We start from the raw sequence: 144,179 nt of genomic DNA, 5'->3' as shown, positions 1-144,179 counted from the left end.
TAGAACAATACTCCCTTCCCCTTGTGAGTATCACAAGGGTGGTACTGTGAGTTGTGCTTTTGCTCAGGGATCTGTCTGTCTCAAGAATAGAGAATCATATATTAAACAAGGTGGAGGAGAGTAATCTCCAGATTGTTATACAGATCTATATTCAAGTGACACAGTCTTTACTTAAAACCTAGAATAGAAGCAGACATGCAGTAAATACTTGCAATACTGAATATTTGTGAGCTAAGAAAAATTCTGTTTATTTTGACAATACTGCCAAGCAACAGCTAGAATTTATTTTGGGATCTAGTTTCAGCTCTGTCAGAACCAACAAAGTTTCATACAAAATTTCATACATACAAAGTTCCTAGTTCACAGGATCTCATTAAAAACCCAAACAAACCCCAGTAGCAGTAATTCAGGAAAAAAAAAATACAAACAAAACTGTAGTCATCTAATTTCTGTAAGGATAACCAAATAAATATGAAGAAGTTAATCTTTCAAAGGGACAAGAGCTAAATATGCTGCTGAATGCAGCAGTTTTACTGTAGAAAAGGAATGATTAACTATATTAAGAAGCAATATTTGAAATAAGCAAGGAAAGAAGAGAAACTTTCTTGCCTCTGGCAGTGCAGAGGAACCCCTCTGGACACTGTAAGCAAACCATGCTAACTGTGATTGTCCTTCTTGGCTTATGAAGCTACTTCTGAAAAGCTGAACATTTGCTTTTGGAAAACAATAAGCTGACCCAAATAGCAAGGTTTATCAAAGTATTATGAAAATAGTGCTGAGTGCTGTCCAATGCTTCGAAAGTTTTTTTTTGTTTATTTAAGACTTTTTTCACTGTGGAGCTTTTGGTGTCATCGACCTGTAGCGCAGGACCTTTATACATAGAAGTAGAGCAGTATTATTACCATTTTTGTCTATTATTAATTGATGTAGAGAAGCAGAGAGGGTTTTGCAGTAAACAAGCCTGAGTTCATTTCTCCATTTGTTTTATTTGTTTCTGTGGTCTGTTTTAAATGGATTCTCTCCTGGGCTTCTTGCAGCAGCAAATCAGTCAGAGAAAGAACACTTGAAAGGATCACAGTACCTGTTGGGCTTAAACAGCTCCATTGTATCAGGGCAAAAAAGGTCAACTACACTGTAATGAACCCACTGCTTAGGAAGCATCTTGTGCTTTTTCACACAAATGTTGTTTTAATATATGTGATGTTATTTTTCCTACTGGGACTGTGTGACCGGATCAATTCTATTCCTCCTGAAAAGCAGTATGCCACATTTTGCTCTTAATCCAGAAGTGAGACACATATGGGTGTATACCACTACAGAATAATTGCCTTCATGTTCATATGATGTTATACAAGTTCCCCCACCAAAAAGAAACCCAGAAAAACCCTTCCAGTTTTCACTAGCTATATGGTGAGAGATATAAGGTGTTGAAATTGGAAAATTCCACATTAGCCCTTGGTATCAAATGTAAACATTTAAGTAGGTGACAATGCAGAGACCTTTTCCTGTGCCTCTTAATAACAAATAAAAAACACTTTGGGAGAAATAAACTGCAAAAGATAAAATATGCAAGCATGTGAACATTCATGTGGTAAAGAAAAATTCCATTCTGTATGTTTGCATGTGTAATGATTCATCTGCTTTTCAGTGAACTTTGTCTTTTACTTCTGTGTATTTTTACTACAGTAAAGAGGAGAAGCTACATCTGGTTGCTACCCAACCTGCACAGTTCCTATAGTGCCTGACTTCTCTTGTAATCATGTTGAAAGCTAAATCTAGAGGACGGAAATAAAAACTCTAAGCAAAAGGTGTTCAGAATTCTCTAAGGACTTCTAATTAATCTGCTGGATCAGGAAGCACAAATAATGTAGAAAATCACCTGGCATCCCTAGTCACAGGTTATCAATAACACAGTACTTCCAGTCTAATTAAGGGAATAGAGAAAGCAGCCTATGTTGTACATTTCTCTCTTTAACACAAATTTCTCATATTGTCACTAGGGCTAGAGTTCACTCCTTTTAAAGTAATAGGATGTAAATTGTAGATAATGCTACAAATTGGGTTAAACACATAATGATCAGAGATGTAGAGACAGTAGTTTGAAAATGCAAAAGTAAATAGATTAAAATACTACCTCTGGTTGCAATTTAACATTTACTACTGTAATATTAGAACCATATATCTATCACGTGTAACTGGGGCACAAAGCCAGGCCCATTTACAGGAAAAATAATACTAAAATAATGGCTATATTGGGACACGTTAAAAACATCTCCACATCTACTTTTCTAATTTATTGTAGACTGAAACTATCTACATTCATTTGAAAGCCATAATTATATTATAATTAGATATTGATCATTACACACAATGTTTTCACGCACAAGTGCCTAATTTTTTTTTTTTTTTTTTTTTTTTTTTTTTTTTTTTTTTTTTTTTTTTTTTTTTTTTGGTTAAAGTTTCACTCTAGGAAATCTTTAGAGTCAAATTTATCTTTATCTTCTATATTACTACTTTCTCTTAATGACCTGACATCTCAATGCAGGAGATTAGAAAGAAGACAAGACAGAGGAGGAGTCACAAATGTGAGTCTACAACACCAAACTATCAGTGAGTCCACAATTTCAGCTTCCAAAATATTTTGGCACCTTTTGAAAAATCTTGTCGGAGACATGGTACTGGACTGGATGCACATTTAAGCAGCTATTTACTTGTAACTTCATGAGATTGCTTTCATAAACCTCGTCATGAACTAAAACAATTCAATGGGAAGAAGCAGGTAAGAAGAAGAAAAAAAAGAGCATGAAAAATGAAGGCGTGAAGCTATAGTGAAAAGATTGAGCATAGAGAAATGAGATCAGAGAAGTCAGTAAGTCAGTCAGTTCAGGGTGGAGAAAATTGTGTCAAAGCTGTGAAAAAAATAATCAAATGCATAAAGCAGAAAAAGAAAGTTTCTGATGAGTTGTTGTCCATCACTCATGCTGTTTGCTCTCAGTAAACTGAAAGCTCAATTTTTGTAATATATTCATTTTAGCATCTCAATATGACTCCTGCTATTTAATCTAAAAAAACTGACTTTGAATGAATGACAGTCTCATTAACATGTTACAATCAACTGGAAAGAGGTGATTTTGAGAAATAGTATGCTTATAATTTAACATAGGATTGTATAAAAGAAATATTAAATAACGTGAGGGCTAGCATCTATTTTCATTCAGATGAAAAAATCTTATGTGTTTTATTTATCCATAACATAGAAAACGACCTACATAGGTACAGTGATGTAAAAAACCACAGGTGATGTCTACCAACCTCTGCTGGACAGTTAACAAGTCAGTACTATTTCACTAAATAATCACAGAAAAATAGAGATTATCTAGTCCATGCCAACCTGCTTCAGCTATCCCTACTTCATTTTCTTCTGTAATGAGAATTCTGGTTTGGGGCTCTTTTCTTAAAGGCTATTTAGAGATTAATATGATGGCTCTTACACCCTATTAGCTGATCATACACTGTTGCAGAGCAAGTATTTGTTAGCTGCTACACACATGGCTCCCTACCAGCCATTCTTAAACTCCCCTGGAGCTGTATCTGTAAAAAGCAGTGTGCCAGAAATCCGAATTTGGGCCGGGGTATAATAAAACTATTCTGCATATCTGATCCTTCAATCATGCCTCATCTTGGGCTCTCTCACTCAACCCTTGGGGTATACGAATATGGCTTCTGAACAACTGATTTATGTACTTATTCTTGCCACTATGTTACTTAAAAAACTGTTTCACAAATTGATTTAGCATCTCTTTTAAGCAGTTGAACTGAAGTTCTCTGAAGAGTTACAAAGCTTGAGCTTTGTAATTTATTAGTAGAACTAACAAAATTGAACAGGCACTGCCATACAAGAGAGGTTTCTTAGGTGCCTCGATGTCTTCTGTTTCAGTTCTCTCCTGAGAATCAGGCATTGTTAAACTCAGCCATTGACATTTCTCACTTTATGCTTCACTTCAGATTGAAATAGTTAATGTTAGACTTTATGGCCACAAACTTCAGTAGCTTTTTATTGCTGCTCTGTGTCTTCCTGACTTCAAAATTCTCCTGAGCTTTAATTAGGGTTGCTATATCCCTTAGGTTTTCAACCTCTTTTAAAAAGCAGCAGGTGTTCTCACCAAACACTGCCTCAGGATTTGTCTGACTCCTTAAGAGCTATTCCCTTAATAAACTCTTCAATACAAAATATGCAATAAGAAGCACAATCTGCATGAAGGAGATGCGGCTACTCATCTTTCTGCAGTAGCAGTGAGACTCTTAGAACCAGAGTATTACTGCTGAGCTGGGTGAGGAAAAAAAAAAAGAAAAAAAGAAAAGAAAAAAAAGAAAAAAAAAGAAAAAAAAAGAAAAAAAAAGAAAAAAAAAAAGAGAACTGAAGAAGGACCAAAACTGAATACTGAAAAAACTTTCCAGTCAGAGGACTAGCATGTGGTTGAGCTATGTGAGGACAGAGGAAGAACTGTTCTTTAGATTTTTAAAATAAAACAAAGAAAATATGAAAGTTGCAAGAGGGAATATTAATGACAACAACTCCATAATACATGAAAGAATTTGTCATAAGCTATTTGAAAGCAGTGGTAAAAGGAACAGACTGATCTTATGCCATGGGAACTTAAACACTAAATAAAACAGACTTGTAGCAGAATTTCTGGATTCAGGTGGAAGGAACAGTTGTATCAGGAAAAAAAAAACCTTGCATGGAAGAACTGGATAGCTGAAAACATCACTGCAGAGGAAGCCTTTTGGAAATATGTAAGAAAATTCTTCAGGTTCTCACAGGCACATCTGTAGCTGTGACTAGCAAGTCTGGGCAAAAAGGAAGACTTTCAGATGATAGCTTAATTTCCAACAGCACCCCTGAAAATTTCCAGAAATTGTCACAAGTTTTCAGCCACTAAGGTTTAGGAAGCAAACTGGGAAACTGTATGGCAGCAATAAGAGCAAGTATTTGAGATTATACAAAAAAAGAAACGCAGGAGGAAGGAGAGCCAGGAAGAGAATCAGAGGGCTGGAGCACCTCTTCTTTGAAGGCAGGCTGAGAGAGCTGGGGTTGTACAGAATGGACAAGAAAAGACACTGTGACAGGACAAGGGGGAATGATTTTGAAAGAGGATAGGTTTAGATGAGATATTAGGAAGAAATTATTTGCTGTAAGGGTGGTGAGGCACTGGAGCAGGTGGCCCAGAGCAGCTGTGGATGTCCTGTCCTTGGAAGTGTTCAAGGGGTGGTTGGATGGAGCTCTGAGCAACCTGGACTAGTGGAACGTGTTCCCCCAAGGGGGGCTGCAACTGCATGATCTTTAAGGTCTCTTCCAATCCAAACCATTCTATGATTCTACAGCAATAAGAACAACAACAACAACAAAAAAGCAAAAAAGCAAAAAAAAACAACCAACAAACCAACAAATGAGAAAATAAAAAAAAAAAAAAGAAAAGGAAGAATTTGACAAACGTAAAACTAAAGAACCAATGCAAAAATCTTAAAAAATAAAACATTTGCAGGACAATGAGATCAGAATTTCTGAGTTTTTATATCTGTGCTTATAGAGCAGACAGTATCCTGACATAGCAGCTATAATAAAAAATTTCAGATACTACAAGACTGAAGGCAGAGAACTATGCCAATCAAGCCAGAGCCCAATTAAGGAGAACATGTAGCACCATCACATATTTTAATAAACACTACCTCTTTTCTTTTGCTGGTTTTTTTTTTTCCCTTCCAACTTATTCCCAGCTTTGGCCAGCAAAAGAAAAGGATAAGCAAAAAAACCCAATATTTGTTCTGCATGTAACAACATGTACAGATACAATGAAAAGAGCAACATGAATCTCAATAGCTTTCTGTGGAAACCTTAAGACTTACCAATTGTTATAAACTTGTTAAGGACTTCTCCTTAAAATATCTGGTCTGTCTATGAAAGCATAGTGATAATATCTTCAGAAAAATGCGCCCACTCAATTTTGAAGTGGAGGATGAAACTACAAATCTAATTAAATTTATTATTAAATTTTACTATTTAGGATGTACATAATTATGTATCCTTACATCCATTAAGGTGCTTGATTTTGTCTTAGTCACCATAACATTGATAAAAATCTACAGTAGGTCTTCCATATGTTATTTGTAACAAGAGCAAAAGGAAAAATATCTAGTAAAATATGAATACAGCAATTTACAATTCATAATTATTTTCAGGAAAAAAATAAGCTTTGAAAACAATTTGATCCAAGGTAAATAGAATAAATAAAAGTGTTTGGGTTTTTTTTTCATTCATCATGTAATCTCGTTCAACATTTGTCCTGTTCAGTCTCTACTCTTGCAACTTTCTCACAAAGTTGACAGTGCATTTCTTGCAGCAGCTAACATTGCTTTGCATTTTTAATTTTTTGTGTCTTATAATTTATTAGTATCATATTTTGAATCATGCTAAATTAAGATACATCAAAAAAGAACTTTGATTATTAAATGCATGAGGGTTAGTAGAGCAATTATCATTGAGGACATGCAAAAGAAGCCACCATGCTAAGAGTGCTACAACTGGAACTATTTGAGTCTAAAAAAATAAACAAATGGGAATTTCAGAAAAAAAAAATTGTGAGTCATAGGTCACAAAAAATCATAGTAAATTTAGAGATATACAATTTTCTGTTTCATACTACCCAAGATAAAATGCCATATCCAATAAGTATAATTACATATAAAGCCAGCTTCTTTAGGCATCCACACTGTATATTTTGAACAAGCCTTGAATGAGTGCATTTTTTCATTATGCAAAAGCTGCAGCATTGAAATTTATATGCAAATGGTCTTTTTTCTGTGACTTGAGGGGGAGTAAGGACAATTTCTTTTACACTGTATTAAATTCAGCAGAATTCCATTGAAAGGCTTCTGCTCAGTTCCACTATTTAATGGTGCTTTGTACTTGACCTAGAGGTGCTATTTATTTAATCATGTGGAAATCACAAGTATTAAATGCCTGGATGCCTCTTCACAGCCCACAGTACCAACTAGCAGTGGAGAGGTATCTGTCATATCACAAAACTGTAGCAATGGATAAGAAGAATCACACACAGATTTCTTTCAATAAAGCTTGAGAATATGGATGTCACCAGGGGACTGATAACTCATCTTAATATTTTGCAGCAGTGCTAACACTGCAGCAAAGAAATACAAGAGGAGTTATTTGTTCTTGTATTTAGCTAACAATTACCCCCCTTAGTTATGTAAATAAATTAATTTCTTCTGCAGTTTCTGAGAATGGCAGGTTCAGGGAAGGTAGAACTGGCTGGTACTAAAGTTTATTTACTCCTGTGCAGTAATTGAGCAGGTGTAGCTAATAATATCTGAGCAGTTTCTTTCTCAGAAAGCTTTTTACTGTATTCCCTGTGTGGGTAACCCCCATGAGCACTAACAAAAAAGCTCATGTGGGTACAGGGGCCAGAGTAGAACAAAATATCAGGATTCACCATTGAGGGAGGTTTGATTGTTTTTTTTTCTTTGTTGTTGTGGTTTTTTCCTTCGTTGTTGTGGTTGGTGGGTTGTTTTTTTTTTTTCCCCTCTACGTCAGAGACAAAAAATTGTGCTCTGGCCTAGAACTTTGTAGGCAACTGGGAGTGGAAAACATTCCCTGAAGTATAAAAAGACATTTTTTGGAAAGGGCTAGTTAATTACACTTAATTACATCTTCAAATAAAATACTCTAAAAATCTGACTTCCTGTCAGGTTCTTTTGTGGAAAGCAGACAACCTGGTCTTTGGACAGGGTGTACACATCTGCAATTATCTAACTCAAAAATCTTCCACAAATGCTTTTTTCTCATTACAGTTAGATTTTTCTCTTAGTATGCATGAACCTCTAATCATGGCAAAGAGCATTTGCGCAAACATTATGAAATTATTATATTATGAGTCTGTCCATTCTAAGTGCATTTAAAATGTATGATTATTATGTCAAAAATGGAACAATTTTATTATATAAGTGCTTGACGTATACATTTTCTGTACCAGGAATTGCATTGCACTCTAGCATTAATGTCCCATAAAGTCATTACTGCCATAGGAATATCAACAACATTTCTACACATTCAATGAAACATGAAGAATCAGATAATTAAAATGAAGTTCAGAGAAACTATAATAATGAATTCATTGCACGTGTTTTCTTCTGCTTAAAATCATCAAAGTTGTGATTCAACGAAATTTCAGCAGCAAGAAAACCAATAGGTGATTTACCTGAGTTGAAGCACAACCTGTGCCACTTGACTCAGTGGCAAGGTTTGTCCAGGGAAGTAATAATTCTTACTATAGAAGAAACAGTAGTTGCCACTTCTTTATGAGGTAAAAAAAAAAATACTCTAACCTGAGCAAACACTGCTTGCTTCACAAAAGGACTCGAGTATCTTCTAGCACCTGGATTGGTTTCAACTTTATTTTTGAGCTGTGCTAAGCTACTGCAGCTCCTAACCTTTGGAGGAAAAATTGTGCACAGGCAGGGAGGAAGCTATTGTGTGTCTGTGAAACTGAAATGTTAATGGTTAATAACTCAATTGGCCATTTGCAAAAACACCAGGTGCTTTGCTGACAATGCGCAAGGGAACAGCCCAGGTGCAGAAGGTGTGATCACCAGAGGATGACAACGACAAACAAACCTTTATTTAGCAACAAGCTGGGGTTTGAGCCAGCAGGTCTGTTTGTAAACCGGGCGGAAACACCAAATAAGTGTAGTTGTTTGGTCCAAAATATCCATTACTTACTTATTTTCCTTCAGTGAGATAAGAATTAGGAGAAAGCAAAGCAGGCACAAAACTTAAAAGAATATAAAGAAGTTTATTAACAGACCTAAAAGAAAGGAAAAAAGTCAGACTAAACCTTCAGAACACTTCTCTTCCCCCCACCTTTCTCCCTTCTCCCACTGACAACGTAAAAAGACAACCCTTGAGATTTTCAGTCAGTTTACCACCTCTATAATAATCTCTTTTTTCAGTTCACTTAGGGAGAGGAGTCTCTCTTGCTCCTGCTATGGAGACATCTCCACAAGAAACAGTTCTCTTATGGCTTCAATGTCACAGCGTGACAGCTGCCTGGGTTGGTTCTCTGCTTACATGTGAAAGTCCCTTCCCTCATCTTACGGTTTTCCTCACAGCTGTTTTCGAGGGTCCAACCTTGAGCTAATGGGGTACCATTATAAGGATTGAGCTGTTCACAAACAAAGGTTCTCTTCACCTATCTCTGGGAGCAGCAATCTCTTCATCTCTAGGAACAGAGATCTTCTTCTTCCCTGGGAGCAAGGGTCCTCATCACTTTCATCTCTCTCTGTTCAAGCTTCTGATCAAATCACAGCTACTTCAACATTTGCTTATTTCAGCACAGATACTTTTGCTCACAAATGCAGTTTGAACGCTCCACCCCCCATGCTTTCATGAAATTACAATGGGTACTCTGATGTATCATAGTCCATCACCATAGCTTTACAACAGAATTTCAGCTTCCAGGTTTGAAGCATCTCCTCTTTCTCCTCCCTCAGGGTTTCAGCTCTTCCTGCTTCACTGACTTTGGTGTCTTTATGGTGTTTTCTTCACGTGCCTTCACCTTTCCTTTTCCTCTGACTCGGGAGAGGATTGATGTCTGCAGGCTTCATCTGTTCTGGAGAATCTTACAGCACTAAGAGAGTTAATCTCACCCAGGCCCCACAGCTGGAATTCCCTTATCGCTGTTGGTCACATGATCTTTGCCGGGCAGCGGCCTCAGATGAATCTCGGTCGCACTGGGTGAGGGCCGGCCTGGCCTGGCCATGCTGCGGGGGCTGGCTCACGTGGAGCAGGGCCGCGGATGGAACAGGGCCACAAGGCTCCAGGGTGGCTGTCTCCCGGCCAGCCCGGGCCGCACTGAGGGGGCTGCGCCGGGTGTCCAGCGAGCAGAAGCGGCTGAGATCTCAGCCAAGCCGTGCTGTGGCCGACCCGGCCGGGTCGCACTGAGCAGGGCCTGGCCTGGCCCTGCTGGGCCGCACGGGCCCCCAGTTACCTGTCCAAAAGGCGGAAGTAAGAGAGCTTTCCCGGGGTTTGTTTGTTCTTAAATGCGGATCACAGGGGCGTGTCAAGCTTCTTAAGTGGCTTAAAAATTTGCCAATATTCAAACTAGCCAGTTGACTGGTTCCATTGTATCTAGAGGAAGCTGTAAGCACCTCTTTGCAAAGAATCACTTCCGTGACTCATGGAGCCCTCTAACTAAAAATCCAAACTATGCTAAACCATGACAGCTAGACCAGGGGGAAGGATGATAAGAAGCAGATTCTTCAAGATGGGATGGTGCTTTTCATCGTGACAATGTCCTCCCTTACCCTGCTGGCTCAGTTGTTAAACTCCCCCACCCCAGGGGAGATAGTGGGACACTCACACACAGGCCTGAAGGTGTTAATCCCTTCTGATGGGGCATAATTGGCTCACCACCACTGAGCTGACATCAGAGGGAGTGTCATGTCTTAGAAGAGGTCATAAGCCCCCCAGACTCCTTTCTGAGGCCTTCCACCAGAGGACTGCACATGATCCACAGTGTTACAACATCCCCTGGATGTTCCCATGTTAACCTAAATGTACTTTAACCCATTCAATTTTGTGGTTTTTGGGCTTGTACCCCACCCAGGACATATTAAGCCTGCAACCATCACTTACACCAATGAATAAGTAAATTGCAGCAATCAAGAATTGTGCTTGGATCTTTGGGTGGTGCCATCTTTCTACTTCTCTTTTCTTTCCCTGTCTCTCTCTCTTTCTTCTCCAAACTTCTCGAAGTATATTGTAGGCCAGACTAAAAAATTCCAGTCAGTGCCTTCTTAAGTGCTTTGTTGTGTCTGGGTAAGTTAAAGTTGGCTAAGTTTAAGCTTGCTAAGTTAAAGTTTGTGAAGTCATTTACTTTGTCTGGATGTTGTTTTAAAATTTGCCAAGTACCTTATTCTACCTTAATGTTTTAAAGTTTAAAGATATTGAGAATTTCTGAGAATTTTGTTGTTTCTCCCACACACCACCCAGACTGAATCAAACAACCTCCCCATAACAGGGGACTGGGGCAGAAAAGTTGTCCACTGCATGTCACACATTTGCAGGATCAGGACACAGATTGGGGCATACCTGCCCTCTGGTAGAGCCAATGCAATTCTCCTACCAGCCTCATTTCTCAGTTTTTGTTTGCTTGTTTTGGGGGTTTTTTTTAGAGTAGGTTAAATGACTTTCTGCATTTCTGTACCAACATGATAAGCAGTAAAATGAGTCACAAATTTCTTGTAAATGACTAATATTGTTTCCTTTATACTCATCCTTTCATTAAACTGATAATTATGTAAAGGGCTTATGGCAAGACTTGAATCAGTCTCTTTCAGTTCAAATCACACTTAACATTAGCTCTGTGCATGTGTTGACAGATCATTCTATGTAATCAGAAATGGTGATGGTTGCAATAATGTTCCAGTTTCAGTTTAAATCTAAATTAGTATAAAATTACCTCTCTTGCATCCAAACTCTCCAACAGCATTGTTTGTTTCTGAATACATACAAAGGGAGGAGCAAAATACACTGTGATATATTATTTCTGTACTTTTGTGGAGTCGTAAACTAGAAACAAATGTTGGCAGTTTCTCATTTAATGAATTGGGAGTGATAGAAACCTGCCAACCAACAAAACTGCTAAGTTTAAGATGTCAACTTTGCAATAACTCATTGCTTCAGTTTAATAACAGTAAACATTATCTTGATGTTTTAAGAGGAGAGTCTATTTGTCTTTTCACCATTTTCCTTATACTCCTTAGGCCTTTCAGGAATTACAAGTACATCATCAGAGATAGCAAAGATGGAAAGAAAATATTTTGTGTTTTTTGTTAATATTTTTGTTAAAAGTCAGTTTTGCTATGTTGACTTATAAATTGCAGTTCTTCAGATCCTCTTTAGATCAGCTGGTAATTGGGCTTTAATGATGCAGTTATTTTCACATTTCACAAACCTCTTTTTACCACCTACATTTTCTGTAAATGAAGAGCACGAGCAGAAGCTTAATTGTAGTTGCTTGATGAATATTTACCTCTCAGCTCAATAAATCATGATGGTTCACCTCTTCCAAAGTCAATAACTATTTAATATTCTATTAAGCTGATGGGCATAAAAGAATAGCAAGCTAGGTTTCTGCTATAGCAACATAATTAACTAAAACACGGAACAATTCCCCTTTCATTTGAAATGGCAATGAAACATCCGTTATTCAAGGAGTATGATCATTATAAACCTGTGTGGAAATAAGTGAACCCTGTAAACTTGGATTTAATGCAGTTTTCTGAGTGGAAAGTTAAACAAAACTGTAAAATTATAACTTTATGTGTTTAGCACCACACTATTTCTCAAAAATGTCCTCATCTGATGATAACTCACCTAACTGGATAAAGTCTGTGAGGAGATAATTTGGAGTTTTCATCCATATATTTATAGTGATTAGGCTGTCCTTTAAGGCATCCAAATTCTAGATATGCTAAGCTTTGGAATCCTTTAATTTATAACACTTGGATTATTCTAATAATTAGTCTAATAATGGACTAAGGTAGATTAACTCCATCCTACTTCTGTTTAAAGGGACTTGAAAAAACAGGGAAGGAATCAGTTCTTCAAAGAGGAATGATTTCAAACAAATAATACACCACTTACTAAGAAAAAAAATAGAAACTTATCATTTTTGCAAAATCTGAATTTGGCTTCCTTCTTCCTTTTGTCTCCAAGCAAAACACCTTGGAAGAGGTGAAGAATGACAATAACAACAGCTATTTCTCTTTAATTTCATCAGTATTCTTCATGAGAGAGACAGTACGTGATCACAGATGAATCAGCTTCTGCTGGGAAATTCTGTAGTGGAATGACACTTTGAGCTGCTGGTAGTAGACACCCTTAGGAGGTGATGGATCAGGGAAGTTACACTGCATACACCCACACTGTGCACTGGTACCTTGGTTCAGCTGCTGACTGATCAGTTCTGCAGACACTGACCACATCAGTAGAAACATAAAAAATCAGGATTCAACTTCTCTAATATTCACTGGTACACATTTCATATATTTCTCTCTGCCACAAATAAAGATTTGATAAAAGCACAAGTTCATTTTTTTTAGTGTCTGCAGACAGTTGTACCACTTTTTTCTTTGTAATAACACAAATTGACACCACCTTAAGATTTGGCATGCTGCGTAGTTCTCAATAACGTCTTTTTTTTTTTTTTTTTTTTTTTTTTCTTTTAAGTAAAGCATTTAAAAGAAAAGTTTAGACCTAATTTTCTTAAGTTAAAGTCGTGGGTGGACCTTGACTGGCTGCCACATACCCATCCAGCTGCTCTCTTACTTGTTGTCGTCAACAGGACATGGGAAAAAAATAACATGGAAAAGCTCATGGGTTGAAACCGCAAAATCACAGAATCATAGAATATGCTGAGTTGGAAAGGACCCACAAAGATCATTGAGTCCAACTCCTGCCTCTGCACAGCACTATCCCCAAGAGTCACGCCATGTGCCTGAGAGCATTGCCCAAATGCTTCTTGAACTCTGTCAGGCTTGGTGCTGTGACCACTAGGGAGCCTGTACCAGTGCCCAAACACCCTCTGGGTGAAGAACATTTTTCTAAAATCCAGCTTAAACCTCCCCTGACACAAACTCAGGCCATTTCTTTGGGTCCTGTCATTGGTCACCACAGAGAAGAGATCAGTGTCTGCCGCTCCTCTTCCCCTCAGCAGACTCCTCCAGGATAAACAGACCAAGTAACCTCAGCCAATTCTCATACACCTTCCCCTCAAGGCCCTTTAACATCCTCATGGCTCTCCTTTGGACTCTCTCTAAGAGCTTAATGCCTTTCTTATAGTGTGGCACTCAAAACTGCCCCCCGCACTCGAGATGAGGCCACCCCAATGAAGAGCAGAGGGGGACAATCCCCTCCCTTGCCCGGCTGGCGATGCTGTGCCCGATGTACCCCAGAACATGGCTGACCCTCCTGGCTGACAGGGCACTGCTGACTCATGTTCAACCTGTCATCAACCAGGACCTCCAGGTCCCTTTCTACGGCACTACTTTCCAGCCTCTCATTTCCCAGTCTGTGCATACATCCAGAGTTGCCTCATCTCAGGTGCAGAATCCGACACTTGTCTTTGTTGAACTTCACATGGCTGGTGATTGCCCAACCCTCTGATTTATCAAGGCATCTCTGCACGGAGTCAACAGCTCGTCCCAATTTTATATCATCTGCAAACTTGCTCAGTATCCCTTGAGTTCTGCATCTAAATCATTTATGAAGATGTTGAAGAATAAAGGGCCGAGGATGGAGCCCCACAAGTGGAACCGCACTAGGGTCAGGTTGCCAGCTGATATCACCCCATTCCTTATACCCCTTTGTGCCTGACCCGTGAGCCAGTTGCTCACCCATCACATGATGTGGTGTTTATCCAGCTGTGTGCTGGACATTGTGTCCAGAAGGATCCTGTGAGAGATGGTATTGAAAGCTGCCCGCCGGGGTCTCTCCCTGGCCCAGGGCCATCCGTGCCGGGTCTCTCCCGCCTCCGTCCCCGCTCCCGCTGTCCCCTCAGGCTCGCAGGGCTGTTTCCCGCACGGTTCCCCCGCTCGGCCCTGGCTGCCGGGCAGCGTTTTGCCCTCCCTTGGCCAGGCTTTTTCCGGGGCTCTCGCCCGCCCGCCCGCCCGTGGCTGAGGGGCTCAGCCGTGCCCTGCGCTGGGGCCGCTGCAGCCGCTGGCACCGCCTGGGCCCGGCACTGCTGATGCTGCCGCCATCACCGGGACACCTGCGCCCCAATCTACCTGCGCTTCCATCTATTTATGAAGTAGGAGAATATAAAGGTGCTACACGATCATATTTGCTTTTCAACTCTGTACACAGTAATTTAGTTTTGTTCATTTTACCTCCAGCAACAATAACATCACAGATACATACAGATGAGCTGAGTGTGAAACATGTAATTAGCACTTTGGGAAATAACCTGGCTGCATCAGTCTTTAGTTGTACAGTACAATTGGAAGACAGACCTTCGGTTTTGTTATGCAAGTGCAAGAATTTTTTGTGGATTCAAAGGCTAAATCTAAATTACTGTACATTGTGCAATAAAATGTTCTAAACCATCTTTTAGAATATATTTCACACACACACACATACACACACACACACACACGTATGATAGGCTGTGAAATACATTAAGAGGCTAAAGATGAAGCTGCTTCATGGTGGGAAAACAGATATGATACTTCTCCAGTATAGTTGCCTCTTGTTTTCATCAGAATAAAAGCATTTCCAGTCCCATGGGTTTATTTTAATAGAGAAGTATCCTGTATGGCCAGTCTCAGATCACTTCTCTCATAATAGTTCTGGAATCTCTAATGAAACGCAAAAGTAAGTGTTGTAGCCAATGCATCGAGTAACAGAACACTCTTGCCAATGCAGGTGTTATTGAAGTCGTCAATAATTAAATGACAATAAAACCACTGATTCCTAAACCAGGAAAATATAAAAGCTATAAAATTGTTAAAAGCTGGCTGGGTGGGTGTGAGGTGATTTAATGAAACAGTTTTAATAGAATTAATGTGAATTAATTATTAAAAAAAAATATCACAGGTTGTCCCAAAGACTTACAGAGTGATAAAGGAGAGGGGAATAGTAACAAACCCAGCACCTGCTCAGATCAAGCAATAAGGGCAGGGGGACAGAGCTGGAGACTGGGAACACATCCATATGGAGACATCTATGCCAAGCAGCCAGGAGGAGGTACTTGTGACTCTGACTGGGCTTCCCAGCAGGCAGTCTGTGGGTGCTCTGATGCAAGGGTAGTTGAAGTGCAAACTGCAGGCAGGGATTACTAAAATAATTTGAATCCTATTTAAGAGGAAATAGAAACCACATAAATTGCAATTGTTTCTCACTATCTCTGGATTTGAATCTATTCCCTATGTGATTCAGCAAACCCAATTAAGCAGATTTAAGGACTTCTCAATTAAATACAAAAGACTTTCCAAGTACCTTTAAGTATATTTTTTAGTGTACAACAATTTTATGGCAATCCTACTGACAATAAAACTAGCAGGGTCGTAATTAATTTTAATCCCTATAAATTAACATTTTCTTATTAAAAATACATAAGCTAATGAATTCCCAGTTAGTATTTCCACAGATGACTATAACACTACTATTATTCCTCCTTATTTTATTTAGCCATGTATGTTTAAGCTTTGGCTGAGTTTCAATTTCTCATATAGGTCCCGATCTCAGCTAAGAAGCCATTTACAGAAATGTAGATTTGTTCCATTGTTCTTGAACTCTTGGTATTTGTTACCTTCCTAAGAGATCTTTATTATTCTGTCTTCCAGCTGCAAGCTGTTTGAAATTAAACCATTTAGAAGCTCGTCTGACTCTTAGCAATACCTATATTCCCAAGGGAAACCCTGATCTTTTACAGCCTCGGAAAGAAAAAAACCCATTTTAATTTTAAAAAACCCAGTTTAATTTTCTCTAGACAGCCACACAGAATGGCTGGACTGGGTAAGCTTTGAAGTGGGAAGGTTATGGTGTATATGGTATATATAGCTTCCTACACAGGAACATCTGCTCTACCTGTGAGTGATTCTCTCAGAGTGAGAAACACACCATGAACACAGGGAAGATCCTGTCTATGATGGTGCATTGTCCTCTGTGTGTTGCAAACAAGCTTCCCTTTCATGCTTGTAAGTAACCTTGCTGGTTTAGAGCAGCACGGCCAGTACTACACGGAGTCAGGGTCCCCTGCTATTTCTGCCCTCAGGTTAATGTGGAGCTCAGAGGCAGCTGGATGCTCTCTTTTATTTATCAGTACTTCAAGACCACTCATTGAAGCACCATGCTTGATCCACACAGAGGTAGTAGGTGCAGTCACCAAGACCCTCTAATTCTGTCAACACATGCAGGCTTCTTCCTGGATGCACCTTTTTGTTTATCAAATAATCATTTTCAGTCATAAGGGAGCAGAGTGTAAACATGCTCCTCACTAATTTGCTATGTTTGAGCATCTTTAGTGTTGTGAACAGGAAGCACTGATGAGCTTTGTGATGCACAGTTTGGTTCCAATTAAATTTTTAATGAAACAAAAGTCAAGACCAACTGTGAGTTGTGACAGAATTTTCATTTCAGCCGTGCCCTCTTATGTCTCTAATTTGGCCAGGTTTATGCTGCTGAATATAAATACTGATAGCTGACAGTCGGAAGAGACAAAGCAGGGCATGGAGTGTGCCAAGCAGTTCCCTTTTCTGAGTTGTCACCTTATTTTATTTCTTTATTATTTTTAGGGTCTGTTGACAGATTGGCAATGAAGCCTATCTTGAATTTTCAAGTTCATTCAAATCTGCTTTCAGAGTGGATGTCCCAGGGTGATTCTAAGGCAAAGGAAGCAAAGTGTGTGCTTGCACCATTGAGCACACTGCTTTAAGCTGATAGAAAATGTTTGAAGCTATTTAACTTCTCTGTCGGAGCCCACAAAACTCTGCCTGCTTCCTGCCACTAATAAATGCCATGGAGGCCGGTTGCTCTCAAAATTCCCAATAAAACTCGCTGGTGCTGTTTTTAAAGGAACACAGCAGAAGGGAGAAAAGCTAATTTAAGAAACATTTACAACAGTGAAACAGTGCTCAAAGCCATGGTATTAATGACAGTAGTCAGTAGCAGCAGCTGACTGCCTGAATTTAAATGTCAATCTGGCAGCAGCAGCAGCTTAAAAACAACGCAGATATTGGACTGCACTGTCTCTTGTGCACACCTACCCAACAGGTTAGGTGATCTGATCTGACCCTTGCATACTGAACTCTGTAACCAAACAGGTTAGACAAAAGAAAAATAAATTGCTTTACCTCTGAGTCTTGCTTTCTTCAGCATTCATACAATTTTGCTATCCTCCCCAAAAAAATAGAAAAAAAGACGGAAAAAAAAATTCCAAGTTTTATACTAATGCAGAGCTAAATAGTTTTAGTAGTAGGCGACATAGTCCCCAGCTGGAATAAACTGGCTCAGCTCTTGTGACTACAGCAACATTGTACCACAAGTGTTAGGTGTGGTTAGGGCTGCATCTTCCTGACATCAGACTACTCAATAAGTAACAGCAAGAATATCAGAAGTATAAAGCATCTGCCTTTAGATCAAAACTTCTGATTTTTTTCCTTTAAGTTTTGGAAAAGGGCAGCTTATTCTTGATCCTTAAATACATATTTAAGAGAATAACTTTAAACACAAAATTTGGAAAAAAATTATTGCCTGGAATCCACAATTCAACATCTGGATAAATTCCATGGAGTTCGGAAGATGATGGACCTTAAAACTATCTTTAACCCTGGGCGGTTAATTTAGTTATTTTAGTGAGGCCTTTAAATTCATCCTCCTACATTCTAAGAATGGAAGCCAGTAACTGAAGGACCAGATTGCAGAGGAGGAGAGATATAAAATCTGTCTGAAAAAGCTCCGTTTACTTTTTCACAGCATCTTTTCCTCACCCTTCACCAACAAGAGACAACAGTCTGACCCCCATGGATTTATTTAAGCAGCAGATGTGGATGATGGAATATTACAGTTGTCAGAAAGGATTTACTAGTGTGCTTTTCCTGTTGCTCCTGACTTGTGCCAGTGCATCTGTATGCCTGTATGTGCCTGTATGATATGTTACAACTGGAAAATATTTTAGATTATTAATTGCTGCAAAATTAGGTATGGCTCCAGAAAGTATGGGGGTTTTTCGTGTTTTTAAGGTATTTTATTTGAAACCCACAATCCATGCCTTTGGAGACTACTCCCAAAATCCTACTGCTGTGACAATTTTTCTCACAACAATCACTATCTGATTTCACTTCACCATGCCTACCTCTTTCTTCAAGTTTTTCATTAAATACTGTTTCTTATTCCTTGAAATTAACACTTTGCTAAGACATTATGTCATGTTCTTTTCAGCCATTACATACACATGCAATCCTCTTGCAAAATGATCCCTCACAAGTTAGTCACCCAACTCTCTAATAGTATTTTCTTTTTTTGTTTTTCCTGGCTTGAATCTTCCAACAGATTTAGGCAAACATGGTGTCTGTTGCATTATTTCTCATTTAGCTTTCCCAGCTTTTACAAAGCCTAGGTGCTCTTTCATACACAGTTGCTTTCAGAAAGAGCAAATATAGACAAAGAAATTGAACTGCATATATAAGAGTATAATCAAGACAATGGATATTTAATAACTTCTATAGAATATATGATATTTATAAAGTTAAAGATAGTTAAAAAAGGGAAAGATAAATGTCTTTACCTCTCCATGTAATACAATGGTCAGCCAAATTTCAGCTCTGGTTGTTCGTAAGAATGTCTTTCTATTCCTCAGGTTGTGGTTCCAAGCCCTGTAATTTCAGCCATAATTTCTATTTTCTGTCTTTGTATTACATTTTCACCATTGCCATGTGGATACAAAAATGCTGTTTGCAAGAAATTTTCCTGCTTCTTTCTAAGCCTGTGAGATACTTTTCTCTCTCACGAAGATATTAGCAGAGTTCCGTAAACTATGAACACCTGCGACCTTGTAGAACTATGTTTATGGTACAGTAGGAAAGTACTTTGACAATGGATGTTTTAGGATTTCTAGTCAATCACCCCAGGGGGTGGCTGATCCTTTGTCCAATTAGACTATAAAGAAAAAAGTCTATAAAAGAGTTTGTAAGATAATTAAATAAATCAATCTTGCTGCACAATTCCTGCCTGCTGGATCTCTCTCCTCTCCTCCCTACAGCTGCGGGATACAGTAATATAGCCATTTTGTGAGAATCCTCTGTTGTAGTATTATGAGACTTACTTTTGTGCCATACATTTTGTCATCAAACCACTTAAGAAATACGTTAAGTAAAACTGAACTAAACCCTGATCATGCAAAAGCACTATGCTTTTTCTTGCTTAGAAGTATCTTTTAGTTGTCCTTACACATGACAGCAGTCTTAGGCACAACAGTACTTGAACTTTTCAAATAGCACTTCAATTATTAACACTGTGGCAGCTTTAGCTGAAATCTGGAGTCATCCTCCCCAAAAGAAGAATGCTTTATTTGTTTATGCAGTTGTACTCGCAGGCACTGGCATGGTAGCCATTGCTTCTGTAGTTGTCTACCTCTTATAGAGGAAAATCGGTTTTAAAATTATTCTTAGTTTGTTTCTAGAGAATTTTGAGCTTCATGAACCCACGTAAAATGCCTGTTTACTGTACTGCCCAACTTTATTTGTCTCTTTCACTACATTTTAAAGCTTGCTCCTTAAATCTATTACCTGGGTGCCACTGTAAACATATACTTTATTAGACTTAGTTTTCCAAACCAAAAATCTTTTCAGTTATCTTTTCAAGGTATGCATATTATCCTTATATCTCCAATAAATTTCTGTAACTCTAAATGGTTCTAAGATCAATTTTTGATTGGGTTTTTTTTTCAGTGGGTCACTATGGTGTCTTGAAATTATTTAAGAACCCATTTGTTTTGCCACTTTTCATTTTTTTAGTTGCCATTAATAAAGTACCCTGCAAATAAGAGCCTTCGTACCTGAGTCCAAATCCTTATATATGTGACTGCCTGGTTGCTATGAAAAGACTAGAAAAACAAACAACAGAAGTGACACCAGCTATAGCTTTCCAGTCATCCAAAGAAAGGAAAAGGAGAGATAGACTGTTCTTTCTGCAGCCAGAAAGAATGTTCTGCAATATGTTTTCCTTTAGCAGTAAGAGAAAACAGGAAATTTCTATTCTGCAGACAGGTGGGAAGAGATAGTACAGATATCATGTGATGGTATACTTTATTACATAAGTTAAGCCACAATAGAAATCCCTGCTTAGGCAGACATCGAAAGCTTAAGTCATTGAGAAGAGGTCCAGCCATTCACTCAGTCATGCAACTCTGTAGTCTCATAAGTTAGTTGAGGATTGCACATACATTTTAGGTTGCAGAGCATTTGCAGAAGCCAGCATCTTCCCTTTGTAATGATATTTCTGTCTCACAGGGCTACAGTCAGATTATTTCATTATTATTCTCTGATCCCAAGAATCCTCTCTTCTTTTATTTGCATATTGGAAGTCTTCAAAAAGAGGGATGAGAGGATCAAAGAAAAAAATTAGTCTGGAATACAATCTGGAAGTCATGTAGAACAGCATTCTCATTTAAAGCTTAACAGCTGGATTTAATTTATACACTCTAAGGATGGCAATCCAATCTGTCCCATTGGAGCCAGTGCAGCCAGCATACTGCCCCTGTACAGATACAGAGTAGAAGAACAGGGGCAACCTGTGTACTCCAACTTCCACAGGCAAGTACAAATGGCACTTGGAGGCTCTTTGGTCCAGGCTATTTGTCTGGCAAATGTCTGAATCAAAAGATGAATCAGGAGGCATCTTCTTGCAGGATCCACCTTAACCACACGAACAATCTTCCAGATTAAGGTGCATACCTAGGACATTTGATCATCTCACAGATAGGTTGCTAAGTGATATTTTTGCATTTGCAGCCTGACACATCAAGGCAAAACAAATGATTTTTCAGTATTTTAATATACCTGGCTGAAAACTATGCAGCTGCAGGAACTGATGCAGTAGTACAGGAGCTGTGCCTGCTTTAATAGCAGGGACATGCATCACAGAGGCAGGATGGATGGTACCAATTGTAAGGCTGCAGCCACGTGATGGATTTTAATTTGCCGCTTCAGCTCTGCTACAGGTATTACCATTATTCCAAGCCTCTTTCTGAAAAGGAAGGGAAAGGAAGGGAAAGAAAAGGGAAAAGGGAAAAGGGAAAGAGGAAGGGAAAGGGAAAGGGGAAGAGGAAGGGGAAGGAGAAGGGGAAGGGGAAGGGGAAGGGGAAGAGAAGACAGCTGGTGAAAATATGGTGTTCTTTACCTCTTCACATTCAAACTGCTCTTCTTTTAGACTAAGGTTTTCTGGGAAGAACTTCTGCCTGCCTTGCTGCCATACACAGAAAGTGGTTGATGTAATAATCTAAGATTGTGGCCTCTCTTGGTAACTTCAGGAACAGCTGTTGATAACTAAAACCACATCATCTTGAGTGTCTAGAACACAAGAATGAAAAATAATTTGCACTTGGCTCTAATGAAGGCAGATTGCAGTCTTGGTGACCTTGGGCAAGTTACTCAAGATCCATGTTTGCCTTCCTGCTCAGCTGTAAAATTAAGTCAAAGCAGAACTTCACTGAAAAACAGATGCTGCTTCATAGTTGATTTTTTTTTTTTTTTCCTGGTAAATAAATTATAGAAGAAAATATTATAATTAATTAATAAGTAGCAGTCAACACTAATTATGTGGCCATATCCATTATGACTGTATATAAACAAAATCAGTTTTCATTAGGAGATATTAATGTTATCAAGTATTGCTAGAAAGACTGCAGCAGTTACCAAAAAAAGCTTTTCTTTAATGAAGCACAGCCATTCTTTCATTCCCTAGTATAGTGTACTGTTTTAAACCAATCAGTTCTTGATATAAAATGGATGTATATTTTAAGTTAAGCCCAATTTGAAAATGCATTTCAGTATTGTTTCACATATTTATGCACGGGATAGTCTTATCTTCATAAAAGTGAAAGTTTTATGAGCAATGAACAAACAGATTCAGCTGCAGTTTGAACTGGTGTAAATACATCTATTCTTCCAAGACCAGTGAAGCTGGCTGTAGCACCAGGATTACTTCAGGGACTGTTAGGACATTAATGAATGCAGGGTTTTGGTTTATTTTTTCTATATTGAACTGGAGAAGAATGTGAGGTAAGGTTCTATTTTTGGGATGCTTCATGATTTTCAAACAAGCATGATTGATAGAAATGCAATTTTCCGTGTTCATAAATTCAACAATAGATCAAACAAGAAAACATTTCCTAATTCTGAAATGCTTTTTTTATTGAGGCAGTGGGAAGAGGGCTAGAAATTTGCAAAGAGCCTTGGTATCCATATTATTTTGTAAGGGAATCTATATTGTTGTGTATTGAAATTATATTGTCATGTATTTTGGAATTTGGCAATCTGTGGTAAAAATCTACAGGAAAATTTTCAGGTGTGCTGTCATTGTTATTTTAGAAATACAAAGAACAAGGAAATGAATAATCAATGAACAATTCAACTTAGAAAAAAATTTACGTACTGTTAGATCACACTTCTTGTTCTCACATAGGGGGGTCCAAAGTTAAAGTTCATCATGCTAGCCAAGATATTTCAGAAACAGCCATGACCTCTGATATTCTGGTCTTTGTAGATAGAACTTAAAGGAATCAGTTTTCACTGTCTGTTTCAAGACAATCACATAGATTCTCTTTTCTATTTACACTGCAGAATGCAACCATTATAATGATAAAAACCTATTAAATTGTATTGTTTCATTATGCAAACCCTATTCTTCCATTTCCCTACTGTGTTTTGTTTCCCTAACAGGTTTTCTTCCTAAACCCATGGATTGATTCTCTCTAGCTGTGATTCAATTGCTGTAGCTATAAAATAGGATGGAAAATATATTATTACTAAGCTGCTAGACAAAAACTTGGTATTGCAGAGCTCAAATTGTAGGATTAGCTCTTGTTAATACTGCTTATTTATTTCATTGTAATTCTACAACAGGATTGGACAAAAGAATGCAACAAGTCAACTACTTAATTCTAAATCTAGGAACAGAAGAGACTAGGCATTTGAAATGTGCACCAATTGGCCTATTATTCAATCAATTTGATATTAAATTGGGTATCATAGATGTAGAGGATTGCACTTGTGTATAATTTTTTAGTCCTCTTACACCTTGCAATTGTTTCATCTTCCATAAAATCTGGGTGGAAGACAAGCATCAAAACTTCAACTGTGTTTAAAAACTAATCAAATATAGACATATGTGTGCTAAAAATGCAGTGTTGCATCTATTGCTTATATTTCACACTGCAATAGATTGGAATTAAGTATCAAAATTATTTTGATAATCATATTATTCATATAATGTGAGCCATATTTATATGGTACTGACAGATGAAGAAGCCTTAGTGCTAGGACCTTTTTTATAATTTTATATCAAAAGACGGACTTGGAGGACTATATCTGGGCCCATCTGGATTCCTCAGTGGCTATGTTTTTGTGGTAGTATCTAAGGCTTTTTAGAAGAGAGCAATTAATGGAATTAATTTCCTTCCCTTTTGTTTCAAATCCTGTTTTTCCGTCGCTTTGAGTTGGTCAGTCAGTTCTGATATCAGATACTTTGGGACTAGCCATTGCTGAACATATCAATAGGGGTCTGCTTTACACAAAGAAACTTCACTGTCTTGCAGATAATGATGTTCTCCAAAATGTTGATGGAAATAATTCTTATTTCTGCAAAAATATCACTAGAAACGTTGCTGTGTTCAGAGCTGAGAACTGTAGCAAAGTTACAGAGGGAAATGCTGAACTTTCTCCATGTTAAAATCACATTAATTTCCAAAGAATCCCTCACAAAACTACATTCTCTTAAGGGCATGTGTTGTAAGTTCAGTTGTCCTATATTTTCATGCTTCAGCATTTATTACTTCAAAAGTACAGATGTGACCTCAGAATTCATCCCAAGTACATAAATAAGAAACACCAAAAACATCCTAATACAAATTAAAAACTATTGATCAGAATGCAAGTTTATATAATGCACTAGAGAGACAAATCTGTGAATGTGGGCATGGATGTTTACACATAGGTGACTCATAGAAGTAGATGAAACAATATTAAAAAAAGAGACAAACTAGTTAATAAAATTTGGTTGTTAAATAATTCCACTAAACTTATAAAGCTATAATTTCCTGTCTTTACATAAAAAATAGTCATAATTTGTATGACCAGGAAGAATTACCTAAGATGCTGTAATTCCTAATGGTGGATGATTTAGAGCTACATCAAACATTTCAAGTTGTAGGGAAATCCAAGTGCTAACTCAGAATAACAAAACTGGCTTTTTGTGAGCTCATAAAAATACCCAAAACTTCAGTAGTCTTTGAGCAAAACCTCTGAGGAAAATATCCCCCCTAAAACAATGAGCCAAAACCACAAAAGCTACACAGAAAAAGTACAAATCTTCAGCAAAGTCAGACTTTTGCTATCAGCAACTGAATGGTAAGCAACTATGTTTTGCTAGAAGGATGAGCAACCGCACATGATCTGTTCTGCAGCTGATGGTGAGCCAAAGTGTTGTTCAGGCTGAATGTGAGCAACACTGGCACATAGATGCCTCTGAAAGTAGTGCATTGTAAAGGGGAATATGAATAGGATAATGGATGTGAGCCAGAAGTCTCACCTATGAAGAGTGAATTAGTGACAGCGCAGGAAAACAAGGAAATGGAAACAGTCAAACTATCCAGGTTAAATAACACAGGAATGGTTTTCTGGGTATAAATACCAAGACTAATATCTGATTTACTGTATTATTTGAGATATTCTACAAATCCCTTTATTATAATAAGACTTTTAGACAGATAATTTTCTTCTTTTAAAAAATTACCTATATTATTCAGACATAGGAAAAGTATTTTTACGGGAACTTTGCATGTAGAAATAGCCAGGATTCAATGCTTGTTTAGTATTCAGTTCATTGCACCAATGCCTCTAAATTTGGTACACAGGATAATACTCATTTCTTAAATGAGTCAGGCTCTAGTGAAATTGAAAAGAGTTACATGAATGCATTTGCATCCAGAATGTAACAGATAATTTGGAGATTCAAGAATAGCTTTGCTGTGTTCAATATAACACAAAATTGAAAGTTATTTTCCTTTTGTTATACTTTATGACCAGCTACCATATTTTTCCTGCAAGAAAATCTGGAAGGAGTCTATATCATCATAGACATTTATATATATATATAAGCTTCTAGCAAGAGCTGTTTTTCAGAAATATAGGTCATGGTCAAATTAAAGGAGTCACTAATAAAACATAGATTAGATCTGCCACATCATGGTGAACTTAATCTGGACTTTAGTGTACACATAGAACTAATTCTCCCTATCACAAACAATTTTTAATAAAGAAAGTAAACATATACAAGAGAGAGGATTAGGAGGCTATGATTCAATTCGTACATTTTTGGACTTCTACTGCTACTTCTAGTACTTCAACTGGACAAAACTGCTGGTGCACCTGGCTTTCTTGCCATTTCACAGGTGCTTCTGCATACATGTAAATTTTTTATTCCTTTTCTCTTTCACTAGCTGATCCCAAAACAGTCCCACAGTAATCCCACTCTATATCAGCAAACAAATAAAAAAAAAATCAGGCAGAGGCAACAACCAAATGCAGCTTCTATATATCCTAGATTCTGTTTGTAATATACTTCATATCAACTGAATTGTTTTATAATCTTGCTCTTCCTGCCACATACATTTGTGAACTGAGGCATAACAACCTCAGGAGCATGGATAAAACACATTTATAAGGCAACATCAACTCAGCACCATTAACTGTAGAAACTAGATACAAAAGACAGGAATTATCCCTTCAGATCATCTGAGACATACCAGCTTTAACAGGTGCTTCCCAAGAGACACTGCTTCAGATAATTCTTTAGAATGTGGACAAAACTGTAAATCTAGCCATGAGAAGAAAATGGAGGAAAACTTGGCTTTCAAGGGGAGCAGAACTTGGATTCACATTTGGTTTTGGATATAGCTATCAGAGTATTTTCTTATATTCTGAACTTTCATAAAGGAAATAGAAGTACAAACTTAAGAATGCAAGTTTACAACACACAAATAAGATGAGCATAGTACTTGAAATAAAAAAAAAAAGTAGAATAGGATGCACATTTGAACAGTAGGAAATATTGTTTTACTTAAAAGCAGTGTAATTCAAGAATTATTTAATATAATTAATTATTTTCCTTAAAAACAATGTAGTTCATGCCCTTTAAAACAGGCTTAGGAGAGGAGTTTCATTGAGCATAAAAATACCTGTAAGGAACCCCTCTATTAATGGAGTGGAGAGAGTTACTTGCTCCTAGAAAAGTAACTTTTTCTATAATAATTGTTTTACTTCATTCCCACTTATGTTTAGAAATTAACAAAGGTATGTTCAATGTTAATTTCTATTGTTCTTTCTTTTACTGCTGAAGTATAGAGGAGTGTTAAAGTCATTATGGTTAAATAATCATTTCTTTAGCTCATTGTCAGGTTCCAATATTTAATAAATGAAGAGATTTTTAAGGGACTTTTTTGTCACTCCATTCCTTGGCATTTTTCCTTTTGTCTAAGATTTCTTTTTCATTCTCTTCTCTTTTCCTTAAATGACAAGTGGCAAGTGTTCTCAAGTTAGAACTGGTTCATAATATAAAATGTGAGTTTACAACTGCAGAGATAATGCATAAAAAAATACAATGTACAAAGCAAACCTATTATTTTGTAACTCATAATAGAGCATGCTTTATTGCCTATATCACTACTAATGTTATAAATAAATAAGTCATATTTTAAAAATGTGTAGTCCCATTTTCAAGATGAATACAATTGCAAAAGTACTGATATCACCTATAAAACTTAAATGTTTGTTCTCGGCTGTTCCTCTGAGCTCCTCCTATAAACAAAACCAGGCATTTACAGAGTATGTATCCTCCTATTCTCACTGATAACTAAGATGCCAAAGCAGAGTAAAATAATTTTATCTTGAAAGTCTAAAACTCACTGAAAACTGACTTCTTTTCAATTAGAGTTTTTGATGTGTTTTTAAAATAAGCTAAATTTACAAACACCTTACACCTTTAGAGGAGCTCAAATAACCAAAGAATATCAGAAATGTTTATCTCTTTAAGTACACATAAGTGTACACACACATACAAGACAGATAAATATATATATGCATACAAGACACTGGCACATTACACTTTGCATATTGAAGATGTGATTAGAGAAGTTCACTAAGGTTTATTTTAAATATACTGAGTAAGTCTGTATAATTATATATATATATATTTAAAATGGTAATTGGGGGATTTTTATGTTTAATGATCTTTGGAAGAATCCCTAGGTTTAAGTTCGACTGGGTAAAAGAAGACGTGATTTAAGTTTTTGACCTTGAGTGAGTTTGGGGGTAAAAGAAAGAAAAAAAAGATGAGAGATTAAAGAGCTTAGTAAAAACTATACTTCTGAAAATTCCTCCAATCTTAACTTTAGCATCAATAAAATGCTACCTACATGTTTGATATTTTCTAGAAGAAAGAAAAAAAACCTTCACACAAGAAAATTGGACACTTTCTTTCCTTCTCTTCTTTCAAAGATGAAGAGTCTGAGAAATAATTCATAAATCTTCCTCTTAACTCTAGTTCTTCGGTTGTATTGATCTTCCCTGCCCTTAGGTCTTTCTTGGTGAGCAAACAACAGACACTTGACTTCCTGTCTCTTCTCTTTCCTATATGAGCTTGTTCTGAATCCTTGATAGACTCAGACCTCCTATTGACTTCAGAAAGGAAATCTTCTTACAAATGACTGTACAGCTGCCCTCTAAAAGAGCTTCTGCTGTGTGACTCTCTGCCACACCAATAACCTGCCTAATTATATGCCTTAGCCTCTCCCTTTACTGTCTGACAAGTGCACTGTCTATGAAAGTCAAAATAAAATTGTCTATAATCATTCTTTTGAATGGAGTATTCTATCACAGATTTCCTTCAAAAAACATTTTTATAGTAAAATCCTGATCCTTTGCAACATGTAAATTAGTTTGTACATGTACTGATGTCCCATTAGCACCCTTGACCCCTATATTGCCTAATGCAGATGACAAACCTGGGTCTATTTGTTGCTGTTATTTAGAAATGTTCTTTAAGAAAAAATGAGAGTTAGAAGTTTTTTATGTATATATATATATATACAAAATACACAAATGGGTCAGCCTAGAGTTAGCTGGCTCTGACACTGACTAATGGTAGCTGATTATTGAGAAATTATGAAAAATCAGGTCATGCATGGATGCAACATAGCATCTTGCATTTGCTAATTCTGTTCATGCAATTTTCTGCTAAAGACTACCTTACTGTTGCTAATGAATACCAATAAATAAATTTTGAGTCCTGCTTCCAGGCTTGTCAATGCATCAAGTTTCCTACTCCTTGGTTTGGACCTTTCCAAGGGGTAACTGTTTTCTCTTTTTGACTTTACTAATTGATAAAGAAACCATGATGAGCTTTTTGGTGAGAAAACTCTTTCCTGTGTCTTCCTTCCATGCTTGTTTTTAATTCATTGGCCCAGCCTCTCATAAAACATAGCTCATGCTATAGCAACAAGGCAATCATAGAATCATAGAACAGTTTGGGTTGGAAGGGACCTTAAGGATCATTTAATCCCAACCCTCCTGCCATGGGCAGGGACACCTTCCACTAGACCAGGTTGCTCAGAGCCCCATCCTGGCCTTGCATACTTTCAGGGGCAAGTCATAATCACTTCGCAAAATACTGGTTCCAATCAATGACCATGAAAAATAATTTACAGCATCATGTCCTTAATCAAGAAGGAGACTAGCAGATAGCAAAACCAAACCAGATTATATCAGGTGTGCTTAAAACACTCTCTTTCCTCTTTTATCTAGAAGACTTTTGAGGCAACAAGAGGAATTAAAACACAATGTATGATTGAAGAAACAGTGGCTGACAGTTAAACAAGCACATTAAAAAGTTGAGTACAGGAAAAATTACTTTGCAATTTCCATTTTTTCTACTTTTTGGAATAAGTTTTGAAGCCATTCTTAAGCAGTAGATATGACAGGAGGAGCACATAAACTAATACACAGAATGGGATGGAGAAAGGCATTTAGCTGCTTCTGTCACACTCCATTTTAGGTCAAAACTTTCTTGAAAGTCATGTCATTAAAGCAGATAAATAGATTACTTTTCCAAAATAGAACAGGGATTATTCAATGAGGCTTTCCTTAGAAGTCTCTGATCATATTTAAATTCATTCATGTCATGAGATCATAGATTGCTGCAGGCCATTTTTGCACTGTCATATTTCTTTTCTTTCTTCAAATTTAAAATCACGTTTAAATACTTCATCAGGAAGGAGGGAAATTAAGTCACAGAGCAGTGTTTCTGGGAAGTTCTCATAGAGTGTCTGTAGAAGGTCTTATACAATTAGTCCAGCAGCTCTAGGGGATGTTTTTAGTAAGTATTGAGATCAGATTACCTAGTAGGAAATTGCAAATTTCTTCAAGGTGGATTGAAGTTTTCAGTGTGAGGTTTGGGGGAGTGGACTTGAATGATGAAAGTAATTTAAAGAAATTTGGTTAGCAAAAGACAAATAAAAAGGATGAACACTAAAGGTAAAAGGAAAAATAGAAAAACCTCCACAATATTAGCTCTCTCTGATATTTATGGTTAGAGATTTTCAATACAAAGATATGATCTAAAAAAAAGTATTTATCCAGTTTTTCCTTATCTATTCAGATATGAAAATTATATTTATGTACTTTTCAACATTTATTGTCTTTATTAATTCAATGAAAATAAATTAAAATGTTTAGAATAAAACCCCACATGAATACACACCTTTAAGGAATCAAAATACATTTCAGAAAATTTACAAATATTTTGAGTGTAGGTTTACCAGTTCTCCACCAAAAAATAAAAAAGAAAAAATTTGAGGAAAGTGTTTACATTACTTAGGAAACTCTATCAGCTCAGCAAATATATTCTAAAATTATAACAAATTAAAACAAAAATAAATGTTCTTAATATCATTATGTTTCAGATGAAGACCATGCATGAATCAAGACCTGACAAGGCCTTGCCTTAGGGAAAATAAGCACTTGAGTATATCATGCTGTGATTTCCTGTCAGACAAAACAAACCTACCATGTGCTTGTTCACTCCTGACTCTGCCTGTGCCAAAGTCCTGCTTAATCAAGATTTGACTTGCTGCCAGAAGCAACTTTTACTATTTGAACTTCTTTTACACCCCTTTTCCGACTTCCTTTTATTAGTCATCTCATGATATTGCTTAAACTCTGCAAAAATTAAAATATCTGTTTGGGATTTCAGTCACGAGGGTAAACCTAGTAACTGTGGTTCAAATTTTAGTCTAATGACTGGAAGTTAAATTAAAATATGGGAGCTTAGTAGTGTTTAAATTTTGTTTACATCATTTTGAGCATGGACTACTCCACACGTCTGTGACATTAAAGCAATGGCCACAGAGAAATAGGCAAGAAAGATTCAACTTACCATGTATTTCATAGATGTTTTAAAATATATCAACTAAAGTGCAAGGATGCAACTGATTTTCTCTTGTCACCATGTCTGCATGACTTTAGTTTAGGCTAGAATTAACATGGTGGTGTTTCAACCTTTTTTTTCCAACACCAGACAAACAGAGACAGAAATGGTGCTGTTTGTACAAGGGAACAAACAGATGCCAGGAGTTAACATCTTTCTCTTGTTAACTTTTTCACTATTTCCACTGTATTGAAATCTCGTTGACCTTGTTTGATTGTTCTCTACAGGTGTCTCAGTAATATGACGTGCATCTAGAGCCTTTTATCTGGGATTAATCTGTTGCTCTACAGCACAAATAACTGTCATGTGATGCACTTCACTGGTTTTTTGATGCTACTCCCTGCAGGTTACTCTGAAAAGGTAATCTGTGTTTCAGATTTTTTTTCAGATTCTAAAAGGTGTTTCAGAAAGGCATCTCAGTGCAGGACACTGCTTCATAAGAGTCTCTGCTATAGTGCTTATTGGTCATGCTGTGAAACATTGATGTCAGTTTATACACTGCCCTTTTGCTCTCACCCTAGTCTGAAAGAAGAAAAACCCAACAACCTACACATTAATATCTTAATTTGAAAAAAACAAAACAAGACAAACCAAACCAAACAAAAAAAAAATATAGAGACCAAAATAAAAATGCTATCATTCTGAATTACTCTTAAAGTTATGAAAAGAGAAAAAAAAAAAAAAAAAGAAAAAGAAGAGAAGAGAAACACAATTTTGTAGTCAGTGCTTAGTTACACATAAAAAGAGTTTTGTGCTGAGTTTAAAGACACCTCCCATCGTTTTACAGGGACATGTCAGAGACAAAAATAGATAGAACTACAAAATTTTAGCATACGATTTTAACTACATTTGAACACAAAATTATTTTCTTTTTATTGACTTAAAATATGTGTGGAAAAATACATACTTATGCATCGCCCCAGGCCTGGTAGTGTTCAAAGCCAGGCTGGATAAGGCATTGAGCAACCTGGTCTAGTGAGAAGTGTCTCTGCACACGGCAGGGGGATGTGATTAGATGATCTTTAAGACCCATTTCAACTGCTTGGCACTCTCTTATTTCATGGTTCTGTGATAAACTTATAAATTCAATGCCTAGGAATTTTGTTCAGAATACCATTTGATGAACTTTGCTGTGTACACTTAGCTTATATTCTAAACACTGATGTGATTGTCTTTGTATATCAGCTTTATGTCTATGGAGGAAAGGGAAGTAAAAAAAGGATGTGGGAATGAAAAGCACAGAAATTTTTAAATCAGCATTCTTCCCATTAATTCTACATATATGTAAATACTACTTTTGGCAAGAATGAAGACACTCCCTGTGGGGTGTTTTTTCCACACATATCTACATGCCTATGTGTCTTTTGATGCTTCTATGAGGCTTAAGTGATATATAAATGTAATTAAATAGTGGTATAAGCATGGTTAAATAGTAGTATATAAATGTCTGTTTATTTCTCTAGTGTGTCTAGATATAGACAAATATTAGTATCTGTAATTTAAAAACAGAACCAAAGAAGAAGTGATTAAATGTTACACTCAAGGAGAAACAGTGAGTCTTCCAAAAGTGGAGAATGTAAAGACTCAAGCTAAAGTCCTAAACACTAAACTACTTTCCTCTTTATTTACCTCCAGAAACAACTAAACAAATCAGTCATTTTTCCATGGTTTTGTTTCCCTGTTCTTCTATCTAGATAACTTTAGTTCATCAGCTGTCTCTACCACTGAGGAATGGAATAAAATGTCTCCAGCTGATAAATACCCAACAATTTCACTGCAACAAAAAACTAAAAAAAAAATTAAAACAAAACAAAACAAAAAAAAAAAAAAAAAAAAAAAAACCAAAACCAAAAACAAAAAAAAAAAAACAAAAAAAAAAACCAACCAAAAATCTTCTTGGGGAAACTGTTGTGGAGATGGGGAAAAAAAAAAGTGGTTTTTTTCTTTCCTATAAAGGAATTACCTCAAAAAGTCATTCCCTCTCTCCCATTTTTCCCAAATAAGTTTGGAATAAGAAATAAGGAAAAAAAATATCCCTCATTAAGTCTAGAATCATGAAGGTTTCAATACCCCAATCAAATTCTCTTTAAAAGAAAATGTGATAGGCAAGGTCAGCTTTAGCAGCAAGCAAAGCTATGCTATGTAACATTAGGAAGAAAGCTGCTCTTGTGTATGTAATTCTAATTCAAAATTACTTGTGTTTTGTTTTTGTAGGCTGAGTAAACCTTGAATACTTTGGTTTATGTAACTAGCTGGCAGTCACAGGATGGTTAACAGCAAGCTATCAAACTGTGACTTTTAACCCAAAGATTTGTTGTTTGCCAAATACAAGTTTTAAGGCTGTACACAACTTGTACACTTATTGATTCTCGATTTTATTATGCCTTTCTAGTTTCAGAGTTGATTTACTAACAGTTTAGGTAACAAACAGACATAGTTCTTAACAAACCTGTCAATTATTTTGATTTTTTTTTTTTAAAAAGGCTTTTTCTTTTTGCAGCAAGGTTTTAAAATTTAAATTTTTTCAATCACAATGTGTATTGAAAAGATTAAGCACTATGGATTAGTTGTGACCTCAGCACACTAGAGTCACAGGCATCAGCTTCTATGATGCAGTTTCACTGACTGCAAAGTGCAGTTGATGACACCAACCTCTTTGGAAAGTGCTTTGATGAAAAGTACTGTTTATATGTGAACTAGTCATAATTAATCAATTAAACAAAAAACATGAGTTAGGTGTGTGCTGATGAGCAGAGACCAAATACAGAGTTCACCAAAATTCAACAACCCCTAGTTTTCAGCAACTTAAGGAAATTAAAAGCAGAGAGGAAATTTTTATTCACACTCTTACATACACATAATCTTATGCCTGCATTTCTGTGCAACTTCTTAGTTGTGAGCCTTTATTGACTGCCACTGTCTTTTTGCAACAACCATCAGCATTCTGATGTCTTTGTCAAGCAGAATCTGGTGTTCATGGTAGAAGTTTCTTCCCTTTTAATACTGGGGTATACTTGCATTTGTTTTTCATATGTCTCCTCAGTACATGCCACTGACCTCCCCACACACCCAGGGCAGTGTGGCCAGCACTCACTGGATGACCTCCACCCTAGGGACACCCAGAGCTTGTGTTTGTCACTCCTTGACTGCTCCTGCCTTTAGGGCAGATGGTATCACACAGCCCCAGATAAGTGAGAGCCACTCACACCCAGGCAGTCAGGGTGATAAGGGCCACCAGGAACAGGCTGGCCCCTCAGGCACCAGACCCTCTGGTCCTTGAGCACTGTGGGATCAGGAGCTTTATCAGAGAAAAACTGGCTCATTTTCCTTTTAATTTCTTCTTCAAGGTTGAAAAGATAAAGGGAAGACTGGTAGTGTATGGCAATTCCACAGATAAAGAGAATTCATTCTTTAACCTTCCTATTTGTACCTCTGCCTTCTCAGAACTGGGTATGAGATACGCCATGCCTTCTTCACTGAACAGCAAGAGCTGTTCAGTGAAGAAAGATTGCAGCCCTCTGAGACCCTGGAATGTCACCATAACTGTAAATAAATGTTCTAAACACTGCCAGGCTCATAAATGATACAGTCTGGGCACTTCTGTGCACTGGCAGTGTTCTAGTATCAGTGATAGGACCACTATCATTCCAAAATCATGTGACAGATTCTGGTATTTACCAGAAATACCCAGGACTCTGTTAAGCTACATTGTTAATCAGGGACACAGATAGTGTTCCTGTTACTCTGGTTAGTGTTAATAATGCCTGCAGTAGTGCAATGATATAATTCCAGCATGACCTCTTTACATGCTCTAGACAATTTATGGATAATACCAAGTGATAAATCCCATAGCTATGGACTCAGGAACTACTCATAGAAAGTTTCTTAGCAACGTATATGAAGCGATTTCATAGTATACTGTGATTTAAGATGGAACCTTATTAAAACCTGCTACTTTACAACTAGAATCTTTTTTTTTTTGTGCAATCAATAGAGTACTACCTAAAAGCAGTCTCACACAAGTTATTTATAACTTTCTAGCTTTTTTTCTGTCCCTTCTCAATAAAGTGTAATAGTCACAACAGAACAGTCTGGTGCCCTTACATACTCCCTTTTGCTCTACATCACCCTTAGGCTTGCCTGAGCCTGTCCCAGTTTACCTGGTCTCCTGGGAATTGTTTACTAGGCAAAAGCCTCTGGTGAAGAGCTCTCGACTTTTCTTCCCCTTCCTCCCCTGACCACTCTGTCAGATTAAACGCCAGTAGACTTCCTTTACTGGGGGGAGCAGGAGACTGTCATTAAGATTAAGCACAAGGAGGCTTTAGATACCAAGCAAGAGTAATCTTAGGGCCCTTTTTGCTAAAAAAAGATTTTAAAAAGTTCTTGTGGATTCTGACTGGCTTTTTTGTCTTCAGTTGAAACATAGGGCTGGCATCATCTTACCTTCTAGCAGTTATCACTCTCTCAAGTGCTATTTACATCTGCACACGATCTATTACCTCTTCTTTATACTCTGTGGTGGAAATAGCCTATACAGTTAATGTTTTATCATTACCGGAGAGAGTTAACTTAACCCAAAGATGTTTGCACAAAGTACCCACTTAGTTCGAGCTTTCCTCCATTTCCCAGATGCTCCAAACACAACTTCCAGATGCAGAGGGAGGTTCATGTTAACCTCAAGGAGAAATTGCCATGACCTGAGCACCTACCTGAGCTGCTCATTTCAGTCTGGCTACAGCAGACTGCTTGAAGTGCTCAGGCAGCAGTAATCCCCACCAAGCTGTTGTCTTTCCCAAGGATTTTGCAGACCGAGCCACACTGCAGCCTGCACACAGACCTTGCTGTGTAAATCCAGAAACTGGAAAGCAATTGGTACACCATACATGTGGCACTAAGTGATTAGTGGTAGGTCCCAGCATGTCACAGGAGACGGCTGTGGCGCACTATAGATAAGCCAAGATCTGCAAAGCTAAGAACAATCAGTGACAGACAAGCAAGGTCTTTTCTAACCTCATTTAAATGTTTACTTGTTGTGTAAATTCTCTTCGACATTAAAAGAGGTTAAAAGTTAGGAACCAGTGTAACCTTTGGAGTGAAATTAAAAATTCACGAGGCATATAGGTGGCTAAGACAATATTGCAAGAGCTACTCTTGAGTACTGCAAAAAATCAGGTCTTTCAGGATAGACTTCTTAAATCTGTCTTCTCGTAAAGGCAAATGGATTTATCAATTGCTGCAAAGAACCGCTCTAAATATTAGAAGAGATTCTAGGAAAAAAAAAATCAGATAAAAAAGTCTCCAAATTATTCTAACCTCAAATTAATAATTTGACTAAGTTTGTGGGATTCTTGGGGGTTTTTTTGTTTGTTTGTTTGTTTTTTCTTTGGGAAGGGGGGCATTAAATGAGTTGAATAATGATTGCTAGGAAACGCTAATCCTGATAGGGCCTATTTTGCCATATGGAGAAACAGGTGCTTGCCAAGGGCAGAAAACAATATGGGGCAAGAAAATCTTTAATGGCTTTTACATGCATGAGTGAGCGTGGGCCAGGTGGATCAGCAAAACATTTAAACATACTAATGGCGCCAAAAGACCCTGGGCTAACAAAATACAGTATTTCTAAACTGAAATATATTCCTGTATTATGTCCATATTGGGCACTTCAGTGTTTGGTGTCATGATGAGCAGGAGTGTCAAAATGCCAATTTCAAATGAGGTCTCGAATGTTCCAGTTACACCAATCCCAAACATGACAACGGAATCATATCAAAAGAATCCTAAAGATTATAAATTTCATGCAAATTACAGGCAGAAAAATATCAAGCCTTATGTTTTACAATGCAGTGAGTAGACTTGGTCTATAGCAAAGATGATATTCCTTTTCAGGGCAGATTGTTTATCGCATTTACATAATTGGCTAAACAAACAATGATGCTATTTATTGACTCTGCAAAAATATTTTTAAATATTCTTTTTTTCCCTTTTTGGCTGCTTTTGCTATGACATGTATGGAAAAAATATTAGAAAATACCAATGTAAGATCACTTGCTTCATCTATTTACTCTTTTACAAAAAAGTTTATGTTCTACTTTCCACACCTAACTCATATACAATCAACTTGGGAGAAAGAGGCAGATCTTGTACTAGTTAAATTTTTCTAAGTAAGATTCTTTTAGAAGACCACAAAGTTATTTCCATTGCCAAAGAAAGGCCATTCATCATATAAAAACAGCTGGAGAAAAGCAGCCTCTCTCTTAATTAAACACATGTAAAACAATTTAATACAGATAGAATTAAATGAATAATGAGACACAAGTCAGTCATTTCTTTTCATATAGAGAGAAGTCTCATCTACCCAGTCAACAATCTCTATAGTAGCTATTTCCTAACCCAGAAAGTAATAAACTATTTATTTCCTGTCCAAATGTGGCTCAGTATGCCTGGAAAGAAGAAAAATAGAATTCCATGTAGGTGCTAACAATTGCCTTTAAGAGCTCCTCTGCAGGGAAATAAATTGATTTTTTTTTTTTTTTTTTGGTTCAAAAATACTGTGTGTCCTTTACAGTCACTTCTCTTGTACACTTACAAAGGCTGCACGGCTTTTATTTCAAAACACATGGGAATGGACAAAAAAAATTCCCTCATTCTTATTTCGCTTCTATCACAGAAATCTATCTACTCACTGAAATCTCATTCCTGCCTTGATTTAGATACCCTTTGCCAACTTGTTGCAGAATTTCTCACTATTTATGTGAGCAGCAAAATTGGGATAATAGCAAAAAGCAAAGCTGAATTTAAAACATTTCATAAAGGACATGGGAGGCAGGAAAGGGCAGTAATATAGATACTGAGTCACCCCAGAAGTAAGACTATTTGTGATTCAAGAAAACAATATTAAAAAAAAAAAAAAATTTAGATCCCTTACCGAGATCCAGATGGGACTCACTAACCGTGGAGATTGGTGACAGTGAAGCTACGTGGACAAAATTGACCTGCAAATGTGCTTTCAAAGGCAAACAGCTGTCTGAGGTAAAAAACAACAACAAAAACCCCCAAGCACAAACCCAAAAAGAGGATATCTCCCCCCACACATACTGATTCCAACTCAACACAAATTAGACAAAGCTTTCCTGTGGATCTTCCTCCTGCTTTTGTCCTTTACCTACTATTGGCTGGATTAAGGAAATGTGTAGTGATCAATGGGAATCTAACATTGTTTTCCGTCAAGAAAATACATGTGATGGCATGTCCAGAAAAGAAAGATCCCTTGTGATGGACTGAATATACCTGAATCAGACAAGCTTGTTCCCATTTAAGAATTTATAACTTAAAATTTATAATTATAATTTATAATTTATATTGACTTGGTCAATATAAATTGACTAAGTCAATAATGAGGATTGTTAAAATAAACCAAAGAGAAGTGTTATTTCACAAAATCTGAATTTATTCTACAATTTAAATCTTGGAATGCAGGATTAACGGCATGCAGACAGTGCAGGCAAGAGTTGCCAGGTTCCTCATACTAGCAATGAGTGCTTCCTTTCTCTGCTGGGTAGAAAGCTTTTAGAGTCTGTTTACACATTTTTTGAGGTGAAAATGGCTACAGCTTGTGATCTGGCCATGGAGTACAATCCAATCCAAAGCAGGTGAGCTGCAACATGAGCATTTCCAGATGTTATCTGGGATGTTAAATTCAAATAGTTTTTCAATCTCTCAATAGGAGATAAGAATTTATGCCCAGATTTTAAGAAATAACCATCACTCAGTGCACAATCCTCCTAATAATTCTTATGTATGGCCATTTTGTGCAACCAGGCTGACTGGTTAGTTTTTTCCAAAAGCGACAAGAATGTTCCTTCTGAATATGCTACCAGGTCCTGTTGAAATGAATCTGCAACTGGTCTGTGTTATGTCAAGATATAGCTGCAGTGTTCTGCCCTTCAAATATAAATAGACACCTTCAGCTACACCAGAAATAAAATATCAGAATAGACTATAGTGGTCCAAGGAACAGTGGAACAAAACTAAGAAAATATTCCTCAACAAACCAACAAATCAAACCAAACAAAAAAAAAAAAAAATTAAAGAAAAGCATTGTTTGCTTTATTTTTTCCTCTTATCAGAGAATGACTGCATCATACACCTTCAGCAGTGACAAACTTTTTATTGTGTCCTATTAATAGGTACAAGCTCCAATCAAAGACTAAGATCATGCTGTGGTGACCAGCAGCACTCATTCTCAAATAGCTAGGTCAGAGAAAACAGGTCAGAGTTTCTCTTCCCTAACCTTCACCTTGTACCACTATGAAAAGTCCCTTTATCCAAATGGAAAGTTCTTTTACTTTAGTGGAGATTCAGCCAAGAGAGAAGCAACCCAGAGTTGAAAGAAAGTGGGAATGTGAACAATCAGTTTAAAGGAAAAGAACACACACACACACACACAAAAAAAAGAGGCCATGGGAGGCAGAACCAGTGGATAAAGGGGGCTGCACTGGGGCAAAAGAGAAAGGAGCAATTCTCACCTTGCAGAATCTCTGGCAGTGGACGCTCCTGCCTTTTGGTGCAGGCTCCAGAAGAGGAGCACCACAGTAAAAATAGCTAGGAATAATTAACTAAGGACAGTGGTTTCTGGCAGTCATGAGCTAACCCTGTTCTGTAGTTTGCATTCTCATTGAAGTTATCTCTGCATGGTGCAGTTCTGTTCTGTGGTTAAGTACCATTCTCAAGTTTTTAAAGAACATCCACTGCTTCGCCTGTTGTCAAAATACAACTCAAGTACTATTCCACTTAAGAATTCTCTAAATTTTAACTGGCTAATAAATAGCCATGATGTACCTAAGTATTTTCTGGCATGATTATGCTAAAAGTTACGATAAACCTGAAAGATTTGCAAGGTTTCTTAGAAAGGCTGGCTTTGTTGTTTGTGGAGTTCCCAGCTATATCCCACCTTAGCATCTATATTTTATAAATACAGTTGCTATAACCTCTGTTTAATGCTATCCTTTCTCTAATTCACTGTTTACTCAAGAACAATTGATTGATTATTCTATTCACATCCTATTCACCCTCCTTCACAGCTGTGAGTAATATTTGGAATGATACATATAAATCAATGTGATTTAAATGACTCATATTATTATTGTCTAAGCATGCCCAATTTCAGTTAATTCATAATGAATATTTCCATCTGACTTAGTCATAACAGTGTGTACTGGAATATTGCACGGAGTCAATGGAGCTGCTGTTTAACCAGAAATTCTCTCCAGTCTGTAAAATAGGTACAAGAAGATTTCATGAGATACAACAATACACCCAGTTCTTACTACACAATGTCGTGTAGGCAAGACAGTAAATATTCTTCATCCTTTACAAGACCAAACTTTCAGATTTTTTGTTTACTAGTAGTGCACGTTTAAACATGAATCACTGTGGAAAAAAAATACAGAGAAGGCATCAAAAAAGCAAGGTAAGAAATGTTTTCTCCCATATTTTTGTGCTTTCTGGAGTATTGATGAATACCAAGTAAAAATCAATTCAAATGCACAGTGTGTTTTGGTATAGTAGGAAATGGTAAGACAGAAAGCATATGTTCTAGAATATTAACAGAAATAATTGTCAATATGAGTATCATGATGATAAGATTTCTGTTTGTACAAGAAACATGCTCAGATGAATGTCTCATTTTTGTGCTCTTGCTGAGATACAAGAGCACTTTTCAATTAAAGTAATCAATACATGGCAGGAAATGGCAACACTTCAAAAAACATTAATCAAAGGTTAGATAAACAAAATGAGCTTTACTGGAAATGGTACTCATCCAATATTTAGAAAAGATGTGGCACTTAGGGACGTGGTTTAGTGGTGGACTTGGCAGTATGAGTTAACAGTTGGACTCAATGATCTTAAAGGTTTTTTCCAACCTGAATGATTCCATGATTCCAATCCATCTGAGTCACTAATTCTATAGTCCTCTGACTCACTTCAGTACAACTGCAGGAATCAATTAGCATAATGTCATCACAGCTTTTCCTTCTCTTCTTTAGTTGACATTTCAGATTTTTAATTGACTCCTGTGCAGTAGATGGCACACATAATCCTCTGTAGGCTGGAAGCACCGGTTTCTCAATGAGAAGCTGCACCCTAAACTGCCTAATGGCCCTTGTCACTCTAGCAGGTAATTAAAAGTCTTCCCTCTTTGGAACTTAGCCAGTAGAAAAGCAGACAGAATGCTCCACTTGTAAAATGAGGAATAAAGCTCGTACTTTGAAGGAGGAATATTAATATTTTCCAATCACATAACATCTTTTCTTCAGGGATTTTAAGTAAATTAATAGGCATTAATTAATAGAACCTTGTAAAATCCCTAGAAAATACTTGGGCTGCTCATTATAAAAGAGGACAAAAAGAAATTCAATACCTCAATTTCCACAGGATCATTCTTTCTGGATGCCTCAGCAGTGGTGAATTTAGTTGGATTACTGTGTTGGAGGAACACAACTGAGCATTTCTGCTCCTGCAGAACTAAGATTTTTTCATGTTCAGCATCTCTGAAAGTCAGATTTTGGATAAGAGACAGAAAATTGAACCTGGTGCCAGGCACAACTTTGCTGCTAATGAAGATAGAGTAACTGATAAAGCTATTATACTGTAATAATGTTAAACATAAATGTAAACACACCTTTAATTCATTTTGGGATGCTTAAAATTTTCTTTGTACTCAAAGCATTTGAAGAAAACCATATATTAATGTTTTGACTCATCATCTGATCAAGATATGTGTTCCAGTTATTCAGAAGAATTCTGTGAAAATTTTCTGCTAAACTAGGATGAGTTTCAGCTATTACCAGAAATAACGTTCATGATTATAAAACAGCAAATATTCCACAGTGAAGATTTAATAATTACTGTCATAGTTTAATTTTCTTTTTTACGTTTTCCAGTTGTTCTTTGGGTAAAACATCTAACACTTTTTTAAATGACCTATCTCCTTTATGAATGTATAAAACACAAAAGATTGTAAAGACAAGTTATTTTGTCAACACAGTAGCAATCAGTGTGTGCATCTCCTTTAAGAACATGGCTGTTTGAAGAATAAAATAAATGAAACTCAAAGCAGTTTAGCACAGATGTAATCTTCATCTCTACAATACTGAATTTTTAAGCCTGATAGGATTTTAAAAGAGTGCTTTAAAAGAGACTGGAAGCCTTCTGAATGGATAATTTTTGTTCAGGACGTATCCATTGTATGAGCCATAAGCCATTATCCTTAAAAGGGCCTTCTCCCCACACCACTGTTTTTCCCCTACATTTTTCTTCACCCCTTGCAAGGAGAGCAATGAAATAGGGCTAAAGTTTTTCTAATATGAAGCATTTGTTTGTTTTTCTACAAACACTTACAAAAAACTTTCAAATTTTAACCAAAACTTTTGCAACTGGACCCATTTTAGAAGATGTTCTGCCAAACACATGTCCAAAAGCATACAAACTTTTTGGTCAAAGAAGATGACAAACATCACACACAAAAAGTGTGTGATTATTATTTCTAACAATAATTACCTAGGTTAGTAAGCTATTAGAAAATGAAATAGCTTCTATTTTATGTGGTAAGTTTAAATGTGATGAATAGTAATAAGACACATTTCACCATGCAAAACTACCACTACTAATTAGAGAAATCATTTAGGCATCAATGATTAATGACTTTCCATAACTAGTTCATAGATAACAAAAGTCAAGTCGAAAAGTTCTTCAAAAGAAAACATTTTATTTCTTTCATTTTGTCTTCTTAGAATTCAAGTTAGGAAAAATAAAAAATCAATTCCCACAGTATTTTTTACGTGGTTTATTAAACAAACCTTTCTGAAATTTGAGAGGAGTTCAAACTCTTATTAGGAAAAAGAAATCTCTCAGAAAGAAATCTTTCACTAAATGTAAAAGCAAAATACTAGGAAAATTTAAGCAATTGGTATTGAAAATAGCAGCAAATAGGTATACACTGTATAATCATTAACCTGACCATATATTGATATCTGAAGTTTTGAAAAGAAATGGAAGTTCCTTCTTAGAAGTGGAAACAAATTAACAGCTTGCTTCTGAAAGACAGAAGCCATTTGTCCTCTTACTGTCTTCCTTTGCTAATTTTATAGTGACTTGAAGCTTACCTGATTAAGTCAGTAAAATTGCAGAAAACTAACCCAGGAAAAAGGGCTTTTCTGTTTTAAGGAGTATGTGCTTGTTCCTTTGCCGGTTTAGAAAATTTAATTAACTACTTTATGTTCGCATAAGCTTCAGAATTGGTTTATAACACAGACTACAGAAAAAAATCTGCAATCCAGAATTTGAGGATGAGATCTTTTGATCAAAGTAAACTGTCCATTCAGTTGTAATAGGAAACAGCATACTGAGAACACATACTCTTTTTTCTCAGTAGTTTATGGAAGGAAGAATTACAAAACCTTCCTAAACAGATTAGCTCACTCACTGTTTCCCTCACATTCTTTTTAGTTCCTATTTTAAGCTTAACTCATAGAGGCAAAAGACCTGTGATAAACACTGTCAGAAGCAAAAAGTTGATAACCATCAGGGGAAGTAATCTTTTAGTACAAGTATTGCTCTCACCAGGAATTCATTGTGAACAGGCAACAAACACCTATTAGTACTACTGTGAAGCTATATTTATTTGTTACTATTATTTTAGTGTGCAATTAATTGCCTTTGGTATTGAAGAGGTTAGCAGTTTTAAAACAGGAAATTGTTTCAATTGTGCATTATTGAATTAATGATCTAGCCTGTAGTGCAGAAAGCGAATAGAAGGCTTCAATCCACACATACAAGAATTTTTATTATTTGATGGGCTTGTCTCAGAACAATTCCTTTAAAGCTTACCTGTTTTTAATGTTTGTATATTTGGGGCATTTTTGAGTTGTTGATTTTAGGTTGTTGTTTCCTGTTTTTTTCAACTGCTCCTATGGTTTTTATTGGAACAAATGAGATTTAACTGCATTTATTCAGATTACAGAAATTATAATCGGTTTTACAGAGCAGTGTAGAAGGGTTCACTACAAGTTTGCCATACTAAGTTTGTGCTCATTTCCAAGCCAGATGAAAAAATAACTAGCACAATCTCTGTTAGAACTTAACACAAAGAGGAATGCAAAAAGAACAGGAATGTTGATGGTGATGCTAGTTCTCCCACTGTTTTTTCCCTCACATTTCCTTTAGTGCCTTGGGTTTGGCATGCTTTTGCCAGCCTTGCTCAAGAGGTGCTCTGTGCATGGACTAAGCCTCTTCTGCCAGGACTTTGTCCACACTCTCCCCAGCCATACTTGCCCAAGGCCTGGGCCTTCCCACAACCTGCCTAGAACAGATGCCTCTTGTAAATGGACTACAGATCTTTCCTCATTAGTTAAGCATTCACATTTTGGCATGAGGAGCAGGGAATAGGTCTTCAGTTTAATTCTGAAACTTAGCCTTTGCCATTTTTTCATAACCTCTTTGATGTTGGGCTTCGAAGATTTGAACCTCCTATTTTCAAAGGCATGTCTGAACACATTTTCAAAGGCACCCACTCAAGGCTGCATGGGGTTTTTTGCACCCAAAGTAATAAAGCAGCCTGTTGCATATTTGAAGAAAGCAAATGGGAAATGAGGGAATAAAGCATCCTCCTACTCCCCACCTCTAAAGGCCCACATTTCACTGCCAAGCTGGCATATTCACAACATATGGTCACTGCAAGAGTGCATCTATTGTGTCAGTGTTTTCTAACTGACATTGACCTAAGTGACCATTTACCATGCATTGTAAATATTTGCAGATGCTCATACATAATATGAAAGAATAGAATTAAATAGAATTTTTGCTGATTCTTAAAGACAGATGTTAGTGTAAAAGTGAAGTGCTTTTTTGTAATTACTGATTTTGAGATAAGTTCTGAGACAGTTGTATTGACTCATTGTGAATTGTTGAAAAATGTAGGTTGTCTTGTGTGCGTAGTTTTTATTGGATTTTATAGAAGAGAAAATCTGACATTGCCATGTGGTGCAATTTAGTTAGTGCGAAAGTTATTTGTAGGTCGGTTTTTCAAAGTGGTAGTTTCATTTTACCTTCTGCGTGGACTTAAGTGACTTACAGCTCATTCATCTTTTGGTCTTACACAGAATGGAAAGGACATTGACAAGTGTGAAGGCTGTGAGAGCTTTAGCATTTTCTTATGTTTCATTAAGGCTTGTTCAAATGTAATCATTGCAAGAAAAATAGGGCACCATTAAAAGCTTGCATTTACAAAGTGTATTTTTTTCAGTATTATTATAGTATTCCAATAGGAATTTGTGAAATTAAACAGTGAAGAACCATTGTCTCTACTAAACAACATTTCAAACATTATACATATTAAATTCATGTTCATTCCTGCTACTATTCACTTCTCAAACCACACAGTCAGTTCTCTCTTTGACCAAATGAGCAAAAAGCCAATAAAACTGTAAAAAAGAGAAGGTGACAGTCATTATACTTTCTGCTTATGTTATGATAAAGTAGCTGTTATACTACAGCATACTTCATATATTTTTAATCTTGCTTTATGAAGGGATGTAATTTTCTGTGGTCTTGAAATACATATATTCCTCTTCTTTGCTACTTCAAATCTACTGAAGCCAGCAGTTAGCTGTTAACTTTCCCTCTTCACTGATTGTTTTTTGTTCCATAAAAGATCCATTCAGGAGTTCAAGTTGGGTGTGAGGCATGATTTTTATAGCAAGGCTGGCCTCAATCTTGCACATATTCTGAGTTATGTGACCTTGTTATGAAGAACTGTTTGAAAAGAGAGTGCAAGTGCTGCTGAACAGAAGAATCACATATTTTCAAACATATAGATACTGCCAAAATTCAGATGTTCTTCAAATGCTCATGTTTTTTTAAGGATGATGTCTCATAAATCATTCTAATTTTGCACAATAAAGTGTTTTGCTCCACAGATAATTTAGATGGAGGTTTTGTTTGGGGTGTTTTTGTTTTGGTTTGGGGTTTTTTTGTTTTTGTTTTTTGTTGTTTCTTTCCTTTCTTTTTTGTTTTGTTTTTGTTTGGGTTTTTTTTTTTTTTTTTTTTTGTTATTGCCTACAATTTGATAATTTGCTTCATTTGTACCAGACATTAGGTGTTTTTAAATAGAGCACTTATGTAACAGTTCTGCACCACAGAGCAGGTATTGCCCAGAAATTTTGCAATATGTGTGGACTGCTAGTATCTTAGGTTGTCTTCGCGTGCACTCATGTACCTGGCCTGGCTGGGACAGAGTTGATTTTCATCATAGAGGCCAGCATGGGAGTATGTTTTAGATTTGTGCTGAAAAAAGTGTTGAAAACACATGGATTTTTTTGTTAATGCTGAGAAGTTCTTGCACAGCATCAAGGCCTTTTTTTGCTTTTCACACCACCCCAGTAGCAAACAGTCTGTTGGTACACAAGAATCTGGGAGGGGACACAGCCAGGAAAGCTGATCCCAGCTGACCAAACTTCCATACCATGTAGCATCATGCTCAGCATGTGAGGTGGGGGAAGAGGAAGGACACGGGGCCATTTGGAGTTGGAACATTTGCCTTCCCAAGCCACCATGATGCGTGAGGGAGCTCTGCTTTCCTCATGAGTTACAGGCTGCCATGAGCAATCTACTCTGCAGGAAATGCCAACCATCTCAGTACATTATGATGATACTAAGTACAAGGAAAAGTGAGCTACCCCTCATAAAGAACCTGGGCACCAAACGGATAAATAAGTGTTTGTGCCCAGAGAAAGAGAGAGCTGGCTATCAATCACAGGAATTTTCCCCAGCCAGGGACACACTGTTCTCCCAAGGCAACCTCATTGTCTGTAAAAACTTAAAGCCTCTGTTAACAGTTACATAATCACACATGCTATGCTGTAGCTCCTTCTATGCCAACTTCCTAGGTCAATATATAAGGTTTGGATGATCATGGATTATGGTAATGATTATGCTACTCTTACCTGTCCTGCTGTTACAGAACCACAGCTGCTGCAGCCCAAAGGCTGCTTTCAGCTGATGAACTTCAGAGTCCAACTGGTGCAAGAAACAGGAATAATCCTGTGTCAAGTCAGGCAGCAGTGTACACAGACATGGTTTTGCCTTTGTGATCTTTCTTTCTCTATCCAGTATATGTTATAAGCCTCCATTGAAAGGCCTCCTCTCTCTTCAGTTATCATTCTTTCCTACAAGGTAATAAAGGGAAGCTCACAGTGACAAGGAACAGGACTTTAGATCAGTGGTACTAGTTTGTAATTTGATCCCATATTGTACAAGAGTCTCAAGCCCTCAGTAATGTAATTACCACACAGTAGGATGGACCCAATATGACAAACAGCCTGGAAATCATCTCTGGCACTCTTACAGCTTTGTCAGAAAAAGTATTTAAGTTGCCATCTGTACACTTCCCCCCTCCCCTGTCACCTGTTTTCCTTTTTTCTGTGAGTCTCAGATCCAGTAGTTTCAAATACATCATAAAAAAAGAGAAACCATGAAGTAAGAAGAAATCATTTGTTCTCCAGCTTCAGGGTTTTTCACTTTTGGTGCAATACCACAGTAAGCCTGTTGCCATCCTCTAAAATATCGCTAATATTAAATGACAGTATGAAAAGTAGTATGGAATCAAATTGACAAAATGAGCATAGATTTAGAGAAATTCAGCACAGAAAAAGGCTTCATAGTAAGTGGCATGACACTGGCTTCCCTGGACCTCAAACTAAAAAGGGGAATAAACTGAGAAAGATTTTTTTACAATCTAAATTATGTAGGAGTATCCACACATCAGGAAGCTCGTTGCTTCCCTGCACAGCACTGAGCTGAAACAAATGAGTTTCCAGTGACCAGTTCCCAAGAATCTTAGGTACCTGCTGGCATTGTTAACATTGGGGCTGGATTATAGCAGTTTTACTAAAATCCACACAGAGTTTCTCTTTTGCTTTTAACCCAAATTCAAAGTAAATAAATTATCAGAGGTACCACCAGTAGGATCCAGGTCACAGAAGGGCGACAAGAAACAAAAGGGATGAAGACATTTTTTCCCCAGACTCGGTGGCAGAAAAGCATTTGCTGTTGCTCAAGCCCCCTCCTTTTCCAAAGCAACCTGTCCTCCAGTCACCATAGGCAACCTGGTGCGCAATCCCCATGAACAGCCTGGCCCTTGCTTCTCCATGGGAATGCTTTCTGCCCACAAGGTCTCACCCCATCCCTTTGGTACATTCTACCCCACTCAGAGTTACCGGCCTGGAAATAACATCTGCTGGGAAGTAGGGAGCTCTTTTAAAGTAGGACGCAGTAATGTGGATCTGGGTCTGATGCAACTGGTGCAGACACCAGTAGCATTATCTCCCAGGGGAAACTTCTTAAGTGGGGCTCCAACAGGGGTGGCCTTGAAATGAGTCAAGGAAGCCACCCTTATTGATCATCCTGAAGCTCTTTAAGCCAAGTGACTGCCTTACAATCAGGATTTAGGTGTCGGCTGTGGGATCACCAGCCTGCTGCCACTCTGTGCACTGTGTCTGCCTTTTAATCAAAGACAAAATGAGAAGAGCACCTTTTCTTGACCTCCTCTGGCTCCTGAGCAGCACAGTTTCCAAAAACTCATGGAATATTAAGCAGTGTATATTTGAAGAAATTTATATGGAAACCTATGGAAAAATAGAGTTGAGAAGAAGGACTGGCATATTCAAGAAAATAACAAAGGAAAATACTGTCAGTATGGATTACAAGAAAAGATGGAAGGATAAATATGCAGGATATATAAGAGAAAGAACATGATTTCATATATGCTTGTCTAATATCTAGGCAGGGAATTTAACTGAGATGTAAAATGTTAAACAAACAATTTAATATATATAAAAGCAGAATGAGCAAGAGCCAAACCATCATATTTGTATCTACTTTGTGTATGGATGTCTTCTGAAGGTACTTTTGTCCCCACCCTAAAAGGTTTTTAAAAGTCATATGTGGGTTGGGATGGGCTGACCATTTGGCTTGGCGTTTAGCATACTCCATTACTGTTGTGACAAAGTGCTGTATCTGGCAGGCTGTCTGGGAAAAGCTGTGATATTAGGGCTTTTTCCTTCTTGTATTAAAAATCATGTTATTAAAACACTTCCTAGGTGTTTTGCCAATTAATTGCATGCTTTCCCATATACCAGTGACTACATTCAATTCTCATTTTTATGTCTCTTATGTTTCAGTGTATATGCAGAGAATCACTGTGCTGATTCCAGAGATGAACTATATGGTTTGTTCTTATTTACAAATGTTTTTACATAAATGTTTAATACAAACAAAATGCAGACACATGAGCAAATTCTGGTCAAGATAATGAAAAAGAAATCCTTCAGGGCAGCAAAAAGAAATACTTGCATAATGAAATACAGAAGGCAGAAATGAGTGAAGAAGTAAACCACAATACCTAAGGGTTCTAATCTTCTAAATCTGATTTCTTAAAATGAAATAAGGTTAGTGAGAAAGAGCACCTAAAAGCACAGAGATAATGAAAGTTTGAGCTTCTCAAATAGGAAACAGTATGAATTTAGCTCTTAGAAAAAAAACCCAACAAAACATTTATACAGCTGCTTTAGTAGCAAATAAGATTCAACAATATCTCGTAAAAGTTTTCATCAGAAGGCTGGGTCAACTATAGCTTCTTTAGTGCTAACTGGCAGAAAAGTTTTCTTCCAACACACCCATAAAGAGACAAGAATTCTATGTACACAGCAAAAACTTATATTAACAAAATACATCTAGGTTTGTTCTCCTGATATTTTGATGCCTAGCAATGGTCATTTAAATGGGAAAAAAAAAAAATTGGCATATATGAATGGAAATGGATACAATAACTGGGTCATCTCCAAGACAGAACTTTAACATTAAGGTAGAAGTCTTGCTGTGCAAGCTTATTACCACAAACATGCAAGCATTCACCTACATGAATATTTATGCACCAATTTTCTATCGTCAATATCTATGAATATAACAGTACTTTTACAATTTAGTATGGAAAGAACAGGAGGATTTTGCCATGGAATACCAATGCACAGCACATAGGCTTGGTGACTTCCCAACACAGACCTGCATTCAGATTAATGTGTCGAGCGCAAAGGGTTGTAGTGAATGGGATGACACCAGGCTGGTGACCTGTCACCAGTGCGGTTCTGCAGGGCTCCATCCTCAGCCCTGTGCTTTTCAACATCCTCATAAATTACTTGGAAACAAGTCTGGAAGGGATACTAAGGAAGTTTGCAGATGATACAAAATTGGGAGGAGCTGTTGACTCCCTCCAAGACAGGGAGAAGGGAGACCCTGCAGAGACCTCAACAAATCAGAGTGCAGGGCAATCACAACCATATTAAGTACAATGGGAGAAACTGATGGATTCTGCACCTGGGATGAGGCAACCTAGGGTGTACAGACAGACTAGGAATTGAAATGCTAAAAGCAGTGCTGCAGAAAGGGACCTGGGGGTCCTGGTCAACAGCAAGTTGAACATGAGTCAGCAGTGCCCTGGCAGCCAGGAGGGCCAGCCCTGTCCTGGGGTACCTCAGGCACAGCATCACCAGCCGGGCAAGGGAGGGGATTGTCCTGCTCTGCTCTTCATTGGGGCGGCCTCACCTCGAGTGCTGGGGGCAGTTTTGGGTGCCACAATATAAAAGAGACATTAATTAAGCATCACAGTTTGTATGAATACTACATAAATGCATTTGCTAAATTATTTGCTCATCTTTACTTTTAAGCATCACAGTTAGAATTTTAAAGAAGCATCCATAAATCTAGAAATTTGAGACAGTCTGAAGACTTAGATGAAAACTGTTTGGGGATTTTTTTATAATGAATCATAAGATTTGTATTAGGAGTTTGCATTATCTTTTTATCATCAGACCTAGTAATACTGTTATGTAAGATTACATATTTTCTACTTCAAGGTTTTCTAATCCGTGTTTCCTGAAAGTGCTTTAGTTGCAGTTTAATTACTTTTTTCCAAGACTGTTTCCTTTTCTTTAACCAAGGAGATTTTTGCTTCCCATATGGCTCAAAGGATTTAACGTAACTTAAAATTTCCCTCTACTGGATAAATAGAAAACATTTACTTTGGAACAAAACAGTAAATTAAGTGATTATAGGAATTTTCCTTTGGTTTTATGAGAAGATGTCTTTGCTCATCTCTTCATTTTTTCTTTAAACAAGATAAAACACATATAAAGGTCAAATGAGCAAGGCAATCAAACATCACTTTTGAAACTTCAATTGCCTTTTGGAACTGTCTGCTGAGCCAAAATAAGCTCTACCATTTATGACACGTTAATCAGTTATGGTATATATACCAAGTGATTTAACTGGGGTTTTCAGGTCCTGTTTAGTCCAACGCACTGAGCTAATGCAAATGACATCCATTCAGTATTAGTTCAATATGGCATGTTCTAAACAGACTTAAAACAAATGATTGAATAGGTTTAGCAAATAAAATCAGTACTAAAATCCTAGGATAAATTGCACAGGCCTTCCTTCTGCTAGGCTTACTCATTTGTTAAAATTAGAGGGAGGAAAAAGATGGGGTTAATGAATGAAACAAAACTTTTTTGGTCAAAAATTTCAAGGACATAGTCAACGATAACCTTTTTTCCTGCAGACTCTAACTAAGAAAAACTTTGAATGAGATTATTTTCATAAAACAACAAAAATATTTTACAGCCCTTTCCATTAGCTATGCCTTATTGCTTACTTTACTGGCTTAAAGGCCAGTGTTTTAAAATCTTTTACTTTTTTGTCACGTCCTCAAATCATGAAGAGTACTCAACACTAAGGCTACATCTACCTCAGCAACTACCATGTGCAAATAAACACAAATTTATAAAGAAAAATAGTTGACATTGAGGACCAATGTATGGAGAGCAGCGGGTGTGTAAAAGTAACTCTGGCACGTCCATAGCCTGAATGTTCATTTGTGGATGCAGTGTACCAGGTGTGCTCCCAATGCATATCTGTGGTTTAGCACCATTCAGGATAAATACACCTCATAAATTCCAAGATCACTCAATTTTAAAATCAAAATCATGTGAGTGTGAATCAGGAGAGACACAGCAAAAGGTGTCTCCTGATCCAAACCAGAATGCCAATGCAGATACACTCAGAGTGGAAGGAATAAAAGCAGTATGGCTTTCAGACAAGAGCAAGGTGAGTAGGAGTGTTTCCCAGCATTTTTCTGATGAAGTATATCTCCAGTTACCAGAAGGATCACCTTTAAAGGAAAATATTTATGTTCATCTTCTCACTGTCATAAAGCCAGAATCAAAGATGCCAGTAAAGTGAAATGCTCCATATACCACTCGTCTCCAAAGTGGTGAGTTTTAATGAATTAAATGTAGCAGCTATTTTTAACATAGATATATCTGCTTCTTAGCAGGGTGTCTTCTTTGGCTGCTCGAAGCATCCCTGTGCTTATCCTGTCCTAATGCATCAAAAGGCACCATGGATGCATTGCAACAAAGCTTTCCATTATATATGATCACAGTTTAAATTTCACATAGTAATACATTTTTTGTGTAATTATCTCCTCTACTTATCCTAGCATTGTAGACCTTTTCTTCATCTCAGTTTTGATGACACTGTATTTCATCTAACACTTGAATAAAACTTATGCCAATATATACTTTGTCTCAGCCTTATAACATTTTGAGACTCCTATATGCCGTTAAGCCTTATACTAAATGATGTCTCAGCTTTATTTAGAGCTCCCTCTCCTTGCAATTTCTTTAATAGCTGTATTACACTTTTGTTCCACCAAGGAACAAGAATCTTTATTGCCTTTCAAGCAAATGCATTAAAAATATTTTTATTAGCTTCTCTCATAGCTGCATTCACCTCATTAGTATTAAAAAAGTCAGTGTCATCATTTGTGTATATCTTTTTCAGTAGCCTGTAAACCTTCAGATTCAGTCCTAGGTGAAAATGCATGAAATTTTATTTTAGTGAACAAGTTGACTTTTTCTTCTCCAACTCTGTTTTGAATAACTTTTCTAATGGAGGGAAGGGAAACCCAGCAGAAATGCTTACAAATATTTGATTAATGGTTCTGCCCATCAGTCCAGCTTTCATGTATTGTGTCCATGCATTTAAAAGCAGAATGAAGTATGACAAAAGGCAATGAAGTAGCATGCTGCTAAACTGCTGCTTATATTCAGAGTATTTCTATACCTCTGCTCAAAGTGTAAGATGTACAGCCCAAAGAATGTCATAACATGCTCTGCTACTCAAAATTGCCTCTGAGAAAATTGTTGCAAAATTCTGGACTCTTTCCATATCCTTTCCTGTACAAAGTCCGCCCTAAAAAATATGTACAGATGGATGGAAATAACAGTACCATAAACCCTTTTTCTATGCTACCCAGATCATCAATAGACACAATCTGGTTAAAAGATGTTACCTCCTTGTATTACTGTCAATGATGTCTGTGCTAGCCCATTATTTGACAAAATCCCGTTAGAAATTGTGCAGCAATAGTAGCAAAAGAAGGAAAGTAATAGAAAGATTCTGGACAGGTTTTCTTGATGGAGCTGAACTGAATAAAGAATTTCCTATGTTGACTTCACCGCTGCTACCTGAGTGTTAATTAAGACCAAATAGTTTGGAGGAAAGAGCTGATATTGCCCCATGTGATCAGAAAGGTTCCTTTCCAAAATCCAAATTTTGCTTAAAAAAAAAAAATTAAATCCCCCATGTTTCAAAACAGATTGATGATTAACAAAACAGAACTTCGTATTTTTGTTCGTGAAAGTTTTTCTCTTCACCTTCCAATGTGCATAAATGAAGAAAAAAATGCAAAAGTGACAAACTTTTAAGAATAAATCTAGATGCCATTGAATATTGCTTTTCTCTATATATACCCTTGAATTGTTACATAATTCATAAGCAAAATTATATCTAAAGAAATAATTAACATAAAATGCTTCCTCTAAATAATTACACTCTAAACAATGTCCAACAAACCATTAAACAAGAATAGGCCTTGTTTTCATTCTTTACAATTAAGACATCACACCTTATTGCTATCAACAAGCAGAGCTACTAGTTTAATTGTAGTTCTCAAATTGAGGAAGCCTCCATGGAAGCATATAGCACACACGCACAAACAGGAAAAAGAATTCATTAAAGTTTTATAAAATTCAGAGTAAAATTAAGAAGCTTGATTCAAAAAGTTTTTAAGGTAAGTGATGCAATTTTTTTATTCTCTTTATCAAAATTTTATAGCCAGTTTTTCTCAGAAAAGCTCATGTGAACATCCTTGTCCCAGATGAGAATCAGGCTCTGCTCCAGTGAAAATATTGCATCAGTGATCCCATTAATATGGGCACAGTGACATACAGTTGGTAAACACACACTGACATCACCTTATGTGTGCAGAGGAGTTATCAACACAATTAATTTAAATCAGAAACATAAAGGCACACAGAGGGTTATTTATTCATCCAGGTTCAGGGTGGGTATCTGTGGAAGAGATTGTTCCTCACTATGAGACCATCCTCTCTCTCTATCTGATGTCCAGCAGAAGAGCAGAGTGTGTTTTACATAGCTTCTGTTGTTCAGCACCTGAACATTAGTGTAGTAATCTCCAGGGGTTTTTTGAACTTGAGAAATAGTTATCGCATATGTGTGTCTTCTTCATGATTTTCATCAAGAAAAAACAATTTAACATGATTAAATTGCAAATATTAAAAAAAATACGTCACAACTACATTCACAGAAAAGCTAATTTCACACTAAGTGAAACTCTCTCCTCAGACTTTTTGTGTCTGTTACAAAAAAAGTTTATAAAAGGGTAGAAAATATTGAGGTAAATGCAAAAATCATGCTATTAAAATTGTGTTCTTTTTTGCTACTCTGTGAAATATTCCCTGATATAAAATGGAAAACAGCTTGTGTCAATAAGAACTGTAAAGAAACAATTGTTTTCTAAAGCCATCATTTTAAATGATCATTAAGCTGTATTTTCTATGTCTTATAAATAATACAGAAATATGTTTGTTAATAATTTACATAGAGACTTGACAGTTTCCCCCAAGCAAATCAGTTATTATTGCAACCAAAACAGTGTAACCCAGAATGAGCAGCATTGTTTTTGCTGTGTTTAGGGAGAAAGGAGTCAGTGATGTTCATCCCAATTATACTGACAACAGCAGAGGAAAAACAAAGGCTGTTTTTCAGTATTTGTCTACACATGTGGAAGAAAGAATAATGGCATTATAAAAGAAAAAGTCTGTGACAAAAACCCATTTGTTCTACTGTATTTTCATTATCTACCTGTATTAATGTGACTGCATCACTCAAAAATCAGTTATATGTTTTACAGATTTATATTAATTTCCAGTTTCTATTGCACATATTTATTTAAAACCAGAAAAAAATACACAAAGCAATTTTAAAATAACTTTATAGCTTAAAGGAGTTAAAACCAAATCAACATCACAAATCCATGTATTTTGCAGGGAAAAGGACTGTGAAAATCATCCAGAATACCAACAGACTATATGCACCTCAAGTATGGGGCACCTACAAGCCACTTTCCCAAGCTGTGTACTTTTACCAAAGCAAATAATGTAATCCATTGGTCATGGTAGATTGAGGACTGGGCAGCCTCTTCTACTTCTTCAACTTTGTCCTCACCTCTCACTCACTGGCCCAATTTAGGAATATAACTCCCTGTGTCAGCTTCATTCTTGGGGTCACATAATGCTCATGTCATTTATAAAGAACAGAGACCAAGTACTGAAATGATAGTTTAAACAATCTTTTTCTTAGCCAAATCAAATACATCAAGTGAAATCAAATACATCAAAACCAGAAATATTACCACTGTTGTTTAAGCAGCTCTCTATCCTTTCTTCCTTTCTGTTGCTCCTACAAATGGTGTTAGGTACTATATCCCAAAGGTTTTTCCATGTTTACTTTAGCTTTATGTGTAATACAGATTTTCTCTTGTAAGCGAGTACTTGCACAAAGAAACTCTACATAAAAAGTAGTCCATAAAGGAAAACACTTCATTTTGATGCATAGGCAGACTCTGCCAGGAGGACATTACGGATCACCAACACAATTTTGTGGTTTTGAGAACTGGTACAGCAATAACTCAAATGTGAAACTGTAATAAATAAGAAATTAAGAAGGAAGAAATCCCCGAGAGACAATATATTAAGAAATCCCATCTACTCAGCCCTGGTGAGGCCACATCCGGAGTGCTGTGTCCAGTTCTGAGCTCCTCAGTACAAGAGAGATATGGAGCTCCTGGATCAGGTCCAGTGGAGGGCAATGAGGAGGGTAAGGGGACTGGAGCATTTCTCTTATAAGGAAAGCCTGAGGGAGTTGTGCCTGTTCAGCCTTGAGAAGAGACAACTGAGAGGGGACCTCATCAATGTGTATAACTATCTAAAGCTGGGGGTGCCAAGAAGATGGACCCAGGCTCTTCTCAGTGGTGCCAGCCTCTAGGACACAAGGCAATGGGCAGGAACTGATGTACCGGAAGTTCTGCCTGAATATGAGGAAGAACTTCTTTACTGTGAGGGTGACCGAGCACTGGAGCAGATTGCCCAGAGACGTCCTGGAGTCTCCCTCACTGGAGATATTCGAGAACGATGTGGACATGATCCTGTGCCACATGCTCTAAGATGACTAAGGTTGGACCAGAAGACACACTGTAGTCCCTTCCAACCTATCAATTTCTGTGATTTCTGTGATTTCTGTGATTTCTGTGATTTCTGATCCCTTCTTAAAAAGGAGGAAGGTTTGACAAATCTGCTATCAACAGGTAAAGATAAGAAAGAAATTAATATCTTCACTTATATCCCATGTATACAATATAAATAAAAATAACAACATAAATATGTATGCATGAGAGTATAACTCAAAACTCCTAAGTATTCTTAAATCCTGAAGTTATAATTAACTTTAGATATTAATTTGTCCTTAACTGTCTCTTAATTTGCATTTTACTACTCATAAGTGGATCTTCCTAGTGTTGAGGTATGCTGGTACAGCACTGTAATGAGGGGTCCAAGTTTTGATTTTGAGATCTGTTTATTCATTTGTAGCTGTGTATGCATAAAGTGATGAAGAAGCAAGTGTAAACAGAGGATACTTGCAGCTAGGTAAACACCAATATTTTTATCTAAAATAATCTAATTTTAACTCTATATGATCCCCATTTTGATTACTTTCTAGAATAATTTTAGTGAAGGGAGTTTACTGGCAGGGATATAATGAAATATTTTTGTAAGGCAAATTTCAAAGTCAAAACAGACATCTCTGCCAGGAAGATAATCCCTAGATTTACGTTTAGCCAGTAATAAAAGAAATGCCTATTCTGATCAGATTTTTAATCTAAGTCACTTATGCTTCACAATATGATCATTAAACATAAAATTTACAAGCAATCCAGAAAACTGCAATGAAGTTTTCAAATAACATAAATGTTTCTTTCTTGTGTTTTTCTCCTCTCTTGTTTTTTTTTAACCCATCCATGATGGCTATTAAGTAGGCAGAAACACAGTCTCTTTCATTTAAAGCTTCATTTCACAAATAACAAAACTAAGAACCATGTATTAGTGTGCTTACATAATGAATTTAACAGCTTTTCATATATATCAATAAGATATTTTGCTGTTGAATCTATTTATCCCTCTCCTCAAGCAACATTACTCTTTTATAACCAATTTGGCTTCACCTTCAAATCGTTGGCCACCAAATACACCATTAAATGATTTTTTTTTTTTTTTTTTTTTTTTGGTCAGTGTAAGACAAATATTTGAATGCACAGATGATGAAGATTAGATAACAGATCAGTGGACAAATCTTTTAATGACTTTTGGTAAGGTAAAGCTATCACCAAAAGTTATAATAAAGGGTCTGAGCCTTTCTGGAGAAGACTAGCTGCTTAGAAGCAGGTTACACCTGGGAGTCTGAGCAGGCTTGTTAGAAATGGTGAGGGTAAGGAAAGCCAGTTGACTACAGAAGAATTTTGGGTTGAGAAAAAAGAGAAACTGTGAATTAGCTAAGTACATGTGACAAATACTGCATTCTTCTTTCTATGTTGTTTTAAGCACTCGGTCTAAAGATGAAGTTGTGTTCATATACAGAATACAGAAGAGATGAACATGAACAAGAAAAGGAAGACCAACTTCCAAATGTTGAAAAAATAATAAATGAATTTTTTTTACAGTACAAGAGGAACAGGAAGGGAAATACTCATGTCAGAACATGGGTGGCCCTTGGGAAGTTCTGTCTTGAATTAAAAACTTGCCGATAAAGGATACTCAATAAAAGTTAGTGAGAACTGTAATAAATCACAAGGATCAGAATATGATTGGGAAAAACTCCCAAAGGACAAAATACCTGAAATACTGACTTCATATGAAATTCCTCTCCAAACTGCCAAATGCTGTCCTACCCTAAGACAGATGATGGGTTGTCAATTATTAGAAAAAATTCTAGGCAGTTTTATAAGATGCCAAGCCATCAAGTCAAGTGTCTGTACTAAGCACATCAGTTAGAGTAGTCTGGAAAGATTAGAATTACTGAGATGATAATGTTTGCTGACTACTGAATTCAAGGCAAAAAAAGATGTTACCCAGACATGACCAATTTTCAAAGGGATCTCATAATGTGGAAAATTCTGTAATAAAATGGCAAATCATTCCAACATAGAAGGACCTGAAAAGCCATACCTTCAAACTGAGAATGCTAATTTTATGTAGCAGTAGATTGGCTTTGAGCTGGACAGCACCACTCAGAAAGGAAAACTTGGGCAGAAGGTGAAAAAATGTCAGAAATCCGCCTGGAAGGAATAGAGGACAAAAGAGAAAACTATGCCATCCTTCATAGAATCATAGAATGGTTTTGATTGGAAGGGAGCCTGAAGATCACCTAGTTCCAACCACCCTGCTGTAGGCAGGGACACCTTTCACTTGGCCAGGTTTCTCAGATCCCCATCCAACCTGGGCTTGGACACAGTTGTGTATCCACTTTCATCTTGAACAACTCTTGTGGTTCTGGTGCTCCCCTCTTTCTTCAGAAAGAGTATGCTAAAACTGGGGTGTTCTCAAACAAAGTAATAACCACAGGGATGAAGCAGCTGATGTTTGTGCAATGGATAGGCTAGAGTGCTGCCATGTAGAGAAACAAAGGATAACTCAGGAAGGAAGAGACAGCAGTCTAGAAAACTGTGAGAATTGCAGCTGACTTATCTTCCACATCTAATAACAATGCCAGAGTTTATTACATGAATCCAAGTAACATTCAAAACACATCGAAAGATGTGATTCTTCAGAAAGACTCTAATAAAGCTATGAAACTCCCTACCATGAGCTATTCTGAACTCTGAAAACTGCAAAAGCAATTAGATGAAACATTTTAATAAATTTAAAAACAAAACAAAAAAAATAATCAAGGACTATTTACATACAGATAGCAGTTCTGGTTCAAGAAGTTCCTAAGATAAAAAATACTGGTCTCTAGAAGAGTGTTATTATATAATTTATTTGTCCTAGTGCTTTTTCCTATGTATCTATTTATTGCTCACTCTTGAAAATAAGATTGAGGGCTTCTGCACATCTGGTCTGAACTTATATGATTGGTCTTAACGTGCTTATGACCCAATAAAGGTGTAATGTGTAACCAGCCTTTAATTCTTTTGCACTTATTTATTGCAAAAAAGTACTATATACAATATTCCAGTCTATAATAAATCCTGTTCTTTCTGTTTAACCTCTAGTTCATTCAGTAAGCTGGATGGATGTCTGATATTTTAAAAAAAAAAGTATATGATCATGTAGCTTATCCCATCATTTGCCTTAATTCTGCATCTTTTTAGTATGCTTGTTATTATTCTCTTCAGAGTGAAACATTAGCATGTAGCAAAAAGGCCTGTTATTTGGAAGGGTACTTCTGTCAGGCAGCTGGAATCTGGTAGATGTCAAACTACTTTACTGCAGTGCTAAACCTGAGACCATAAGCACCTCTCTTCAGCTCATCAGTTTGCTAATTGTGCCAGATAATTAATTATAAGAGTTGATGGTGTTCATAGACAGTTGGTTGACAGCATATGAGGAGGAGTAGGACTACTTGCAGTCATCTGTTTAGGTGTACAACCTTGGTGTATTACAATGCTGGAAAATGATGTCATGGTTTAACCCCATCTGACAGCTAAGCCCCACAGCCACCCACTTACTTGTCCCCAGTGGGATGGAGTAGTATTGGAGGAGTAAAAGTGAGAAAACTCAGGGGTTGAAAAAAGGCAGTTTAACAGTGAAATTAAAAGCCATGTGCACGAGCAAAATCAACAAGGAATTAAGTTATTGCTTCCCATGGGCAGGCAGGTGTTCAGTGATCCCAGGAAAGTAGGGTCCCATCACGCATAACAGTGTCTTGGGAAATGCCATCTCTCCAAACATGTTCCCCTCATCCTTATTCTTCCTCTAGTTTTGTATCCTAAGCATGATGTCATATGGTACATTCTGCCCTTTGGGCAGCTGCAGTCAGCTGTCCCAGCTGTGTCCCCTCACAACTTTTCCCCAAGCCTCCTGTCTGGTGGGGTAGGGAGAGGAGCAGAAAAGGCCTTGACTCCATATAAGCACTCAGCGCTGACAAAACCATCTCTCTATTACCAGCACTGTTTCCAGCACAAATCCAAAACACAGCACCATGCCAGCCTGCTACTATGACAAACATTACTTCTGCCCCTGCCAAAACCAGCACAGGTGAAAACGGTTGTAGTAAGAAAATGTTCAAGACTGCTTCATTTTAAACACTGGATTAAAACTTGCAGCCCAATAACTTATCAGCAAGAATGTTAATGGGCTTTAATAAGGCTAGAAGGAATAGAAGTGACAGAATTTTCTGTGCACTGGAAAAAAGGAAAAAAAACCCCGATACTTATAATGTTTCTAAACTAATGGAGATAGCATTTAGCAACTTCAGTCAATTGATTTCACTGGCATGTGCCAGTGAAAAACTGGAGTAACACTAATGATAAACTAGGTCTTTAATTTTTATATTAATAGCATTACCTCAATCAGAGGGTTTTTATGCTGTAATTTCTTCCCATTAATCATCTCAAAGATTCCAAGGGTTCTGTCCCACATATGTTCTAGTAGCCCACATATAACCTTGTTTTATATTTGTATGGCTGTCAGTTAGAGCATGTGGTTTTGAAAATGTTCAAAAGCTGCTGATTTTTTTGAAAATGAAGAAACTAAAAAAAAATCCTATAAACTCTGAGAATAATAAAGGATGTCATGTCTATAGGCAAGTTTCTTTTTATGGAGGACAACATATGCTGGAACCCAAAACAGTGAGGAAGGTAATAAAATAGCTCCACAGCAGCTAAGACTTCCTGCCCCACTCACATCATGTTGAATTTGTATGTAACAAAATGCTGAGTGAAATCATTTTTCTCAGAATAAATTCCCAGTAAAATACAAGTACTTTGACAGACGGGCAGAGGTAAATAGATTACATTTGATTAAAAATTCCACAATGATCTATTTTTTCAATTCCCTCCCCTACTTTTGCTAGATAAATGAAGGTTTGTACCTTATTAATATTTCTCATGCTGATCTTTTTGTAGCATTTTGAGAAGCAAGGTTTTTTGCATGGTACTCCAAAATGCTATCTATTCCATTTGGAAAAAGAAGTGACACACGTGATGGATCCTGACACCTGCCAGTTATAATAATACAATTTCAGGTAAAAAGAACTCTTTTTCCACATGAAGTATTCTAATATTACTGAATTAATTTGCACATTGAAGAGATGTGCAAAAAGAGAAATAGGCAGGAATTCCACTGGACAACAGGCAATTGAGGTTAAGGAAAAAATTTGAGGACAAGTAAATCACAGTAATATATCCAAACCCATGTAAGTCATAGAATCAAAGAGTGGTTTGCATTGGAAGGGACCTTAAACATCTAGACACCTTCTACTAGACCAGATTGCTCAAAGTCCAATCCAACCTGACCTTGAACACTTCCTGGGATGGGCCATCCACATCTCCGAGAAACCTTCTTCCAGTGCCTCACCACTCTCACTCTTTCAGTAAAGAATATGAGTCAAGATAGGAGTTATGTTTATTTTAATAATTCTTGTGGAGTTTTGTAGCTTTCACGAATTTAAAAAAAAAAAAAAAAAGAGTTAGTGTTCTAAAAACCTCAATCAAGTTTTCTAATTTAAAACTTGAATGTGCCATGACGTTAAGCTCCTTATTAGAATACCAAAGTGATATTTTCAGAGCCTTAGTTTCCACAACTTCATGTGAAGCACAGTAACAAATGGAATCCTTTTGCTTAGGAATCTCTACTTATAATGACCAGATGTTCAAAATGACAAAATATAAAACTTTTATTTGATCATAATAGCAGTAGTTTTGTAGAGTATAAATACTGCCTTCCAAAATGTTTTTCTATGATGGACAATTCCTACATGGATTTAAATCTATATTTTACTTAGTATTATCTGCTGTTCAAGTAGTCACCTACTGACAGCTCAAATTTATTCACCCCATTTGACTCATACAATAGTTATATGGTAACCCAGTCCCTCCTGCACTGTTTCTGTAATGAGCTAATAACTTCCCTGTCATTAAAAGTCAGTCTTACTCCTTTCTCTTATATGTCACACTTCTGTTCCCACTTATTCTCAGTCCTTATTTTCAGCAACATGATCACTTTCATCTGGGTATTGATCTCAAAGTGTATTCAGTTTACAATCTAATTAATTATTAGGTGAGGTATTTTTCCTTGCAAGTTAGAATACATGAATGATAATGTTTACTTGATTTAATACTCTTACTCATAGGTTGTGAGTCTGACCTATGACCAAGACAGTCATTCAAGGAAGGAAGGACTGTGAAAATGTTTTACCTTTCATTAGCTATTTCACAATGAGTAAGAGATCAAACGTAAGACATCTTTGTGATCTTGAGTTATATTCATGTTGTAAGGAACTAGCAAAGATCAGAAGAAAACACATCCCATACATAGTTCCTTTTCTTCAACCAAATTATATCAAGGGTGTTATGAATGGATGATGTAGGTTTAATTCAGTCTCTGCCTTTTGCCCAGGCCTCCGGCAGCACCCCAAAAACCCACTTTCATTTCCAAGTTCTTTAATAATGGCTGATTCAGTCTATTATAAAATGAATTATTTATTAATGAACTCAAAACTAACAGACATAAGACTTAAAACAGACTACTACTACACAGGAATAAGACAAAAGGGAATATTAGTATTTTACATGCAGGGTTAAAGGTACCATTAAACTTACAGCTAGTTAAGAAATAGTATAACTTAGGATCCAATGTTTCTTACCACCAAATTGTTGAAGGGGCACAGATCAAATTCCTTTCCTTCAATTCCTGGAAAAGCAACCTCAAAGTTGCATCCAAGCTTCTGGAAGAAATCTTCTCACACGTTCCCAAGGAGTGTGTAAGAGACTTCTGCCTCTGTGATAATTTGGGTGGGCTTTTATAGACATAAGAACCATGTCTTTTGGTCACCGATGTTTATTTTCTTTTTCCTCATCTGCTCTCATACCAAGATGTATACTGGGACTTGTACTCAGACTTTCAGCAGCCTGGAGGTGACTTCTGGGTGGGCTCTCTGACTCTTTGCTGGGCTCTCTGACTCTTTGCTGGGCTATTAATCTGTCCAGAGTTATCTCTTCCAAATGCCCCAGCCATGAGAGAGGGGGAATGTCCTGCCACAAAGGGCTGATTTTGTAATGACTGGTCTGAATGACATTGTATAAGAAAAGTAAGCATAAGGGGTGGAATTTTCATTCTGTTAGGGTGTGAGGGAGCTTTGCTTTAATTCTAGTCATGCTAGGACTTTACCAGCTTATCAAACTACAATACATGTCAGATTTATTTTCTTCTTTCTCTGCATTATTTTTATTTCTGTCATTAATTCTCCTTGATGTAGACATATCTGTATTTATACACCTATATCTATTTACATATATATGCATGCAGATATATGTTAATACAAAGGTATATGTACTTATATATGTGTATTTGTGTATCAACTGTGTGCAAAAGACACATCCATCTGTTGCCAGATTTTTTCATTTATTCTGTATTGAATGCCGTGGGCTTTTCTCCAAATATTAACATACACATAAATTGAATTAATGAATGCAATCTTAGTTTCTATATGGAGTAGATTTATAAATCTTAATGAACGGATGATCTTCAAGTTCTTTTCTGAAAGAACATTCTAGTGAGTAGCAGAGGCACAGTCTGTGTTTTTGTGTGTTCTTTGCAATAACAGTATGATTATTTTTTTGCCAGTTTATAGAGAGCAACATGGATCTGTGATCAGTTTAAGCATGAATAAATCTATTTAACAACCGTTTATATGTGAATAAATTTACAAAATCAGATTGGAATTTACGGATTCAACAGAAAGAAATATCACTAAAAGTTTTTAACTTTGTTTAATTTGTTTCAGTCAGTCCTTAAAACTTATTATAACACTGATAATTACCACAGCTTGCTTCTGAAAACAGTCCAGAATTTTTAGCATCTTCCAAATAAATATGCCAGAAATTCTGTATGCAGCAATTGAAAAAGTGGGACATCAACTTTTTCTTGAGATTTCTACATTTATAGGTGAAAATGTTACACTTTACTTTTAAAGTCAGTGTTCTACTCATCAGCAATAATTCATCATGCAAGCACCTGCTCAGGTTTGTTCAGTTCTCCTACTCTACTTATTTCTTTACTTCCAAAAGGTCAAGACCAAAATACTCTGAGTCCAAACTAAGTTGTTAAACACATTTTTTCCTCAAAATACCTCAAAAATGCTGTGTTCATGAGCTGCTCATTTTTATTTGCATTTTAATATTTTAATTTCTTCTCAGTTGTCTGTTTGAGTTGGGTCAAATTTGTCCATTGTGTCTTCTCTTGTATATTGTTCTTATGAAAGAGGGCCTATTATCAAAGACTGTATGAGAAATTCTGTGTAATTTCTTCAATCTAGTGAACAGAACAGAAGCAAAGGATTTTGACCAGATACTTGATTGTAAAGTGCACATGACTCTTTGGGTGTGCGTACCTAAACATGACAGAACTTATACAGTAATAGCTTTTCCTGTATTTGTTTTGATACTTGGCTTCTGATCTCAACACAGAACGTGATATTATATCTGATTGTACCAAATAAGTTATTTAATGAAATAAACATTTGAACTAGCTCCATTGATCCAAAACACGGATGAATTATTGCTTTGTAATTCAGTAAAAATCCCTGAAGTTTAAACAATTTACAGAAGACATCAGAATGAAAATATGCAATAGTCTCCATTTATTAAAAAAAAAAGATAGGCTGTGTTCTTTAAATAATGCATAATTCATGTTGGTGTCTAGTTCTTTAAGGATTTTATGAAAATATTTCTGTTTAATGTTCTGGTTTTGAGCTAAACATTTAAAACCAGGTAACATGAATATATATTCAGAAAAAAAGATTCTCAGCTATCCTTACCACAAACATTATAGAAAAGACTATTCAATAGAAGTTATCCAAACTTTTTTTAGTAATTCTATCTTTACCTAATTTATAGTGCTGTAAAAATTTGTCATTCTTTTAAAAGATTTAGTAAAGCACATACTTCCATCCCCACTGTTACATGTCTAGTTTCCTTTCCACAAAACTTCAAATTTACTCAAGTACACGCTGTTTCGCTATCATCACTCTACCTGAAAAAAAAAAAAAACCTCAAACAAAAACAACAGGAAAGCTGTTCAATTGACTGAAATGATGAATAGGTTAACTCAAGTACTAGTTAACATAACAGTCTTATCACCAAGAGCTCTATGCAAAGGACTACAAAAAATACACCAAACAAATTTGTCTGATTTTTAAAGAACAAACCTACTAACACAGCTTGCACAGGCACATTGGGCACATACTTCCATTACAATCTTCTTTCATTTGGAAATCTTCCTTAATATTCTAAAGTTGATGTATTTGAGGTTTGATACTCTCTGACACCTTCCCCTTCAGCGGTGATTAAGTTAAACAATAACTGGGCTCAGTATTAAACGTCTGGGGACACCACTAGTGACAGGTCTCCAACCAGACTGTGCCACTGATCACAACCCTCTGAGATCTTCCATGCAGCTGGTTCCCAATCCACTTCACTGTCCATTGTGCAGCCTGCATCTTCTGAGCTTGTCTATGAGGATATCATGGGAGACAGTGTCAAAAGCCTTGCTGAAGTCAAGGCAGACAATATCCACTGCTCTTCCCTCATCTATCCAGCCACTGTCCCAACACAGAAGGCAATCAGGTTAGTTAAACACAATTTTCCTCATGTATTCATCAGTCTACTTTCAGCTACTTCTATATACAAATCAAAGAAGGTGTACAAAGAGCAGAAGTGTTTTGTATACTTTTCTAAAGGTTTTTTTAAAAATAGAACATGACATGTTTAAGTGAAAAAGTGAATACTTGAGTTATAGTAGATGAAAGTGTTCTAGCATCAGTTTAACCTGGTCCCAGATAAAGTTGTGCTAAAAGAAAGTGATAAAAAAAAAATCCCTGGTTGAACATTATATTAAAAGTGCTTTCAAGAAATTACTTGAGGGAATCTGGTTATGTTGCTTTTCCTTTTGATAAAATTTGATAAGGGCATTTGGTGCCAAATTACCTATTACTCCTAAGAAAGATTAAAGCTTTTTACACAGGGTGTCAGGTGAGGAATGAAAAGCTCTTTGAAGGGGTTCCCAAAACTCTGTTCACGAATATTTGGACAATTATTTTATAACTCAAGTTTTTTTGCTGCTCTAGGGAGGTTATTTGCTCTACCTAAAGTAGCCTTCACTGCAACAGTGCTAACACAGCAGTGTATACTTGTACTGAAATAGGCCATGTCTGTGTTCAGGATTTACAGGGTTAAACTGATCCACTAGAAAACCTCGTGTGAGCAAAATACTACTCCCTTAAGATCAGGGTTAAGAAGTTTTTTAACTAAACAAAATATTTAAAGAAAAATGCAGATCCTGCCATTGCTGATTTTGAAAATAGATATAAGGTTTGTTTAAAAGTTCTATCTGGACCAAAACTGGCAGATTATTATTAAAACATTATTTCATTTTTCTTCGAGAGCCAAAAGAATAGGATTCTATTGCCGGATATTCTTTCTTCTCTTCCATATACTTTCAAATCTCCATCCTACCAAGACACATTTGTATTTCTGAGTGTAATGGAAGTTATTATTTAATGGGAATCTCAAATTTCAGCATTTTATTCCTACCAAAAAAAAGTGTATTAATTTATCTATTGGTCCTGAACCCCAACAGATAAAGATTTATTTTACTAAGTAGGACAGGATTTTCAGCAATTATTGGTGAATACAGTACTCTTCCTGTACTGATCAGTGACCTGCGTGTAGTGACAGGGGGATCCAAACAACTGACTGTATTGGAGGCTGAGATTAGCCTGATAGGACACAAGGAGTAGAATGTGCTAGTTTTCGCTGAGGTTGATGCCATGAGGATTTTTTGCCTTTTCTTCTATACCCCTGTTATACCTTTTTTGCAACTTCTGTACTCTTAGTGCTTTTTCCCTACATTCTTGGACTTGTTTGTTAAGCTAAGAGACTAAACATTTTAGAAGCTTCATAGCTAGGGATCAGTGTGCCCCAGACCCTAAGGTCCTCTCCAGAACACATTCTGTAAACAAAGATAGAACCATCCAGGGGAAGGCTCCTTGGGGAGGGGGGCTCAGTTGAGCCTCTCATTGGGGAATCTTTGATAGATATGCTAATTAGTAAGACTTATAATATTATACCAGATCTTTTGGGGTGGGCATTTTTGCGGGCTGCATTTCGATGCATATGACTTGGACATGTGCACCAAGGTAAAATCCCTTTTCCCCTTCTAACTGTGTATGACTCTTGATTTTAAGACCGGGAAAAGGCATCAAGGTAGAGTTAATTTTCTTCACAGTGCTGATGTGGGGCTGTGTTTTTGATTTGTGCTGAACACAGGTTTGATAAAACAGAGATGTTTTTGTTATTTCTGAGCAGGGCTTATGCAGAGCCAAGGCTTTTCCTGCTTTTCCTACTGCCCCACTGGTGAGGAATTTGAGGGTGCATGGGACGCTGGGTGGAGACACAGCCAGGAGAGCTGACCTCAACTGACTAAAGAGGTATTGCAGACCGTGTGACATCATGCTCAGTATATAACTTGGGGTGAAGTAGGAGGAAGTGGGAGACATTTGTAGTGATGGTGTTTGTCTTCCCAAGTCACTGCTAGGTCTTACAAGGCCCTGCTCTCCTGGAGATGGCTGAACATCTGCCTGTCTGTTGGAATTAGCAAGTTATTCCTTATTTTGTTTTACTCGTGTGCACGACTTTTGCTTTCCCTCTTAAACTGCCTCTATCTCAGCCCATGAGCTTTCTACCTTTTACCTTTGCTATTGTTTCTCTGATCCTGCTGGTGGGGGAGTGTGTGAGCATCTGCATGGGGCTTGGCTGCTGGCTGGGGTTAAACCATGACAGTCAAAGAAATAGAAAAGGATAGTGGCCAAGGGAGGGATGTGCTACATAGGAGTAAATGTCCCTGTATGAACTTGTGTAGCTTCAAGCTAGCTGTCTAGTCCTACTTTTAATCCTAAGTTTTTCAACTCTTTTTCTTGTGTGCTGTTTCCTCTTTTTCCTCTTTTCACTTCTACCTGTCACATATGAAATCTTTGATTAGTGCTTTAAAAAAAAAAGGAAAATTATTCAAAAATATATGACTTTATAATTTATCACCAGAGTAGCTGTAGTTCATTTAACATACTGAAGTATCACTCGGAGCAGGGCATGAGAAAGTTTAATTGGTTTCTATGCTCACAAAAGCAGGAAGTACAGCAGGATCAAAATCACATTTCCCGTCATGAAAACTCTTCGTGGGCACAGGTCCTTTGTACTGCGATTTTGTGATCCCGACTCCTCTTACATCTGATTGACTCATAATATCTGCTGCAGAACAGAAAAACATGTCACTATATCCCTCATGGAATTGTACATTTAGTGACCAATCTCTATTGTCCAGTACTAGTTTTCTACTCTAAAAGCCATAACCTACCTGTAAGGTTCTTTGCAGGATGTATGGGGAAAAATAAGTGAGCTAAGTATTTCTTATGTCTAAATTTTTAATTTTGAATCCATCTGCATTGTTTCTTACAAAAACTTGTACATGGAAGAATACATTTCACTTATTCAATAAAAATAGGCTCAGTCCAATTGCAGATTTAGATGCTTTGCAGAGACAGAAATAAATGCATGAAATAATGTTTCATGTGCTGAAAACACAAGAAAAGTCATTAGCTGAGGATGTATTAGCTTCTAACTCTTCTCATCATTCCATATAAAAATGAATCACCTATACTGCTTCTCTGCTACACTCATTTAGCAAATAGTCTATGAAGTATTTTGTATTAGATGCAAATGTAACAGCCTTTCAGCTCAGGAAAAGTGGTGCTGGATTTTTGAAAGCAGAAGCCAGATTCCATCACTGCTGGACTTGCCTGAATTAATCAAGGTCCATTCTTCACTATTGTGTCGATTAAAAGGGAATCAGGTTCAGATTCGCAAATCTGGAGTGGCAGAGATGGGCACTGTGAGATCTCCCGTGCAGTGATGGGCACATGCCCATCATAGAGGTGATGCTATACAGTGTTATATAGCAAGTTACAATGTACAACTTAATTAATTGGCTATTCTCACCAAAAAACAAATCCCTTGAGGTACCTACTGGATGTCCCCATCCTCCTGCATTGCCCGCAAAGTGCAGTCGCATCCTTGAGTGAAAGCAATCCCAAAGACAGCTTTTTCTTTGTCTGAGGCAGGAATAATTCAAACTGTTTTCCTAAGCATATTTTTAATATGCACTTCAGAAACGTTATCCCCTTCTACAGTATATAGAAGTTTTGATTGCGAAGGGCCCACCTCTATTGGTGACTAATCAGGTGGCTTTTGCTGAATGTGTATCCTGATGTCTGAAGGTCCCACTATCCATTACTCTCAGAGTAGTCTTTAATAGTGCACTGTATTGTTCCATCTTTCTGGAGGCTGGTGCATGATAGGGAATGAGATATACTCACTCAATGCCATGCTCTTTGGCTCAAGTGTTTATGAGGTTGTTTCAAAAATGAGCCCTGTTTTCTGACTCCATTCTTTCTGGGGTATGTGTCACCATAAGGCTTGCTTTTTGAAGGCCAGGATGGTTCCAGGCAGTGGCATGTGGCACAGGATATGTGTCCAGACATCTGGTTGTTGCTTCCACCATTGTAAGCGCATGGCACTTGATGTCACAGGTTTGGGGGAGTGTGATAGAGTCGATCTGCCAGGCGTCCCCATATTCATGTTTCAGCCATTGCTCTTCATACTAGGGAGGCTTTTACTGCTTGGCCTTCTTTATTGCAGAACATTTCACATCCATGGATAACCTGTGCCATAGTGTCCATGGCTAAGTTAGCTCAGTCGGTTAGAACATTGTGCTAATAACACTGAGGTCATGGCTTTGATCCCTGCATGGGCCATTCACTTAACAACTGGACTCGGTGATCCTTGTTGATCCCTTCCAAAGCAGAATATTCTGTGACTCTGTGTAAGTCTGCCCCTTGATCACCAGCCCATGTATATGTTGCATCTCTTTCTTGGGGGCCTGGGGTGTCATGGGCCAACTGAGCTAGAAATAAGTCACTCATATTGCCAGTCCAGAACTACCTGAGCCACTTCAATCTTAGCGACCTGATCTACCTGCTGGTTGTTTTGATGTTCTTCAGTTGCCCGACTTGGGTACATGAGCATCTACACGAGGTACCTTCACAACCAGGTTCTTCACCCAAGCAGCAATATTTTGCCACAGCTCAGATGGGTTTAACTCTGTGCTGCCAGTTGCTTTACTTCCATTTCTGTACCACTTCCACAGGGCATTTGCCAATCTCCATGAGCCAGGGCAGAGGTAGAATACTAGCCATTTTTCTTGGTCAGCAATGTCTAAAGCTAGATGGATGGCTTTCACCTCTGCAAACTGACTTGATTCACCTTCTCCTTCAGCAGTTTCTGTGACTTGCAGTGGGGGACTCCATATAACCCAACCTCCAATGCTTTCCTACAGTCCAGCAGGACCCATCAAGGCATACTGCTTCTCACTTTCTGGTAATTTATTACACACTGGGGCCTCTCCAGCACAGGTCACTCCGTCCTCTGGTGACATTCCCAAGTATTTGCCTCTTGGCCAGATAGACCACTTCCAGGATTTCTGGATGATTGGGGGTTATTATTTGTGCTTATTGTTTGATCAGTGCAACTCAATTCATGCAGCATCAGTTACATGATACGTACAGGAGAACCTCCCTTTGAATATCCAGCCCAGCACTGGCAGCTGGGGTGCCAGGAGGAGTTGTGCTTCAGTATTAATCACTTCCGAAGCATCTCAAACCCTTTTGTAAGCTGCCAGTATCTCCTCAGTTGGAGTATAGTGGGTTCAGATCTTCTGTATCCCTGACTCCAAAAGCCTAGAGGTAAACTTCAGGTCTTCCCTGCTGTTTTCTGCCAGAGGCTCCAAATAGGGCCATTCTTTCCAGGTGCAGTGTAGGGAACATTTTTTACATCTTGCCCTGTCCTGACTAGCCCAAGGGCTACTGAATGAACTAACTCATGTCTGATTTTTTCAAAGGCTTTTCATTGCTGAGGGCTCCATTTGAAATAATTTTTCTACTGGGTCATTTGATAGAGATGGCTTACAATCAGACTGCAGTTTGAAATGTGCCTTCTCCAAAAGCCCAAAATGCCTAAAAAAAGCTTGTGTTTCTTTTGTGTTAGTTGGTGAAAACATTGCTATTATCTTGTTCTTCACATCCACTGGGACCTGACAACATACATTTTGCCAGTTTATTCCTAAAAGCTGGATCTCCTGTGCAGGTCCCTTTACCTTACTTTGGTTTATGGCAAAATCAGCTTTCAGAAAGATTTGGGATATTCTTCCTTTTCTCAAAAACTTCTGCTGTATCACCCCACACTAGGCACCAAGAAAGACAGTTGTGGTTTAACCTCAGCCAGCAAGCACCACACAGATGCTTGTTCACTACCTTCCACACTGTGCCCCCATGCAATGAGGGGGAGAATTGAAAAAGGGTAAAACTCATCAGCTGAGATAAGAACAGTTTCATAATTGAAATAAAGTAAAATATACTACTACTACAGCTATTACTACTACAACTACTAACTGCATTGCAAGGTGATAGAATGAGAAGCCAAGAAAAACAAGTGATGCACAATGCAATTGCTCACCACCCACTGACTGATGCCCAGCCCATCCCCAAGCAGCGACCTTTCCCTCATGGATGATTTTAGGTACTGGACATGACATGTCATGTATGGATTAAGCCCTTGACCAGCCTGGATCAGCTGTCCTGGCTGTGCTCCCTCCCAGCTTCTTGCGCAACTCTTCACTGTCAGAGCATGGGAATCTGAAAAGTCCTTTGATTCAGAGTAAGCACTACTTAACAACTAAAATGCCAATATTTTATAGTGTGTTATCAATATTATTCTCATATGAAATCCAACAAACAGCACTGTACCAGCTACTAAGAAGAAAATTAACTCTATCTCAGCCAAAACTAGGGCAAAGAAATAGAAAAATGGGCATGAACTACTGTTTCATGTGCTGAAAACAAAAGAAAAATCATTAGATAGAGATGTATTAGCTTCTAACTCTTCAAATATTATCACTCCATATCTCTCTATAAAAATGAATCATCTACACTGTTTGTCTGCCACACATTTATTTAACAAGTGGTCTACAAAGTGCTTTCTATTAGGTGCAAGATATTTCAGCTTAAGAGAAGACATAAAACATGGTATAGCTGACTTTTATAGCAACCCTAATGAAACTTTCTGAACCTTTCTGGATAATGTTTTACAGAAAATTGATAACGAAGGCTACAATTAATGTACAAAAATTTTCAGGATATTTAGGACACAGTAATAGTTTCAATTATGGAATACACATTAGTGTTTTCCCAGCACATGCGAATTGTGAATTTCAACATTATTCTGCCTGGCTTATACCCTCTGCAGGAGCCAGAGAGCTGAAGTACACATCTAGGGTAAAAGCATGTGGCAAAACACAGCTAGCCCCAGCATAAGAGAGCAAAGTTTTGAAGACAGAAGTCAGAGTTGGGAATGAATGCAATTTGTGAGCCCATTTTCTGTCTGAAAGTGTTGCATTTAATCTTTGATAACTTAAGGAAAGGAGGGAAAAGGAGTACCGAAGAGACCTCCTCTTTAACTCTAGTTTAAAGTATAGCTTAGAATACCTGAGTACATTTTACAAAAATTCACTGTTAATACATACTACTTCCCTAAGACCCTTGGGACTGGTTTCCAGGGGGAATTCTCCGGTGAAAGCCACAGCTCATTTCACTGATTTTTGAATAGGAGCTGAACAAACTGTCACTAGAATGTTTTGGTATGCAAGGATATAACTTTATTAAATATTACAGATTGCACAGGTTTTCTTTCCAGTGAATTATCATTGCAGAAAGCTCAAAATAATTACTTATATAAAAGTATTTTGTTACTATGATCTCCAATAACAGAAAGAAATGTGGCTTGCAAAAACTGAACATCTGAGGTTTGTCTTTTGATGAGGACAACATAAAATCCCAACAGATGTACTCTGACACGGATTCAGATTGCCAGGAATAATAAGGAAGCTATTGCTTGATATCCAAGACTGTAGGAACCCAGAATGCCAAGAATATTTCTCTGCCTGTTTTTAAGGGTTCTTACCCCCCTGAACAACACTGTTTTGACCTCCAGCCTTGAAAAAAACTGCCTACTATCAGACAAGAACTAGAAAATACAATGGTGTGAATTAGGTGATAGACTACTATGTAAGATTGTCACAGGGTGAAAAACTTAGAGGTTTTGGGCTTCTCTTTGTAGTAAATAGATAAGAGCAAAAACCATCAAAATGGAGGATTGTTGTTGTTCTCCAAACCTTCTTCTTCTTCTACTACTCCATATTCTGCAGTAAAAGTAATTTGGGATGATTGGACAAAAAATTCTGCAGTTCCTGGCTGTGTTACTGAATAATTGGTAGGAAAGTGAAAATAATGTACGTTTTTAGTAACCATTGGTTAAATTATCTTTAAAAGGCTATGTAAATCTTGATAATCGGGCTTTCCCCTGCATTCTCTGCTCTGTGCTGTGTCTGAGCCATGCTAGTGATTCTATCTGGCAGCATCAGTGAAGGCTGAAAGTCTCCGTTTGTCTCTCAAACTAACTCCTAGAAAGGACTTTAAAAATTCTCTCCCATCAGGAGAGATTTGATTTACGGCATGGATCTGTGTCACAAGACAAAAACGAATATTCTGAATACAGACTATATAAAGACTGATTTGTTGTGGGGTATGTAAAGCAAACATATGACAGTGCATGTACGAGACTTTTAAACTATTTCAATTTATTGTAAATTTTAGGAATGCAGTTCAGTTACGAGGTGCTGTTCTTTGTGTTACCTCATTGCAACATTAAGGTTGCAATTCCCAAATGAAGTTTGGAAGTTTTCTGAAAGGAAATTCATTAGGTTGCCTAATAGTATTGGATGGCTAAGACATGGTTGAGGAGTGACTGTTGTTCAAACAGCGGTATTACCTTTCCAATTACCTTTTTTTTTTGGCTGGCTCCACTTCCATTAGCTGGCGGGTGGTCTCTGTACACCTAGGAGGTTCAATGGGCTTGCTTCCTATGATCAAGATAATAATTTGATTGACTTAATTTTAAATTCGTGTTATATTTGACTAAAAGCAGGTATGAAGACTGACTTTACCATGTTGTTGCTGCTGCACACTGGGTAAGGCACAACTATGAGAAGCTGGAATGTGACTGAATCTTTCTTGGAGAGCAGAGGACCACACCAAACCCCAGATCAGCAGGGAGACCATTGCCCGTGAGAGACAGGAATTTTCTAAGGTGGCAGAAGGGCAGCTGTGAGCCAAACTTTGGTGTGATAAGAAGAAAACCAACAGACTTTCCTAGAGACTTGGTCATCATTTTGGTGAAGACTGTGTGAAGCCTTTACCAGCCTAAGATGCCCTTGACACTTGATAAATGAGAGAAAGTTTGAGGTGATAATTTTCCCAATTTCAATGTGTAAGACTGAGGCAGAGGGAGGAAATAACTTTCAGAACCTGTATCTACTGGCAAAAATGATTTTTTAAAAATTCAAAATTAATTTCAATATAAAATATGCTGCAATATAACATCATTAAATATGAAAAGATTTCTGATATCTCTCAGTGTCCTTCCTCTAAGGAAAATATAAAGTTCTGCCTCAACGCTTTTGTTGCTGTGGGGTCTCAGAGCGTAATAAATGCTCAAAGTGCAAATTCCAATAAAACCAAGTGTACTGAAGTGTATACAGATTTAAATTGCTAGATTTAAAATAGCAAATATGTTTATATTATATAGAGTTAAATTACTCTATTTAAAGTAGCAAAAATGTTCATATTATGGGGGTTTTATCAGTTGTTCTGTTTTCCACCATGTCAGCGCACAGCACTGTACAAAAATGCCAGGATAGCTAGGGCTGTCTATGCAGTCTGTCAGCCTGCAGCTGCAGATAACTTTTTTATTCCTCTTCTACAGTGCACATCATTTGACAGAACAGAGTCTATCAAATCTCAGCATTTCCTGCAAATGCTGTACTCAGACTAAAGCAGAGAAGTTCTATTGAATGAGTTTGGATATTGGATTTTAAATAATTTCTTAAGTGAGACTTGTTTAAAACAATCTTTTTTACCATGATATTCCTGGTAAGCCCACAGAGACATGGAGAAGTGCCTGCAAAATATTGACAGTTCTCCATTCGATATCACTCCGAAGAGGTAATGCGGCTAGTTAAAGTGACCTGGACATTTGCAAAGCCTCTGTGGAGATGCAGTTGACTAAAAGACAGTAGGAAGCACTAATCCTACTGCTAATGACTCAGTGCTGGGGGAATAAAACCTGGCTGGCAAAAGAGTAAGCTGAAAGCCATTATCAGCACTGAAAAAACTGGATATTTCAAATATCAGAAACATAAGCAGTTTTCCGACTGCATTAGAATTATGCAACCTAGTAGGTACCAAAAATCTTTTGGTCTCCTTCATAAATTACACTTTAATTTAGTTGGAAAATAATATGCAAGTAGGATGTAGGGGTAGTTGTCAAAGTAATTTCATCTTTCTTACCATGATATTTCTTTAGTGTGATACTTAGTTATATCTGGGTGATGTATCTTAGGGTGTTTGAGATGCATACATTCTTTGTAACAATACCTACATGGTTTGATTTGTAGTCCAGCCTCTGAGGTTACCGAAGAGAACCAGGAATTAGCTCTTCACCATATCATGAATGGAAAAGTCGGAGAGTGGTAGAAATACAAGTTTGGGGTTTTTTTGCTTGTCTGTTTGCTTTATTTCTTTGTTTGGGTTTTTTGTTTTGTTTTGCTTTGGTTTGAGTTTTTTGTTTGTTTCTGTTTATAATTATTCTTGTGAACATTCCAAGAAGTAGTGGCAATAGGCATTCTAACAATTTATATACAAAAAAATAATTTTTCTTCCTAAATTCATATTTTACAGACTCAGCAAAGACAACACAACATGTAAAACGAGTGCTTTGAATATAGATAGCCTGCATAGATCACAGGATGTGGAAAAAAATTTAATTAGTATTTCTCTCTGTGGCATAAAATATCACAGTAAATAAGCACATTTTTCAAATGTGGGAGACATTCCATATCTTCTAAAATTCTACCCATTTCTCATGTTCACTTCAGGCAGCCATTCATACAGAGAAATCTTTTCATAAATTATGAAGTTGATCGGGCATGACAGATACATAAGACTTAATTTAATATTAGACAAATAAAACCAAGCACTTTACAGAGGAAGTATAAAGGCCAGCGGTAATGAGAACAACATGTATAGCTTGGCAGACAGAGAATATGGCAGTACGAAACGTGATTGATGACAGAAAAACTGTGCTAAGAAGAAATCCTTGAAACCATAAGAGTATGCCATGTAAGGATATACAGGTACTGGTCACTACTCATCCTGGTGCTGTCAGTCTATATGACTCTTTAAGATGATACTTATGCTCATTTTACCTGAATGTCATGTACAAATATAGTGACCTGTTTGGTTTTTTCCTTTGTGAACTGAAAAAAAAAAAGAGCTGGTGTTTCTGAGGCGGGTTGCAGGACAAGACCTATTTGTTAGAATAAATGATACTGTCAACTTGGATGATCTGTTTCATCTAAAATAAGGTCATGTCTTTCCTCATTAACTGCCCAGAGCTGGAAATAGAATTACATAAATGGATTCCTTCACAGGGGATGTCAGACCTCTCATGTGTAACTCACTGGAGAATTACTTCCTTCTTTGTCATACAAGGAGATACATCTAGAAATCCCATAATGTGTAAAGGAGAATGGAGACAAACATTTATAGCAGTCCTGTCAAAGTATCTGACACTGCAGAAAAAAACTTAAATGAGACTTTTTAAGAGGACTTAATGTAACAGTGAAGCTAATAAAGCTGTAGTCAGAAAAACTCCATTTTTGTAATTATTTTCCCCTGAAAAAATGAAATTATTCAGCAGAAATAACCATATGCTTGTCTTGGTTCAAGAAAATTTAGGAGGTGGGCACTCTTAAAACAGAGTCATCTCCCTGTAGTGTCAACCAATCCCTTTCCACCAATAAGGAATGCATACAAGTATAAGTTAAAAAAATAACAGTTCACTGACTGTGTGAAAGAGCAACAGGAGAAAAAATAACAGTAAATAACCACCAGATGCAAAATCACTAAATCTCATGAACCCCACAGGAACAAGACTTCAGAGTTCAGGCCAAAGTCTAATCTACCAAATTTGGCCTTGCAGGTTTTTGCAAACCTCACAAAGCAAACTAATTTAGTGGGAGTGTATGGAGGAGTTATTTGTTTTTATAACATCCTTTAGTTATAAAATTAAATTTTCTCTTTTGAACATTTCTTGAAGAAAATAGTTTCCTTCAAGGAACAAAACCCTCTTGACTTTCAAGAATGATTGCTTCTTTCATTCAGTGTTTTTTTGTTCTGTGTGATATCACTGCAGGTTACTTACATGGCATTTAAATATTACACTACCTGTATTAAGTAAAGAATTTATCAATTGTCTGATCATCCTTACTATACTGAAAAGGTAAGAACATGATACCTCAGAATACCAAGCAAAAAATGACATCACATTTTTTGATAATCACTCTGTATTAGAAAAATCATTAAGATCCATTTAAACCGAAAAATATTATTCAAAGAGCTTGCAGTATCTGTGCAGAGTATAGACTTTGGATTAGTTTGAAACTAAATTAAAATACTTGTTAAAATCCAATGAAAATAAACAGATATCTCAGAGACTACACTGGATGAAAGAAAGAAAGAATTAAATGCTTTTTAAAGGTGTCATGACAGGTTCCCATAATAAAGGAAGCGTGAATATAAAATTTAGGAACAACTACAACTCATTTCATATATAGTAGCAAATTTCAAGTTCATGACATTAAGTAGAAGCAACAGCTTTCCACAGAAGTGTTGAGTCAATGAAAAGTAACAGCTGGTGATATGTGAAACCAATGAAGTTGCTGAAAAGAATAATTTTTTCGCCTTCAGTGTGACTATAAAAAGAGTAGCAAGTATTGCTCTAAATTTGAATAGACAGTCTTACATTCTCATGCTCTTGATCACCCACAGTCCTGTCGTTAATCTGTTGACTATCTCTTCAGCCATCATATATTCAATCAAACACCCAATGTTTCCAAAATGAAAAAAAAAAAAAAGGCAGAATGCCACATCAAAAAAGTCACAGTGTATCTTCAACAGGAATAATTTTTCTTGGCAGCACTTCTTCTTCTTTCTTGGCAGAAATTCAGTAACATCAGAGACATCAAAGTATATTTTTGTATTTGTGGAGGATTCTAACCTGCATAAGCAGTTAAAGACTAAATTAAAATTGCTTTTCTTTTTTTTTTTGTCTGATAACAGCTATGGCACTGAAAGATTGCTTTAGCACAACAGAGCAAAAGCAACTTTTAAACATTTCTAAAAGTTTTGGTTGTGATACCAGACTTGACTGAGCGTTTGCCTGTACCATTTCATAACCAGTTATATAAGAGCCATGATGTTGCCTTTATTTCTTTATTTAATGACCTCTATCTTTAAATTCTTATATTTGTTTTGTTGATTTTTTTCAGTTCCAAATAATTCCTTCAGATTCTCATGATAAATAATTCTACTACGAAAATAATGCATTTCTAATCAGAATGCTTGTGAAATAATTTAGTAAACCAGTTTCACTTTTAAGCATAAAAGTTCAATGCTAGATTTGGTAGGAGAGTAGGGAGAATAATATCATATTAGCATATTTTAAGGCAACAACAAAATTATAATTTGACAAGAGTTTGAATTGGGGGAAAAAAATTCTAAACCCACTGGCCAGTTGTGCTTAAATGAACACAGATAAGCAAATAAAAAGGTAACAAATTAACAACTTAAACTTCTGTAAGAAAAATATGTAAGTACTTTTTCCTGTATATACACTGGCTAAAAAAAAAAGCAAGTTTCTCACCAACAACCTGTGTCAAATCCAAAGCACAGGTGAATAAGGATTGGTGCTTTATCAGCCGAGGAACCTATTTGAAGAAAGTAAAACATTTAGACACTGAATTTCCTGGTTAAACAACATTTGAAAAAAGCATGTACAATAATCATATGTGCTCTTGGTGGACTGTTGTAATGGGAATTCCTACAACACGTATATACAGTGAGGCCCGTGGAAAAGAAATATAAGGACCGATTCTTGGTAGATGTTTTCAGAGAGATGTTTATTGTCCAACTGCATGGCCAGTGACTGCTGAGGAGCTGCCGCAATCACAGGACCCGAGGGTCCTTGCCGGGCAGGGGAACACAAAACACCCAACGCAGAACGAGGCTGACCAGGGGCAGGGAAACCCCGTGCCTCCCCCCAGGGCCCCTCTCCCAGGACCCCACGCCAGGGGGCAGGAACACCAACAGTGGACTTGGCATTAGAAACTGAGTAAGTCTTTCATTGTTTTTGTATTAGTTTACAATGGTATCAAATAGTTCTGTAAAAATACTCTCTTGGCCGACTTTTAAAAAACATTTAGACCACTGAAATTTCGAGGTTTTCTTCTTCTTTGAAGGATTTCCTTAATTTCCTTTTCAATCTGCATATGCCATTCACTTAATGGCTTATTAGGTTCCTTTTATTTGAAGATTTAAATTCCATTTTCTTTGTTCATAATTTTTCCTCATATGACACTAGCCTGTTTGAGTATTCCACATTATATTGATTTTTAATATTCCAGTACTGTAACCAAAATCTCATTATGGGAAGAGTAGTGAAAAAAGCCTGGCCGTTCGTTATAACACTTCTACAAATCCTGCAAAGACCTTGACAAAGTTTCAATTGTTTTCATTTAGTATTATGAGCTCAGAAATTGTCAGATGCTGTCAATTAAAAAAAAAACAAACTTGACAAAAAAAGGCAAGTACTGAAATGTCTGTGTTGTTTGAAAAATGCTGGGCCAGTCTACCATTTTTCATTTTCAATATGAGATACAAAAACCACCTTAAAAACATCCAGGATTTTTCCATAGATGTCAGGAAGAAAAGGAAAAATTGCTTAAAATAATAAACACAGAAGATTCCATTATGACATTTTCTGATCGCAGCATTTAATTCTATTCCACCTTTCTTTTCTTTGTAAAGTCCTCTCAGAGAACACCCTTTAACATTTACCTTCACCGTAAAAATCCTCAACAAACAAACCAACAAAACCTACAAAACCCCCCAAACTTACTTAAATGTTGTCACAGCTCCCCAATTAGTTAGTAAATAAAATAAATGCTCACATTGTACAGCAACTTAGACAACTTAGAGCAAACCTTAGTAAAATTCATACCAAAGCCACAGTTCAATGTTCTATTAGCCATTAGAAGAGAGACACATAATTTTTACTGCCAGATTTCCATGGGTTTAGAGAATTTTATTTTAATTTATATTGTACACTATCCTGCTTTTCATATTTGCTTTAAAACTGGTTATGAAAATTAATAAATTTTCTGCCTTCTTCATTTCTTTGAACAATGGCAGTATATTTATCTGTTCATTTCTGAGTAACTCCAGAAATAAATTTCCTGTGGAAGGCTAAATCCCAACAGCGTATTTTGCTTTTGGAGTAGATGCAGAAACCTAGTTTATTGATAGCTGAGGTGGACCAGAGTGATATGCCTTACCAGGAAACTGTCTGAGGAAAACCAACACTGTTAGACAAACAAAACTATAAAGCAACAACAAAGGAAACATCCTAGAAGACTTATTTAGACTAAGAGCCGTGTAGTGCTGGAATAAGTTTGAACATAACAGGGTCTAGCAAATGTTCTCCTATAAGACCATATGTTTAGAAGCTATCAATAATCATTTAGTAAAAGATATACTAATCTAAAATGGGATTTAGAGATAAGGCACCACACCAAAAATTCAGAAAGTATGTGATTGCAGTTCGATACTCTGATAGCTAGAACATCTAGCAGTGATGGATTGCTGGTTCATCCGGGGATTTAATGATCTTATTTTCATTCTCAATCTTTTGGGAAATAATACTAGGTGTATTATTTCAGTCAGTTCATAGTACTGAACTTTATGACATTCAACAAATTAGTGCTTCCCTTGGCAAGGTGGATGGAAAGAACCTGGACGCCTTGGGAAACACCAGCTGAGCATGAGCTAGCAGTGTGCCCAGGTGCAGAGATGGCCAACAGCACCCTGGGAGTTATTCACAGGGAGATAGCCAGGACCCTGAGGGGAGGGACTGTCCACCTCTGCTCAGCACTCCTAAGTTCCTGTCTGTATACTCCAAGCTGTGGGATCCCTCCAGCACAGGAAGGAGGGAGGGCCTTCAAGACGGCTGAGGTCTGTGACACTTTTCCTGTGAGGAGAGGCTGATGGACCAGGGCTTGTTCAGCCTGGAGGAGAAATGGCCTTGGGTAGAAATAAATGCAGCCTGCTGGTACCTCTGAATAGTTTATTGACAACATGGAGTTACCTTCGCTGTGGTGCACGGTGGGGAAATGAGAGATGACAAGCACAGGGAAAAACAGTTGTTTGTAAGGAGACTCTTTCACCCTGCAGACAGCCAAGCAGTTGAAGAGACAGCCCAGAGAGGCTGTGCTCTCTCCATCCTTGAAGATTTTCAAGGTTCAAGATTTTCAGGATAAAGCCCTGAACAACCTTGTCTGAGCAATCTTCCTATCATCCTGTAGTTTCAGAGGGAATGGAAACTAACCAAAATTCCCTGATAAACATCTAGATTTTCAAATGAATGCTGTGGAATCTGAATGCCCCATTTATTTGAAGCAAACTCAATACCTCTTTCTGTACTTGTGTTAGTGAGGAGGAGCTAACCATTGAGACATTGTAGGACCTAAGTTGTAGGTGCTTAATTTCTTCATTAGATCTAGTCTTAGTCACCATGGCATGAAGGCTTTATGGCATTTGTGTACAGGTTTTATCCAAAGGAAAAAAAAATAAATTCTCTTTTTGCTGTCACTGTCAATTTAAAAAGCAGATTTGCAGAATAACTTGTGCATTAATGCAAAGCCTTGGGGATATTTACATGAACCCTTTAAATTAAACCCTTCAAATAAACCTTTTTAATCCTATAGAACTGACAACCATGCATTTAGCTAAGTTTATTATTCATGTCATAATGATTTATGGGCATTTGAACAAGTTACAGCCCATGTGTTATGTTGTCATGTCTTTTTGAAGATCAGTAACCTGGATTAGCTATGCAAGTGTATGGATAATTCTTGTAAGATGCTTAACAAAAGACATCTTTTAACTCAGGATTTCCTCCAGCTGTTTGATCAGAAACCATGTTTCTGTCAACAGTTGATCTTTAAACTGCAGCTTTTTCTTCATGAAGGGATGTTCGTTGCACAGCTTACGTTTATTTCTTGTTATTATTCTTATTCCTATAAACCTGTAAACTAGCATTACTTCAGCATTATAAATGCAAACTATGTAATTTTAAACAAGATTTTCTCTAAGAAGATTTACAATAAGTAGCTTGTTAAACTGTCTGTGAAGTGTAGCTGACAAACCTAAGAGCTCTTGTTAGCAGTTAATTCTTTTGGAATGAGTAAAATAAGGTATGGATTTGGGAGACAGACAGAGGAAGACAGACACAAAAAGAAAATACTTAACAATGGTATGTTTAGAGACAAATCTAATTTTAAACTTCAAAAATGGCATCAGTGATATTTGTCTTGCAGTTAACACAATATATAAATGATGAATATTGTATTTCTTATTAGAATAGTTTGACAGACTAAAAATTCCAAGGTCCCTAAAGGTCCCTGGCTCATTCCCCGTTTTCAGCACCAAAAACATTGTGGCCTGTTGACCCTGGCTGTATGCCAGGTACCCATGAAAGCTGCTCTATCACCTCCCTCTGCAAGTGGAGAGGGACAGAAAATACAGTTAAAGGTTCATGACTGGAAGTAAGGACAGCGAGAGATCACTCATCGAGTACAGTCACAGAACAGGCTGAACTTGGGGATATTACTTGAATTTATTACCAACAAAATCAGAGCAGAATAATGAGAAGAAAATAGATCTTAAAAATCTTCCCCCCACTCCTCCCTCGTTCCCAGATCTACCTCCTCCCCACGAGTAGTGCAGAGAGACACGGAATGGAAGTTATGGTCAGTTCATCACACATTGTTTCTGCTACTGCTCATGGAGAGGAGTCCTTCCCTGGCTCCAGTGTGGAGTCCCTCCTACAGGAGACAGTTCTCCATGAACTTCTCCAACATGAGTCCATCCCACAAGAAACAGTTCTTCACAGACTGCTCCAATGTGGGTCACTCTTCCACAGGGTACAGTCCTTCAAGGACAGCCTGCTCCAGCGTGGGTCCCCCATGGGGTCACAAAACAGGAAAATGTCTCCAGTGTAGGCTCCTCTCTCCATGGGTCTGCAGGTCCCTGCCAGGAGCCTGTTCCAGCATGTGTTTCCCAGGGGTTCTCAGCCTCCTCTCAGGCATCCACCTGCTCCAGTGTGGGTCTCCTCCAGGGGCTGCAAGTGGATTTCTGCACTCCCAGGGATCTCCATGGGCTGCAGGGGCACAGCTGCCTCACCATGGTCTGCACCACAGGCTGCAGGGGAATCAGCTCTGGTGCCTGGAGCACCTTCTGCCTCTCCTTCTGCTCTGACCTTGGTGCCTGCAGAGTTGTTCCTCTCACATGTTCTCACCCCACTGCTCAAAAACTTTTCTGTTTTTAATGTTACAGATAAGCGGAGCCTTACAGAATAAGGGCCTGGTTGCCTTTGTAAAATCATGGCTAACTCCTTGTACTTCAGCTAAGTAGAGAAGGATTCCGGGTAATGACTCAGCTGGAATAGAGGTGGAAAACAAGTTATCTAACCGTAGAAAACAAGTTATATAACCACCACGTGTTCACATCATGGTTTATGATGGTTGGTTGAATTATACTTGTTTGGCTTTAATGGAATGTTACTGATAAAGGCCTAATTACTTAAAAAGTCCTGGTTTTGGCAATAAGCGAGCTCCCTTTTTGCACCTGTCTGAGGATTCTGCTTTGCTTCTTATTGTAGCATTTTAATTCTTAGATATGCAACCCCAGAAGTGCTATCACCACCTCTGATTGGCTTGGCCATGGCCAAAAGCGGGTCTGTCCTGGAGCTGGGCATTGGGTCTGTCAGACACAGCAGAAACTTCTGGCTGCATCTCACTGATGATATCCCTGTAGCACCACCTCCCCACCTCCCCCAAACCCCATCACACAAACACAGTACAGTACCCAATGAAAATCCATCAAAAAGGTTTACAACAATTACAGTTTTAGTTTTCACCTAGGTATTTGGTCTTTCATTTTTTGGTTTTTAACATAATTTAAATTTGCAGCAGCCATTGTGCATTTAAAATGTGTGATATTTTATCTCATGCTGTAGTCAAACAAACTCTCTAAATAATGGGCAAGTGGAACACACCTCACTGTGATAAAATATCCCATCTGGCTCCTCTGGGGTTTGAGAGTCTCCAGCCCAGCCCACCAATCTCCCTCACCCACCATTGACGTGATTCTGAAATGTAGCCCTGGCTCTGTGCTGGGAAGAGGGGAAAATGTCACTGTTCTTTAATGAATGTTAGTTTGTACATATATTTAATGATACACAGAGAACTGAAAATGTCAAATGAAATGCTACATATATAGAAGTTGCTTACATTGTGTGGCATTATGCTGGAGCAACAGTCCTTGAAAACTATTCCAGAGAGCAGAGTACTTACTGAAGATACTGAAGAAACATCTCCCCTGCCATTCACGATACTGCAGTCTCCAAGGTGAAATAAAATTATTTTAACAGCAGGCACTGAAAAAGAAAATTGTTCTGAAAATTCATGTCCTATCTGCCTTTTAATGCAACAAGCATCAACCCAGAACTGTCATATGGAAGAGAAAGAACCAGTGAGCCTTCTAGTCTTCTGCTGGTCCCCACCTGTTCCAGGCCTGGCTGGGATAGAAGTAACTTTCTTCTCAGGAGCCAGTGTGGTGCTGTGGTTTGACTTTGTGACTAAACAGTGTTGATAACACAGCAGTGTTTTGGCTATTGTTGAACAGTACTTGCACAGTCAAGGCTTCTTTTTTCTCCCACTCTGCTCCCCCAGTGAGTTTGCTGGAGGTGAGCAAGAGGCTGGGAGGATACAACTGCAAGAAGTGACCAAGCAATATTCTGTACCATATGATTTTGTCTTCAAAAAGCTCAAAGAAACAAAAAAAAAAAAAAGCAGGTATGTTGATGGTTAAAGCATTTTCTTTCCAAGTAACTGTTATGCATTCTGAAGCTCTGCTTCCCAGGAAGTGGCTAGACCTCTGTCTGCTGACAGGAAGAAAGAAATAATTCCTTTTTTTCTCTCCTTGCACATGTACCTTTTGCTCCACATATTAGACCTTTTTTTTTTTCTCAATCCATGAATCTTATCACCTGCCTTATTTTTTCTCCCTGACACACAGCAGAAAGGAGTCAGTTCCATTAGATGAGGTCAACCCACCAAACCAAATACTGAGTGGCCCATCTCTGTTACTGAAATATGGATAGAAGCAGACTCACAAGGGAAATGTAATTCACATAGAAATAACTAAAACTGAAGACTAGAGGTTTAGAGTGAGTAGAGACATTTGCATGTCTTACCTACATGTAAAATCTAATGTCTTTAACATATGATAGTTTCTCTAAAACATTGTAGGCTTGCAAACGACCCTTACAGAGTGATGGCTACTATTCTGAAGAGCATATTTGCCAAGATCTTTCTTCCTTCATTGTCAATAAACAGAATATTTTCACATAATTTACATAATCAGTGATAATATAGTTACAGAAAATTAAAGTGCTACAAATTTGATATAATCTGCCACAACTAAAGAAGGAAGCCAGCTATAGCTGAAGCCAAAGACAAACAGAAGTACACCACACTCCAAAGTCAAGAGTATCTGGTCATTTGCACTAAAACACTGAAGCTGTTGCCAGACTATTCAGCCAGAGAATTCTGCACTTTTCGTTCAAGATCAACTTATTAGCCCAGAGGAAAGGTGATTAATGGCCAGTCATACCATGAGAGGAGAGAAGAAACTGAATGGTGTGAAAGTCAGCTAGAGCTGCCCTAGCAACCTGATTGATTCCATTTCAACTAGTGCAAATTGTCTGTGTTGTTACAGGTAAGATGACTTAATTTGTCCAAGGCTGTGAGACAGAATATCTGCATAGAGATCGAGAGGGAGGATGATGGACACTCCAGTCAGGAAGAAAGAGAAGTGCTGGAAGCGAGGACCCTGTTTTTGTGACTAGCACAAAATGTGAAAGTGGCATTTGATGTAGAAGAGGTGAAGAAGGACATAAGTTTTCCCTCTGTAACTGGTACACATCTCTCATTCAAGTGGTCTACTAGTTTACTCCAGGACTGGGATGTTTTGTTTAGGTATTCCCTCTATGTGACACACATGTCTTATTTCTAAGTCCACCCTGGTGCTATTCAGCGAGGGCATAGTATTTCAAAGCCTTTTTTTTGGTGGAGATGAGAACTCTACTCTCCCATGCTACAATTCTTCTAAAGCCATTTTCACTGAAGAAACAAATATGAAAATATTTGAGAGAATGTATTTCACTGGGAGAATGTATTCCAAATAACATTATGGATTTCTCCTGGGCAAGAAAACACAAAAAGATTTTGATTTGATACTGCACATAACATCTAAGCAGAGACTAAAACAGAAGGAAATCTCTTCATCTTATGTCTTTCATGCAACATAAATTTGGAGACTAAAATTAAAAATTAATGATGTGTACATTTATTTTGTTAATGTATATCTAATAACTGAAATTCACAGCTATCAGTACTATTAACTGAAGTTGTCTACACCTTAAAGAAGACAGAATTTGGTTTTGACATAGTCACAAACACTTTCGAGTCAGCTTTTAAATTCCGTATCCTGCATTTTCAAGAAGAAAAATACCAGTTATTTTTCAGTTCAAAATAATCTTATTTTTAGTCCTTTTCAGCAGATGTAAGTGTAAAAAGAAATAACATCACATAAATTAATAATTAATTCTGCTTACTTCTATTGTTTGCCATTGTAGCTGTAAGAATTCATCACCACAGTATCTGAGCATCTTAGAAATTTCAGTGAATTACACATAAATCCACCAACTTGTAGGGTGCTTCTGTTATTCCTGTTTCACATTTCTGGAAGATAATGGACACTGAGATTGATAGACTGATTTTTCAGAGGTGCTTAGTATCTGGTTGGCCTACCCATTCATTTTATTTGGCATTGCAAATCATAGGTCATTATTTTTTTATCTGTAACTTAAGGACTTTGAAAATACCATTTTTAAGAAACTTCCTGACTTGAGATAAATTTCCTTACGCATTTAAAGCTTATTTTGCCAAAATATGAGGTTGCAAAGCATTGAGAGTAACAGAGGACTTACCTGTTGACATCCAGCTTGTAGCTGGTAGCTGCTAAACCTGTCAGAAACAAGGAATAAAACATAAAAGCATAATTAATCCTTTCTTTTTCTTTCTTCTTCTTCTTCCTTTTTTTTTTTTTTTTTTAATTTGGAAACACACATTTTCTTTCCTGTCCAAGAAGAAATGTTATGCCATTGAAATGATCCTCATTCTCAAAATACATTGCATTTATTTTAAACACCTTTATCACATAATCTTATTATATAACTGATACTTACAGATGCTTCACTAGTGCTCAGTCACCTTAAGAAAGTTGATAAATGAGACAGAGATCCACTTCTCTACATTTTCTCATGAACTGAGATGTTAGTGCAGTCTAGTGCAAAAGATAAACAAAGGGAGGAGTTAAAGACATGAAAGCCAAGAATTTATTTTCCATTCTTTACACAAAACATTCAGTTCTAAGTTCAATACTCATGTAGCAAATGAATGTAGCATCAAAAAATGTTCTGATCCTTTTTTTCTAGAGATAAGTAATGTTGACTGCATGCAAAGATAATTTTTCAGGCTCTTATTTTTTTTCCTAAAGTGCAATTTCAGTAAAACTGAAATTCTACTGTCACAGTAGGATGCACCGGCAGTTCAAGGTTGCAATTCTAAAATAAACTTACACTGCTGTTAAAGCACAAATCTGCAAATCTCATTTCTTCTGGCTTTGTCAGAATTAGCCACAGAAATAGCTTTATTTGAGTAACATATTGCTTTATCCTATTGCTTCATAAAGCATCCTGTCACATTACAAGCAGCTATGCAATTTCTCCTTTTGTCTCATTGTCTACATGGATACAAGTACATTGGTTTCTAAGGAACTACATCTCAGGTAATGCACAGATTGTGGTATTATCTTTTGTGAACTGAGGACTTACCAAAAGAGCAGACTGTCCCACTATACACAGGTTTGGATCATATTTGAGGGTAATGTTTAAGTTTGTACAAAAAACTACACACCATATTGCTGGTTAGTTGAAACAAAAAAAACTGAAATAATCAGAAAACCACCCAGAGCTAATATGCCTTCAAGAAAGCCTAATGTCTTCTGGTTTAAGGTAGCCTGTATGTGATTTTATTTCCAGGCCTTAAGGCATCAGTTCTTTGGCACCATTGGCATCATTATTAGTGAACTATATCTTACCGAAAAGTCTCATATATTTTTAAGATTGCATTTCCCCAAGAAAAAGCCACAAACATAAATAATTCTTTGACTATAGTTACAGCAATGAAAACATCTAGGAGGTAGTCATTTCTGTTTACAGGCCTAACCACAGCAATTTGTATTAACCACCCAATATTTTATGTGACACATAAACACACAGAAAAATCTGAAGTATTTTCAAAGTTTTATGCTGACCTAAACCCTTCATTGTTTCCCCACTGCAACACTTCATAATAGATTCTATTTACCTAAGTGAGAGTCAATTTGGAATTTATAATGAAGATAAACAGTGTAAGTAAGTTTATAATGTTTTGTTCTTTCTGGTTTTGCATATGGAAAGACTACAGGTAAGAGAACTGAGAAAAACTGTGATCCTGCTGCATAACTGAAAATTTAGCAGTAATACCCCATCAGAGTGGGTGAACATTCACATCTATTTAGCCTAACCTCAGAATAGATGCTGAGAATGGAAGTTGCACAGGGTAGAAATTATTACAAAAACTGCTGTCGTAATGTGATTGTAACAGATATAAGGCTCAGTCATCAAGTATTCAACTACTTTGAAGACAGAAGTCTTCAATACTGCAAAGCCACAGATTCTTACTTTTCTTTAGCAACAGTTGACACTTTGAAAAGAATTGGTTAAGACTTGAGCAAAAAGTTTCAAATTAAATTAATGTTTGGTTTGAACATGTATTTTCATTATGTACCTCTAGAAGGAGAAAATGGTGTATTGTGAAAATGTAAGCAAAACAATTTATTATCAGACAGTAAAATACTTAATATTTACGTAAATATGAATGATAAGTAAGACTGCAGTGTACAGAGTACAGCTGTCACACTGGAAAAAACAAGGAAGCAATCCCTGGCTGTTCTCTGCACACCTCACAATGTTAAAACCATGACGTGACATTCTGTCATCTATATCCCATGTACTATTAAAAATGTCTAAGAAAGATCAGATGAAGAACTGAGTTACAAAAAGATGAGAAATCCAGTTTATTTTTATATTATTAAGGATTTAGTCTAGTATTTCTGTATGGAGGAAAAATGTTTCCTCTTCTCAAATAAGTATGTCTGTTACAAATGTGGTCCCATGTGATTTCATGTTTGGACTTTGTACTAAAGGCATCCAGATGGTGTAGTAAGAGAGTGTTCCAAAAATGTAACTGGCATCCTTGCTGGCAGTGACAGCTTCCAGCGACTTAAAGTTGTAATTTCCTTATTCAACAAACAGAGAGAGTTTTGTGACAACACTGGAGAAAATGAGAGTCTTTAAGAATTTATGACATGGTAATCTTCACCTTTTCCATCCAGCTGAGAATGTTCCCTTTAGAGCTAGAGAGTAGTTATTATCACACACTGCCCTTTTCTTTACCTTCCTCTTTCATAGGAACTGTTTCTAAATCTGTCTGCTCACAGAAAGATAATCCTTCAGTCAGGATAGGGAAAAAAATGGCCATGATTACACTCCTGGGCATATATCCTTCCTTTTATTACATTTCTTCATTTTAACTTTACTAGGGTCATTATTATTGCCTCATAAAATATGGCAATGGTACCATTATTGCGCCTTCTCCAGAAATGCTGTAGATGTTGATAGCACAGAGAAAAATGAGGACACAGATTTCAACCCACTAAAATCAATTGGAAATGCTTTCAGGTTAGCTGAGAAGCAAGCATGTAAATTATTAGAGCAGATATGGACCAGTTTCCAGGCTGGCTGCAAACACTAGAAGGTAACCCACCCATACCCCTGGGTTTTTTAACTTGTCCTTGCTAGCTGAATTATGTCTTCAGCAGTATGACCAACCAAAGAGTTTGAAGTGTCATTTCAATCTTTGGAGAACTTCAGACCCTTTATGTATAGTTTTTGTAAAGCTTATTCACTGTCTATCTCATTGCCATGATAAGTATGATTGCAAGGTTCTGCTTAAAAATATTCTACAATCAATGTAGAACAGTTACAGATCAGTTGATTTTGTCTGCAGAAATATCAGGTAATAACTGTCCAATACTCATGCCTATGCATGACTCATGTCAGTGACATGAGAACATTTTTTACTCTTCTTTACATGATGTTTGTCATTAAAAAATGCTGCCTGCTATTCAAAGGTATTAATTAGTTTATCTGAAAAATGTTCCAAGAAAGATTAATTTGTTTGGGGTTTTTTTTATATTCAGTGTGAATGTAAATATCATTTATTTAAAGACAAATAACAAACTTTCTGGCCTTGTTTATATTTCATAATAAAAAAAAAAGGCCACAGACCCAATTTTCTTCTCTGAGGCACCTTTAAGTAATTGTGTTCAACCAACATATCTTGTTTTCTGAGCTGACTATATTAGAACTGGCTTCATTCTTATTTCATTAATTGATACTACAATGATTATTTTCCTAACCTTGAATGCCACAATAAGCCTATGGGTTAAAGCCTATCTGGTTTACCAAGGACGAACTTTAGAGAAGTGGAAGAAGAAAAGGAATGCCTGTGGAATGAGATTCCACAAAGGCTCCGATAAAACACAGTCAGAGTACCAGGGGTCTGATCAGAGGAGATCCTGTTACGTCCATCTGCTAATTCATGACTGACTCATCATTTTAAGGATGAGTTTTCCAGAAGGTATGGAAATTATCTTGCAATTTCACTTGGAGCAAGTCATGTTATTAAGAACAACAAGCCTCTGTTTGGTAGCTTTTCAGATTTTACCATGTTTCTGAATATGTTCATATAATCATCAAATACCTGATATTTTATCTACTCTGCGCATTCCACCCACTACTGCTTACTGATACCAAGAAGCAGGGTTAGGAGGGACGTATCCTGTTCTGGTAGCAGGCTTGTATGGTATATACCCCTTTCCTTCAGTAACAGATGGTAATTTGTTTCGTTATTCTGTAAGGCACAACAGTGGGACAGATTGCTGTTGTCAAATCATCATCAGATTTATTACAGGAGGTTCACATTTTTACTCAGATTATATTAGTGCTTTATTTCATTAGTAATTCCATTGAAACTGATGAAAAAAAAATTTGGGTAAAGTGCTAAGTCTGAGAATCTGGCCATAATTTCTTCTATCTGCTCTTTCAGCACTTTAGATTATGAAGTGTATATAACAACATTCAGAAAAAAATAAGCAAAATCAAGAGTCAGAACCAGTAAAAATTAAGGTCTTTTGAGGTAGGTGACAGATTAATGTATCATTTGAAAGAAATAAAAGTCATTAACTGTTCAGTTGACACACACCAAAATATTTTCTCTAATCAAATGTACCTGTTTTGTCTCTAGCCAAATTAGGCTGTCATATTGAATCCTTTGAGAAAGTTACATATATTGGCAGTGAAATAATGGTCCGATCATGTAATATATGTCAACCCTTTTTATTTAACCAGCGTTATTTGCCACATTCTGTAGAAATTCTCCGCATTCTAATGCGCACCTGAGTGAAAGTTTTACTCTCACTTCACATTAGTTTATACAGCTATACAATAGAAGTATTACACTCATACTTCTACTGTATTGTGTTCAGTGAATAAGGAAATTAAGTCTTGACTATATGCTCTATTTGTCTGACTGAAACAAACTGAACAATACAGAAGATGGAGTAAAATAGTCTGATGTTTCAAGGCAACTGCTTTTGCAAAGTAAATGGGAGGAGTTGCATATTCACTTGAGAAAAAGAAATGAAGCTGATTTGATTTTTTTCCATCCTTTGTATGGGGTAATTTTTTCATTCTTATAGAGATATATTCTATTAACATCAATATATTTGCATCCATCACAGGCTAAGATAATCACCTGGAATGATGAACCTACTCCATAAATATTCATCTTCTGATTTATACTGTTATCTTTAAAGTCCTGTAGTATGAAGATTAAAGCTTTACTGGTATTGCTAGAAAAAGCTGTAAATCAGGAAAGAATATTGAGTGTTCAGTTTTGATGGATTAGCTAGGATTAATACTTAGTCATGGAAGACAATAAATGTTGACACATATATAGGTACATTCATGTTAAAAGATATTTTTTCTTCATATAATATTCATTGAACCTATCAACTAACAAGTCTCTCTGAACTGGACCACTGACAGAATAGGGATTCTGAGGAAAGGACAAAGAATATTACACAAAAATACAGATTTTCTGAATACTTCTAGGAATATTTTTATTCCACTAGAAGTGAAAAAATGCATCTGCTGGATTTTAGGCTTTTTTTTTTTTTTTTTCTTCACTTGAATAAGAAATAACAAGTAGTTTTGGAATTCATGTAGTGAAAAAGTTTACCAAAAGTCAGACTAAGCAGACTATTTGAATGGATCTGTGTAAGCTGTGATCATCTGAAATAGAAATTTCTGGAATCTACAAACTCCTCACATTTACCAAGTGCATCTTCAAGAGTGATATTTATACAGCATTAAGTACTATACAAGTGATCTGGAAATGGTTATCATAAATAGATTTCCTAAACTGAAACACCATTTAAAATGTCTGAGTCTGATTTTATAGAAACCAGGTAGCTCAAGACATATGTCTCCATGGCCTGTGGGTTCAGGTTTGATTTAGTGACTTTCTAGTCAAATAACTTACTTTTATGTAGAAGCTGTGTCTCAAAGCCTGATACACTCAGTTCCACTTGAAAGCATTCTATCATTCTTCATCACACAGTGTAGAGGCTGGCACGTGTGCCCTAATAAAGTCAATCCCAAACAATCTGGAAGAGTCTTTTTCAAGTAAACTCTCTACTCAAAAACAAACCAACAAAAATACAACACCAATCTTGCCAAGAATACCAACACCATGATAAAATGCTACTGCAATTGTATTTTAGGTATGCAGATAATTTGTTTCCTTAATAAAGAAATCTTCCCTATCTATTGTATTACCAAGTTCTCTTCTGCTTTCCCTTTTTTTCCTACATCAACTGCAAATCTGATTTTTCTTCAGGGTCTAAATAACTTCTAAATACTAACACTGAGGTTTGCCTCTAACAGATTTTTATTTTCTCGGTTTTTGCTTCCTTGGCAAACATCTCACTTCCCAAACGAAACAGCTCCCTTGAACCTATAAGCCACATGATCTCTCAGCCCCTAAATGATTTTTGTTATATCTTACTTTTTATTTTTTTCCAGTGCTGACCTATCTCCAGCCAAATTCTTTAGAAAAGGTCAAATTCAGCTATCAAACCAGAAAAAGACAAAGAATTTGTGTTCAACACTGTGTATCAGTTCCTTTCCACTCTTCTTCTGTTACCATTCTATCTTGTCTGTTGACATCCTTTAGGTATCACAGGTGATCAGATTCCTTCTGAGAATCTATTAAATGTTTTACTTAAGGTGGAATGTAAGATTTAACATAATATTTTTTATTATAATAGCAAAAAACTGTCAGTGAAAATCATGCAAATGGAAAGCGAAAATATGTATCAGATTTAAAGATGTAAAACATCTACAGAGAAACTTTTAAGAGCAAGAGACACGTTAAATATTACAAGATCGAAATACAAATGGATTTAAGAGGTATTTGATGTCCTAATCCATGGCTGGATCAAAATTTTCCAGGTACATAATTTTTTATTACAACTGTAAAAATACTGTCTCTGGTTAGAGTGATTCTCTTCCAACCTATCAGAATCCCTGTTTCCAATTTTTGCAGATCAGAGTCCTTAACAGTATTTCAGTAGACTTTGCAGTTGCACTCTACAAATACTCACACTGCTGCCTAACCCTAGGCACACAGCCTGTGTGACAAAGGCACAAGCCTGTGTTCCAAGTAACCTCTAATGAGGTTTTTAATTCAGACTCGTAGAGAGATGTGTTAAATTGGACAGTCAGTATTTCACCCATGCTGACAATGGGACTATTTTTCAAGCAGATATTACACAGAACAATGGCAGAATCTAATTTAAAACACACAGTAGTTATAGCAGGTCTAGGACATTCTCTACTAAACCACAATATGTGTGTTGAGTCTAACAATTTTTTTTTTTTCTTCAGAATACTGTGAATGTTCTGAAAGTTGCATTAAATATTGATCTGTTTCTGAGTATAAGCATCCAATCCTTGCATGGTTTTGGGTTTGCTGCTTCTCATTCTTTCAGGAGTTGAGTAGTTTATTTAGAGAGCTGTTACTTTCACCAGACCAGGCTTAGGATACACGATGCTTCTGAGAAATCAATTTTTAAAAAATGTTCACAGATTATTACAGATAAACTAACAAATGTGTAGTTTATTCTAGTCTTCTAAGCCTTAAAAATGAAAAATGTACTTACCATGACAAAACATCATTTGACCTATTACAATAGAAAGTTTGATTACTTGTCATTCTTCAAGCAGGAGGATGTTTTGAAAAATACTCCAAATACTTTAAATGTTCTGCAAGAAACAACATATAGCTGAATAACCAAGGATGACTCAAACTCAATTACTTACTAATGTTTCATTTTAGTCATAATTTTATTGATGGATTGCCTTGATATGTGCTGTGCACTCAGAGAATTTGGGTAAAATGCTTTTTCTGAGAACATTTATGCAAGCAAAACACTTGGTGTTCATAGAAAGCAAACACAAAAGGCAAATACACAAAACAAAAATTAATAAAAATGAATTAATTTTCAAGGTATTGGAGCAGTCTTATAAGTTTTGCTCAATTCTGTCACTATATCAACTTAAGTAGCATTTGATTAATACTTCTTTACAAAGTGACTGGAATACACTGTATTTTGAATTGACAGAGGACCAACCCAACTATAAATACACCTAATTTTGCTATGAAATTTGCAGATCTATTCATATAATCAGTTAAGGGTTGCTCCCAGGCCCACATAAACGAGGAAAATCAGTGTAAATCTCGGACAGCTCAATTGTGCAGGCATTGCACAATGCATTAGCATTAGAGTCTTATTGGCAGAAATCTATTTGCTGTAACTGGTGATACCAACTCTCTGTAGCAGAATTCCACTTCAGCCCTTGTCTGACTGTATTGTATATGGTGTCCATTAACCTTTCTAGCTTGGGCAAAGTGGGTATTTTGTTATCAGCATAGCAGAAGTCCTACCTACCATCTCAGTTATGGATAAGGCACATGGTGGGCCCTGTTCTAAATGTGTGAAGAACAGTTCTGTTTCTGGTATCATGAAGGCCAGCCTTTGCCTGAGTCAGTAGTCTTCAGAGGTATTTTCTTTTCAGAAGTATTAAGATTTTGTACTGTGTATGTGGATTCACTTTCGATATCATGCAAATAATTCGTATGAATAGGTTAAATTTCAGATTATTTGGGTGACAGAAAACACAAGGACTTCACTGAAATGTCTAACATTCAACTTATAATAAAAAAATACTAAATCAAATTTTAAAAATTGATCACAGATATTACAGTGAAAATGAAATTGAAGAATTTAAAGCCAGCATTTACAGAAGGATACTTGCTACTTTTAACATTTCTTTGTTATTGCCTGCTTTCTCTTTTTTAACTATTGGTATTATCATGTAGTTGATTAGAGATTTGACATTTGTAGTGATCTGTAACTGAAAAATGCACTGCAGAACTGAAAGGCCTAGCTCTTACAGGGCTTAGAGGCCATCAGTGAACCTGTTTAAATTTATCAAGCTACACGAGGAAATGAAAAGTTAGCAGATCATCTGTAGTGAAGTAGCTCATGCTCCAGTTTGATGACCACGGAATATTTGTTATTCTTGCCAATAACTCACATGTCCAAGTAAATGAAAGCAGCTGAAATCTCTCTACTTTCAAAAGACTCCGAATGATGGTCAAAGCCATTCCAAATTAAAATTTCCAAAACTCTGATCAGGCTCAGCTTCTTTCTAAACTTTTCTATTAATCTTCTCATGATGGAATGGTAGCTAATATTTTGATGAGGTAGCTGTTATATTAATGATGTGAAAGACACATAATTTAGCAGAAAATTGTATGTAATCATATATTTTGTTTCAAATACAGCCATTAATAAAATATGATCCTCTGTATATGGTCAAAAGTATTTTGTCACTGAGGCAGACAGGAATCTTTTCAAAATACCAGTGGTTATATATATATATATCTGTGTTTTAAAGTATACTTATAAGAAAACTTCCCCAAAATAAATTTTTCAGGGAGTTGGTTTGTTTTGTTGTTTTGTTTTGTTTTTTTTAAGTACACAGGAATTGTTTTTTTCACTTACATATGTCTCAAGAGAACCCCAGCAAAGTCCCCCAACTCTTTATTAATTTTAATTTCTTATGTTATTTTACTTTCAACAGCACAGTGCTGCATAAATTTTAATCAGTTCCACTGACACTGTCCAGGCGATAAACTTAGCAGCTCAACAAATGTGGGCAATACCTGGAATTAACAGAAGTTAAATATCCACATATAAGAGGGCAAAATATCCTCAGCTGGATTAGCTCTTTTGCCTGTTTGGGACTAGACCAGCAACCAAAGTACATATTGTGCTCAATCATGTTTTTTCTTGTGACTTACTGAGTTGACTTAACAGAGTTGATATGAGCAGTACTGATTGAAAACCCCAAACAATCTGGTTGCAAAGAATCTGATCACAGCTACGGTGTATTTTTGAAATTGCATTTTAATCTCAAAAGACTTCTGAATCCAAGACTAAATCATTCCTGGAAGTGCATCTGGCGACAAGCAAGCCAAAGTTTCATATATTTTTTAAATCACCTGTCATGGTTTAGCTACAGATGGCAACTGAGCACAACAAAGCCCCTCACTCACTGTCCCCTTAACCCCCACGTGAGATGGGGGACAGAAACAGAAGGATAAAAGTGAGAAAATTCATGAGTTCACATAAAAACAGCTTAATAATTAAAAATAAACCAACTGACCAATGCCCAGCTAATTCCTGAGCACTACCCACCCCCAAAATTTTAAAAGGAGAGCATGACACCCTTTTGGTCAGTTGGGGTCAGCTGCCCAAATACGTCCCCTCTCAGCTTCCCTGCACCCCCAGACAACCTGCTGGCAGGGCAGTCTGAGGAGCAGAAAAGGCCTTGCTGTATTGTAAGCTCTGCTCAGCATTAACAAAAACAGTGAGTTATCAACCAGTGGTTTACCAACACCTTTTTCAGCAAGACATAGCCCCATACAAGCTACTGTGAACAAATTTAACTCTATTTAAGCCAAAACCAGTACAATACCCCAAGTTAACATTTTACACTGCTTCTTCACTTATGTCAATACAAGTATTTGTGCAGCCATGAGGTGAAAATATTATTTTCTCCCTACCCCCATACTCATCATGTGCGGGACAGAGACACAAAGAAAAATCCTGAGAGGCAGTAAAAAAAAAAAAATAATAGGCAAATAACTTCCACTTTGTCATAATAAAAGAAAAAGTGTGCTTTAACATCTGGAAAACAAGGCCCCTGAGAACTGTTTCCCATCTGACACAAATAAAGTATTTGTCCTCCATCCCACACATATCTCACGATTTGCTGAAATACCAGCAGCCCAGGCACTAGCTTCTACATGTAACATTTAGCAGGCATTAAGCAGTCAGTAGCTACTCAGAGTCAAAGGGACCAGAAGACATGGAATGGATCAATCCAAAAGATTCATCTGGTATTGCAGGAGAACTCATCCAGCTATATACCCTTCTTGGTAGCCCTTAACTATAAAGGGACCTAAAAGCTCTTTACAATGGAGAACTGACAAAGGTCTTGATGAACTTCTGATATTACAAACTACAGCTTTTCATAGAGATTATTCCTCTGGACAAAAATCTGCTGTAGACAGACACAGATGTCGACACCATTTTTTTTTAGAGTTGACATAGGCATACACTGCCCTACACAGCTTTAATCCAGAGGGCTGTGACAGTCACAAAGACCTCAAATTGGAGACCATGCCTTTTTTTCTGAAGTCATTCCACAGAGAATCCCAGAAAGGAACATATTCACTACCTTTGTATTATAAAGCTAATTATATTTTTTGAACTGTAGGTAACCATAGCATTCAACCTCAACCACAATGTAAGGTCAAGGTTTTATATTAGTCTCAGTGACTTTTAAAGCACATGAGACAAGACCAAAAAACTGATACAATAATAGACTACATGAAACTTTTATGGCTTTTGTTTTAATTGAAAAAATGAGGCACTGATCATAATGAAAAACAGACTACCCTCTTATCTTAACCTCCAACATGTCTTTGCTTATTAAAACTACATTAGCACACTTGTTTCTATCGAAGTTCAAAATATTTTTCGAAAGTTTGCCAAGCATAGGCTTTTTGCAATGAAAGCATGAAATGTTATGCTGCTTAAACAAACATTTATTGAAGGTAATGTTTATTCTACACATCCAGTACATATCTGGTATTCTGTACATGAAATTCCTTTTATATTTTTTAATTAAATTTGTCAATAATTTTTCTCAGTTTTGTCTCAGTTTCTCTAAGACAAGACTGTAGTTTGAGAGGACTCACAAACAAACAGCTTCTGGAAAACATTTACGCTTTATTGAGCCCATCAATTCTACCGTCCCTGTATGTTAATAACTGTATCTAGCTTCTAAATAACTACATCAAAATTCATAATATGTTTCGAGGTACACGGAAAGAAATCAATGAAAGCTCGTGACCTGAATTCTTTCTGATCAGTATTATCAAGAAACTATGGCTCATCTCATGGCAGTTTTCTAATAGTTTCCACAGCGCTTTGTGGAACCCAGTAGACTGAACCCACAGGAGGGATCATGAGCGCTAGGGAGAATTCCCCATAGATGGAGGCCAGACACAGTGCTTTTACTCTTCAACATTTGTTTCATCTATACTGTATCACCAAGTATGAATACTGCAGAATGTTAGCTCTGTGCTCTGAGCTTTTGGGGTGGCACAGTGGTACCGAGTACAGCTGATCCTCTCAGTTCTTTCCATTTAGACAGGTATTCCACAGTGAAAGGTGCACACTGGCAATAAATGAGGCAAAATATTTACACACTTTAAAATATTTATTTTTAAGAAGGTAAGCAAAGGCAGTTTGCTACGTACTTACTTTACAGGCCGAGGTGCCCCGGTGGCGGCGGCAGCGCTGGGGCAGTGCCGGGGCTGCCCGGGCCGGGCCCAGGCGGTGCCAGCGGCTGCAGCGGCCCCAGCGCAGGGCACGGCTGAGCCCCTCAGCCACGGGCGGGCGGGCGGGCGAGAGCCCCGGAAAAAGCCTGGCCAAGGGAGGGCAAAACGCTGCCCGGCAGCCAGGGCCGAGCGGGGGAACCGTGCGGGAAACAGCCCCGCGAGCCTGAGGGGACAGCGGGAGCGGGGACGGAGGCGGGAGAGACCCGGCACGGATGGCCCTGGGCCAGGGAGAGACTCCGGCGGGACAGGGGCTTCCCTGCGGCCACTGGGAATGCTCCAGGCTGGAGCAGGGATAATGTGTGAGGAGGAAGGATGCGTAAGCTGACCGCAGTCCCCCCATTCCCCACCCCCTTGCACGAGCCGGGCAGTGGGGAATGGAATAGTGAAGGTGAGCCTAGGAAGGAGGGGGCATAGAGGGAAGATTTTTCACTCTTTTCTCACTGTACGACTCTGTTTTTAACTAGAAACAAATGAAATTAATTTTCTCAAAGTTGAGTCTGCTTTGTGTGTAGATGGTGGTTGTCTTTACCTCACCCCACAAACTACCATCTTATTTCCTCCCTATACTGTTTAAAAATGAAAGTGAGAGAGTGGCTGGATGGGGATCTGGCATCTGGCCACAGTCTACCCAGCACAATTTTATAGAACTTTTGTTAGTATGAATTCTTCATTAAAACATTTGCTCGCAAGATGGTTTGGATGGGAATATGAGCACCAAGGTCAACCCCCTACCCTTACCTACAACCCTGAGCACATACTGATTTCTCCCAAGACTAAGATGGAAAGAGGAGTCAGATCCACTTAGTGGATGCTCATCAGGATGTCGTTAGAGAATTACACAAGGACCTGAAGTCCCCAGAACAAGTCTTATTCTTAGAAAGGTCTTTAAGTAAGAGCTTTTGTATTTATTACAGGACTCAGGAGATTTTGCTTGTTATATTGGTAATACTGCTGGGAACAATAATCAAATATACACTGAAAGCATTTGCAAATTAGGCACAGTAAAACCACTGGATATGAAGACTATATCATTACATAGGCAAATCTGTACTTGGGTGCTTCTGCCCTGTCTGCACACAAACGTTCTATTTGCAAATCTTTGGGTATAGCATAGTTGGATGTTTTCAAGTGAGTTCTCAGTGAAAAAGCATTTTCTGTGCTAGTGCATCTTGTTTATCACTAATCCTGACTGACTGCCACAAAACTTGTAGCATAAAATGAACATCTGTGTAGTGAAGTAATGCTGAACTGTGCAAGGCAAAAAGAGCCTACATAGGCTATAAAGATGATGATGAAATTGCCCTTCCCTATAATGGGAACTAAATATGTTGAATTTTGCTGTCAATTTTCTGTGGATCATATCAATTTGCTTTAGATGTGATTTTTCTATCCCACCAAGGTCAACTGTATTGCTTCCATTCTTGAAAGATATTACTATTCAAGTTCATCAGCAAATCTGTTTGAAATCTAAGCACAAGAATGTGTCTGTCCAGTTCTTATTCCATCACTCTCCAAAGCAGACAGAAATAATAAATATGAAGCTTTTTTCCTAGGAAGCATTAACTTGCTACATAAAGAAGGTAATTATAATAATTGAATACAGTGACATAATTATTAACTCTCTTCTCCATCCCCCCAAATCTCTCAGCTAAAGCTGATTATGTGATACCTCTGCTTCCTATGTAGTAGTCTTCCTGTTTCTGCAAGTAATACATTCATGAATCAAGAAGAACCATACATTTATAAAGAGATTGGGTTTGGAAGGGACCTTAAAAATCATCTACTTCCATCCCTGCTGCCACAGACAGGGAACCTTCCAATGGACTAGATTCCTCAAAGCCTCACTCAACCTGTCCTTGAACAATTCTAGGGATGACACATCCACAACTTCTCTGGGTAACCCCTTCCAGTGTCTCACCACCCTCACAGTAAAGAATTTCTTCCTCAGTAGCACTGTCCGTGTCCCTGAGGGAACACCAATAGTTGCTGGTCTCCACCTGGACATCAAGCAGCTAATTGCAACTTTTCAGCTATAATCATCCAGCCAGTTCCTTATCCACTAAGTGGTCCAGCCATCAAATCCTTGTCTCTTCAGTTTAGAGACAAGGAAGTCTCAGCTGATGTATTCTTTTTGGTTTTCAGTAAAGCTTTCCATACTGTCTATCACAGGATCCTTCTGGACACAATGTCCAGCACACAGCTGGATAAACACATCATGGGATGGGTGAGCAACTGGTTCATGGGTCAGGCACAAAGGGTCATAGTGAATGGGGTGACATCAGATCTGTCACTAATGGGGTTCTGCAGGGCTCCATTCTCGGCCCTGTGCTCTTCAACATCTTCACAAATTACTTGGACACAGGAGCTGTTGACTCCCTTGAGACAGGGAGGCCCTGCAGAGACACCTGGACAAACTAGATGGCTGGGCAATCACCAACCATATGAAGTGGTGGTTCTGACTGGCCTGTACCTCTCTTAGAATTTACACCTGATCTTACATCTCTTTGAGAGATAAAAAGAAAATGAATATCAGGCCACTCAAGGATCTTTATGCATGTCTTACTGGATACAGCACAGTTATAAATCCCAAATCACACCTTTGAGTACTGCTTGGGCTAAATTAGTACAAGCTTTATAATAATAATATCATCTGAAGTAACATGTATGATGACATTTTTCTTAAACACAAGAACTCTCATATTGCTTTAAATCTATTTCCATGTATTTATGCAACTTGTCTCAATGCCAAAGGCAGCTGAAACACTGTTTAATGGACAGCTAAGGAATCACTGAGCTCTGAAAGTAGCTTCTTCACTTTTTCCTGACAATGGAATTTTGAATCTTAGATATTTCAGAATCATCTAACTGTAAATTTGAGGCTGGGTAAACTGCAAAAAGTTGCAATTCCTGAAAATATTTTGTTGATTTCAGTGGTACAATAAACATATAGTCTCTCCTTACACCCATTAAAAACAAACAAAACCAACCCAAAACCAGAAAACAACCATCTTGTTCATTATTTAATATCAATTATGCTTTCCCACTCTTCATAGAAATGGAGGAATAATTTAAAAGCAACCTAAAAATGATTGGATAAACTTTATACCATATGCAAGGAAGAAGCATGCAATTGATAAGATGTAGTTAGTTACTTAAAATGGTTTTTGTTTCCTGAATTGAAAAAAATTAACAGAATTATTTCAGAGAATGAGACAAAAACATAATTCTCTTCACTAGATTTTATCAGAAGAGTGTGCAAATTAGTATCTGGTATGAAAAAATATGTTAACAGTTATTTTCTCCCCTCACTTCCTCTCTGCTATTTCAAGTAGGGAATTTTTTATGCTGTTACCTCTTTAACTATATCTTAAATAAATTCAAAGTGATTTGACAAATCTACACCAACAACCTTGTTGCTCTGAAAGATTCAAAAAGAATTTGCCTGTCTCTTATGGATAGTTGCTTTTGATTTTTAAAGAATCTTTTCTAATACAAAAAAAAAAAGTCTTAGTCTAGTAGCTCTAAATGGAAATAGAATCTTTTTTTTAACTGTCATTTATGCACTTACATGCTCAAGGCTAGCTGATAAACAAAAGATATTGTCCAGACTGCTCACAGGAAAGCTTTCTCTGAAAAACTAGTTAATGCTCTGCATCACCATGTAGACTGCTGCCGTTTAACCTTCTTTTGATATACAGATGAAGAAAATGAAGTCTCTTCTTAATAGTCTATGAATAAGTTAATACCCCTAGGACACAATAATTCCTGCATCAAGGAAAACAGAGGGATCAAATCTTTGTTAAAATTCAGAAGAAGATATTAGTGAATGTGCATTACATGAAAATACCTGTTTCAGAAAAAAAAAAAAAAATTGAAGTAAATGTTACGAGTGTGCAATAGTAGGTAATCTTCAGCAGCTTTTTCTATGTATGGAAGACAAGCTTTCAGAGGAGTGGTGCACGACACATGAAACTTTGATGTGTCATCTGTTTAAAACACAATACTGATCACAGTTCCATTGCTCTTTTAACTAGTCCCCTTATTTTTATTATGTATTTTCACCGAAATTTAAATGTAAAAAGAGGGTGAATGCACTTGATAGTAAGGAAGCAATGGCACAGAAGTTGGCACAGTACCAATTTATAACATCCATAAGATGAAATTCTTGGTTCCAGTAAGATGACTCACATTTTGCTCTTTAAATATGAACATACTTAACCTTTTAACTACAAAAGTTTGATTGATCTGGAGTTTTTTTTTAGATTTTTTATAACTTTGTAGTCATAATGAGATGTAAACTGGATTGCATGTCAAAACTTGTCTCAGATCATGTGTTATCTTTCACGTCACAAAGAGAACAGAAAGGAAGTTTCTATGAAGAATAAAAGAAAATGCGTATAAATGTCAGAACCCAGTGGAAAGAGACCAAAGTAAGACAAAATGGTAGGTATATATATTCTTTTCTGCTGTACTCCTTGAAAGACTCCACACTGAAGATTCAACTGGAAAAAAACAAATCCAGCTGAGGTTAGCAACTGTCTCATAGCACCAAAGAGTAAAATATTGTTTTGAAAAGTGAAATTATTCACCTGTCTGAAAGCATTTTACAACAACACAAACAAACAAACTGATGATCCTGTCTATCATTAAGTCATTTTCTTTATTTCTGCTATTTTAAACTCTTTTTTGTGGGGGGAAATGTACAGCCCAGAGAACAATTTTGCTTTAACTGAGGCTGATTTCTTTCCACATATCAGGCACATCTACATCTTATGTTCTAAAGCAAAATTTCAGTTTGTTATTCATACATGAACAAGATGCTGTTACAAGTGTTTCTAGGCATTAAAGATGTTTTTATATTGCAGCTTTATTTATTGATATACAAGATGGAAACAGGATGCTAAAATTCTAGGCTGTGTAATCGTTTTCTTTATTCCATTGTGCTAGTTTGAAAACAAACCAGTGGGAGGCACCAAGTCAGAATAACAATTTAATGGAAATTAAAGAAAAGGAGAAAAAAAAAGGTAAAAGAAAACACTATCAAACTGACAGAGTCAAGGTACAACCTGACACCCTGTTAGGCAGGGTGGTGGTAGCAGTCTGGTAGAATGGTGGCTGCAGTCCTCTGAAGCAGCGATCCTGTAGTGAAACAGTCTGCTCTTCCTCTGGAAGTCCAGTGGTGGCTGTGTAGCTCCTGTCCTCTGGAAATCCAGTGGGAAGCCCCTGTCTCTGGTGTTCAGCCTCAGCTTATATCCACGATGGGATGCTTGGTTCCTCCCTCTGGGTGGAGCATCTCACAATGGGGTGATGAGTCATGAGGCCAAGTGTTGATTAGGCTCATTAACAGAAGATAGTTCGGAGGGAGTTATCTGTGAGTCATGCGGCAGGACAATGATGGGCCATTAACAGCAAGATAGTCTGGGGGGAGGAGGCAAGGAAACACTGCCCCACCTGGTTTCAACAGCTCATGGGGATGGTAATAGAATACACTGCAACCCAGGACATTATCCACCCCTTATTCTATTACCATCTACATTATCCCAAATCAATACCTTCTTAAACTCTAAAACACACATACATATATATATATATATATATATACACAGTGAAACCTACACACTGTTCTCACCTAAGATTAGGTCTCCTTGTGGTACACAACGGGTTTCCCCATCTTTCTGCATTACCCACCAAGTGCAACCAGGTCCTTGAGCAAAGACAATCCCACGGATGGGTTTGCCTTTGCCTGAGGTGGGATTAATCCAAACAGTCTTTCCTAAAATACCTCTCAGGTGTACCACAGGGACTCTATCTCCATCCACTGTGTGCAAGGGTTCAGACTTGGCAGGACCAGCTCGATTGATGGACCCTCGGGTATTGACCATCCAGGTGGCCTTTGCTAAGTTCACTTCCCAATTTTTGAAGGTCCCCCCACCGAGTGCCTTTAGGGTAGTTTTAAGTAGTCCATTGCAGCGTTCAACTTTTCCAGCAGCTGGTGCATGATAAGGAATATGATATATCCATTCAATACCGTGTTCTCTGGCCCAGGTGTTGATGAGGCTGTTCTTGAAATGAGTCCCGTTGTCTGACTCGATCCTATCAGGGGTGCCATGTCTCCACAGGACTTGCTTTTCCAGGCCCAGGATGGTGTTCCGGGCTGTAGCATGAGGCACAGGGTAGGTCTCCAGCCATCCAGTGGTTGCTTCAACCATGGTCAACACGTAGTGCTTGCCTTGGCGGGTTTGGGGAAGGGTGATGTAGTCAACTTGCCAGGCTTCACCATACCTGTACTTTGACCATCGTCCACCATACCACAGAGGCTTCACCCGCTTGGCCTGTTTGATTGCAGCACAGGTCTCACAACTGTGGATGACCTGTGAGATGCTGTCCATGGAAAGGTCCACCCCTCGGTCACGGGCCCATCGGTATGTTGCATCTCTCCCCTGATGACCAGAGGCATCATGGGCCCAACGAGCTAGGAATAATTCTCCCTTGTGCTGCCAGTCCAGATCCACCTGTGATACTTTCACCTTGGCAGCTCGGTCCACCTGCTCGTTGTTGCGATGTTCTTCATTAGCCCGACTCTTGGGCACGTGCGCATCCACGTGTCGAACCTTCACGGTCAGCTTCTCTACTCGGGCGGCGATGTCCTGCCAAATCTCAGCGGCCCAGATGGGCTTCCCTCTGCGCTGCCAGTTGGCCTTTCTCCAGCGATCCAGCCATCCCCACAGAGCATTAGCTACCATCCATGAGTCGCTGTAGAGATAGAGCCTCGGCCACTTCTCTCGTTCAGCAATATCCAAAGCCAGCTGGACGGCTTTAAGCTCTGCAACCTGACTCGATCCACCTTGTCCCTCGGTAGCTTGTGCAACTCGTCGTGTGGGGCTCCATACTGCAGCTTTCCACTTCCGGTTAGCGCCTACAATTCGGCAGGAACCATCAGTGAAGAGGGCATAACGTCTTTCAGTCTCTGGTAGCTCATTATATGGTGGGGCTTCCTCAGCACGAGTCACTTGCTCTTCCTCTTCTTCAGAAGATAATCCAAAAGTCTCACCTTCAGGCCAGTTTGTTATAATTTCTAGAATCCCAGGGCGATTCGGGTTTCCAATACGGGCACGCTGTGTGATGAGGGCGATCCACTTGCTCCATGTGGTGTCGGTGGCATGATGCGTGGAAGGAACCTTTCCCTTGAACATCCAACCCAGCACCGGTAGTCGGGGTGCCAGAAGCAACTGTGCTTCAGTGCCGATTACCTCTGAGGCAGCCTGGACTCCTTCATAAGCTGCCAAGATTTCCTTCTCTGTGGGAGTGTAGTTGGCTTCAGACCCTCTGTAGCTTCGGCTCCAGAATCCCAGTGGTCGGCCACGAGTCTCACCAGGCACCTTCTGCCAGAGGCTCCAGGACAGACCATTGTTCCCGGCTGCAGAGTAGAGCACGTTCTTCACCTCTGGTCCTGTCCTGACTGGGCCAAGGGCTACCGCATGAGCGATTTCCTGTTTGATCTGGGCGAAGGCTTGCTGCTGTTCAGGGCCCCAGTGGAAATCATTCTTCTTGCGGGTAACCAGGTAGAGAGGGCTCACGATCTGGCTGTACTCGGGAATGTGCATCCTCCAGAAACCTATGGCGCCTAGGAAGGCTTGTGTTTCCTTCTTGCTGGTCGGTGGAGACATCGTAGTGATCTTATTGATGACCTCGGTGGGAATCTGACGTCGTCCATCTTGCCACTTTACTCCCAGGAACTGGATCTCTTGGGCAGGTCCCTTGACTTTGCTCCTTTTGATGGCAAAGCCAGCTTCCAGGAGAATCTGGATGATTTTCTCTCCTTTCTCAAACACTTCCTTTGCTGTGTTTCCCCACACGATGATGTCATCGATGTATTGCAGATGTTCTGGAGCCTCACCCTTTTCCAATGCAGTCTGGATCAGTCCGTGGCAAATGGTGGGACTGTGCTTCCACCCCTGGGGCAGTCGGTTCCAGGTGTATTGCACACCCTTCCAGGTAAAAGCAAACTGGGGCCTGCATTCTGCTGCCAAAGGAATGGAGAAGAAGGCATTGGCAATGTCAATAGTGGCGTACCACTTCGCTGCTTTGGACTCCAGCTCGTACTGAAGTTCCAACATGTCTGGCACAGCGGCGCTCAGTGGTGGCGTGACCTCATTCAGGCCACGGTAGTCCACCGTCAGCCTCCATTCTCCACTGGACTTACGCACTGGCCATATAGGGCTGTTGAAAGGTGAATGGGCCTTGCTGACCACCCCTTGGCTCTCCAGTTTGCGAATCATCTCATGGATGGGAACCATAGAGTCTCTGTCGGTGCGGTATTGCCGACGGTGCACTGTTGCTGTGGCGATTGGCACCTGTTGTTCTGCAACTCTTAGCAGTCCCACGGCAGAGGGGTCATCAGAGAGGCCAGGCAATGTACTCAGTTGTCTGATATCTTCTGTCTCCACAGCAGCTATCCCAAAAGCCCAACGATGTCCTTTTGGGTCCTTGAAATATCCATTTCTGAGATAGTCTATGCCGAGAATGCACGGGGCCTCCGGGCCAGTCACGATGGGGTGTTTCTGCCACTCGTTCCCAGTCAAACTCACTTCAGCTTCCAGTACAGTCAGCTGCTGGGATCCTCCTGTCACCCCAGAAATAGAAATGGGTTCTGCTCCCACATACCTTGATGGCATCAGAGTACATTGAGCACCGGTGTCAACCAAAGCCGTGTATCTTTGTGGGTCAGATGTGCCAGGCCATCGGACCCACACAGTCCAAAAGACCCGATTCTCCCTTTCCTCTACCTGGCTAGAGGCAGGGCCCCTCTATTCCTGGTCATGTTGCATGTTGCTCCCTTCCGGTGAATACGCTCCTGAGGTCCCTTCAAGAGGATCGGTCATAGTATCATTCCGGTACCGTCTGGAGTTCTGTGTGCGGGAGACCGGAGCAATGTTGACTCTAGATGCGCTTCTTGTGGTAGTTGTCCCTCTTTTTAGTTCACGTACCCGAGCTGCTAAGGAGGAGGTGGGTTTTCCATCCCACTTACTCATGTCTTCTCCATGTTCCCGAAGGAAAAACCAGAGATTACCTCGTGGGGTGTATCCTCTCTCCCTGGTTGGGGGTCACCGGCTCCTAATGGCAGAGACTCTTGTTGGTTCTGGTGGGATGTGGTAAATCTCTTCCTTAAGTTCCTTTTTCAGTTTCTGATGGCCTTCTTCAATCAAGCTCCGGACTTGCTCAGCCAAAAGACTTGTTTCCACGGATGAGACATGGGTGCGAAACGGGGCTGTGACGGTGTCCTCGTAAATCCTCAGTTTGTTCACCAAGACGCCCACCCTGTCCTCGCCTTCCCTCCATTGCAGTGTTGCCAGGTAACGGGAGTATATCTCTGGTCCAAGGCGTGCGAACCTCAGCCACATCTGTGACGTGCACTGGACACCATCTGGGCTCTTAGGAAATCTCTCATCTTCTGAGAAAATGATCTCCAGCACAGCCAATTCCCTCAGGCACCGGATACCTTGTTCCATTGTGCTCCATTTTCCTTGGTGCACCTGGAGGTCTTCTTTACAAAGGTACCTGTCCCTTACACTTGTAAGCAGTCGCCGCCAGAGGCTGAGGGTTTCTTGGGTTCTCCCGATCCCCTGGTCAATGACCACATCCCGGGACAGAGATCCCAGTTGCCTGGCCTCACTTCCGTCCAGAATGGTGTCATTGGCTGCAGCGTCCCAGATGCGGAGCAGCCAGGTCAGGATAGACTCGTTCGTCTGGCGGGTGAATTCCCTCCGCAGGTCTCGCAGCTCACCCAGGGATAGCGACCGAGTGATGATCTCTGGCTCCGCCTCTTCTGCTGGGTGCGAAGGTCCTGCTGCATCCTCGTCAGTCACTATGCGGACTGATTTGCTTTTTGATTTCTTCTTCTGCACGGGGGCAACTGCAATCGGTTTAGGCTGTTCTGGTTCAGTGATGGTTTGCGTGGGGACGCTGACAGTGCTTTTGGTTCCCTTCTCCTCTGTGTCAGTCTGCGTGGTCATGGACGCTGTTGTCTTGTGTCTGGGTTCTTTCTCCTCTGTGTCAGTCTGCGTGGACATGGACGCTGTTGTTTTGCATTTGGTTTCTTTCTCCTCTGTGTCAGTCTGCGTAGACATGGACGCTGTTGTCTTGCATCTGGGTTCTTTCTCCTCGGTGACAGTCTGCGTAGACATGGACGCTGTTGCTTTGCATTTGGTTCCTTTCTCCTCTGTGTCAGTCTGCGTAGGCATGGTGTTTGTTGCTCTGCTCTTTTTCCCTCCCTCATCCTGAGGATGCTGTGCCATAGCTCTGATTCTAAGCATGGTGTACATGGTGCAGGCTGTACAGAGAAGACAAAGCAGAACTGACAGCAAGTTTATGCCGTCTTTGACATCCAGAGGGAATTCAATATTTTCAAAAACTGCTGTGCCTGGCCTGAAAGGCTGGAAGAAACCACTCTCTACTCCTCCCACCAGGGGCTGGGTGCGATTGTTGAGGAGATCCCAGACATAGGAGCCCAGACTAGGACAGCCAGACAAAACTGAGTATATACTCCGAATGGTATTCATCGCCTCACAGGTTATTATGCTGTAGACATAATAAACCATTAAAGCAATTCTCATACCATTCCCTGGTTTTAACAGGAGTAATACTACAGGCAGGTAGTTCCCCATGTGAGGAAAAATATAGAGAGCAAGATACAGTACCCACATAGACAAGCTGAGCACCATGGTGAATAGGTTTCCGTTAACACAAAATTGTAATTCTGACTTTCTCTCAGAGCTGCCCCACGTTGGGCGCCAAATTATGTGCTAGTTTGAAAACAAACCAGTGGGAGGCACCAAGTCAGAATAACAATTTAATGGAAATTAAAGAAAAGGAGAAAAAAAAAGGTAAAAGAAAACACTATCAAACTGACAGAGTCAAGGTACAACCTGACACCCTGTTAGGCAGGGTGGTGGTAGCAGTCTGGTAGAATGGTGGCTGCAGTCCTCTGAAGCAGCGATCCTGTAGTGAAACAGTCTGCTCTTCCTCTGGAAGTCCAGTGGTGGCTGTGTAGCTCCTGTCCTCTGGAAATCCAGTGGGAAGCCCCTGTCTCTGGTGTTCAGCCTCAGCTTATATCCACGATGGGATGCTTGGTTCCTCCCTCTGGGTGGAGCATCTCACAATGGGGTGATGAGTCATGAGGCCAAGTGTTGATTAGGCTCATTAACAGAAGATAGTTCGGAGGGAGTTATCTGTGAGTCATGCGGCAGGACAATGATGGGCCATTAACAGCAAGATAGTCTGGGGGGAGGAGGCAAGGAAACACTGCCCCACCTGGTTTCAACAGCTCATGGGGATGGTAATAGAATACACTGCAACCCAGGACATCCATTATTCATAAAATATTTCCTTTTTCATGTGATGTTTCAACAGTTCTTAATTTGGCTTTGCATTTTAGAAAGCATATAAACCAGTGGTGCATAGCAAGAAGAAAATAATGGCCCAGTGTTCATGGGTGGCAAACAGTATCAATGACCTGTGATAAATTAAATTTTAAAACATGTTTAAAAAGGAGGAGGAGTATTCTGTTGAATTTGTTTATGACTGGAGAGGGCTTAAGGGAAATACAACTTTTAAATTCAGCAATGGATTTTGATTATTCTTATTTACTTACTGCACAGAATTTTAGTTCTGAGATGAAAAAGCAGGTTTTTCTGGAAAGCAGAAAAAGAGCTTGTGGAATTAATGGAACATAAATGTACTGTTTTCTCCAGACTACTAATCAACTGATTTTCACATTAAACTCAAATGTCATTCTAAGGCATGTTGAATTTTATTCCAGAGAAGTTATTTTATAGTCAGCTAATCTACAGAGTGACACAGTACATGAAATACAGGCAAGTGATCAGGTTATTTCAGACAAAGTATTTCAGTAATGCAGATTTAAAGGGCTTTCCTTGTTTACCAGACAGATACCTTAAAAGAACACTTGGTTGGAGGGTGTGTATCTCCCAGCCAGTCTGCTCAGCTTTTGGGCTGAATTCTGCAACAGCCTGCTTACTTGGAGTGTGTCTGTTAGCTCAAATGCATACCATGAAGTAAAATACCTGAAAATAGTGCCTGGTTAAGAGCTTAGACTTGCATAACATCTATAAATTGAGAGCCCTGGTGGCCAAACCTGTATGTATGATAACAGAAGTACTGACACCCTGATCCAACCAAAATCTACTTGTGCGTTTTATATCCTGTAGTTTGAGTTTTAATTCATGCCTGCATAGTTCACACCTTAAACACCTCCATAACTCTCTCAAATTCTGTCCATATGCCCCTTTGCAGCTCAATTAAGTTCACATTGTAACATCTACAAAATTTAAAATCTGTATGAATGCACAAGCACCCTGAATTTAAAGATGTAATTTTAGATAAATAAAGGAAGTAGCCTGTAAACTGAATGGTAGATTGCCACCCCATTGCTCTTCTATCCTCCATCCAATTTAACTTCTTTAAGCTGTTTCTGATTTTACATTCTTATCATGCTGCTTCTTATACATCCTCTTCCCTGGATTAAAAAGTGTAAACACTACTTCATCCACTGCTTATCATATTCATAGTGAGTCTTTCAGAGCAATTTGAGACCTCTGAGATGAGCTACCCTATATTGCTTCTCATATAAATAACACAGTTACAGATTTAATGTCCTTATTAAACATTTTGGTTTTACTTTTGAATTGAAATTGCTCATTGATCAACCTATAGCGAGTTTTCCAGTTTAGTAACTAGATCACTTTCAGGAGTGGGTGCATTTAATTTTGAAATCTGTAGCAGTTGTGTAGTTACAGGGTGTCATCCCCTCCTCCAATTGCACTGCCTTCATAAATACTTAATTTCTTTCAGTATCATAGTACACATTGGCTTAATTTACTCCCTCAGCTTCCTTGTATTTTCTTTCAGGTTTAATAACCTTCTTTCCTATCACCTGCAAACCTTGCTCTCTCAATGTTTATTCCATGTCCCTGATGAATGAGCTAAACATAAATCAAAACTCTGTTAAGCTGCTGTCATGGTATAAGCTACTATTGAGTCATATTCTTATGTTTCTGCACATCATAGAAATTAGAAATGCATCCCATCTTGTTCCTAATCTCCAGGGTTTTTTCAAATTTTCGCAGTTTTTTTAAAAAAATCTATTGCATTTTGGATGTTGTTTGAATACTTCATGGAAGAATCATATAATATTAATGCTTTAATATTATCCAAAAAATCTATTTCATATATATGCAGAGGTGAATAAATACAACAGGAGCCAGTTAAAAGACAACTCACTTTATCAAACCTGTTATGTGAAAACATATATAGGTACTAACAAGTCAAATGCATCTTACTAAGATTTAACCAAACAACAGCTTAAAAAAACACAAACACTGAATATAACTTCATTCTTCGTGGCTCTGCAAGTTCTATAGAAATCCAAAGTAACTCACATAACAGTAGTGTAAAATCTTTTTACAGCTTAATGAAAGGATTTATACTGTGGTAAAACAGATCGACCAATCTCTCAACCACTGAGCAATTACCTCAAGCATTGTCAGTGTATCCACATCTCTCCAATGCTCTGATAAATCAAGTCAGCAAACAGGAACTATAATACGAAGTAAAAGAAAAAACAGCAAAAAAAAAACCAAATCAAACCAAATTGAAAACCCAGAAAAAACCCCAACCCAAAACCAAAATATGCACTGTGAAATTCAGGATAAATCAGACCTACTTAAAGAAATGCACTGTAGATATGCTGGATCTGTCAGGATTTTTCCAGTAAACCAAATCAGAATTCTCCAAGCTGATAGATGACAGGTATTTCAATATTGCATAGTGATGTTAACTTTCATGTTGACATCTAAGCAAGAAAACTGATTGCAGATATTGTTTTCCAAGAAAGTCTATTATCATAGTTTAAATAAAAACAAATCTTGGTCTTACAGCATTTCTGACTTTTAGTTATCCTTTTATCTTACATTTGCTATCTATAGGAACAACAAATACACGATTTCACTGAAAGGAGATTCATTTCAGAGAAGCTCATATCTTCAATGAATATATTCCTCATTGTTTCTATATTCCTGTGGAACTGCCAGAAGTAATTGCCACAAAAGTTGCAGTCATCCTCTTTCTGTAATATGATATTGAAAGAGCAGGTGAATATGCATCTATTTGTTAATAATGGGACTCATGTATGTCATACTTTGCAAAGTAAAAGAACCAAGAAAAAGATACAAGAAAAAAGTCCCAAACCATTAATTCTGAAGCAAGACAGCAACGGTTACGTATCTTAGATTTAAGTGTACAAGTTTCAGATCAGACTGTGTCAAGCCTACAAGTTATTTCAGGTTTAAAAGCCATTGTAATGTTCACTTTGCATATATCTGTATTAATTTAAAAACAAAATTACACTCTAGCATGTTTTTGGCTTTCTTTAGTCCGCCTTGGTTTTGCTTATCAACAGCTATCATCTTTGATCGTTCAACTATGTGATGCTTGCTGTCACGTGTACTCTTTGTTTCCAAAAGAAGAACATGAAGGCTCGCAGAATGAGCAGAAGCTTAATGTCAGCAACTACATGTGACATATAAAAAGCCAAGAAGTGAGAAATAATAGTGTGGGGGATTTTCAGTGTAGGCAAACCTAAAGGCCTGGCCAGCAGGGCATTCTGAGCTCAGTATTGGGTTTGACTGCTAATTCTGATCTTGTTAGAAGATGGTATTGGTATGCACAGACATGTCTCCTCTCATTTTTGTTTAATACTTTTTAAAAACAATGACATGATACTTATAAACTACTAATAAAACTTCCGATTAAACAATAATTCCTAGTTTTCAGCAGAAAAAAAAACCCACCACCCTGAACTTTAAATACAGTTTGTGAGAAAGGTAAGCCACCAGCCTGCAAAGAAAGCTAAGTGTTTGGATTTTCTTAAAGGGCTAAAGTACAGTATCTTAAATTCAAGTTAATTAATTTAATAAAAATCACAGAGAAGCTTCAATCAGAAGTGAACCCAAGCAGGTTTTGTTCTAAAGAATGCACCTCTTACAGTTTTCAGCACAGTTTAAGTTAGTTTGCAGAAAGCCTTGTAATCTCCATGCCAGATCTGATGGCACATCTGTTGAAGATTTTGTTCAACACCAAGTGCTTATAAGTGATTCAAAGAAAGACAAAGAACTTCCCTGTGACTGATAAACAATAAGATAAAAATAGGTTGTGATTAAGTTATGGTAAAAGTTCCCTAATATGACATTAACCAAAATTTAGGTGTCAGCAAAAGTAGGCAGCAGTTCTTATCATCATGTTAGCTAAGTGGCAGGCAAACCTGCCTGGAAATGTAATCCAATCACACAGGAAATCTCTTTTTTATCCCTGGAAACATGAAGATTTTATCTCCTCTTCCTGAGGAGATTTATCTTATCTAAGGGTGTACCCTCAGTAATATAAAGAATTAATCCTTTAATACTACAGACTTTGTGTTAGTCATAGTTTGTAGCAATGAGTGCCAGAAAATAATTAGTACTGAATATTAAATATTTATCTTCTTTTTAATTAATTGCTTTCAATTTCATTCATACGCTTTGTAGTGGGTTGAATCTATTGTGCAACAGTTAGCAAGAATTCCAAAGCTTATCCTTTATATAACAGCTCTCATTTTCAAAAAGCTCCACTGGTTACTGATATTCGTAAGACTTTAAAAAATGGAATTGGAGAGTCCATATAAATACTTAGGCATTTCATTAAGCATACATAATTCTCACTGACTCTGGGATGTACAATAGGAACATTTTATCACATGACAAGGGGAAAAGTCTTTGTTTCCTCCTATTTGAGAAGTATATTTAATGTCCGAATACAGAACAGCTGGAGAGTAACTGTGGCTCCACATTTTTAAATAGTTCATTCACAAGATCTGCAGTTGAAGCACTGTGCTCAAAACAGAATGTAAGGAAACTGATTGTCTGGTATTGGGATTCATCTTCTTCTCAGTATTTCAGTATCTACTGTGCATGAGTCTGCATCTGAGAGTGCTGCTTCAGTTTTTCAGTCAATAAAATGAAATTCATAGTTTTAGGATATGAATCTTATAACCTCTTTCAAACATTTTCTTTAGATTAAGATCAATCTTGCACTTTGAGCATCTCTTTCTTTTAACAGATTATAAAGTTTAGCTGCATAGTTCAGAAGTGAACATTAGATCCAGTGAGCCTGATAACTTAAAGCCACATCACAAGTTAAAGCTGCATGCATGTGCACAGCTGAAACCAGGACAGGTATCAAAGCTATTTATATTGCAATTTCATCTGCACAAACATATCACAAAATTACATCAAAGAATTACAGGCTCATTTCCAGTGAAGGATGTATCCATGTTCACAATACCTGCAAATTACACTATATGTTAATTAAATCTCTGAACAGCCAGTTCAGAGAACAGACCAATACCAGGGACTCACCAAAACTGTTCAGTCACTCCCCTTCACAGCTGGACGGAGGAGAGAAAATTTAATGAAGGGTTTATGAGTTGAGATAACAACCAGGAGAGATGGCTCATCAAATACTGTCATGGGTACAACAGGCTCAACTTAAGAGATATGCATTGAATATTATAAACAAAATCAGAGTAGGATAATGAGAAGTAAAATAAACCCTTAAAAACACCTTCTCCCTACCCCTCCCTCCTTCCCAGTCCTATCTTCTGCCCCAGCAGCGCAAGAAGACAGGGAATGGGGTTTGTGGTCAGTTCATCACCCGATGAACTCATCAGGGAGAGGAGCCCTTCTCCTGCTGCACCATGGGGTCTCTCTCATGGGAGACAGTTCTCCATTAGCTTCTCTGACATTGCTCTATCTCACGAGCAGCAGCTCCCTTCAAACTGTTGCAACATGAGTCCATTCCATGGGCAACGGTTGTCCCAAAACTGCTGAAGGGTCAGTCACTCTTCCACAGGGTGCAGTCCTTCAAGGACAGGATGCTCCAGCCTGGGAGCAGGGGCCCTCTCTCCATGAGTCTCCCACGGGCTCACACCCTCCTCTCAGGCATCCACCTGCTCTGGCAGGTGGTGCTCCTCCACGGGCTGCAGATGGATCTTTGCATCCTCCATGGACCTCCATGGGCTGCAGGGGTAGAGCTTCTTCACCATGGTCATCACCACGGCCTGCAGGGGAATCTCAGCTCTGGAGCCTGGAGCACCTCCTGCCCGTCCTTGTTCACTGACCTTGGTATCTGCATGTTGTTCTCCTTACAGGTTCTCGCTCAGCTCTTCTGTGGCCACAATTAAAACTGTACAAAAACTTTTTGTTTTGATTTCTTCTCAAATACATTGCCACAGAGATGCTGCCACCATTCCTAATTGGCCCAGCTTTGGCCAGGTGCACATCCCTCTTTGGAGCCATCCGGGATTTGATCTGGAGGACATGGAAGAAGCCTCTCGTAGCTTCTCACAGAAGCCATCCCTATAGCTCCCCCCCTGGCCCCCCACCCCCGCCTCCCCAAAACAGGCCAGGCAAAAACAATCCAGCCGTATTCATCCTTGCTTATTTTTAAACAATAGGAGAAGACAGTTATAAAATTCTGACACTTAAAGTTTATAAAATTATAGCAGCACTGACAGAAGTTGATGACTGTTACGATTCATCTTGTTAGAGGATGCTTTCTTAATACAGAGCTCATAAGAGAAGCATAGTGTGTATGTCACTTTGAATCCTCATTCAACCAGGCTTAATTGATGTCTGAGAAACATCAGACATCAAACTTAAAATTGCTATAGTAGCTGCTGCTTCTGATGCCAATGTCTGATACAAACAACTTCTGTAACACAGTGACTTTGCAGACATGACTTTAAAGTACTGCTGTGGATTTTGATAACACACAGAACAAAAGGATTGATAGTCTGAAGGAGAGCAAATTCAAATGTTTTCTTAATATCCTCATAGCATAGAATATGATAGATTGTAGGAGCCAAGAGCTGATGTGATCAATACCATGCAGTAGGAAAACAAGAAAATACATCTAGACTCCGTATTGCAATGCCCATGACGAATATTTTAACAAAACCTATCACTAATAGTATTCTCCAAGCTGAAGTGGAATAAACTAATAAGCTTATTATGTCAGAAAAAGAGGGTTGTGAAGGCTGAACATCTGTATGCAATAAGGAACGAACATTCTTTAACTGGAAACAAAGCCAAAGGAAATACCAACTGTAACACTGAAAATTAGTGAGATTCACTCTTGATTTAATAACAGCTGGAATCTCTAATTATCCTAATATAATAAGGCACTTTAATCTTCACTAAAGTGTGTTTCAAAAATCTATCCAAAGATTTTTCTTCATCAGAAAAATGCAGTTAAACATAATCTGTCAACAGTGTGTACAGTCTGATTAAATTCTGTTCTTGGCTCCAGCAGCTTACTTTCACCTGCCATTTATTTTACAAATTGTACTAAAATATGTGGGTTTTTCTTAAAAGAAAACCCAAAACAAACAATCACCCTCCCCATCAAAACACCAACATAGCAAGCACACAATTTAGCATTTGTATTTTTCCATTGAGTTCCTGCAATTGCACACATAAAAGACAGGAAAGGCTTCTGAAAAGCCATTTTCAATACAAACAATAGGCATTTTAAGGATACTCAACCTCCTAATTTTGAGAATCTGTATTCTGTAATGATATCCCCTATTAAGACTGCAGTAATTGTCTGTATACTTACAGTTGCCATACTGGAGAGTTTTCATTGTCAGAAGGGTTTACAAAGGAAGTAGACTTTTCTCAGATAGTGGTGTTTTTGCATAACAGTAGGTCCAAACAGAACTTGGTACTTTCATTTAAGAAATAAGCAGAAACATAAATTACATTGGGGAAAAAAACAGAGCCAAACCCAAAATGGAATCCAGAAGGAGAAATGGGTTCAAGTTCTAACCTTCTTCATGTCTGAAAACTTGGAGGTTCTAACCCTAAATCTTTGAAATGCATTATGAAAAGATGAAAGAGCTGATTATTCCTCTTAGTTTATTTTCTCTAGATTTAAATATCCTTGTTACATTTGTTGAGCTAATTTTGAAGTTAGCCTTGCTTTAGCTGTCACTTGTCACTATTGTTTTAAAAACAATAGTGTTATAAAGCAGAAGTGGCTAAATAAGTTTTGGGAGACATTTTGTAAAACTCTTTGAAAAATCAGTCGGGGATATATGAGTCAGTCCTATCTTCATCTTTGCTAATTTCTTCAGAAAACTTTTAAGAGAAGGAGGTAGGGAGGTCTTTTTCTTCAAAAAAATACATTTCCAAACAGACTATGCAAATACAGATGCTGATTAATGAATATTGTTTTTATTTAACTGGTTTAATACTAATGTCAGGCTTATAGATCTGTACCATATCTTTCTAGAACTTTTATTTTTAAAGTCAGTGCTACAATTTCTACCCTAGCTTTGTAGCAAGAAAACTGATAAACTCCTGCTTACAAATACTATTAGTAATTTATCTGGTCTACCCCTAAGTTCTGTTAGAAAGTGAATGCCATTACAGTCCTGCTGACTTGTGAGTGTTTATGCTATCAACCTGTTCCATATCCTCCTCAATTTCAGACTTATCCTCTGCTGAGCCATCTGCTATGATGAGTTCTAGCATGTGAATTGCTGTCATTCCTTCATAGTGTAACCTCTTGGACAATTTTAACTTTTCTATACAGGTCTTGCCTTCTCTAAGCACTCTTTAACAACCTGCTCTGCAACTAGCTGAGCAGACTTCTTAAATGTTTTTTTTTTCCCCGTATCTGAAGAAAGTATTGCTGTTGATATTGATTCCTACGTCAATTGCTTTTCAAAGTCTTTTGCATAATTTTTTTTTTTTTCCCCAGGGTTCCTCATATTTTCTGCTTTCTTTCTGAAAAAGCTCTCATCAGATTTTTAGAGATAGTTTCTTTTGTCTAATGATTTTTCTTATCTTTTGTCTAAACCACCTTTTTTATTGTGTTCATTAGTGCTGCACTTTTCAAAAGGCATCCTTCAGTAATGACCATAAAACCTATACAGATTTAATTCCCTTAGCTTTGCTTTTCAATTTCTTCCTTACAAGTGTCTTTATTTTTACACAGGCTACTTTTCAATGGGCCTACTGGCTTTTGTAAATGCTGTGAGGATGCTAAATATGATGACAATCATTGTTAAACCGTTACTTCTCATCAACAAAATCTTTACCCAGACCCTGGACACTGCTTGGCACCAAATCACAGGTAGCACCTCCTCTTGCAGGCTTCCTATGCAGCTGTTCCATTAAACAAATAATCACCCCATTTAAAACTTTTTACGCTGCATTGCATCCTGGGGTTATGTTTGGCCCATATGCATAGCAGAGGAAGAGGGAAGGGGAGAAAGTGGGGTCTCCCACATGCTTTAATTTCTCTTTCTGCCTCTTTATGTGTCTTGGCATTTGGTGGTAAATGGCTGTTTGAAGACTCATTGCATGTGGAATCTGAATTACTTGCTGGGATGGTTATTTTATTTGATTTGATTCTAGCTCTCTTTAACTTACACTACTAATTTGTGACCAACATGGCTTACTGTGACTTTTTTTGTATTTCAATGTGAAAATGAGAGAGTATTGTCCTTCCACAAGCCTGCTGTTGAGTAATGTGTCAGAGACTTCATGTATGGCCAGACATTTCAGCCCCTCCATCTTGTTTCTTTGTCACATTTCTCTCTGAAAATTAGGTGACACAAAGTAAATGTTAAACAGAGAGTAAACCAGATTATTTTCATATATTGGACACTGCAAAGGTACTGCCTAGGACATGTTACATAATGTTAATGATGAAGTTGTGCTTTTAAATATCAAGACGGACAATTCAGGTTAGCTTTTGAACTGTAATATTTAGGAAAAACCAAACCATGAAATCTGGCAATAGAGACTTTAATAACGTCTTTTTTGCTTTTGCGATTCCTTTACTTATTACTTTAGGGTTATTTTTGTGGATGACAGTCATCAGCTGTTACTTCTACAAATCACAGTCTTTCATGATCTTTTTCTTTGCATTTCTTACATTCCTCTAATACATTTTCCAGACAACCGATCAGAAAAAAGCGACATAGTTCTCTGCTAGTGTACTTTATGTACATAAGGCTTCAAGATAGGCTTTGGTTGAAATTCTCTGGAAATGAACTTAATTTTGAGTTCTATTCTTCAAGCTTTTAACCAGAAGTTATGGTTATATTAAAAACATAGGTGCTTTAAACTTTCAGAGAACAACGTAATGTACTTTCCACTTAAACAGCAAAAGCCTTTTCTGCCCTATAAAGTGAAAGAATTTTGGTTTCAAGAAATGCAAAAGCTTATTCAGAATTAACAGTACTTTTGTTTTAGGGAAAGATGCAGGACATGGCATGACTGGGCAAGAAGGTGATAATATAGTTCAGCTATTAAATTATTGCTATGTGAGTGTAAGAGTGACAAAAAGGTAATGTTAGTCTATATTTTTAGCTCTAATGATATACTTCTAAATTCTATATTCTGTTTTGGATTTCTGTGCTAGTTAGAATGAAATTTACATTTCAGAAAATGGGAATTTTGTCAATCAAAGCACTGAAGGGGGAAAAATCATAAATTTTAAGTTTGAAGTTACAAATATTCAAATTTTTCTCCTTTGAATACATATTTTTGAGGGAGGTACTAGACCACTGTACCATCCTATGACATACATCAATACTAAATGTGGAGTGACACTTTACAGCAGTAATAAACCAGCGCTAAGTATTATGCCAGCTGTTTGCCTGTTCTTATTGAATGGTGTTGATTCTGTTTGGTGATGCTTTGTGGTGAAATATAAGGCAGAGGATCAGGGGAAGAATTCTCACCTCTTCTTCCATCTAGTCAGAGACCTGAATTAGTCACATATCAAAGATAGGCTTTTCATCATTCCCACTGAGATTTGATCTGGCCACACTGCAGCTTCTCAAAGTTTCAGCTTGTAGAAGGTTTATTCCAAGTACATGGTAATTGTAATTTTCACACAATCATATACCTGAACAGGGTTTCACATGTCATATGATGTTTGCCCAAGTTATCAGAAGTTTACTGCATAAAGGAAGCTCCTGATAGGAACTTGACTATTTGAAATGTGGACAAAATTACATCAATATAGTCGAATTAAAAAGCCATTTCCCGCAAATGAAATCACTTCTACATCTATTTCTACAATAATTTTCTGAGAACCTTCATCAGCAGATGGACACTGTCTCCAAAAACAAGGCCTAAAAGCATTCCTCTGCACTTTATCTCTGTTATTTTCCAGAATATTGTTCTGGATTAATCTTAATGTAATCTTCCTACTATATATACAAAGACTACAGCTGCCTAAAGATGACCTTATGTTGTTATCAGCCTAGAAAGCCTTTTTCATATTTAAGTATTGGAGATGATACTCCAATTGTGGAAATTTGAACTGTTTCCTATAAAACTCACCCCCTCAAGCAAAGTACACTAAAATTAAACATATACGCATACATGTACAACGAATAAATGAATCATTGATATTTTGCTTCAGTATATGGTATAATGAACACAACAATTCTCTTCTTTTCCTTCTGTTCCACCTGCAAGCGTTAAACACCTGTAATACTCTCCATGTGTGGACAAATGTCACCACACAGAACTCAGTTTTTCTATTAAGTTTTCTCAGCAATTTCAAATTATTGTTTAAATCATCTGACTTTTTTTGTGAAGTTCATCTGGAAAGCTTATTTTCATAAAGGCAATAATTTTTTATCATTGATTTGATAGAAATTTTGCTTCTTATTAAAGATTCAAAACCCATTAGAAAGAAACCATGGTGATTTATTAACAGCCTGAACACTCAACTCAGGCTGAGTCTTCAGGTTTACAGCAGACTATAATTTATATGATGCAGGCTTACAAGCTTAGGATACAAACATTTGATGATGATGATTTCCGTTGCAGTGGTAATTCTTTCCCATTCTAATTAGCAGGTAATACCCTACAGATTAATTGTTCTTCCTGTGTAATGCACTGTATGTGGGGTCCTCGAAGGGTAGCTGCGTTTCCCTGAAACGTCCCTGGCTATGGGATCATTCCAGTGGGTGCAGTACTGCACTCCAGCAAGCTGACTCCTTTCACCCGCGCGGCTCTCGGGCGCGGACTCTCACGCACACACACTCAAGCCGGATTGCTCAGCATTACCAGAGGCAAAGAGTCAGGAGGGCTCTCCCATTTGGGTATTCCATGGATGAGGTTTATTGCATCCTGTGGCGGAGGAAGACCAGACACTAAAGGGAGCGGACCATGCAGGGTCCAGTGTTTTTGTACGGGTCTCTGAGAGCATCAGAGACCAATGGTCTGAGGGCACAGGGGCAGTGCAAAGGCGGGACTGGGGAATGGGAGTCAATGGGGAGGGCCTGGGGCGTGCAGGGTAACAAGCCATTCAGACAGACCAAGTCCGCACAGCAGCACAAAGCGTGACGGGAGAGGCTTTTCCTTTCTCACCAAGAGGTCAGGGGGTGTTCTCAAACCTCGAAACTGGTCTACCAGCAGGCCCCTGCTATTTCGGGGCTCCTTGGCCCCTCAGCCATCATAGCTGCTGGCTCAGTGGCTACAACACCTGCGTGTTTCTCTCTTTTCTTCTTCTAGTATTCCTTCTTGTCTCATTGTGCAGGAATATTTACTAAATACCTACTCAGTACTACCTATTCAGGCGCATTCTCCACAAGTATCAACAAAGGAATAAGGACCCAGATGTCAGAGTACAAAGAGAAACAGCAGAAGATGAAAAACCAGTGTTCATTAGAGGTAGCACATGCACACACATGCATGTACTGGTTTTGGGTGGGGTAGAGTTAACTATCCTCACAGTGGCTGGTGTGGGGCTGTATTTTGAATTTGTGCTGAACACGGGGCTTGATAATATAGAGATGTTTTTGTTATTCTTGAGCAGGGCTTTCACAAGGCCTTTTCAAGGCCTTTTCTGCTTTTTGCACTGCCATGCTGGAGAGGAATTTTTGGATGCTTAGGAAGTGTGAGGAGACACAGCCAGGACAGGTGACCCAAACTGACCAAAGGGATATTCCAGACCATATGACATCATGCTCAGTATATAAAGTGGGGGGAAGTAGGAGGAATGGTGGGACATTTGGAGTGATGATGTTTGTCTTCCCAAGTCACTGTTACATGTGATGGGGCCCTGCTCTCCTGGAGACAGCTGAACACCTGCCTGCCCTTGGGAATCAGTGAATTAATTCCTTGTTTTGCTTTCCTTCTGTGTGGAGCTTATGCTTTCCCTCTTAAACTGTCTGTATCTCAACCCTTGAGTTCTCCAGCTTTACCCTTCTGGTCTCTTAATCCTACTGGTAGAGGAGTGACTGAATAACTGTGTTGCTTGGCCTGGCTACTGGCTGGGGTTAAACCATGACAATGAATTACACCGCAAACATCCCAAGAAAACAGTGGATTTCAGTTTAATCCTTCCACTGTAAGTACCTACAGTAAAGTATAATTCTGCATGATTCAAACCACTATGCTGTTAGATGCTGCTGTGTTGGAAACTGCATGATTCTTGACTGAGATCTGGTTATTCTACTTCAAAATGATACATCCTTATGTCAGAATGTAAGGGAGAATTCTTTCAGCTCCAAACAGAAATAAGGGAAGAGTATAATGGTAAACAAAATCAATGACTTAGAAAAAGTAGTTCTAAAATAGTCAGCACACACAGCCTCTTGTCCTTCTTCATCTGAAGAAATAAAATACCTGAGGAAAATGTATCCTGAGAACTGGAACCGAATTTTAAACAAACTGCTATGTGTTAAAAATGTAACACCTATCACCAGGGTGAGCAGGAAAGAAGCTCACTTTATATGTAAATTTCTGTTCTACTCATGGAATGAAAAGTCTGGTATACACTCAGCAACATAATTGTGCAGTGCACAGGCAGCCACCTGTAGACAGACATGACTACATCAGAGTGGTCTGTCTTAATGGCACATATACATTAGTAGAAACCCATAAAAGAATGTTAGAAAGATATCTGGAGCTGCTATGTGATGTTTTGTCTTGACAGGATAATATACAATGCTCTTAATAGAAATTGAGCACTGTTGCTGAAAAAAAGAAAAAAAAAATCAGTTTCTTTTATGCAGAGTAAATATCAAGAAAAACAGTGCACTTTGGCAGCACCCAGACTTTGATATCCCTTCAGGAAATGCAAGTACAGATACATGCTTTTCACTTGTTTTTGTTTTGTGGAGATCGATTATTTAATGATTTTTTTTTAAATTTTAATTATTGTATGATCACACTGCTGTAGTTAAGATTATGTCAGCACTTCAACTGTGAAAATATTTTTCAAGGGACTTCAACTTGCCAAAAAAATTACCCAGACTTTCAGTGTGTCACACAAAAAACTCAGTCTGGTATAAGAACAGTCTTATGACTAAGACTTCTCTTGCAATTAATATAAGGTTTTAACAGTACATTTGTGGTTTTTTAAAGTCTAAAGGAGAAATATATACATATTACTCATTGACAAGTCTTTGTTTTCTATATTTTCTTGCTGAACTTCAGCTACATTGTTTGCTATATTTTAAAAAAAGCCCCAATTGTTCCATAAGAAGGCAGTTTTCAATAGAGACCAGTCTTTTCCTTTCAAATGAGTCAGTAACAATAAGTTCAAAGTGATGTATGTGGAATGAAAACATATGATTTACTTCATTTCTGTTAAAAATATGACCTAAATAAGTGAACCAGAAGGAAAAACCATTCTCATAGATTTTATTTTTCCATCTTTATGCTGATTAACTCCATCAAAAAAAAAAAAAAAAAAAAAAAAAAAAAAAAAAATCCCCATGATACAGCACTGAAGGCAGAATCAAGCCCAAGTCATTAATAAAAATTTTACCCTGTCCCATTAAAAGAGCCACCAAAACCCCACAACTCCATAATACAATCCCCACACTACTGCTGTTTCTTTGACAAGTCCCATCCTCAAAGGAACTCTTCATCTTTAGAAGTGTTACTTTAACCATTGCATCTTATTCATTCTCCCATTCTATTTCATGAGGAAATCTAATATCCAACAAGTGTTTTCCAACACTTAACAGCAAGGAAAAGTTGCTGTCAATTGCAATTTGTAATATGCATAGCCCTGTGTCAGTAATGGTGGCTACAATACTCAGCTCACTGGCCAAGATTTCTGTTTAATTATAATAACATGATACTGAACTCTGAGTAGTCTTTCAGAAGCCATGCTTAAAGAATACCTTTCACAATCCAGGGTGTTCAATTAATAACTTCCCAAACACATGCAGTCTGTAAGAGCCCCCACAATATAGTTCATTTATCCTGCAGTGCCTATCAGAAATGATTACCCTATCAGAAATTATTCTGGAGGACAACAGTCATTTGCATGGCTCAAAGAATGACAGGAAAACTACTCTGACTAGGGCTGACTTAATAATGAACTTAAATACAGGCACTATAAAATTAAGGAAAAAAATGACAAAAATATTCATATTCAAAAAAAAAAATCTTTAAGACAAATTTCTTTAGGAAACAAATCCATACACTATGGAGATTTGAAAAACTGACCATTATGATAAGAACAGTGTTTCTGGAAAGCAGTTTAAGAGTGGATTACTTGTCAAAAAACATGTAAAAGAAAAGCAGGAATCACATTGAAGTAATCCAGCCAGGGCACTTCTGTACAGAAATCAGTTATTTAGTGTTCTGCCAATTTGAAGAAACATGTGTCTCATCAAACTTGCAGTAGCAAAAATCCAGTTGAAGAAATCATATTTCAAAGTGCACATACCATCTTTCTCAGAAGTACAAACTTTAGAACAGGTAGGATGCAAAAATATACTTTTTAGAGCTTATGGAACTTCCGTGAGGGGTATTAATCACAGAGCAGGATTCAGTTTTATAAACCTTTCAGATTTGGATGAAGCTGGAAATATGCCTGGTCAATTGAATTTCTGTATGCAGTCATTTATTAACTTAGGCTTCACAAAAAATGGGTTAGGATTTTGTCTGGAGTCTCTTTTCTAGGTGTGAACTTTTGAGATAATTTATTCTAAATCCAAACTTACTTCCAAATGCAAGGACACCTGTTATTGTTTAACTTCCCTACAGTTCAGGTCATGACAGCCATTTTCAGGCTGGTTTATTTGTTTCCTTGTTTATATTCAACAGTAACAAAAAAGGTTATGATGGCAGATTTATCCTGTGATTTTAAAATGATTTTATACCTGAACCAGAGATTTTTACTTGAAAGTGCATTTGGAAACAACCCAGAAGTTAGGAAAGCTTAATTCTGTAGCATATGTGACTTTTAAAAAACACTAATTTTCAGGGGAAAAAAAAAAGTTTTTATTAAAAACAACAGACAGATATTTTGCCACTTAAATGCACTCCTCCAACAAGCAGATGAAATATTGAATGTGGACTGTCATATACACAAAAATACATTACTCCATATGAAGTAGATGTTTGAAAATGGTGATACAGATGTTTGTCCAAGTTTCTGTACTGCTAGTTTAGCTGGCTGGTGGCAGTGATAGAGTTCTATGGAGCATTTACTGACTTACAGGCATTAACTGAGGGGGTCAATATTTACTTTTCTTCCAGTAAGACAAAGGAAGACAAAGGTCAATGTCTCATGAGACAGCATAGCTAGATACTCATTTGGGTAAATTGCTATACTTACATATATCATTGAAATAGATATATATTGTCACATTCCTACATTGTTACATACCTAGAAATAAAAAGGTTAATTGCTTACAACACAGTATTTCTGGAATTGCTTTCCTTTGAAACTAACATTTAACAATGAGGTGAAATCCAGGGCAAAAATAAAATCCCCTCCTCTCAAAACTTCTATTTGGAGTAGTATTGGAATACTGCTGCAAGCAATTCTGCGTCTACATCTGACTCGCTCTTACAGTTAAATAATTGTTTAGGTAATCTTTAAGTGGCGTACTCCAGTCAAGCTGAAACAAGTAACTGCCATGCAATTTTGTTGTCTTTGGGCAATTGTATTTAAAAATTTGCATTTAAAGTGAGGGTTTTTATGGTTTTGTTCATTTGTTTTCTCTCTCACTTCACAGAATCTCTTCTCACATTTTTCTTCTGGAATACCCATGTTTTGGCTCCATGTCTTTTGCAGCATCTAGACTGTGTTGTTGAAAAGGCTATATCTTTTAGGCCAACCAGTCATCACTTCTCAGTTCCATCTTCTGTGAATAAAAACCCCAGAGCCAGTGTACAGAAGGGCAGTGTTTCCTTTTATTATGACTGTCACGGGATTCATATGTTCCATAGTTCCCAAAGAGCAGAACAACTGGAGAAGATCACTGAATTGTGGAGAAATGCTGAATGTCACAATTGATGTTTATACACTCCTTCTAATTTTTCAACAAGTCATAGTCCTCAAACCTTAGAAATGCTTGTATAGCTGACTACTGGCTCAAAAATAGGCCTATACTTAAACAGGATATTATTTTCCTTATACAGTTTTCCACAGGAAAACAAAAATATATGGGGCTAGTGATGTTGACTATCTGCAAATTAAGGCAGCATTATCAGATGCCATAATTAAGGTCTGCTATTTTCCACAGAAAATCATGTGGGGTAGAGTTGAGAAAGCCATTAACTTAGTAAATTATAGAGATTTCTGCATTTTGAAGCATATTGCTTAGTGAAAAAAGGTAAAATAAGTAATTTGGCTTACAAAATAAGGATTAAAACCACTATCAATCCAAATAGCATTTTCTCCATAAAGTAATTTATTGTTGATGAGCACTGAAAGATTACTGGGGGGAAAATCACTCAATAAAGCTTAAACATTATCTGATTATCATTTGATTGCTTAAGAAAAGTCAAGTATGGTGCAGAAGAATTTTGTAATTGAATTTTTCTTCTAAAAGCATCTGATGTTTTGGATGTGGAATGGTTGCAACTCTAAAAAATCAATTATGGAAATTACCCTTAAATTATAAACTAGCACATTATTAGTGCCCAATTAAAATACAGAAGGGAAACAAGTTTATCCATGAAGTACTGCTGAGTCTTTCAACTGATGGAAATTACTACAGATACTTCAAACATTTCTTAGATTGATTAATTATGTTTGCAATCCATCAGGAAATAAACAAACCCAAAGTGTACAACCATCCACTTAATGAGACTTTTTAAAAACTCAGTTGAGGCCTCTGCAAAGTTTTAATTTTTCATTTTTCAAACAAAAATGTTACAGACTATGTTTCTAAGGAATGTAGCTGCAATCTTCACTAAGATCTGACACAAAAAATGAGAGAACTGTTCATACGGACTAATTTTATGTATCCCAGTGTTTATATTTCCACTTTCAAACGTCTCTCCTAAAACATCAACCATGTGATAAACCATAGTATTGTGGTTCAATTTGTTGATTATATACAAGAATCACTGGTCAGACTTATTTCAAAATTATGACAATTACACAGTGTAAATTTAAGGAGACATGAGGATTTATGTGCCTAAGGAGCTACTATCATGATTTCATCATATGCATTGCAAAAAACCCATTTCCCATCAAACAGGGAAATATAAAGAAATAATTTATTTTCCTTTGGTTAATTTTCTTCCTATGTGGAATCCAAATATAAATACTTGGACTCAAATCTCAAGAGTTTATACATAAAACGTATTTTACAGAGATAAGCTGTTCCACTGGCATCAGTAAGATTGTTCACACATGTATAATGAACTTCGTACGTAGCATGTGGTGAGCTCAGTCTTACCTACCAATATGAAAGGGGAAAAAGATGTACAGATAAACAGTGAAAAAGAAAATTATTAATGTACAAAAATATTTCACGTTACATAACTTTTATTACAAATAAGGACACAACTAAAAATAAGGGCACTTCTTAGAGTGCAAGAGCTGTCCATCCCCATGTGTAAGGAATCAAACAAGTCAGGCAGAAAACTGAAGTGGCTGAGCAAGGACCTGCCGCTCAAACTGAGAAGTAAGAAAGAAATGCATGCCAGTGGAATATACTGAATTACTTTTCCCCAAGTTGAGCCTATTTTTCCCCATCACAATAACTGGCTAGTGATGTCCCTGTCCTCATCTTGACCAACATGCTTTTCCATTTCCCTGGTCCTCCCTAGAGGAAGGGGACTGAGAGAGCAACTGAGAGGAGTCTTGCAGATGGCCAAGGTCATCCCACCACATCAACAAAGTCGGCTGCCAATGGTAGAGGGCAGCAATATTTCTCATGCTAAACAAAGTATTAAAGTCTATTCTCATAATCTGGGCTATCAAAACATTACAAGGTAAATGTTGTATTACTATGTAATTTGAAAAACCTTTTTTCTTTCCAATATTGAGAAAAAGTTTCTGAGTGTACGATAATTCAAAGCTGCTGTATAACATAGTTCATTCACACCTGTGTGAGGTAAGGTAGTTAATAAGGCAGTATCACTAATGGCTCTAAAAGGCTGAAACCTTTCGAGTGTTCTCAGCACTAGCAAGCAATTTCCAGACTATTTCTAGGGAATTTAACTACCGTAACTGAAACCACTTTCATTTTTATAAATCATTTCTTCCAGTTAAAAAAGTTTTCAGCTCGCAGCTGACATTTACTGAGCCAACAAATATGCTATAAAATTAGAGGAAAAGAATTACAGAATAGATGAGTGATATATTTGAAGGGCCATATTCTGACATTCTCCGTCTATGAACTGGATAATTTTATCTTAATTATACACTCTAATTCCACTTCAGTAATTAACAAACCTTGTCACCATGCATTTTGGGGTCTGCTATTCTCAGGATTACCTTTATTGCTAGTCTCTGTTGACAGTGCACTTTCATAGGGGCAATTTAAAAACCTCTAAAACTGAAACAGATAATTGAAGACAATTGCACAATGTTGAAGATGTATGCTAATTAGAACTATCAAAATATCTGAAGGAGTAAATGCATGTGCAAATCTGAGGGCTTTGCAAGGAAACTGGGGGGAATAGGTTATGGAAAACAATCTCATAAATACAGCACAGAGAAGTACTGGCCTTAGACTGAACTCAAATCAAAAATTCTGGCAAAGCAGCAGATTCCTCTGACAACAGGCAATTTGAAAGCCAATTAACATATGAATTGCAAGCAGGACATGCAATAAAATCTCACTGTGCTATTGAAAAATAATAAAACCAGAAAACTTTGCAATAAAATCTAAAATGGGAAGGAGGCGCTGTCCTGCTAGTCTAGTGATGATTCTGGTATACAGAGGGTGAGGCAGGGCTTTCCCTATTCTTAAGGCTGCAAAGGCTAATCTGACATCAAGGACAAGGTAGGACTCTATTAACTAATAGGTGTGGGAACAGCCAAGAATAGGAATTTATGTAAACATCGCCACCTGCATCTGGAGTGGCCTTAACGTAACTCTTGCTTAGGGGCCCCGAGAGTAAGAAAGAAAATGTATTTAGGCCTGGTGAGAAAGTGAGAGTATCCAAGGGGGGGTCATGCTACTTGCGGTCACGTTAACATCACTCTGTGAGTGTGAGATGGCTGAAGGGTAACTCCACACTTGTGAAGGCAAATACTCACATTGGAGTCCTCAGGCTTAACACTTAAAAGATGGGGCATGTATTTTGAGATCAAGCATGACAATTCAAGTGGCTGTAATTGTAGGGCTCAATCAACTGATGGTGTAGACACTGAAATTCCTCACCACTTAAGCAGTCAAAAGCTTTTAGTTCAATTATATGTAATGTCATTTCCACTGTTGTATCAGGCAGATTCTTTAGTAAACTATTTTCAGACTAGAAGAAGGAAGGCAGCCTGTAACTGAGGGCTGAGTTCTGGCTGCTGTGCTATACTTCCCAAGGGATGATTTAGTAGTGCATTTTTTTATGTCAACAAATATTAAACCACCACTATCAATACATATCATATATAATTTGCTATAAGGCACAATCTGGCCTGCAAAAGTAATGACTTTTTAATATCCAACACACCTTTGAATTAAAACAGCTCTTGTTTATTATACCAGTAACATAAAAAACCATCAAGTTCCTTTTTCCATCTTTACTGTTGGGCTTTCTACCATGCTGTGGTAAGACAGAAGCACATTCTGCTGTTTTTCATGAAAAGAGATAGCACCCATGATTAAAGCCCTGTGGTCATAGGACACTGCTAGTTTTAGCGACAATACAGATATACAATAATTGCTATTTGTGTTTGAGTTTATGTGTATGAATAAAACAGATATACATAGAAAATCTTATGGCTTTGTTTAGGAACAGTGATTCCATGCAAAAGTCATGAGGATTGCATTTCAATATGTGATACTTGTATGAGAGACAATGGTTGGTAACAAAACACTTACTATATCCATGAATTTTTCTGTTCAATATGCATAGGCATGGCACTGTGACTTTTTGCATTATACAACAACAGTAGATCAACATTTTGCTATAGGACTACAAATGTTATGAGTTCTTTGAGCAAATATAAAGGATATATCCATCATTTTTAAGTCCATAATATTTGTTTTGTGCATGAATAGCGCAGTAGTTACCAGTAAAATCAATGTAATTTAGTTTTTTTTTCTTCTGTTTTCAGATAGATGGTTTATTGATTAGTCAATTTGCTCATAGGTGAGAATTTACAAGATAATGTTTCAGAATAAGTGTAAGCAGACCTAGAAAATGCACCATTTAGTTCATGGTGTTGTAAGACTGAGACCTCGTCTATATGCTACGGTTTTGATATTGCAGGCTGTAAGGTAGATTTCAAGATGAATGTCTAAACAAGCTGGTTCGGGTACTGACAGTAGCATAACTCTCAAGCAGCAAAGATCTGCTTCAGATTTCTTTACATATAACTTTGATACCAGGTTTTCTAAGGGTAAAATACACCATGTTTCAATTTTATGAGTAGATTTTGCTACCTAAATTCATCTGGGGATCAATTTTTCAAAGTAGTTGCATTAAGTGATTGGCTTCCCATTTACTCTGAGCTGGAAGGTACCTGTACAAACCCTTCTACGTAGGTACTAAACTGCTTTTGAAACTGGTCAGCATGAGACACCAAAACATCTTGACCATTTTGTGGTTTAATACTCATTTTTAGATTAAATTTCGTCATTAATTATATTCACAATTATTTTTCAAAAGCTGTAGACTTTCTTGGTGAAAGAACAGCCCTTGCAAATCTTATGATGAAGATCAGAATAGAAAAGCATTTTTGATATAGGACTTATTGGTGCAAAAGTCACTGAATGTGGTAAGAAAGTCTGCAGCTAATACCATTGGCTGGGATAACTTTCTCATTGATTTTTTGAGTCATTTTTCTGTACTTAATTTACCCACTTTTACTGAAAACCTTTAAAAATAATCACAGCTCAAGGCTAGCTGCCAAACAGATTGAAAACTGAGTTTATATCACTGCACTCCTTTTGTAGACTGCTCTTCTGCTATACATCCACCTCTATATTAAATAGTCCAGAATAGCTGCTAAAGTTCTAGTGTCTGTTATACACACCGCTCTCCTAGATATCCTCTGTGTAAGCACAATCTTTTTTTACTAAAACCATCTTATAATAACCTTCTTCCTCATAGAACACCACTGAATCACTCTTTATGACAAATTCTTCATAAAACAGGATGCAAGTTTCTACATGGTTCAATTGAGTCTACTTGTTCTTAATATTTCCAAGGCTATATACAGAGACATATTACACCGAATAACGTATCTTTGGCAGGCCCTAATAAATACAGTGTGGGTTTTCTTGCTCCTGTGCTACTATAACATTGAATATTTTTATTTAACCCTCTAGAGGGAAGCAAAAGTGACAAGACTTGACTGCAGTCTCCTCTTTTTTTGCTTTTAATAATTTCAAGTCTGTCACTACTCAGTGAGGCTGGATTTTCACAGATATCAATTAGTTTTCCTGAAACACTAATATTTCATCTGTAGAAGCTTCATCTTCTAGCTAAATGCCATACACTACTGTACAGATGGTACAGAATCCTACTGGTCAAATTCTTAATACTTCCTAAGTTAACAAAAGGTGAGGTAGTTATTTTGCCAATACACCCAGAGAAAATATTTAGGTCCTAAAACTGAAAAGTTAAAATAATAGAGAAGAGCATCATTACATAGAAGAGTATATAGGAGCATATGTATCCATATCTACCTATATATATGGATATTTTTGTAATAATAAGAGTTTTTTTAAGCATCATTTCACAGATAGGGGAAAGACATGCAGAAGTAGGAAAATTAGTAGAAAGAGAATCAAGTGTTTCCTAATCTGAAGGTAGTACCCGGATTAGTACCCAAACTTCAGGGTTTTTTCAGTACTAAGCATCCAATTATTTTAGTGTGAACAAAAATAAATGACATGTTTTAGTGCACTTAAGAGTATACAGATATATCTGTACAGATCTGTATAGATTATTGCAGATTGTCTGAGCTGACTGGGTATGAGACAGCATCAGCAAACCATACTGTCTAATTATCTTGGTCCTTCCTAGTAGGCCGAGTTCCTGTCTGTGGCCCAAATATGGGTTCCAGAGTGATGCAGTGAGGCAGCAGACTTGATGCACAGTCACTGTGGACTCCATTCAGCTGCTGGACCTGGCACTGAATTACAGAATCATGGAAACATAGAACCATAGGATCATTTCAGCTGGAAAAAAAACTTTAATATAATTGAGTTCAACCATATCTAAATTGACTAAAAGTGTGTGCTACAGAAATGTAACACAGTCTACACCTTTATGTTCTGATATAGAGTTTAATGTACTTCATCTGAGAAATAAACTTCAGTGGAGGTAGAGAACTCCTGAAATTCCATCTTCAGTAGTTTCTGATATATATATATTAAGATGGATTTCAGCAAAACTATTAATATGTCAATGATGTGATTCAAATTGAAAATACCTAGGCCACTTAGGGTGGCTTGTACAGCAGAAGGCTTCTTTTTCATAAACAATAAAATTACTTTCACCGTCACAGCAGGTTCTCAGCAAACAAGTAAATTTTATTCTATTTGATCCTATCCTAAAAGATACCTCATAATCAAATTCAAGAATGACAGCAATAACATGGCATATTAGATTCAACAGTAGGGCTGAAGAAATCCCCAAACTGCTAGATCTCAGAAGAAAACATCTGTAAACTTGTCTTTTCTCACAAGTGGTTACTATCATGCTGTCACATGCAAGAATCCTAATTAGACTTTTATTCTATCTTAATATAAGCCTTTTGTGCTAGACAGACTTCATGTAAGTGCTCTTTTTCTCTAAGTTTCTACTCTTCTCATACTGCTGAATTATATGTAGTTAATCCATCAGTAGATTTGTAGATTTCCTTTCTGCTGTATCAGATCAAAGCATTTAATGGTTTGTAGCACACACAATTACCTACCTCTTCCCCAGCCTTGCTGTAGCCGAGTATTGCTGCCCTGGGCTGCTTTCTGCATCCAGTTCCTGTAGGAACTCTCTACACCTGCACTGTTAAGCATTCCTTGATGAAGTTGTTCCCCTTCCCCAAGACCTTTTCCCACCTCTCCCTTTATTACGCCCCTGAGTTTTCAATGTTCTCAGAAACTCCATTATGGACTTCTTCAAGTAACAGAGAGCAGGCCATTACCTGCCATCTCCCAGTGCAAGCCTTACTTTGCCTTGGACATCTTCTGATTTGTCAGACCTAGACTGTGGGCTTGCTACACCAGTGTCAAAGCAGGGCCCAGGGAAGACGGGAGGAAATGCACTGGGCAAGGTGTCACCAGACCGCAAAATTTATCACATTAGCAAAGTTACTCTTACAGTGGGAAAACAAAGGGAAAAATAGGCTGAATGGCTACTGGGCCTCTTTTCCATAAAAAAACCCCAACAACCAATAAAAGCAACAGGGATGTGGTCCTGTCTTAGCTCCATTGGGCTGATTGCCACAGTGTTTGGTCTAGTTGCTGTAGCTGGACTGATGGGCAGTTAGAAGAAGGATGAAGCTACTTCAGTGGTTCCATGAGCCAGGAAGGCTTAACAACTGCCAGAAGTACCCTTAATTTTCAGATCAGCAGCTATGTTTACATGGCGTGGAGGAGACACAATGAAATAAGGCTCATCCATCCTACTGCCAATGGACCAGGCGATTCTTTGCCAGTGTACCCGTAGCCATGCCTGCAGTATTTCTGCCATTTTTTGGTATCTGGAGACCTGTGTCTCCTCTGCCTGACATGCAATTAACATTCTCAGGAAAAAGGCAGGGGAGGGAGGATTCAGAGCAGCAAGTACTCAGGTTCACCAATTCTTACTCTTTCTGCTGTATGTCTTGCAAACATTGTCCTTGTGCCCAGTCATACACACACTCCCAACTTCTCTCATGTGCCAGTTGTGCTTTGGTAATCCAGAGAGAAATCTGACAGCAGATTGAGGAATGCTGCTGGGACATGGAAAGTTCCTATCTTCAGCCATGTCATCTATGACTAGGAGTCTGCTGTTACTGGTTGGAGCTGTTGCCTTCACAAGTACATCATGGGAAAAATCTGGTTTGTGCTCTGATTCAAGGGGCTATTGTAGGGCTGGTGAGAGAAAGGTACGCAGTATCACAGGAGTGATATGCCCATGCCTGGCTGTGAATAGATACCTACTTCATCCTTTCCAGATGCCAGATGATTCTTCCTAATACACAGTTGCTTTCTGGGCTCTCGATGGGTACAGATTTTAGCTATGAAATCTGTATATGAAATCATTGGGGGAGCAAGCAGTGCTCTGCTACTGCAGCCATAGCAAGTGGTAGGTGATGATGAATCACAGATGCTGACTCAGGTAGCACAGCCCATTTTCAGTTCTGTGTAAGGTGAATGATTCTAAGTAACATTCGTCTCCTAGGTATACTTCAAAGGCTGCTGGGAAGGGCAGAAAAACTTGCCACTCTCTCAAGTTAGCCTTGGATCCTGCTTCTATGGCAGTTGTGTTGAACCCCTGACTGGAAGAGGCCTGGAAGGTAGCTTCCTACTCCAGCAGCCAAGGCAGAAACTCAAGACGAGGGCACCCGAAGTGTAGAATTCATGGCTGTCATCCTTCTGGCAGGAGTGTAGGCCAAGAATCAGGTGTACAGGTTTGTCTGAGGCAATGAAGCTCCAGTAGGAAGACTACAGACTTTGTATGTGTGTGCGCTTTATGCATGGGAAGCTGCAGATAATGTGTCTCATCTGTATCAGTTACTTCCTGATGCCTTTTGCTGATACTAGATCAGATCGGATGTAAAAAAAAATCTGTTTCAGGATAGTAAAGGGCCAGCTTTGTTCACAGTTAGTAACTCTAGTGGGATCTTAAACTGAGGGGGAACTACATAAGATGAAATAGTATCAGAAAATGGTTACCTTCAAAAGTGTTTTCTCAGGACAGCTAAGCTTTTCTATCACATTCAATCAAGAAGACAAGCAATATAGGGTTTGCTTATTGCCTCCTACCCAGTACAGAAAACAGACAATTTTATGTAAAATCTTGAGCCATTTACTCTGTCCCTACATAGTTCTGATCAGTAAATATTGCCAAAACAGACTTTGATATTGAGCGTTTTTCATCTTGTAGTGTGGCTTTGTTTTACTGTTTCTCAAGGGATCAATAGACATTGATGTGATTATTCCTAAGAGTAGAATAGTTGAAGGTCTTTGAGACAAAATAACTGTGAAAACACATTTTTGGTAAGATGTCACCAACACACCAAATGTCTTAGAAATATGTTTGGAAAGGCAAATAAACCATTCTTTCAGCATGCAAACATTGGCAATATGAGCATTAACTCCTGAACATGGCCTTTCTGCACCTTCCTAGCCACTGCTAGAAGGAAAATCAGATGAATAGCACATGACATTAATGCATGGTGTGATTCATGAATTCATGAATTAATTCATGGTGTGAATTCATGAACATGAACACTAAGTGCATATAACACAGTAATCTGGAGGAAGAAAATTATGTCCCTTTTTTGCCCTTGTAAAGTTATAGAGCAGAGACATAAGATTAGTTCATCTCACTTTAAAGAAGAGAGCAGGGTGCAAATACAATGGACTCCTGTTATCCAAATAATTCCCCACATCTAACTTACACTTAAATTTTATTTTTTAGTGCCAAATGTATCCTGACAGCATATTTCAAAAGCATGCATTCTTTGCAGTTTTTTCCAAGTGAAAGATGTACTATTAATAGGGTCTGGAGTCAAGTATCATCATGGTTTTAAAATATATAAGAAGTCTTCTTAAGATAACAGAACAAAGTTCAAGTGGCTTCAGAACTTTACTGAAATATAAGTTCACGTTTGCTACATCCCCTATAGGAAATGCAATTTCTTATATTGTTATGACTTGTGCTGTATGTTGCTTTGCCAGTGACAATGCTGATAATGCTGGTGTTAATTATTAGGGGTTTTTTTTTAAGTGACGTGACTACTGTGTTTCAATCAAAATGAAGCTTAATCACCAGAAAGAGTAACCAGTTAATTCAACTTTATTTTAAATAGTATTTGATTATGTTGTTATCAATTTGGTTCTGATACACCTAGAAAAGCACATGATTTTACACCTAATTTTATATTCCCCAACTGTCTGTTTATATTAAAGTGAATGATGGATTTAGAGTTTAATTATAATAGGTTTCGTAAGACAGTATACACATGCCGTTCATACAGAGAGAGCACTGAGAGGAGAATCTGTCCTGCAGATGCCATTAATTGTAAGAGAAATGTTTTCTTGTTAGATTGTTTAATGCAGTAAACTTTTTTCTTCCTAATAACAGTTATCCCAAAAGGAAAAAGGGAAAAAAGGAAGGGAAAGTGGAAGGGGAAAGGGAAAAGGGTAAAAAGGGGAAAGGAGAAAGGGGAAAGGCAATCAAACAAAATGTACTAACATTTTGGAAAGCTCCCCCTTTGTTTTAATCTCTAAAAATTTATCCTACAAAGTGACATCCAAGTCTGGATATCTCACTCTTAGAAATGGGACTTACAGCTAACCTAAGTGTATATTCCTTGGAAAGCAGTTTAGATAGAACATTGCACATGATCTGACAGGTATTTTCTGGTTGAATTGTTCAGCTTGAAACAACTACTTCTTCATGCTGTACCGATGATGCTCCTGCCTGACATTCCTAGTTTGGTCAGTCCTGTAACCTGGGAAGACTGATGAACAGCTCTCTGTTTAGACACACTCTTGACAAAATAAACATACTTCTTGATCCTGTATCTTTATCACTATGTGAGCAGCAAGATATATTTTCTAGGTGTACACTCTGTATATGTGTAATCTATATATACATAATTATATGATATGTGTATAATACACATGATACATATATAAAACCCTAATGTAAAAGGCTCTGGAAGTGAGATTTAATCAGACAAGGAACAGATGATGTTCATCAGGTTTTCTAGTTTAGGATAAAGACTTTAGGCAAGATTTCTAACTTCTACATATATATCCCCAAACACTGAATTTTTTAATGATCAGCTAGAGTTCCATGAAGGTGTTGCAACCAGAACCATCTTATTAGAAAAAAAACTACACCATACACATGGAATTGTAATAAATAAAAAAGTAATAAATAAGAAATTGCTGTCAGTCAACCTTACATAATTAATACAGAAAAGCCTTACAAGGAAGTTGTACAAAACCTTCTTAGTGTCTCCCTCTTTTCTAGTGTTGTGCTCCTCTGTGTCCTATAAGGCCTTTTCAGTGCAGGAGAAACAAAAGCACCAGTAATGGGTGCTGGTAATTAAGAGTCACTAGTCTATTTAAATAATTTTAATCTTGTAATCTCCTCAAATCATGACGTATATTTAGGATTAGATACACAAACTACAGTAACTAGGGGTGCCACATGCTGCAGGTTTACCCAATCTTATTTGCATTTGTGGTCACAGTAAGGGCAAAGGACTTGAAAAGTTATTTTTCACTTGTACAAGGATGAAATATTTTCTATGGAATTAATATGAATTTTTTTTTCTACATTGTGAAAACACATCCCAGATTAGAATTTAAAAGGACAAGTACAGAACTAAAAATGGAGGAAATGTTAAATATTAAGAAATATATATTTGTTCTAAAAACACAGCAATAGACTAAACTAGTTTGGGGGTTTTTGGGGCTATTTTTAATGAATATAGAAAGCAAAGAACAAAGATTTGTAATGATAAGAAACTCTTTTAAACCACTGTACCACAGGTAGGAAATGAGATATTTTTGGCAGCAGAAAAAGTGAGACCCAGTGATAAAGGGAAACATTAATTATCTAATACCTGTTAGAAAAGAACAAAGACTCAACTTCTAACAGAAGTTAGAGACTACACTGGGGAGAATGTGAAATGGGAGGTAGTTTAGGAAACAACTGTCTCCAGCCTCAATTGCAACTGACAGGACGTAGCTGAGGATTAGAATGTGTAAGATACTAGTGATGGTCATAGGAGGTTTAGGTTCAAAATTGTAAACCGAAAGAAAGAAAGGCCTGAAATAACAAGTTTATTTGGGGGAGGGGGGGGGGGGTTAAGGGGTTTTTTTTTTTATGTTTCCATCCACTTTGGGATCAGATGAATGACATAGCAAAGTTTGATTTACTATGGAAAAATACCCTGCTAAATAACCCACAAGTATTGAGAATAAATAGAAATTACTAGAAATGGAGAGACAGCAGAAAACTCTACAAAGAAAAAATACAATATAGCTAAATCAGGTGTTTTGTTAGTCTGGGAGGGGAGGGGAAGAAAGGATGTGATTTCAAGAGTGATATAGTTTTCATTGCTGTATTATCCTTCTCTTTGTGACCAAAGAGCAAGTGTAGTTAACTCTAATACTGAATTTCAAAACAAAATATTATGGTAAAAGGTATTTAAATATATTTGATACAATTAGATGGGCCAGGGGAAGGGGGGAGGAAAGGAATAAAACCTTGAGCACTTAATAAAATAACCAAAGTAGTATCTGAATCACAAGTCATTACCATTGAGATCTTGTAGAAGAGAGAAGTCTCAGGGAACTGAAGAAGGGCAAGCCATTTCATTCCACTAGGAAAGGGAAGACTTGAGAAACCACTGACCAGCCACAGTACTTTCAGTGTGTGGAAACATACTGGGAGAAGTTATTAAACAGACAATTTATAACCACTCTACAGGAAAAGAAAAGATGATGAAAAACAGCCAACACAGCTCTCTCAAGAGTAAATCATGTCAAAACAATCTAATTTCCTCCTTTGACACAGTAACTTTCAGTATAATGGATAAGAAGGAAGTAGAAGATGAGATTGCTTTACTTTAATAAAGCTTTTTACACAGTGCCACATGAGACCTCGTAAGGAAGCCAACTATAGGCCCAATCTGAACAAAACATTTAAACAATATTGAGAATGTGTAATACATGCTAACATAAGGGATGAAATTACTGCACAACACAGTATAAAAGTAAAAATTAGGCCTCAGCCTTTCTGAGCTTGACCACTAAACCGTTTTCTGATTTCAGTGAAGGTGTTTGTTTATTGCAGGTTTTGAACTTAAGCTGAACTGAAGCTGTGGTTATAAAATGCACTTTACTTGTAATTGCAAGGAAGCTGAGATTAATTTTTTGAAGTATAATAAAAAATAATACATAATTTTTTGTATTAACTGTTAAGCAAAATGACTCTTTCATAACCTCAGCTAAGATTAGTGACAGAATCCATCCAGACTAAGGTAAAATCCAGTCTGAACTTGCCATGTCACTAATGGGATCATAAAGGTCACAATTTGAAGGGCCCAATGTGCTGTGGTAACAGGAAACTGTGATCACTCCATTGGCCAACCATTAATGTAATTTCAGAATAATAATCCAAAAGGGATGATTCCTCCATTGACACATGTAATATGCAGATCCTTCTGAATATCAAAACCTCTAGAACACCAGCTCCCACCAGCCAATTTAATGTCCTAAGACTTTAAAGGTTTTATAATTATTTTATGGCAGGAGAATAATTGATGTAAGTAGTGATCTAACGTATGCTGCAACAGCCCTCTGGCTTATAGTGTAAATTATTATTACAGCAACTGATAATAACAATTTGATCAACAATCATACAGGGGAGAACTTAACAAGCCATAACCTATTCCAAAAAACAGGCCAACAAATGTACCTAATAAGTTGATAGTTACAGTTACGTAAGTCAAATATAACTAATTAAAGTCAAATAAGTCAAATATAACTAATTTAACAAGAAGAAAGCAAAGACACTAGTGTTCTCCTGAGCAGGCCAATCACCAGATTAAAATCACATGATTAAAAGACAGCCAGAAGAAAGAGGGAGAAAACATTATCAGAACATGTGAAGAATTACAAATATCAGACATGGTAGAATGTGATATTCTATCCTTATCAATGAAATTCTGAAACCTAAAACTTCACACAAGTAAGATGCTGGTTTTTCTGATATCTAACAAAATTGCAGTTCTGCCCAACCTTCTGACTTTTTTATTATTTGTAATTATTTATTTTGTTATATATTGGTTTTCTACTTTGAAATAGAGTTGTGTTGTTAATACAAAGCCTAAGTATTCAAAAGGAAAATACCCTCATTAAAATTTGATTAGGAAAAGAGAACCCTTAACTATACAAACGGTATGTGTGCCTATTTGTATACATATATGCATATAATCTACCTGAACAACCTGGATGCAGGACTTGAAGGAATACTAAGTAAGTTTGCAGATGATACAAAATTTGGAGGACCCAGTGATTCCCTCGAAGGCAGGGAGGCTCTGCAGAGAGACCTCAACAAATTAGAGACATGGGCAATCACCAACCATATGAAGTCTAACAAGGGAAAGTGCCAGATTCTGCACCTGGGATGGGGCAACCCTGGATGTACAGACAAACTGGGAAATGAGATGCTAGACAGCAGTGCCATGGAAAGGGATCTGGGGGTCCTGGCTGATGGCAAGTTGAATCTGAGTCAGCAGTACCCTGGCAGCCAGGAGGGTCAACCCTGTCCTGGGGGGCATCAGGCACAGCATCGCCAGCTGGGAAAGAGAGGGCATTGTCCCACTCTGCTCTGCACTGGGGTGGCCTCACCTTGCATCCCATGTGCAGTTTTGGATACCACAATATAAAAAAGACATCAATTAAGCTATTAGAGTGTCCAAAGGAGGTCAGTGGAGATGGTGAAGGGCCTTGAGGGGAAGGTGTATGAGGAGTGACTGAGGTCACTTGGTCTCTTCAGTGAGAGGAGACTGAGGGGAGACCTCATTGCAGTCTACAATTTTCTTAGGAGGGGAAGAGGAGGGGCAGGCACTGATGTCTTCTTTGTCATGACCAATGACAAGACCCAAGG

The 144,179-nt window shown here is 37.7% G+C and overlaps 2 long non-coding RNA genes across 4 annotated transcripts; both read right to left on the bottom strand.

Moving 5' to 3' along the window:
• Window positions 1-84,753: 84,753 nt before the first annotated feature.
• LOC116447848 lies at window positions 84,754-88,650 on the bottom strand. The gene is made up of 3 exons (XR_004241711.1): window positions 88,536-88,650; window positions 85,837-85,919; window positions 84,754-84,920 (listed from the first exon to the last, which is right to left on the bottom strand). It is a non-coding gene; the product is annotated as an uncharacterized LOC116447848 (long non-coding RNA).
• Window positions 88,651-88,659: 9 nt separating this feature from the next.
• On the bottom strand, window positions 88,660-140,557 carry LOC116447852. 3 transcript variants are annotated; one of them, XR_004241712.1, is made up of 5 exons: window positions 140,485-140,557; window positions 95,999-96,101; window positions 94,318-94,469; window positions 88,794-88,891; window positions 88,660-88,684 (listed from the first exon to the last, which is right to left on the bottom strand). It is a non-coding gene; the product is annotated as an uncharacterized LOC116447852 (long non-coding RNA). The 3 variants fall into 3 exon arrangements; XR_004241716.1 differs by having other exon boundaries at window positions 94,318-94,417; XR_004241715.1 differs by lacking the exon at window positions 140,485-140,557 and adding an exon at window positions 114,366-118,269.
• Between the last annotated feature and the right edge of the window lie 3,622 nt (window positions 140,558-144,179).

The sequence above is a fragment of the Corvus moneduloides genome, chromosome 1 (genome assembly GCF_009650955.1).
Source record: "Corvus moneduloides isolate bCorMon1 chromosome 1, bCorMon1.pri, whole genome shotgun sequence".
NCBI classification, from domain to species: Eukaryota; Metazoa; Chordata; class Aves; order Passeriformes; family Corvidae; genus Corvus; species Corvus moneduloides.
Note: the sequence above shows the minus strand (reverse complement) of the source record. Positions and strands in the feature narration are given on the sequence as shown.